This window comes from Neofelis nebulosa, chromosome 10 (assembly GCF_028018385.1).
Source record: "Neofelis nebulosa isolate mNeoNeb1 chromosome 10, mNeoNeb1.pri, whole genome shotgun sequence".
Taxonomy (NCBI): domain Eukaryota; kingdom Metazoa; phylum Chordata; class Mammalia; order Carnivora; family Felidae; genus Neofelis; species Neofelis nebulosa.
This window is the reverse complement of record NC_080791.1, coordinates 764,702-907,730: the sequence shown is the minus strand read 5'-3', so window position 1 is coordinate 907,730 and position 143,029 is coordinate 764,702. Positions and strand designations below refer to the sequence as shown.

General features: G+C 47.1%; 4 protein-coding genes and 3 long non-coding RNA genes across 7 annotated transcripts; 4 read left to right on the top strand and 3 right to left on the bottom strand.

The window, feature by feature from the left end:
• Nucleotides 1-7,887: 7,887 nt before the first annotated feature.
• On the top strand, nucleotides 7,888-16,715 carry MMP7 (matrix metallopeptidase 7). The gene is made up of 6 exons (XM_058686465.1): nucleotides 7,888-8,055; nucleotides 10,282-10,508; nucleotides 10,595-10,743; nucleotides 12,541-12,669; nucleotides 14,683-14,844; nucleotides 16,399-16,715. The coding sequence occupies exons 1-6, from the start codon at nucleotides 7,948-7,950 to the stop codon at nucleotides 16,425-16,427; spliced, it is 804 nt and encodes a 267-aa protein (XP_058542448.1). The 5' UTR covers nucleotides 7,888-7,947; the 3' UTR covers nucleotides 16,428-16,715.
• A 7,467-nt stretch (nucleotides 16,716-24,182) lies between these two features.
• LOC131486536 (uncharacterized) lies at nucleotides 24,183-27,088 on the bottom strand. The gene is made up of 3 exons (XR_009249390.1): nucleotides 26,662-27,088; nucleotides 26,062-26,142; nucleotides 24,183-25,777 (listed from the first exon to the last, which is right to left on the bottom strand). It is a non-coding gene; the product is annotated as an uncharacterized LOC131486536 (long non-coding RNA).
• LOC131486538 (uncharacterized) lies at nucleotides 27,080-34,045 on the top strand. The gene is made up of 3 exons (XR_009249392.1): nucleotides 27,080-27,260; nucleotides 33,624-33,716; nucleotides 33,911-34,045. It is a non-coding gene; the product is annotated as an uncharacterized LOC131486538 (long non-coding RNA).
• A 14,583-nt stretch (nucleotides 34,046-48,628) lies between these two features.
• TMEM123 (transmembrane protein 123) lies at nucleotides 48,629-107,554 on the top strand. Its single transcript, XM_058686466.1, has 5 exons — nucleotides 48,629-48,822; nucleotides 53,839-53,895; nucleotides 102,701-102,961; nucleotides 103,868-104,021; nucleotides 105,615-107,554. Exons 1-5 carry the CDS (start codon nucleotides 48,723-48,725, stop codon nucleotides 105,637-105,639), a joined length of 597 nt encoding a protein of 198 aa, XP_058542449.1. The 5' UTR covers nucleotides 48,629-48,722; the 3' UTR covers nucleotides 105,640-107,554.
• On the bottom strand, nucleotides 88,584-89,108 carry LOC131486540 (uncharacterized). The gene is made up of 2 exons (XR_009249394.1): nucleotides 88,991-89,108; nucleotides 88,584-88,732 (listed from the first exon to the last, which is right to left on the bottom strand). It is a non-coding gene; the product is annotated as an uncharacterized LOC131486540 (long non-coding RNA).
• A 5,614-nt stretch (nucleotides 107,555-113,168) lies between the features above and the next one.
• BIRC2 (baculoviral IAP repeat containing 2) lies at nucleotides 113,169-139,600 on the bottom strand. Its single transcript, XM_058686464.1, has 9 exons — nucleotides 139,489-139,600; nucleotides 135,824-137,989; nucleotides 135,633-135,732; nucleotides 132,213-132,291; nucleotides 131,566-131,614; nucleotides 116,489-116,731; nucleotides 114,431-114,685; nucleotides 114,115-114,156; nucleotides 113,169-114,005 (listed from the first exon to the last, which is right to left on the bottom strand). The coding sequence occupies exons 2-9, from the start codon at nucleotides 136,719-136,721 to the stop codon at nucleotides 113,812-113,814; spliced, it is 1,860 nt and encodes a 619-aa protein (XP_058542447.1). The 5' UTR covers nucleotides 136,722-137,989; nucleotides 139,489-139,600; the 3' UTR covers nucleotides 113,169-113,811.
• LOC131488475 (proline-rich protein 2-like) lies at nucleotides 138,423-139,603 on the top strand. The gene is made up of 2 exons (XM_058690367.1): nucleotides 138,423-138,429; nucleotides 138,723-139,603. The coding sequence occupies exons 1-2, from the start codon at nucleotides 138,423-138,425 to the stop codon at nucleotides 139,601-139,603; spliced, it is 888 nt and encodes a 295-aa protein (XP_058546350.1).
• Nucleotides 139,604-143,029: the final 3,426 nt, after the last annotated feature.

Here is a 143,029-nt window from a genome sequence, read left to right as displayed (position 1 = left end):
CCGACACAGGCAGGTCAGAGGGCACAGCCCCGGCCGGGACACTCAGCTTCTTCGGAAACTAGTGCTAGTGTTAGTTGTACAAACACGTCAAGGTCCAGACATGAAACGACCCAGGAGGAAGTCCCAGTTGCCATTCGGGCTCTAAGCCTCCATCTAATGGATTTTCCAGGTCGACCTGAACATGCAGAAGAGGGACGGAGGAGGGCATATACTCCCAGAGGAACTGACTGAAGCCCGAAGGAACCCCCCGCCCCCCGCCCACGACATCCAGGGCCATTCTAGGCACAACCTGGGGTAAGTCACTTGCTACTATTTCTGAAAGTCACAGAAGCAACGGAAGTGCAGGCAGGGTCTCCCCACGGACACACAGACACTCTCAGGTGGCTCCCATCACCTGCTGAGGCCGGGGGGCAGCTGGACACGAGTAACTGTCAGAGAAACACCGCGACGAGCGAGTCCATGAGGGGATAGAGGCCCCAAGCCCTTGATGGACAGAAGACAGCGTGGATGTTACTGGAAGGTGCCTAATTTGGAACACAGAATAAGGTAAAACCCCAGTGTCGGGTCAGAAGCCAGGAGACTCAGCAGCAGGACAGGAGGCAGAAGGCGTGGCTGGTGAGGGTTTCTGTAAGAACAAGAAGGTCTAGGGGCGCCTGGGTGGCGCAGTCGGTTAAGCGTCCGACTTCAGCCAGGTCACGATCTCGCGGTCCGTGAGTTCGAGCCCCGCGTCAGGCTCTGGGCTGATGGCCCGGAGCCTGGAGCCTGTTTCCGATTCTGTGGCTCCCTCTCTCTCTGCCCCTCCCCCGTTCATGCTCTGTCTCTCTCTGTCCCAAAAATAAATTTAAAAACGTTGAAAAAAAAAATTAAAAAAAAAAAAAAAAAGAACAAGAAGGTCTGTGCTGAGTTCTACATGACCTGCAGGGCCACACTAGGCGCTGACCGTCCTCCCATCGCTGTGCAGACCCGGGGCCCTCGAGGAGGTCAGGTACATGGCTCCATCCTCCCGCAGGGCTGGGCTGGATGACGACAAGTGTCACTTGTGAAGATGGGCCCTGATGGGGACCGCCTTGCACAAGCAGGGAGCCGGGCTTGGTTAGGCCGGGTCCCCATCTCTGCGGGCTCCGGTCTGAGATGAAAGGAAGGGGTAGAGAGGAAGGGCACAGGCTGCAGTCACTCAGCACCTCCTGCCTCTCCTGTTTCCCAGTTCTAGAACTTTCTGTCAGCCGATGCGTGGGCCTCCGGGCCCGGCGACCTCACAGAGAGGCGGTGCTCCCACAGCAGCACACATTGCACTCAGAACAGGCTTGCATGTCCCCTTGTGCGGTCACTTGTCACCCAGGCACAGCAGGAGCCGCACGTCCGCAGCTGCACCCACTAAGGTGCCACAGTGCCTTCCTGCTCTGCAGAACCCCACCACGCCCTGCACACGAGTGTTTCCTGAATCTGAAATTAAACTTGTGTCCCTTGTCCTGGCATCTGATTTACTCTCTATCTCTGTGACTGTTTCTTCTGGATGTTTCGTTGTTCAGACCGTGCACCTAGAGATTTCATTGACAAATAACACAAATGCTTTCCTTATTTAAAGTCAATACCATCTATGATAAGACGATGTCTTTTGTTTTTATTTTTGAGAGAGAGAGAGAGCAAAAGCAGGGTAAGGGCAGACAGAGAGGGAGACACAGAATCTGAAGCAGGCTCCAGGCTCTGAGCTGTCAGCACAAAGTCCAACGTGGGCCTAGAACTCATGAACTGTGAGATCATGACCTGAGCTGAAATTAGACGCTTAACCTACTGAGCCACCCAGGCGCCCCAAGACAATTTCATTAGTTGGTTATTATAACTCACCACACCGTGATATTTAAAATAGTTACTTTCTTGTGTCTCAGAAAACATTGGCGTTTCCAGCATCAAATTTTTTAACAAAACCACTTAAACCTATTTCTTTTTTAAACCTAATTATCTGATGATCCTGCTGAGTTCATAGAGGTGGAGGAAAAAGGGTGTAACAGGACATAAAAACCCCCCGTAGGTAAGGACGGTGACAATGATCCTACCTAGCAATTATAAAGGTCTTCCCAGGCTCATACACTTAATCCCCTCACTCTGTCCCCACTACAACCACATGAGGAAGCTACCATCCCTGCTTTTTAGGTAACAAGTCTGAGGCACAGACGGATTACTCCATTGTCACAGACACGAGGAAACTGAGGAAACTGACCAGGACTGAATGACCACCTGTAATCTGAGAAGTCAGTCTGGTCGGAGCATCAAAGCAGAAAATCACACCACAGCAGGAGGACAGCAGGGGTGTGAAAAGGAAAGCCCATGCACACTGGTCAGGGTCAGAACGGCTAAAATCAACCACTCAGGAAACAATGGATGTTGGCAAGGATGCAGAGAAAGGGGAACCCTCATGCACTGCTGGTGGGAATGCAAACTGGTGCAGCCACTCTGGAAAACAGGATGGAGGTTCCTCAAAAAATTAAAAATAGAACTACCCTACGACCCAGCAATTGCACTACTAGGTATTTACCCAAAGGATACAAAAATACTGATTCAAAGGGGTCCCTGCACCCCTCTGTTTGTCCAAGATAAATCTGGATCCACAATCCAAGATCTGGAAGCCGCCCAAATGTCCATCAATAGATAAACAGATAAAGAAGATGTGGGATATATACACAATGGAGTATTACTCAGCCACCCAAAGAATGAGATCTTGGCATTTGCAACAATTAGATGAAGCTAGATAAGCTAGAAAGTAAGTGAAATGAGTCAGTCAGAGAAAGACAAATACCATAGGCTTTCACTCATAGGTAGAATTTAAGGAACAAAACAGATGAACATAGCAGGGGGAAAAGAAAGAGACAAACCAAGAAACAGACTTTTCCTAAGTAGGCTCCACCCCCTTCCTGGAGCCTAATGCGGGGCTTGAACTCACAAACCTGAAATCAAGACCCGAGCTGAGATCAGGAGTCCAACGCCTAACCGACTGAGCCAACCAGGTGCCTCTTAAATAGGCTCTGAACTACAGAGAACACACTGATGGTCACCAGTCTGGTGGGTGGGGAGATGGGTGAAACAGATGATGGGGATTAAGGGAGTACTCCCTGTGAGGAACACGGGGTGATGTGTGGAAGGGTTGAATCCCTACATTGTACACCAGAAACAAATATGGTAATTATATGCATGTTAACTAACTAGAATTAAAATAAAAACTTAATAAAAAAAATTTTTTTAATTAATTTATTATTGACAGAGAAACAGACCATGAGCAGGGGAGGGGCAGAGAGAGGGAGAGACACAGAATCTGAAGCAGGCTCCAGGCTCCGAGCTGTCAGCACAGAGCCCAATGTGGGGCTCGAACTCACAAACCGCAAGATCGTGACCTGAGCCGAAGTCGGACACTTAACCAACTGAGCCACCCAGGCACCCCTAAAATAAAAACTTTAAGAAAAGAAAAAAATTGTAAAGCATGTGGATCAATGGCCTACATATTAGAGCTAAAACCATAAAACTCGTAAAACATAGGCAGGAATCTTCACAACTTTGGACGTGGTGGTGGATTTTTGGATACAAGGGCATCAAAGGACATTATCAAGAATGTAAAAAGACAACCTACAGAGAGGAGGAAAATACTTGCAAATCACACATCTAATAATGGCGTAACATCCACAATATACAAAGAACTCCTACAGCTCAACAACAAAAAGACAAACAACCCAAATTAAAAATATGGTCAAAAAGCTTGAATAGATAACCATCTAAGGAAGACTTACAAATGGACCACAAGCACATAAAAAGATGCTCCACATCATTCATCAGTCATTAGAAATACAAATCAAAACCCTAACGAGATACCAGTTTGTGGTTTTCAAAAAGACAAGTTTGTAAACCCAGAAAATAACAAATGCTGGTGAGGACGTGGAGAGCTTGGAATGCAAAATGTGCCGTCTCTGTAGAAAACGGTTTGGTGTTGTCTCCGCGGTCCCTCTCACAGGGACATGCCTGAACTGATTGAAAGCAGGGATTCAAACAGATACGTGTATGCTGAAGATCATTGTACAATTGTTTATAACAGCCAAGCAGGAAGCAACCCAAGATGTTGACAGATACATTGATAAATAAAATGTGATACATTCACAGGATGGGATATTATTCAGCCATAAAAAGGAAGCTCTGACACCAGCTACAACGTGGATGAAACTAGAAGACATTGTGCTGAAGGAAATAATGCAAATGCGAGTGGACAACCGCGACTTAGCGGGCAGAGCATCTGACTCTTGATTTCGGCTCAGGCCATGATCCCAAGGTCGTGGGATCGAGCCCCGTGCTGGGCTCCACGCTGAGCATGGAGCCTGCTTGGGATTCTCTCTCTCTTTCTCCCTCTCTCTCTGTCCCTCTCTCTCTTGTTCATGCTCTCTTTCTATATATATATATAAAATAAAAAATAAATTTAAAAAATAGGACCACCATGAGATGAACACACTTGTACGAGTTGCCTGGAATAGTCATATTCAGAGATCACCAGGGGCTAGGAAGATGGGGAAGCAGAGACTTATCATATGAATGGTATAGAATTTCTGCTTGGGATGACGAAGAGGTTCCGGAAGTAGATATTGGTGATGATTGTAAAATATAGTGAATGGACTTAGTGCAGTGAACTGCACCCTTAAAATGGTTAAGATGGCCAATCAGCAAAACTAAAAGGCAACCGACAGAACGGGAAAAGAGATTTGCAAGTGCCATATCAGATAAAGGGTAAGTATCCAAAATCTATAAAGAACTGATCAAACTCAACACCTAAAAAAACAAATAATCCAGTGAAGAAATGGGCCAAAGACATGAATAGACACTTCTCCAAAGAAGACATCCAGATGACCAACCGACACATGAAAAAATGCTCAACATCACTCATCATCAGGGAAATACAAATCAAAACCACAAGGAGATACCACCTCACACCTGTCAGAATGGCTCACATTAACAACTCAGGCAACAACAGACGTTGGCGAGGATGTGGAGAAAGAGGATCTCTTTTGCATTGTTGTTGGGAATGCAAGCTGCTGCAGCCACTCTGGAAAACAGTATGGAGGTTTCTCAAAAAACTAAAAATAGAATTACCCTACGACCCAGGAATTGCACTACTAGGCATTTATCCACGGGATACAGGTGTGCTGTTTCGAAGGGACACATGCACCCCCATGTTGACAGCAGCGCTATCGACAATAGCCAAAGTATAGAAAAAGCCCAAATGTCCATCGACGGATGAATGGATAAAGAAGATGTGGTATTTAAACAATGGAGTATTACCCAGCAATCAAAAAGAATGAAATCTTGCCATTTGCAACTACATGGATGGAACTGGAGGGTATTAATGCAAGCGAAATTAGTCAGAAAAAGACAAATATCATATGACTTCACTCATATGAGGACTTTAAGAGACAAAACAGATGGACATAAGGGAAGGGAAGCAAAAAGAATATAAAAACAGGGAGGGGGGCAAAACAGAAGAGACTCAGAAATATGGAGAACAAACTGAGGGTTACTGGAGGGGTTGTGGGAGGGGGGACGGGCTAAATGGGGAAGGGGCATTAAGGAATCTACTCCTGAAATCATTGCTGCACTATATGCTAATTTAGATGTAAATTTTAAAAAATAAAGAATAAAATTTTTAAAAATGTTTAAGATGGCAAATTTTATATTAAGCAAATTTTACTACACTAAAAAGTGCATGGTTTTCCTTCTTTTGAAATAAGTCACTCACAACCTATATCTGCAGACCAGATCACCCCCATGAGCTCCAGATCTGATGTTCCCAGTGAACACATCCAAACTCAATATCCAAAATTGATGTCATTGCTTAACCACAACCAAGTCCCTGCTTCCCTTGAAAAATTTACTTCTTGTTCTTTCTCCCGAAAGCCTTGTCCTGTAATGACAGCACTGCCCTCCACTAAATCCATCAGGCTTTAATTCTCTCTTCCTCACTCCTGCCACCAGTCAGCAACTCGGCTTTTGATTGGCTTTCTCTTCATCGGTCCCACCTTCCAGATGGATCTGGAACCGCCTTCCTCCTTCTCCTCCCAGCAGTCGGTCCTGGTTCAGGACTTCTTCTTTCCTCTCTCACCTGGATTATTGGATAACTTTTTCTTGACCTTTCTGCCTCTCTCATATCCCTCTACGGAGAATCATCTGTCGTCCCTGGCCCATCCTCAGAACAACCACCAACATTTGCTTGCAACATCACAAATCTGAGAATGCCACTTTCTTCCTCTGAAATGTTCCTTGACACCATTTAGGAAAAAGTCAGAAGCCCCTAGCACACAAGACTGGCCCTTCACAACTGGACCCCCCTCCCTTCCCAGCCACTCACCTTCCAGCAACACTGACGGCTTGCTCTTCGTGCTGTCTTCTTCCTTCGATGTGCTCTTCCTATAATGGCTACCCTCCCAAATCCAGCTCAAAGGCATGGATCAATCCTCAGTCCCCATGGGAAGGATTAGCCACTCCCTCTGGCTGGTAGCATTGCCTACTGCAAGCGTTTGTTCCACTGTTTTAAGAGTACTTCCCTCCCTGCACCCCTACCCTAGAGCATAAACTCTGGGCAGGGACTGGGACTCGATCCCACTTGTTCATTTTTTCACAAATTATAATTCAAAGGAACAAGAGAAGAAAAGACGTCTTTCTTGCAACCCAAAAGTGAGTATTCAAGGGAGTTACTAAAATTTGTTTAAAATATTTGTAACCTCAAATGCTCTTTGAATTACTAAAAATAAACAGAAATAGAAAATATAATATATAGGGAATGCTTTGAACTTTAATTCCAAGCAAAGATCACAGAAAACCTCATATTACCCATACTAGCTGATCCAAATCCACACGCAAATATTTATCTTTATAACCACATATTATGCACCCGTTACATGCCACACACTGACTAAAGACACCAGGTTCTCAAGTATAGTTGAACTGTGATGACACAGAATTAACGCATCTACATAAAGAGAGCATATTTAATTTATTTTTTTTTTTAAGTAGGCTTCATGCCCAGTGCAGAGCCCAGCATGGGGCTTGAACTCACGACCCTGAGATCAAGACCTGAGCTGAGAGCAAGAGTCAGACCCTTAGCCAACTGAGCCACCCAGGTGCCCTGAAAACTTAATTTATTCATCTGGAAAGTTTACTTTTGCTGACTAACCACACCCGACCTCCAGATGATTTGGGGGATGTTTGAAGAATTAAATTTTTCAGCTCCAGCATATCTGAGGAGTTTTCCATGATGTATTCTAGTCAAAAGCCATGGGGCTCTCCCAAGAAATGTTGACTATAATGACAAAACGAGCTGATGGGTGGTGTGATAGAAACAGCTCTGGGCTGGCTGTCAGGACCACTAGCAAGTAACCCTGTGACCTTGGGGAAGTGAGTCATTTTGGCTACTGTCATTTTGGCTTCCATTTCATCTTTGATAAAAATAAAGAAGTTGGACTCAAACCTTGACTTTGGTGTTTATTAAAGAACGTTTGCTTAATAATTAGTTGATTAGTTGTATGTTTTTTGGTAATTTTCCTTGCATTTCACACTCTTAAAAAATTCTTTTAAGATGCATCCTGCTACGGTAACTCCTAAATGATGCTCCCCAACATTTTAAGTTGAAAAGACGAGTCTAAGTAGCAATTTCATTTTGGCAAATAAAGTATGTTTTCTCATGGTTAAATTTATACACCAAAGGCGGGGGGGATCCTTTGAAAAAAGGCAAATACATTGTGGGCTTCCTGCCAATAAGGACATAAAACTTCCTTGTGGCCATTAATGAAAACTCACACATGCTTCCAAAGTTCTGTAGACACCGAAAAGAAAGAAAACACTCAAATGAGTCACCGGTTTCCACATGCAGGTCTGACAACTATATAAATCTCTGCAGCGGCCGGCAGAGAATGCGGAGCGACCATGCGGCTCGCGGTGCTGTGTGTCCTGTGTCTGCTGCCCCAAAGCCCAGCCCTGCCGCTCCCCCGGGAGGCGGGCGGCCACAGTGAGTCACAGTGGAAGCAGGCTCAGGTATGTCCCTGCTGCTCGGAAGCGCGTTTTTCAGTTGGGGTAGTTTTTCTGATTATGTAGAATATGGGTTTCGATCGGGGACCACTGCCCAAACTGGGCTCCCACTCCCGCCCCTCCTCCCTCACCACACAGACGACATGAGAAGGTTAGTGCCCTTCTGTGAGCTCTGGTATTCCCCGTGCAAACCGGGGACAACGGTGCAGTCGACCCACGGGGGTGCCCCCTCAACAAATTGAAGTTGTTGATATCACTTCTTGTGGCTGGAGATTCTTTCCATAGAGAGCTGAGTGTCACTCTTAAGGACTCCTGGTGGTGGCTTGAAATCAGAAAACAAGGGTAGAGTTGGCAGCTGTCCGCTTACAAGCCAACGGGGACGGCGGGCGGGCACGCACTGGTGACTTCGCCCAAGGGGGACACAGATACTCAGCTCATGGGATTGTTGTAGTGAAGAAGCGAGTGATAACAATGCCAACTATCGTGCAGGCCATTTCTGATCATACAGGCTGCACTGTGCTGTGTGTCAAGGAACCTGCAGCTCTATCCCAGGACACGGACGGAAAGTCACGCGGATTCCCGTACTTGGTCATGGTAGCGACAGGAGTCAAGGGCAAGTCTTGCTGGTTCAAAAACCATGGTCTTTCCAGTATACGACTTCACAAGCAAACTAATAAGTATAAGTAGTTAATTTTCGGTATTTTTCCTCCCGAGCACTGTTCATAAACTTAAGCCTTAAGCATAAGAAAAGTCTACTTGTGTCTCACGTTAACTCTGACTTTGAGAAACTCCCCGTACCGTGCGAAATTCCTAACATTTGACTGTTTTTTACCTGCAAAGCAGCGATTTCACAAGGTTAATATAACTGGTTCCCCCGAAGCAGTACATTTGCAAGAACACTGAGCCCCTGTACTTAGTGCGCCGGTTTCTAATAAACCAGAGAAAGCAGGAAAATTCATATCAAGGATGCAAAAAGATCTCTTCCAAAAGAGTGTCTTTGTAAGGCCTGTAGTTCAGGAAGGGATAAAAGGACTTCTTTGCAGAGCACCTGGGGGGCTTAGTCAGTTAAGTGTCCGACTTCGGCTCAGGTTATGATCTCAGGGTTCATGGGTTCGAGCCCCATGTCGGGCTGTCTGCTGTCAGCACGGAGCCCGCTTCAGACCCTCTGTCCCCCGCCCCTCCTCTGCTCTCTCTCTCTCTCTCTCTCTCTCTCTCTCTCTCTCCCCATCAAAGTAAATAAATACCCTTTAAAAAAAGAAAAAGAAAAAAGAAAACAAAATGTGTCTCCTTTGGTTCCTCATGGGGTGACCCTGTGCTGATTTCCTTCTCTGAGCCATGACTCATCATGACAAAGCCGTCCCTCCTTCCCGGGGTGGCTCGAGTTTAAATGTATGTGAGGATCCTGGTCTTGTCCCTGCCAGTGACAGGTGCTCAGTACAAGCTCTCATGAAGCCGCTGGCGCTGTTGCATTCACTGTTTACTTTTTGCTACTCAGGCTGCTGGACTGCCATGCTCCTATCCAGACACTCGGGTCCCTTAAGAAAGTGCCAAGGCCCCAGCTGTACATGGAATACACCTGGCAGACCTGCCCTGTCCTGCAGCCTCGAGGTGTGGGCTCTGCTGGAGCTTTAGCAATGAAAAGAACCCAGCACGGGCAGTGAGGGGACAGGGCCAGTTCCCGTACTAATGTAATGGGTGGCCCCGAGCACATCATTCAGCTGTTAGGAGCTTTGTTATCTTCCCCCAGAGAATATGCACGTTCAACAAAATACTTTCACAATATCCTTCCCAGGACTAAAACTTAAAGACCCTTTAACCTCCGCGGGGGCCAGACCTCTCGAGAATCTCAGGGGTGGCTGCTGACTTCGGACCTCCCCACAGCGTCTCTGCAGTGCCCTGCGGGGACACACGGCGTGCTCTTCCTGATGGGCCAGTACAAGCCAGCCTGTGGTTTATAAAGGGTACAGTGGGTCTCCTCAAAACATCTAATGGGGTAAAAGGAAAATGGACGGACTCTTTTGCTCACGAAATGGAATGACTCTGTGTCATTATCGATACTAAATTTTTATCTCATTAATGCACACTTATTTCACTTAATGACCGTGTAAGGACTCTGTCTTCAAACCACCGTTGGAGTCCACAGGAGCCAGAGGCAAAGATGATGCATAGACCTCGGAGACATAAGAAAAAGACAGTAAATACGATGAGAGAACAATTTCTTCTTTCCGACAGGAGTATCTCAAGAGATTTTACCCATCTGACGCCAAATCGAGGGATGCCGACAGCTTCGGAGCCCAGCTCAAGGAAATGCAGAAGTTCTTCCGCCTGCCCGTGACTGGAATGCTGGACTCCCGCGTGATAGTGGTAATGCAACAGCCCAGATGCGGGCTTCCGGACACCGGAGAAGACTTGCCATCCAGAAATAGGCCAAAGTGGACTTCCAGAGTGGTCACCTACAGGTTAGTTTTCCTTCGGTTCATTCAGGCAGAGACCAGTAAAACCCTCTTCCTAGGAGGTCAAACATTGTCTTCTTGTTTGCTACCAGGATCATATCATACACTCGAGACTTACCACGTGTCACAGTGGATCATTTAGTGGCAAAGGCCTTGAATATGTGGAGCAAAGAGATCCCACTATCCTTCAGGAGAGTTGTGCTGGGAATTCCCGATATCGTGATTGGCTTTGCAAGAGGAGGTAAGGAGGCTTCCCGCAGGGTAGTCCTGGGTGCTGTTTTGCTTGTTATTTATAGCAGCACCTTCCTCTTTTCAGGATTTAAGATCTTTTATATACATACGATCTTTCAATATGATATACGTATGACATATATAATAGATAATGATCTATATATAGACATATATAATGATGTATATATGTCACTATACTTTTTCTAGTTTGTTAATGTAGAGCCACTATTTTTTAATAAGTTTAATAAATTTAATAAGTTTATTTTGAGAGAGAGAATGAGTGGGGGAGGGGGGACAGAGAGAGAAGGAGAGAGAATCCCAAGCAGGCTCAGAACTGTCAGCACAGAGTCCCACACAGAGTTCAATCCCATGAACCCTGAGATCATGACCTGAGATGAAATCACGAGTTGGACGCTTAACAGATTAAACCACCCAGGTGCCTCTAGAGCCACCAGAGGGGTGCCAAATCATCGCCCATGAGCTGAACCTGGCCTGCCATCCATTTTTGTAAATACATTTTTATCCTTTTTTCTCTGTTGGGCAGTTCCAGGATTTTATAAATAAATATTTATTAGAACACAGTGACAGTCAGGGCACCTGGGTGGCTCAGCTGGTTAAGCGTCTGGCTTGCTCAGGTCATGATCTCACAGTTCACGGGTTCAAGCCCCACATAGGGCTCTGTGCTGACAGCTCAGAGCCTGGAGCCTGCTTCAGATTCTGTGTCTCCCTCTCTCTCTGCCCCTCCCCACTTGCAAGTGCTCTCTCTCTCTCAAAAATAAATAAACATTAAAATTAAAAAAAAATAGAACATAGTGATGGTCCTTCATTTTCCTGTTATCAGTGACTGCTTTGGGGCTACAGTGGGAGGGCTTAGCAATTGTGATAGGTGCTACCAAGCTCACTAATACTAAATTCCTTATTATCTGGTCCTTTACAGAAAATGTTTACCAACCCCTGTTTTGTAGCATAAATCCTGATAGATGTATAAATGCATATGTGTATATCTATGGGATAGGTTACAACATACCTAACATCAACACTAAACCAAGAGAAGGGGTTATAACTTCCAAAGGCCCAGTGGTCTTCCCGATGACCTGTTGCCAACAGTGGAGTAGAAAAGCAGAAAATGAGAGCATTCAGATTATAGGGCTTACAGAGATACAACCCATATACACAAACGGCTGTTAATGGCTAGTGTTTTATGATGCCAATTTAGAGAAAAATACTGTTCTTTCCAGTCTGTCCTAATGTTGAACTGCCCAGGAGCTGTGACTGTAGCTGAAATTTGAATTCCGGCACAGTACTGACAACGTCAAAGAGAACATTGCAGAAAGAAGTCATTGCTCATGGTGCTCCCGGGTTTCAGGAAATGGATAAACTGGATACAGCCTTATACCAATTCAAAAACAAACATCCCTACATCACAAATAAAAGCGCTTGGCAAAATGCATTTTGACACTTGGTGCACGGTTCTCCTAGAGACCATCTGTTCTGCCCACAGAGAACCAGCTAGGCTTTCAAGGAAAAGCTACTAAAAGGTACACACGTTAAGTTCCCAAACGTAATACCCCACCCATTCTCCATCCTGCCCAGGACCAAATGTGACACCCACATGCCAAGCTTTCAGTCTCGGATGATTATCGGGGCTGAGCAGTGGTTTTCTGAAACAGAATGTTCCTGAGACCCATAAACACGCACACCGCCCTGCTGGTAACCCCATGTGGACTTTGTGGACGGGGCCGAGCTTCATAGCTGCTGTCACTATATCAACCACAGTCACTAAAGGCAACTGCCCTCTTTGTTTCAGCTCACGGGGACTTCTACCCATTTGACGGACCAGGAGGCACACTGGCCCATGCCTACGAACCTGGGCCGGGCCTGGGAGGAGACGCCCACTTCGATGAGGACGAGCGCTGGGCCGACGGCAGGGGTCTAGGTCAGCACCTCATCACTCTTCCCCTGCACGTAGTTGCAAACGTCTGAACTTGATCACTGCTCTAAGCAGTAATAAGTATTGACCCATCGTTAGCTGCCGATGACTGTACCCTGTGCTCTAAATGCATTATTTCATTTCACATGCTTATAATGCTGTGTGGATGGGAGCTGGAAGGGAGTGCAAACCACACCTGGTTCACCCTGCTGGGCCTCTACCAGCCACTCCCTGTGTGTCTCTAGCCAAGTTATTTGACTTCTCTGAGTCTCAGTTTCCACCTATGAAATGGTACTATAAATAATTCCCACCTTGTGGGATTGTTGTTTAAATTAAATGAGATAGGGGCGCCTGGGTGGCTTAGTCGGTTAAGCGTCCGACTTCAGCTCAGGTCACCATCTCGCCGTCTGTGAGTTCGAGCCCCGCATCGGGCTCTGGGCTGATGGCTCAGAGCCTGGAGCCTGCTTCCGATTCTGTGTCTCCCTCTCTCTCTGCCCCTCCCCCGTTCATGCTCTGTCTCTCTCTGTCTCAAAAAAATTTTTTTAATAAATTAAATGAGATAATGTTTATGCAGCGCTTAGCATAGTGTTTGGGATACCTTAATAATTTGATAGAGTTCTTTATATTTCCCAAAAGTAAGGTGTTTTTCAGGGGTTTTTTTTAAGTTTATTTATTTACTTTGAGAGACAGAGAGAGAGACAGAGTGGGGAGGGGCAGAGAGAGAGACAGAGACAGAGAATCCCAAGCAGGTTCCATGCAGTCAGTGCAGAGCCTGATGTGGAGGCTCAAACTGAGGAACCATGAGATCATGACCTGAGCCGAAATCAAGAGTCTGACGCTTAACTGACTTGAGTCACCCAGGTGCCCCACAAAAAGAAAGCATTTAAAAGGATTCTGAGTCTCTCTCTCTCTCTCTCTCTTTTTCAGTTTTATTTATTTATTTTGAGAGAAAGAGAAGGAGAGAGAGAGAATCTGTAGCAGGCTCCATGCTGTCAGCACAGAGCCCTACGTGGGGCTTGATCCCACCAACCATGAGCCTATGACCTGAGCTAAAATCAAGAGACATACACTCAGCTGCCTGAGCCTCCCAGGCACTGCAGTAAGTTTGTTTTCCTGGAGGAGAAAGGGAAGCAGAGACTATGATACTTGGGAGTTGTAGACCATTCTGAGATCGTTCACTGTTCACTATGATACTTGGGAGTTGTAGACCATTCGAAGATCATTCACTGTCCAAGAGGAGCCCACGCCACGGCCCAGCCCGTCATGGGAGACCACAGACCCCCCAGAGCACTAATGAAGAAAATCTCTGGGGTAAATAATATGAAGTGGAGATGATTCTATAAGTAAATATGTTACACGAAATCACACGGCTGCCAAGCATCCTGGAGAGGGAGGTCGGGGCCTGTGCGAAGGGAGATCACAGCATGGAGGTGCCTGATGCGGGGACACTGGCCGCCGCGTCCCCTTTGCGAATGACCCGCAGCTGCCCCTCTGTGAGTCTGAGGAAGGAAGGACAGACAGGAGGACAAGGGAGTCAATGGAACACAGCTGATGCCGCCTGGATATGCTGCCCTTAGTGTGGGCGTCCTCATAGCGGCCTCCCTCTCCTGACATTCCGCACCCCCGTCTGTGAGCGACTAGCCCCTGTCCCCAGGTACCGGGGGGTTCACACCCGTGACAGCCCCACACAGCAGAAGCAATTGCCTCTGAGCAGCAGGGGAGGAACTGACATGTTTGTCCGTCTGTCCGCGTCTCCGGGGGGCTCAAGCCCGCGTCCACATGCCTCTGCGTTCCCTCCAGAAAACTGCCAAGTGACCTAGGGTGGGGCGCCACAGGGACAGAACTGTCATTTCTCCAATGGCAGCAAGGGGGTGACACTGAAGCTCCTGTGACTGTCCTCAGCCGTCCCCGCCCGCGAGTCCTCCCCAGATGGTGTTTTCTGTTTCCTGTTACAAATCTTTTATGTCTCTATTTACATGGCTGCTTCCGTCATTACCATGTGCCGCTCTTCTGTCATAGGAATTAACTTCCTGGCTGTTGCAACCCATGAACTTGGCCATTCTCTGGGCCTGAGACATTCGTCCGATCCCGACTCTGTCATGTACCCCACCTACGGAGCCAGGGACTCTGAGAATTTCAAGCTCTCGCCGGGCGATATCAGAGAAATCCAGGAATTGTATGGTAATATTTATGATCTCCCATAAGGGGGCTTTCACATTGTCTGCTCGGGGAGGACTTGAACAGGAAACCCTGGGAAACGGAAAAACACCCTGCACCTCACATCTCAAGCCCACTGAGGAAAGAAATTGGAGAACTTAGACACTCCGAGGGTAACCAGGCTATTTCATACGATGAGATCATTGATTTCAAGTTTTCAGTAACATGGTATCGTTTAGTAAAATCCTGAAAATGACACCAGGAAGGTGTTTTTCCCCCCCAAGCTGCCACTCGCTGTTCTTTCTAGCTCAGTTCAGATACTTTCATAGAGTGTCCCCCTGAGGGGACGCCCTGAGGGATAGAGCATCTTCCTCCCTAGCTGCCTAAGGGTCTGAAAGATCAGAGAAGCCATAAAAATGCTTCCAGCAGATGGGGTGATATCCTCAGGAGAAAATTACCCCTAGAATAAAGTGCATTTAAGCTCTCAGTGGCACCTACAACGTACTATCAATCGGCATTTCCTAAACTGTGTTCCCAGAACACTGAGTAGTCCTACAAGACAATTCCCTATGGAAAAACCAGTTCAGGAAACACAACCTACTGTATTTCAGGTGCACAGGATATTCAGGAGTCCCTCCCGTGCTTGTTAAACTCAGCACTTCCTAAGGGAGAATCCTTTCAACGCAATGCCCGAGTGAGCCCTCACAGAACAGTGCTGCAGAGAGCGCATTTTGGAAAATACCATGTAACTGTACCTTAAAGTTCTGGCTCACATTGCTGCTGCTGTCAGAAAAATTCATAAACCACTGACAACTGTCGATAAAGTTATCACCAACAAAACAGAAAATGGTGCCTCCCCTTATACGCCTGTGAGATTCATGGAGCGCTCAATGGCATGGGTTATTGTGTTAGAACCTTAAGAAAAGTAGAAAGGGAACAAAAAAGGGACAGATTAGATTTCAGAAGAAGACAGACCAAGGCATTAAATTCTTACATGTTAGACACTGAGGTGCCCCCGAGTCAAAATTGGAAAGAGGTCACTTTTGGACAAATGAAAGCAAGACTTAATTATACAGGTTTTAAATGGAGTGAGTTCATTAATCCAAGAAGTCATACGCACAGAAAATATAAATTCAAAAGAATATGATTAACCTCATGGATGTGAGATTCTCGGTGTTCTTTTCAGAATAATAAAAATAAATCTAGCATTTAGCATACCCAGCATTTCACGAGCATTAGTTCATTTGAGGCAACAATCCGATGAGCGGCTGGGGTCCTCCTCATGCACTTGATCTAGCATTGAGAGAGATTAAGTGGAATCTTATCCAAGACCACACGGTGGTGACACCAGCAGAGACGGGGAGGGGACACATCGGCCCCCAGGGCCTGCCCCTCAGCCCAGCACCACCTTCTTAGCCTTCTGAGATTGTTCTTCAGAACCTTTGTTGCAGACACAGAAAACCACCCACATGAATGATACGCTGTACTTTCTGCAACACGTCTTCTGTTCTTAGGGTCCTAGGATGGGTTTTATGTGTTTTACACCAGGTGAGACGTTCCTATTTTCTCTCTGAACAGGAAAGAGAAGTAAATCAAGAAAGAAGTAGGAACTTCGGGGAGAGCACACGTTCATTCATGGGATTCCTTGTAGCTCTTCTCCAACCAGAACGAATGCACACAGTCCTTGAATGTCTCTGAGCACTGACTTGGCTCTTGCCTGTACCGTGGTTGGTTTTCACGTGTCTCTCTCTCTCCCTCTCTCTCCTTCTGGGGATAAGCCCCCTTGTGGCCTGAGTGTCTCATTCATTGATGACTTTCCTCGAGCAACTTGCACTTGGTAGATATTAATAAATGTTAAATACACAGATAAATAAAGTTTGTATTCCATGGTAAAAGATTTCTCCCAGGAAGCAAGCTGTACAGTGAGATCAAACACTGAAGCAAGCAAACAGACCAACAGGAATCCCACCACATCATTCTGGGTCTTCAGCTGCACTCACCCCATCACTGTGTGGGCAAGGAAGGAGGTCCAGCCCCTCTCATTCACTCGTGTGGCCCTGAAGGCGCACTGAGTTTCCCTTATTGTCTTGGCCTACTCTCACTCTGAGTCTTCTGGTGAGCCCAGGTCTTCCCGCAAAACGTGTGAATTCCCAAGGATTTCCACTCCCATAGTCACTTGTGGCTGAGTTCCTACCCCCAACCCAATTTCCCTGCATCTCTCCTGATACAACTGCTCCTCAGGGCCCACCCGATATCAGTCCCATCCTCTTCTCTTAACCTGACTCCCAGCAGCACCTCCGTGAGTCTCCAGAGATGCTGAAGATGCATCAACAGTGGGGTTCACTCCCCACCAGGACAGCGACATCAAACACACCCAAAATTGGACATGATCCCCCTCCCTCAATCCTTCACCTGCCCCAGCATCAGTAGCTTCTCACCGGCCGCCCACCTCCCCAGACCCCAACTTCTTATCCTCAGGTCTATACCCCATTCCTTCTGACTTCTCCCAGAAACTCATTTTCCCAATGTCCACACAGCTCACTCTGCAGCACAGAGACCGCGAAACAGTCTCACGCAGAAATGTGTTTCTGTGGGAGAAGCACTCTCCGAGAAGAAAGGATCAGTAAACTTGGTAATAGGGCAATGGAAATGATCAAATCTGAGGAAGAAAAGGAAAAAGGTTCAAAGAAAAGTGAGAGTAGCTTAACATACCCATGGGGCACCATCGAGTCCCCACGATGGGGTTGCTGATAACGGGGTTGCTCTCTGCATGTGAGAAAAGGGGGTGGTCTGTGGAAAATGGCCATACCTTCCACTTGATTTTGGTGTGAACTTAAAACTGTCCTAAAAAATAAAGTCTTCAGTTTAGAAAAACAACCTTATAGATTAAAAATTAAATTACAATCTGGATTTTTTTTTAAATCAACAAAATTCACAAACTTTTACCTGGATAGACTGAGGAAAAAAAGAGAGAAGGCTCAAATTACTAAACATCGGCTATGAACGTGGGGACATTGCTACTGATTTTACAGAAATAAAATTTAAAAAATAAGAGAACACTGTAAGCAATTAGATGCCAAGAAATTGGATAACGTAGACTAAATGGACAAATTCTTAGAAACACAATACCTACCAAGATTAAATCATGAAGAAATAGAAAATCTAAATAGACCTATAATTAGTAAGGAGATTAAATCAGTAATCAAAAGTCTCCTGACAAAGGAAAGCCCAGGACTGAAAGCTTCACCAGTGAATCCAACAAACATTTAAAGGAGAACTGAAGTCACCTCTTCTCAAACTTTTCCAAAAGTTTAAAGAGAAAGGAACACTCCTTTACTCATTCTGTAAAGCCAACATTACCCTTGTATCAAAGCTAGACAAAAACAGGACAAGAAAACTACAGACCAATAGTCCTTATGAAATGGATGCAGAAATTCTCAACCAAATTAGCAAACCAAATTCGGCAGCATAGGAAAAAGATTATACGCCAAGCAGGTAGGACTTATTCCTGGGATGCAAACATGATACAGTGATATGCAAATCGATCAGTGTCATACACCACATTAACAGAACAAGGGGGAAAAGCCCATAATCGTCTCAATTGATGTGGACAGGCATTTGACAAAACTCAAACCTTTTTATCTTAAAAACACTCAACACACTAGGAATCGAAGGAAGCGCCTACAACATGATAAAAATATGAAAAACCCACAATAAACATCATACTCGGTGGTGAAAGACTTAAGTCTTTCCCCCTAAGATCAGGAACATGACAGGGATGCCTTCTTTTGCTGCTGCTACCCAACATTGCCCCGGAAGTCCTAAGCCAGCAGGTAGACAACAGAAAGAAATAGAAGACAACCAGAATGAAAAGAAAGAAGTAAAACTATCTCTGTTCACAGATGATAAGATCTTACACGTAAAAAACCCTAAAGATTACACGTGTGCACGTGCACACACACACACACACACACTCGGTAATTAATAATAATAATAAACTAATAAATCCAGCAAGGTAGCAGGATACAAAGTCAACAAGCAAAAGTCGGTTGCATTTCAGCACATGAACAATAAGCAACCTGAAAAGGAAATTAAGACAGCAATTCCATTAACAATTCGATCAAAAAGAAAAACATACTTGGGAATTAACAAAGGAGGCGAAAGACTTGTACGATAAAAACCATAAAACATTTCTGAAAGACGTCCAAGAAGACAAATTAGTGGGGAGATCCCATGTTCATGGACTGGAGGACTTAAGATTGTCCACCCAAAGTGATCTACAGATTTAATGCAGAAAGAGGAAAGCTTATGCTAAAATTCATATGGAATTTCAAGGGACCCTGAATAGCCAAAACAATCCTGAGAAAGAAGAACAGAGCTGGAAAATTCACACTTCCTGATTTCAAAATCACTACAAAGCTACAGTAATCAAAACCGGATGCTACTGGCATAAGGAGAGACATAGAGACTAGTGGAATAGAAGAGAGAGTCCAGAATGAGCCCTCACATACATAGTCAAAGGATTATGACTACATAATCCTTTCTGTGACTACACCGAAAACATACTTTGATCAGTAGTCTCAGTTAGCCATTCAACAAACATTCACTGAGTCAGGAACTTAGGGATGAAGAAGCCTACAAAGGTGAAAGACACACACACATACCGTCCAGAATCTCCACGTCTGGTGAACACAGCAGACATTCAGGAAATTATTATAACATACCATGTTAAGTGCCATCATAAAGGGCTGTGTGATGTGTAATGTGTTTCTGAGCTACATCTACAAACTCTAGCGTACCACAACTCACATGCAAGTCCAAAACTCCAGTGTGACTGTAAAATGGTCTGGACAAGTAGGACGTCTCTAACAGGCTTGGGAGTCCCCACCAGACCGGTCAAGACTGTCTCACAACGATGATGTAACCAAGACTTCACAGACTCCAGACCCGCATCCTGGTCTGAAGGCTCCCCACCTCCTCCACCCCCACCACTCTGCTGTGTCCCCTTTATCCCTCCTAGATGCAGGAAGGATACCCAGCGATAAATCTTGCATGTCTAATGTCGTCCTGGCATCTGCTCTTTGGAGGACCTCAACTAACACAAGGGGTGTCTCAGTAACCTATCACTGCACTAAAACACTACCCTAAACAGTCACTTTATTACATTTCATGACCTTGTGGATCAGGAATTTGGGTGAGTCTCCACAGGGTAATTCTTTGGTTTCATGGGGCAGATGGGCTGTTTGTGAGGGTCCGAGATGGCTTCACTCACACGTCTGGCACCTTGTTGCAGGCGGCTGGAGATCAGGGCTCAGCAGAGATGGTCAGCCCTATTGCATACACGTGATCTCTCCACCATGAGATGGGAAAGTGACAGGACTTCACACACTGTGTTTCAGGGCTCGAAGGGCAGGTGTTCCCACAAGCAAGGAGCTGGATAGCCTCGGAAGTCACGGGTGCTGGAGTCCGCTGGTCAAAGCAACCACAAGCCCGCCCAGAGTAAAGACAGGGGACACGCATGCCACCTTGATACACCAAGCGCCAAAAAAAATTGAGGTTATGCTTTAAAACTGCCACATGGGGTCATCCTTCCTCTTATGAAACCATCTACCGCTCACACTGGAGATTTCTTCATTCTAACACAAGTGCGCTTACTGCAATTAAATGTCGTAAGGATTGGCAAAGGTAAGTCCTAGTTTGTACCCTTTTTGCCACCACAGCCCAGTCATCAATGCCCCAACCAACAAACACCTCTCTTTCAGTGTTAGTGCTTTAGTGTTCTGGAGACAGATGAATCTATAACTGTGGTGACCATGGCTGTGTCTTTGGGGACAGATGTTATATTTTCTTCAGGTATGGAAGGCTGTCATGCAACATGACCCTGGACACTTATTCACTGATCTTTCTACGTGTGTGAAAGAGTAACTCTGAATACCAGCAAGCCGGAAGAGGATGGTGAACCGCACTTTGGCCCGAGCTCCAGCTAAGGGACAGCTGTGATCTGTGGCAACGTCAGTGGGTGAGGAGAAACACGGTGTCATGATTACCAAAGGGTGATAGGTCCAAGTTGAGGGAACAGCACAGGGTTTTATCCCTGCTCTCTTTCGCTGAGGCATTTTCCTGAGGATTCTAGACTTTGGAACCCAGGACCAGAGACTGTCTCTGATTACAAAGTAATGGTGGACTTGCTGTCTCTGACTTGGATGATGATGACTGTGGAGTTCGTTCTGTATGCAGGTGTATGGGTTACACATTTGCCTGGAAGAGACCTTGAGAACAACCTCAGCTTATTCAGATGCATTTGACAGGCTTCTTTCTCTTGCCTCTCAGGTTAGCAAACTCGCCTAGCCCCGAATAAAAACAAGCAACTCTATAGAAAAGTTGACAACCTTACACAATGGGTTGAAGTTCTGTTTGAACTTAACACCTACTCTACTTCCTCAGTTTACCTGTAACTAGATCACACACAGGGAAGAATCCACCTCAAAGTACCTAGACCACAACTTCTTAACCTATGGAATCATTCTAGTACAGACACCATGCTCAATCTAATACTTCTTTAAGCTTCCATGACATTGGTAGGAACGGTGGAGTTCTGAGCAGAAAAGACAGTGTCTATGTCTGAATTGTTCAGAATTAGAAACTTAGTGATTAGCATGATCACTGGCACATAGAAGTCATCTAAAGATATTTGTCGAATGGTTGAATGCACTAATGAATATTAATTTGAGTTAACTTGCTCAATTAAAATTTTCATTTTAAATATCTTTCAGGAGATGATGATATAAATTGAAAATGATAGGCAGAATACAGAGTACTTTAAATTTGAAATAGCTAAATGGTTTCCATTCAGTTTAAGTATTAATACTTAGAAAGATATTCATTATAATTTACTAGGATAAATTTCCTTTGAACGTCATTTCTTACACATCCAGGTCAGACAAATATAGCCTTTTTAGCTAAACTCTATTATTCTGATTATCTAAATAACTGTCACATCGCCAACAAAGACTAAAAGGTATCGTGTTAATTACTTTCAGACAGGGAACTTATCTGTTTTGTTCAGTATCTAAAAGAGCATATGACATAGAGTAGGCACCCATTTAACATTTGTTGAAAGAAGAAATTAACTGATACATAAATGAGTGGTCCAGAAAAGCATTGACTATAAATAGACTTTTTCCTGAATGATACCCCTTTTCCTGGGCTCACTGGCAAAATTGCCACCATGTGAAAGCTTGGAATAATGATTTGGGATATTCCATATTCCAAGCACTCTGTTGCTTAATAGCTGCTTAATTTTCCTCTTGGTTGTCCATGGCTATCTAGCAAATAAACCCCAAACCTAATGTCTTGAAACTACTACAACCATTTATTCTCACTCATAAATCTGTGGATGGACTCGATGGTCCTGGGGGCCTGGATCAGGGTCTCCTCAGGAAGGGGCTGGGCTCGAATGTCCAAGATTGCTTCATTCACAGGTCTGGTGCCTTGGCACAGGTGGCTGGAGGGATGGTACCTCTTTCTCTCTCCAAATCGCCTCTTTACACCGTGGCCGATGCCCAAACCTATGGATTCCAAGAAGCAGGATGCAGAAGCATCACTTCTACCCTGTCGCATCATGCCAGGCAGCCCGGATTCAACGTGAGGCAAAACAAAGCCCACTTCTCAACAGGAGGGCATGACAAAGACTGTGTAACCATCTCTGTCCACTTTACCTGCTTACGTTCCAGGAATCATGGCAACCCTGAAATGAGGGTAGTATTTCACCCATTTCATAGAAGAGGGAACCCTCATAGCTTCTCTGTGATGACACTTGGGGTTGAAGCCATGGCTGTGTGTTTCCAGTCTTTGTTATTGCCTCTCCAGTAAGATAACGGTAAGGATCTACTTTCTGTCTTGCTTGTCCCTTTCTTGGGCCTGAAAGCCATATTATTTATAGAATTATCGGAGCCTTGGATTGCTTTTGGTTCCAAATACTGTCCCTTCAGGGTTGGCCATCATTGTTGTCCACACAAAAAGCACCCATTCCTTGGGGCGCCTGGGTGGCGCAGTCGGTTAAGCGTCCGACTTCAGCCAGGTCACGATCTCACGGTCCGTGAGTTCGAGCCCCGCGTCGGGCTCTGGGCTGATGGCTCAGAGCCTGGAGCCTGTTTCCGATTCTGTGTCTCCCTCTCTCTCTGTCCCTCCCCCGTTCATGCTCTGTCTCTCTGTCCCAAAAATAAATAAACGTTGAAAAAAAAAAATTTAAAAAAAAAAAAAAAAAAAAGCACCCATTCCTTATGCAGCCTGGCCTTCCTTTCTTTCCACAGCCCAGTGAATGGTTTACTTCCTGTGTTCTGGTCTTTGAATAAGGCTGTGCTCACCTGAGTTAACCCCACGGATTTCAGCTCAAGGTTAACTTGCCCTAATAAAACAACCACTTTCTCTGCTGATGTGTCCGCTGAGAACGCAAAATAGTTTAATAGTGGCCTAGCAATCATAATCCTCCTGTACCCCGAAGTCCTGAAGATATTTCATATTTTCTTCTAGCAATTTTATTCTACTGTATTTAGCTTATTTTTATTTATGTACATGTGTATGTATGTATGTATGTATGTACTTATTTATTTTATTTTATTTTATTTTGAGAGAGAGGGAGCATGAACCGGAGAGGGGCAAAGAGGGAGAAAGAACCCCAAGCAGGCTCTGTGCTGTCAGTGCTGAGGCTGACACAGGGTTCAGTCCCACAAACTGTGAGATCATGACCTGAGCTAAAATCAAGAGTCAGACACAACCGACTGAGCCACCCAGGCGCCCTGCTTTGTACCTACATTTTGAGCTTATTTTTATATTTTTCCTGAAGTAGGGACCTAATTTATCTTTTTCCATATAGTGAACCAATTTTTCCTACAAAATGTTTAAGTAACCCAAACTCTCATAGGCCTATTTCTGGGTTCTGTTCTGTTCCGTGAGCTGTTTGTATGTTTCCATACCGTTACTGCATTATTTTTCCTATGGCTGGGTGATGTGTCTGACTGGTTAGTAGGGTGAGTCTGTCTCCTCTTTTCTTTTTCAGGACTTTTTAATTTTTTTAATTTATTTTTATTTAAAAAATGTTTTTAACAATTTATTCATTTTTGAGAGACAGAGCACGAATGGGAGAGGGCAGAGAGAGAGGGAGACACAGAATCCAAAGCAGGCTCCAGGCTCTGACCTGTCAGCACAGAGCCCAACGTGGGGTTCGAACCCATGAACCGCAAGATCATGACCTAAGTTGAAGTTGGATGCTCAACCAACTGAGCCACCCAGGTACCTCTTCATGACTGTCTTAATCAGATATTAGGGAACTACACCCCCTGGGCCAAACTCTGCCCACCAACTATTTGTAATTAAACTTTTATTGGAACACAACCATGCCCATTTGCTTACATACTGCAATGGCTCCTTTTGAGCCCCATGACAGTAGGGTTGAGTAGCTGCATCCAGCCACCAAAGCTTGAAATGGTTAGTATTTGTTACAGAAAAAGTTTGCCGACTCCTGGTCTTAGTTATTCACAGACTTGAATTCTTCCACATGAAGATCAGAAATATTTTGGCAAGGTTCCCAGCTCCAGGTTCTTGATTACAAGCAACAGAATCTGGTTCTATCTGATGTAATGTAGAAATGAATTTACTGCAGAAGACATCGGAGTTCACTGGAGCTCTTGGGAAAAAGCCCAGAGAAACAGGCTCAAAATCTGCGCGTGAACCAAGGAAGAGCAGGCGGCAGCAGGACAGACAGACAGACAGAAGGGAGCACTGCTGGGACACCAACATGGAAGCTGCCACAGTGAAAAGTGCTCTGAACCCTCCCCGCATCACTGTATCACTCAGGATTCACAACCCTGAGAAAGAGAATTTCATGTCTGAGCTCAGATCACGTACTCATATGCTAGTTTCCAAAGAGCAAGAAGGGGTGTCTGGCCCTTCTTCCACTTCCACAGAGGGGTTCCTGCCTTCTACCAAGACTCACTCAGTGGAGGACTCATTCCAAATATGAGCAGGGCAGGATCTCCCCAAAGGTGACCGTGACTTTGCTTGAAACTGCATTAAATTAGGGAAAAATTGTTATCTTTAAATATTGAAGACGATTCATCTCACTATTAATTCAACTCTTTCTTTATGCCCTTTGCTGGAGTTTTAAATTTTCTTCTGTAATGATCCTGTGAATTTTTGTCTCTTAAGTCCTTGATATTTTGCGGTTTGGTTGTTGTTGTTTTGGTATTTTATTGTCTACTATCTTCTTGACTTTATTATGGCTGATATTGAGGGATGCTACTGATTTTTGGGCATTGGCCTTATAATATTGAACTTTCTTATTATTTCTAAAAGTCTGTTGGTTTTTAGTCTTCGTGTAAATGATCACAATACTTACGATTGTGATGATCTCATCTCTTTCCATCCAATCCTTGTATTTCTTAGTATTCTTTCCTGTCTTATTACATTGGCCTGAACCTCCAGTGTTATGTAGAACATTACGACAGCATGTGTCTTGCATTGTTCCAGATCTTAAAGGGAATGCTTTTCAAGTGTTTCCAGGTAAAAAGATAAATACTTTTCTATCCCATTGAGGAAGTTTCTTTTTGTTTCTAGTTTCCTACTAACTTACATAGTAAATAAGATGCTTTTTGTGCATCTGTTGAAATGTTCCTAAGTATTTCCTTCTTTAGCTTGTTAGTATATGAAATTACATTAATAGTTTTTTTCTAATGTAGTATTTTTCTCCTTACATTTCCTAAACGTTAACCATAATTTATCACAATATAGTATATTCTTTTAGTCATTGAATTCAGTGAGCTAGTACACATTAGGATCTTTGCATCGGTATTCACCAGTGAGACTGGACTGTAATCTACTTCTAGTGTACTGTTTTTCATCAAGTTTTCATATGAGAGTTAAATTGGCTTCATGAAAGGAAATGGCAATCTTATCCTTCCTAAAGAAAAGAAATAATAAAACTAAGGTTACAAATCAGTAAGATGGAGAATTTTTAAAAGTAAAAACGATTACCCAAATTACAATTTGTTCTTTTAAAAAGAGACAGATAACCAGTTGCCCACACTCCCCAGTCTGCCCCGGAGGGCTCCACGTGACACCCGCTCTCCTGGTAGTTATTAACAGCAGCCCCTGTCACCCACAATACCTTACCCACGGGGTGAACCTGCCACGACGGACGTGGGTTTGATGCTGTGCATGAGCCGAATCACAGGGTAAACTTACCTGGTCTGTCTGGGTTGTAGGCTTCTCACTGGCAGTGTAGAAATCGTAACATTCACCTCACTGGGAAGCTGGAAGTGCACCCTAAATAAAGCAAGTAAACTCTTAACATCTACACAAAAGTAAGTTGACTCCAGCACCAGTGACTGCCGTCCCTGCGATCCACAAAGTGGAGCCAGGATCCCAGCCCCCAGACTCAACAGAAGAATCCCAAAGCCATCTTGACCAGAGGCAGGGGACCCCGTGTGAGGCCACACCACCACGAAGTGACAGAAAAGATACGTGTTGGTCTCCTCCCCCCAATTCCTGGCACAGGCCTCCTGATACCCTGGTAGTGTCCTGGCTGATCGGAGTGTCTTTTACTTGTATGAGGTGACCCCAGGGGGGTCTCCTTTCACCACAAAGGCCAAGCCAGGATTAGGAGCTTGAAATTTCAGCACCCTCACCCTCCATTCTCTCGGGAAGGGAGAGGGGCTGAAAATGGACTGATCATGCCTAAAGCAAGGGGGTCAGAGGGCTCCCATGTCGGTGAACACATCCACATTCAGGGAGGGTGACACCCCAACTCCAGAAGCTCCTGTTCTGGGGCCTCCCAGAACTCACCCCACACGACTCTTCGTCTGGCTGTTCATCTGCACCTTTGTCGTGTCCTTTAATAAGCCGGTAAACGTGTTTCCCTGAGTTCTGAGAGCTGCCGTAGCAAATGCTTTACTCTGACGAGGGCGAGTGTGCGATCACGAGATGTCCAGCCAAGGTGGACAGAAGTCGCGAGGACCCTGGTGACCCATCCCTCATGACCCACAACTGAAATGGGGGTTGAGGAACAGAGTCCCGGGACTGAGCCCTGACCGGGTGGGACCTGAGGCCTCCTCAGGGACACAGCGTGGGCTGAGTGAAAACGTGGGACACGCAGCTGGACGTTGGGGCGAACCGGTGTCAGAAACGCGTGTGGGCATGCGCACACGTGGGCGGGCGGGAGCTGACGGCGGCAGGCGGGCGGGGAGAGGTGCGCATGCGCACGGGCCAGCGGGACCCAGGACGCTGCAGGCCTCCAGACGCAACGCGAGGGGTTCCCCTGGGACCAGCTCCTTCAGCGCCGGGGTTTCGGAGCTTGGGCCAATATTCCAGCGTCCTAAATGTGTCAGGGAAACTGCCAGAAGCGGCGGAGCCGACAGCACGGTGCCGACGAGGACCACAGGCAGGTGAGGCCACGTGGGCCCGAGCGGCCCCAGGGCGTGACTGGAGGGGGTGCGAGCTGCTGGGGCTGCGGACGCTGGCCCTCTTCGGCCCGAGGTGCCGGCAGCTTGGAGGCTACGTGACGCTGCCCCACGGGTGAGGGCCACGAAGAGAGGTCATGATTCTCGCGTCCCCAGGTTTCCGGTCTTAGCTGCAAACCTGCAGCGGATCCCGGCTCGGGGCTCAGGCTTGTATCTGCAGGTCTCTCGGGGGTGGCCCTTCCGCACCGGTTTTCCCCGCCCTTCCACCTGCCGCGGGCCCCGACCCCGCACCGCTCACCGGTGACCGGGCCGGCCGGGAGGTGCCTTCTCTCCCATCTCGTCTTGATGCGCTTTATCTCGGGAAGGAGACCCTTGCGGGACGGAAGGGAGTCCCCTCTTCCGTCTTACTCTCCAGGGGTGCCGGTGGGACACGGACGGCATTGCTCACGCGTGTGCGAGGACCTCGGGGTCACAGCAGGGCCACCAGCCAGGCCGCGGTACCTGTGCCCCTGCCCCTGCCCCGGCCCCGGCCCCGAGAGGGTTAGCGCCGGCTCGCTGGGGACAGGTCTGGTATTCCCCGCCCCCTTCCTCTGGACAGGCTGACCCCGCCGCCTCCCTCCGGGATTCGCCCTCCTTCAGTCCTTCCTCCACTTCAAGGCTCAACCCCAAGGTCAGCTCTGCTGTGAACTTTGCCTCCGCTCTCCCCTGTCCTCTCCCATCTTCCCTCCTCACTTAGTATCTGTGGTTGCCAGTCTCAACGTCCTTATCCAAATGTCTGTCACAACACCCGTGACACTTTATTCTCTCTAGCTGATTGTGGCTGTGTCCCTCCAATGGACTGGAGCCTCCTTGAGGGCAAGGACTTGGTCAAAGTTCTTCTGTAACCCAGTCAACATAATAAAGTAGCCAGCACATAATAGATCACACTTGGTTTCTTTTATCCTCTCTGCAGCCAAATGTAGAGGAAAGTCAAAACCTTTTTTCAGAACAATTAGAGATCCCGCCGTTTCCACCCTATTTACCACTTCCTCTCTTCACCAGATGTCTCAGGAAAGAATAAACAAAGTCAGGCAGAAACTCAATTTTTTGGGTACAGACATGTATATGTTTCAAAAGGGTAAGCAATAACATCTTCCTTACAAAAGGAATTCTGTCTTAAGGCGACAGAATAAAATAGGTAAAAAGGGGATTGTGAGAGTTACTTTGCATTTAGTTCAACATCTACTTGTGAATAAGTCAGTTTGCAGATAATCCAGTTGAATTGCTGGTTTTCAAACCCATTTTCCTAAAATGGATCTGTTTCTTTGTAACTGGGAACTTCCTGGAATGTGGACCATAAACACATAACTTATTTTCACGTTAATGACAAACTTATTTGTCAGCCATCTGCACCCATTACTTTGGACAGAATCTTCCTTTGTGAACATGCCCCTCAGAGAGTGGTCATTTAAACCAGGAACAGGCACAGTGCAGCCCAGGGTCAGAACCACACCAGAGTATTTCCAGAAAGCTCTAGACTTTATCCTGGGAACACGGCTAACTACAATAGGTCTTTCCTTCCTGTAAACATCCCCACCTTTGATAACCTTCACCAACCTCACCGGTTTTCCGAGTATGGCCTGGCCCTGGCATCATCAGCAACGCCTGGGCCTGGTGACTGGTTAGAAATGCAGACTCTTGAGTTCCAGCCCAGGCCTGCGGGGGCACAAACCCTGCATGTGAGCGACTCCCCACATCCGGTTCCTTTACCTTCAAATGTTTTTAACCTTTTACAGCCCACGTGTCCCCTCACAGCCGTGGGAAAGAGAAAGTCACCCTGCCTCTGGGAGCTGGCCTGGCCCTCACCGCTAGTGAGTGCACAAACAGTTTCACAGAACATCCTGAGACCGGGCGGCTCCGTGAGCTTGTCTGAACACAGACAAAAACAGGAACATGTCCAAGCCACAAAAATAACCAAAATGTTTTCCATCCTAGCGGAAATGACTGGCCGTTGTCTCTGGGCCAGTGAAAGCTTTAGATTCTTTTTATCCCTGTCCTCGTCCTGTACCCACTCATAGAATTGCCCCTGCTTGAGGACAGCATCCAACCATGTCTCAGTATGACCTAACAGAAGCCGAAATCCTCCCCAAAAAGTCCTTTTCAGTCACTTCTTGCTAACGTGTTGCAGGGTGCGCTGTCTCCCTGGATACACTGAGCAATAACCCTGCTTGCTCAGGAGCAGGCGCGTGCCTGGTGGTCTTTGACGGTGCCGACACGGGCATTATTGCACAACCTTGCTGCTAGTTCCCCTCCCTGAAAAGGTGATTCCCAGTCCAACCCAAGGCAAGGAGGAAACGGAGATACTCTTTAGAAACATTTACAGTAGTGTGAGAGAGTGATTTTATTGAATCTAAAAGTAGGGCATCGGGCTGCGTTTTGTATACCAGTTACTCAAATTTTATTTTCCTGCTCCTCATAATAGTGTCTTACAAGTGATCAGCATTCAGTTTTTAAAAGAGAAAAGCAGTTGGTTCTTCATCACCAGTTGTTTGAGAAGCACGGTCCCAAAACGTTCTCTGATACTTTTCTTTTTCAGCACTGCTCTCATATTAATCTTCTTAAAATTCTTTTTTTTTTTTTTTTTAATTTTTTTTTTCAACGTTTTTTATTTATTTTTGGGACAGAGAGAGACATAGCATGAACGGGGGAGGGGCAGAGAGAGAGGGAGACACAGAGTCGGAAGCAGGCTCCAGGCTCCGAGCCATCAGCCCAGAGCCTGTAATCTTCTTAAAATTCTTAAGTCACCTTAAAGTTATACCCTTTCTCAGTCATCTTTAGCATTACAATCTCCTCTGTTTTCCAGTTGGAGAGGAAACTAACGTAGTTTGAATATCTATCATATGTTACTAATTATACAAATTTAAATACACTCAATACCCAGGAAAGAATTTTTATTTTATTCTATTGTTTTTAATTTTTATTTATTTTTAAGTAATCTCTACACCCAACGTGGGGCTTCAAGTCACAACCCCAAGATTAAGAGTCGCATGCTTCACCGATTGAGCCAGCTAGGCGCCCCCCCCCCCCCCCCCCCCCGGCCAGGAAAGAATTTTAAATAAGTATCAGCATCCTTTTCCAAAACCTAGTTCCCAATGTTTCTATGGGTGAATTTTTTTTTTTAAACATCAAGGAACATATATATCGAATGTTATTTAGACAAGAATAAAGCAGGACAGGCTTCCTAATTAATTTTTTAGAGGCTATCTAGTAGAACAAAGCTCATCAATACAGCATTTGAATATTAGAAGATGGTACCATTAGTATTGACATAAAGGTGCTGTGCCAGACCCTTACTGGGATTGCTTCTTCTTTTTTGGCTGATGTCATCAGGTACCTACTGAGTGTTGGCACTGTTCTCAGCATGCTGCGGCCGCATTGGGGCCACCAGCCCTTCTTTCCATTATAAGCATTGTCATCCTTGGCTACAGAAGTAGGGGGACACAGGTAGAGCCGATCAGAACTCCTCACCCTTCTGGTGTCAAGGGCAGCTCCAGAGGTGTGCTTATGGTACACATAGAATAAATCCACTTTCCCCAGAATTGTTCTAACTGTAGGTAGCAGGGAAGTAGCCTTTTTTCCTTTGTCGTGCGTCATTAGGATGCAGGACAGACTGCCGGTAAGCCGACCCCCCCCCCCCCCGCCCCCATGCCTGGAGAGAATCTGTCTGACATAGTAGGTAACAGGTCAGTCCAAACTATGGGGATGCAAAAGATACAAGAGCAAGGGAGAGACTCTCAACACTGTCCGTAGGATTCCCTGGGGCCAGGTCTCCCCTGGAGCCCGCACCCTCCCTTCCCCTTCCTAGGGCTCGGTTTCATTCCTAATTCCCAAATTCCTGTTTTAGTTTAAGGTAGTTCGATTTCTTTTTCTTTCATTTTCCACCCAAAAGCCTTCGCTAGCACAGATCCTCAGTGAGCGGCGGGTGTGGTAGAAGGAGCAAGGGCCAGAGAAGGGACAGGTGCAGCCTTAATCCTGTGACCACTCTTCCCTTGGCCTCTCCGAGCTTCACGCGCTTTGTTTGCAAGCTGGAGTTTGAAACAGCCCACTCCTGAGAGTTCCACTCAAGCTCTGGAAGGGCAGGGAATACGTCTCACCTCCCTTCGTATGTCCCCAGCACTTAACCAATTGTCACAGACTGGGCCCTTCATAAATATTTATTGAATGAAACAACAAATGAAAGTTTAAATTGGGAGGTAAATGCCAGAGCGCTAACGCTCCTACAACGGATGGCGAGCGCATGGGAGGCTCACCTTTCTCTTCCGTGGGAAGACAGAAAAGAATCTGTCTCTACTCGCATCTGCTTGTCACTCGTCCCTAGTAGAAACTTCTGACTCACCATTTCCCCCCAGGCACAGTGCCTGGGAAAGGGCAGCTGGGAGAGTCGAGGCTGCAGAGCCAGCTAGAGGGAGGGAGGCCCCAGGCCGCCAGGAGACTCCTGCGACTACACTTCCTACCCACTGAGGAAGAGGCATGGCTGAAGGAGGAGGGCCAGGAATGATGACTGGTATGTGACCGGCTTCCAGAAGGAAAGAGAGAGGAAGAAAACTAAGAGGACACTGGAATCTCCAGGCCTTCGCTCTTTGCTCTCCCAGGCCCTGGCCCCTGTGTCCTTCAAGGGCTCCTGCAGGGGAGGAAAAAAGTTTTCCACCCCTCTCAGGGTCCCTGGTTGGATCCGGAAAGTAAACCGACAAGGACAGATTAATAGGAGCAAATAGTACAAATTCATTTAATAGAAGTTTTACGTGACCTGAGAACTTTCATAGGGAAATGACCAGCGTTTTTACACCAGGTTTGATGGCGAGGGGACAGGGTGGACAAGTGGGTTAGGACAAAGGGGATGAGGGGGTGAGCTGGAGGAGGCCTAGCCAGGCCTGCCTGTTGGGATTCTTCTCCCTCACCCTGGAGGTGAGGCTGCTCCTTCTCTCCTCGTATAGGGAGGACCCCTCTCACTGGAGGGTCTCATGACCTGCATCGGGGAGAAGGGTCAGGGGAGGCCAGAGAGACCGCCCGCTTCTGCCCTCTTCTAACGCTGTCCCTCATCTTTCAGGGTAGTGTGTCCTGAACCCCGTCACTTGAAAACCAGAGGTTGGTTTAGCAAAGGTCCTCATGGAGAAAGCCTGCTCTTTGGCCTGTTTGTATTTTTGCTTTTCTCACTTCCCGTTTAGCCTTTGAAGATTCCTAACTTCATCAATTTGTTGAAGTCTAGTTTTCTAAATGTCCCTTTATCCTTTATCCAACATTTGTATGCGTTTTCGCTGTGAAAGTCAACTGAGGTGTCTAGGATGTTGTATTGCCAGTGACACTGGTAATTCTACTTGACCATTCGCACAGAGTTTCACTGATTTCATTTCAAAAAGGTTCCCTTTATTTAGTGTTCTCTCTCTTTATTATCATGGAAAATCTTAATGTTTTAGTCTACCTGGTCTTTCCTCTCATATTTCATCATTAATTCTAGGGTTTCCCAGACTTCTTAAAACTTTCTGATGTTTAAAGCAAATACGTGCTCAGGAGTGTATACAGTTTTTATAAAACAGTCAGCCAAGTAGGGGCGCCTGCGTGGCTCAGTCAGTCGAGCACCCAACTTCAGCTCAGGTCACCAAGTCACAGTTAGTGAATTTGAGCCTCATGTCAGGCTCACTGCTGTCAGCACAGAGCCCGCTTCAGATCTTCTGTCCTCCCTCTCTCTCTGCCCCTCCCCGATTCACGTGTGCACTCTTTCTCTTTCTCTCAAAAATAAATAAACATTAAAAAAAATAATAATAATTTTAAAAATAAAATAATCAGTCAAACAAAGTAGTTAAGAGCATGAGTTCTGGACGCAAACGTCCTGGCTTTAAATACCCTTTGCCACTTAGCTGTGTGGCCTGTCCCTTGGACTTCCTCGTGTATAAAAAGGGGATGATAATAATAGTACCCCTCCTTGTTGGGGACTGAGTTAGTTAATATATGTAACGTTCTTAGAACCGCCTGCTGCTCATAAGAGCTATATTGTGTTGATTTCATTCAAATTATAATTCTGACCAAATTATTAAAATTATTACTGCTATCCAGCACCTGTCAGTGACAATATTTATAAATCAGTAACATTTTTGCATAATCCTAGAGGCTTGAGCCTTACTGGAGAAACCGTATGAAACGATGCTCCTAGGAAGCATAGGGAAGCTAGACCTAAGTATTTTAGACGAAGACAGAAGTAACACTGACCACTTGCTGAGCCAGATGCAACAGTAGGGGTTTTCTATGAATTGTCTCATGTCTTCTTTCTAACATCACTTTGACAGAGGTGCTCTTATTATTCTCATATCCCAGCTGAAGAAATGGAAGTTCTGAGAAACTAAGGGGCTTCCCTGATGCTTGCAGATGAGGCAAGGACGGATGGAGAATCGGGCTTTGGACGCCACAGTGAGTTTGTTTAGCCGGGCAGATGCCCAGCCTCACATCTCTGGAGTCAGCACACGCTCGTGTCCCCTGAATTCATGGGTACGGTTCCACGTTGCTGTTGGATGGGACATAAGACATTCCTTTGTCAAATAAGTCCTCCTGGGGTGCCTGCACGGCTCAGTCGATTAAGTGTCTGACTCTTGATTTTGGCTCAGGTGATGATCTCACAGTTCGTGAGTTTGAGCCCCACGTCAGACCTCGCGCTGACAGTGCAGAGCCTGCTTGGTATTCTCTCTCTCCCTCCCTGTCTGCCCTTCCCCTCCCCTCTCAAAATAAATAACTAAACTTAAAAAAAATAAGCTGTTTCCAAAACGTGTGTGTGTATGTATGTGTACACACACACATATTTATCAGTACTCCTCATTCTCATTTCACCGAAGAGGAAACTAGAGCTATACGTCTGTGGCTTGGGCTCCACAATTAGAAGTGGCAGAAATGAGGCCAGAAGTCCGGTCTTCTAACACTTAACGGCAGTGTCATTCACTGTGCCTGTCTTAACCCTGAAGTCAGGCTTTTTTCATTGGTGTTTTATAAATGCAGTATCTGATTTATTTGATATGGGGAAAATACAAATTGTTTTGTTAATACAGAAACCCAGGGAGTTGAAAATTAGATACTTTATTATTGTTAAACTTATGGTTTACGACAAGCAACAAGACAATTCAAAACCAGACAATCTGAACATAAGTACCTTCAAAGAAATAACCTGTATCTAACTATGTTAGATTATAATGCCACTGTCCTTACAGCCATAGCACCTTTCTGATATGCTAGAGGGTCACCTAAGCCATCTGGTTAATAAGAAATAATATTTTAAGCCTCAGTACAACTTCCTTCTTCCACTGAAGCCTACTCACCTGTGAACAGATAGAATACAAAATACAGTATAAATTAAGACCAAGGCCACCCCGAATGAGACCGTGGGTCACCACCTCCTCAGGAGCTCACGTCACCAGTCCCTGCGCTCCAGGCACCCAGCGAGGCCAGCGCTCGGTAACAAGAGTGCACAAGACCCAAAGGCCCTCAAGCAACTCGGATTCCGACGTGTTATCTCTGACACCTGGAGACTGGAGTGTCGCAGCTAGCTGAGCAGCTAAGCCTTCCCTTCCCCCAGCCTGTGGGGGTCTTCGTGTTCCACAAGGAAGGGAACTTGACGTTCTCATCTTCGTGTCCCCAGGACCGGGCACAGAGTCCTAATGCAGAGTGGGCGGGGATACCTGTCTTTGGAATGTTGTAACAGGTGAACGGAGGAATCAGTGAGTTCACGGATGTTGCTGTGACCGTGTGACTGTGTCAGGGACAGGATGGTTCAGACATGGCATCTTCCTCCTGTGGTCACAGACAAGGTCCATGTGCAAACACCAGAAGATTTCTGTTCACCTCAAACTCAATATAAACCAGTCATATGAGATGTGGCTGATAAAAAATTATGAAATAACTTGCAATTGAGTTAACTGGAGTATGGTGCTCAAAAGGGAGAAAGTTAATAGGGCATTCTTCCCTCCACAGTCACTTCCAAATGTTCCAAATGCCATGCTCAATTCAAAGGGGAGTGATCTTTCTTTCCCAGATAGACACTCTCCCCGTTGTTCTGTCTTCTTTTCTTCCACTGGCTTGGAGCTTTGTTTGGTCCTCTCTTTCTAGTTCCTTTAGGTGTAAGGTTATGGTGTTTGTTTGAGACTTTTCTTATTTCTTTTTTCTTTTTTTTTTTTTTTAATTTTTTTTTTTCAACGTTTTTTATTTATTTTTGGGACAGAGAGAGACAGAGCATGAACGGGGGAGGGGCAGAGAGAGAGGGAGACACAGAATCGGAAACAGGCTCCAGGCTCCAAGCTGTCAGCACAGAGCCCGACGCGGGGCTCGAACTCACGGACAGCGAGATCGTGACCTGGCTGAAGTCGGCCACTTAACCGACTGCGCCACCCAGGCGCCCCAAGACTTTTCTTATTTCTTGAGCAGGCCTGCATTATTATAAACTTCCCTCCTGGAACCACTCTTGCTGCATTTCAGAGATTTTGGACTGTTGTATTTTCATTTTCATTTGTTTACATGTATTTTTTAATTTCTTCTTTGATTTCTTGGTTGACCCATTCATTCTTAGTAGCATGCTGTTTGCTCTGCCTGTATTTGTGTATTTCCAGAGTTTTTCTTGTGGTTGACTTCAAATTTCATAGCGTTGTGGTCAGAAAAGGTGCATGGTATGACTTCAGTCTTTTTGAATTATTGAGACTTCTTTTGTAGCCTAAAATGCAATCTCTTCTGGAGAATGTCCCATGTGCACTTGAAAAAAATGTGTATTCTGTTGTTTGGGGATGGGCATGTTCTGGATATATCTGTTAGGTCCATCTGGCCCAGTGTGTCATTCAAAGCCACTATTTCCACACTGATTTTCTGTCTGGATGATGTATCTATTGATGTAAGCGGGGCATGAAAGGATCCTACTATTACTGTATTACTGTCAATTTCTTCCTTTATGTCTGTTAATATTTGCTTTATGTATTTAGATGCTTTCATGTTGGGTGCATACGTATTTACTATTGCTACGTCCTCTTGTTGGATTGTCCCCTTTATCATCATGTAGTGACTTTCTTTGTTTCTTGTTACAGTCTTTGTTTTAAGGTCTATTTTGACCAACATAAGTATTGCTAACCCAATTTTTTTAAAAAAGTATAATATAACCTCAAGATTGAGTTAACGGTAGCATGGTGCTCAAAGGAAGAAAAGTTGGTAGAGGATTCTTCACTGCTGTGGCCACTTCCCAGACATTCCAAATGCGATGCTCAATTCAGAGGGCAATGATCTTTCTTTCCCAGATAGACCCTCACCCTCTTGTTCTGTCTCTTCTACCCACAAAAATCCTTCTCATCCTATCTTCCATCTCTCCATTGTCCTCAGAATTCTCTCCTGTTCCACAATACCACTCCCCACAGCACCAATTTATTTCTCTTTCCCCTAAAGCCCTGTTATGTTACGGTGCTTATCTTTTTTACCTAATTTTTTCATTATTTATTTACACCTTATTTATCAAAAGAACACAAACTGCAAAGCACTGATCAAAGGCAATTGATTTTTATTATTTTTGTTGTACTTGCTCCCATGTGCATTTCATAGCATTCGATTGCGATCTTCTAAAGGCCAGTGAGAGACCTTTGTCATTTCTTTCTTTTTAAATTACACACCACACCAAGCTAGTTGTTCTGGGAGAAGAACAGAAGTTACTTATCTTACCGTTGATTCAGACATCTACAAGCCACGACAAGAGGAAGCTGATACACTGGCCAGGAACAAGAGCAAACATTCTCACCAAGCCAGGAGCTGGGTTTTGCAACATCTCTTAGTTTATAGATCTATAGATATATTTTCATGTACATAAATAAGAGTTAAGCAACTAAGGATGTAAACACGTCGTTCCCAGAAGAGGAAATACAAATGCCTAATAAAATAACCAAAGGTGTGCTGTCTCAGTTAATAAAAAGAGAAATGCAAATTGAAAAAAATGAGACTCCATCACTTGCCTATCACGTTGGCAAAAGACAAAGAGGTAATGTTCAGTGTCAGCAAGAGTGGGAATATAAATTTGAAAGTACATTTCACAATGCTGATCAGAATTTTTAAAACACACATGCTCTGACTGAATAATCTCCTTGCTAAGAATACACTCCTCAAAATCACTTTTTCCATGTCGCCAGGATATTGGCTGAGGGATGCGCGCAGTGCCGTAAATTTAAATTAGGAGAAATCAGAGATAACCTAAATATCTGTCAAAATAATTAATTTTAAATAAACTATACCCATGCACTGATGCCACGCTGTCCTCGCAAAGGAGGAAGCATATCTCTTTGTGTAGCTATGGAAACATGATCACAATATATTGTCCAATTAAAAAAGCAAGTTGTGAAACAATAACTACAGTGTAATTCTTTTTTGTGGAAAAAAACCTGTTGTATGTTTCCATGTTCATATAATTGCACGTACAAATCTCTGCATAACTATATGTGCAAAAACACACATACAAACAAAAACAGAGGTCTGGAGAGAAAAAACCTAACACCTGTGGTTACCCCTAGGGAGGTCAAACAGGAAGGACTTTTTTTCTTACAGACTTCTGTGTATTGTTTAAATTGTCTTTCAACTTTCATGTGATACTTATGACTCCTTTTGAAATAGAAAATAAACCTAGTAAAAGTAGAGGCTTTTAAACGTTGTTATAAAATGTTTGAATATTCAAGGAAGCAGTGATCAAACTTCAGAGACTTCATGCATGAAAAATCTCTTTATTTTAAGCATTCTTTAGAACTCTGTGCTCACAAAATTATTCACATATATTTGTGTCAGTTACAGAAAACTGAAACCCTGTGTGGTAGCCCAGAACAGTCCCTTCCGTGTGGTAGATGAGGTGAAAGGAACTAAATTAAGAAAAACTTCTCTGGCACTTTGCTTTTAAAGCATTGACAACCCAAGTGTAGGGCTCTCAGAAACAATTCACCCGATCATTGGTTGATGCGAGGGGCCCCAAATTCAAATGCCACAGGACAGGCAAGTCAGGTAGCAACATCAGTGAGGCCAGCTGGGAGTAAGTAAAGAGGGAGGGATGTTTGGGGCGAGCACTGTCTCTAGCTAGTTGGGACTACATCTTTCAATATTTCAAGAGGAATTAGACATGAGAATTTTTTATCGCGATACCCCTGGGTTTTACATTTTAGCAACAAATTATTTAAAATCTTAAGTGCTATGTTGGTAAACTGCAAAAGCCAAACAAAACACCTCTCCCCGCTGGACTTGACCCGCAGTCTCCCACTTGCCATATTTGGGCTCCACTGTCCTCGCGGAGTCTAGGGGACTAGTTACAACACATCCTTCATGGCCCACATAGGCTTGCTCTTCTTTCATGAGCCCTTCGGCCATGGTGTTCTAGAACATGAGTTCAAAGATAGTTTAGATATTTCTAAATCACTAACTGGAATCACATAATATTTGTCTTCTACATCTGGCATATTTCACTTAGCATGTTTCCAGAGCCCATCCATGTTTCAGAACTTTGTTCCCTTTTGCGGCTGAAGAATATTCCATGGTATGGTGTATAGTGGGATTGTTTTTTGAAGTAGGCTCCACGCCCAACCCAAAATCAAGAGCGCACGCTCTACGGACTGAGCCAGCCAGGCACCCCGTGCATACTGGTCCTCATTTCCCTTTCCAGCAGGACAGCATCTAAATAAAACTCGTGGAATTTCCGAAGTCTGAGAAAGTTCAAGGTGTCTTTTGTTATGTTAACGAGGTGGTTTTTGGAAAGTCCCTCAGTCACTAGAGCAAGATAACTCCTTGCTAGGGGCACCAGCCAGGTGACTCACAGAACGGAGGGGGGGGGCGGGGGGGGGGGGGGCTGCAGTCCCAGCCCCCTGACCTCCAGGGAGGGGAGAGGGGCTGTAGGTAAAAAAGGCCCACAGGTGATGATTGCATCACCGTACCTATCTAATGAAGCCTCCATTAATACCCAGAAAGGACAGGGTTCAGAGAGCATCCCGGTTGGTAAACACTGTGGAGATCTGGGGGCCAGTGGCTCCCTGGAGCAGGCGAAGCCCCGTGCTCTATCCCCATTCCTTGCTCTGTCCTTTTATAGTAAGCCTGTCTGGTGGTTCCTGAGTTCTGTCCTTTTATAGTAAGCCAGTATTCCAGTGACTAAAGGGGTTTCCTGAGTTCAGTGAGCCGCTCCAGTAAATCGAACCCAAGGACAGGCCCTTGGAACCTCTGATTTATAGCCAGTCGGTCAGAAGCACGACTAACAACCGGAGTGACGGGCAGCTGGCCACCGAAGTGTGTGTATTGGGGGTGGGGGAATTGAACCCTTCACCTGTGCCATCTGAAGCTCTCTCCACGTCGGTAGTGTCAGAGGTGAATTAAACTGTAGCGCATACAGCTGGTGCCTGAGCATTGCTTGTTGGTGTAGGGAACTGAGTGTCGAACATCTTCCATGCATTTACCACATTCGGTTTATCTGTTCCTTTGCTGATGGACGCTCGTTTCCCTTTGTCAATATTGTGAAAAATGCTGTAAATATTGGATTTACAATATCTGAGTCCATTTTTCATTCCTTTGAGTATATACCTGGGAGTAAAATTGTTGGGTAATAGGATAATTCTGTATTGGACTCTGGGGAACTGCCAATCTGTTTTCCACGCCATCTGCAGCATTTTACATTACCACCAGCAGCGCATGTAAATCCCTTGTTTTTACGATGAAGAAGTCAAGAGTAAAACTGGTTAGATAGCTTGACCTCATACACGGTAAGTCAGCTGCAGGGCTGAGATCAGAAACAAATACTGAAGTCCTAGGACAATCTTCTTTCCGAGGTTAACCTCACCAAGATACGAGTCATATGATCAGGCAAATGGCAGCGATGTCTGCACAAAGACTGGACCTTTGGAAAGAGTCTCCTTAATATATCTGGGGGAAAGAATTTGAATAAGTTTTGGATTTTGCTCTCCATCATAGAATTTTGTTTTATTGTTTTCTTCCTCAGGTCTAAACTCAAGAGAAGATTAAATCATGCTTATCTTTCATCTAGTGCCCAACCAGGTGCCCAACACATTTTTTATCATTATTACACTTACAGTTCTAAAATTAAGGCTTAAAAGTATTACGTTATATGTAAAAATTTTAACTTTAGAAAAATGGGAAAATTAACAAAAGTGGAAAGGAAAAAAAAAAAGATTACCTAGAGAACTATCACCCCTGAGTGCTTTTTCCCCTTGCTTTTTTTTTTTTTTTTTTTTTTTTCCTAAGAATGGTGTTTTTTGTTTGGTATATATGGTGGAATTGTAGAATCTTCAAGTTTAAGAAAATTATTACAGTTTGGGAGAGGCAAACTTAAAAAATAGAACAGGAAAAAGAGCTATTCATACCCAGCAAACCACAGACAAACCCTCCTACCAACTCAGCAGCCCTCATAGTCTTATGACATCCCTTTTGGTGGTATATTATTACTTATGTGTCCTATGGAAAACTTTCATTTATCCAAATATAAGAGCCTCAAGAGTTTGGCCACAGCTTATACCATTCTGTTCCTTCCTCCATGATGTCATTACAGTAGGTGCCCCTCAAAGAACTTGTGGATGATTTCTACTGACTTCACATCACCTTTGAGGTTAATACTCCCCTGAGTCTCGGATAAGGGGTGACCCAACCCAGTCCCTGAAGGGCTTCCCGTTCTGTGTAAGAAATTAGTTCAGTGATCACAGGCCGTTTGAACGTCATCCGAATCTTTGCCTAACTTGAAGAATACTGAGTGTGATTCCACATGTATCGTAATAGCGCTTCATCCACTTGGCCCCATCCATCTCTCTGGGAGTCTTCAGCCCACAGGTGACTCAAAGCCCCGGTCTCAAAAGCATCACCGAAAACTCCCTCTAAATGTCATCCCTGTGTTTCTTCGTTTTGCTTTTCTTCTGCTTCTTCCGACCAATAAATTATAGCCCTTTGCATCATCTTGGTATCCGTTCTTGCTTCTTTGGCTCAGCCCCTCTCTCCTGGGCCACTGCTTCTGCTTAACGAAGGTTCAGGAGGGGGCTGGCACACTCCCCCCTCTCCTGGAAGGAGACTTAGGAGTTAGTTAGGACTGGGGGGAAGGCCTGGGAGAAATCACAAATGCCTGTAATGTATTACCTTGCTTTTATTACATGATGAAATTCTCATATATCATGTATTATTTATTTGGGGTGGGCTACATGAAAGGTCTTGGGAAAAATTACGTGGCCACTTGAAAAGGTACAGTGATGAGTTTTCTGTGACGATGGAGGCCACTGCCTCCCTACCGTCCCTTCTTCAGGATGTCACCTTGAGGACACAGCAGACCTGGTAAAAGTGGCCTGAGCTTGTGATCTCACAAAGCAAAGTCTTGGGCCTCCTGACCCCTGAAAGTGTAAACACTTACTGAGTCAGCTCACAGTCTCCCTCGGGTATGATGAGACCATCACAGGGTCTATCCTCTCGTCTCTCCTGCCTCTCCCCTACTTTCTGTATAAATTTACGTGAAAATCTCTCCAGACTCTGTAGTCACTTGTAGCTTACACCCATGCTATCGCTGATCATGCCTACCCAGCATTGAAATCATGTTCTCTTTCTCTTCTATGTTGTTACAGAGGGGGCTTTTGTTGGAATCTTTCTGTTCTATTTCCCCAGCATTGCAATGATCCTCCAACAACCAGTTTCGTCTCTTCAGCTATAGTTCTTACTTCCCGTCTGCTGTCACTGCAAGTGATACCCCACGTGCACCTCTCCTGGGTGACAGTGGACTTTGGTAACGCCCAGCGCTGCCCAGACAGAGCACCGCTGACCACGGAGACACCAACACACGATCATCGAAAGTTGGTTCTACCGTGGCTCGCTCTGCCCGCGTTCTGGAGAGAGGCTGTCTTGCGGGACTTAGAGATGACAGAGGGACATTGAGGCCAAGTTCTGAGAATGCGTGTGGCCATTCCAGGGAAGGGGATGTGGAGCTATCGCCCACCCAGGTGCTCAAGCCACAAACTGAGGGGTCAGCCTTAATCTCTCTTTCTGTCACCTGCCACGTGCAACCGACTCCACACCCAGTCCACATCCCAAACCCATCTGCGGCTTCCGTTGTCGCCACTTCTATGGTGGTTGGAGACGCCACACAGTAGGCCTCGGACAAGATTCCCCGTTTCTACTCTTGTTCCTTTAGAAAGCTGGTGTAGTCTTTTTTATTTTTGTATTTTTTAAATTTTTAAAAATGTTTATTTATTTTTGCAAGAAAGAGAGCCAGGGAGGGGCAGAGAGAGAGGGAGACACAGAATCTGAAGCAGGCTCCAGGCCCTCAGCTGTCAGCCCAGAGCCTGACACGGGACTCGAACTCCTGGCCGGTGAGATCATGACCTGTGCTGAAGTGGGCAATTAACCGACTGAGCCACCCGGGAGCCCCTGGCGTAGTCTGTTTTAAAAATATAAATCATAACATATCACTTTGCCAATTCTCGAATGGCTCTGCATCATATGTAAGTTAAAATCCACACTTCTCGCCTGAATAACCCCAACCCTCATCTTGTGCTTCTCTGCCCTTACTCACCGAGCTCCGGCCACAGTGGCTTCCTCTCTGCTCTCCCAACACCCCAGCCTTGGTTGAAATGTACTTCCCCTCGTTTTTACACAGGCCCCCTTTTAAGGACTCAGCTTGACAGTTACCTTCTTAGAGAAAACTCCCCTGAGTACCTGTCCTGAAGTAACCACCCAGTTCCACATCACACTGCTGTTTCCTCAGCACAGCGCTTACTTCTGGCGGGGCCTTGTGTGTATGTGTGTGCCTTCAGTCTCAAACTTCTGTGGAGTGGATGAAAGCTAAGGCCTATTCCTCCATCTCCCCGGTGGGAGACAGGAACTACTGAGCAGGGGTCAAGACTGTCAGAACTTTGTGGGGTGCACGGTGGCTCAGTCGGTGAGGCATCTGACTCCGGGTTTTGGCTCAGGTCATGATCTCATGGTTGTGGGCTCTGGCCCCACATTGTGCCCTGTGCTGACAGCTCGGAGTCTGCTTGGGATTCTCTCTCTCCCCGTCTCCCTCTCTCTCGCTCCCTCCCTCTCTCCCTCCCTCTCTCTCTCAAAATAAATAAACATTCAATAAAAAACTGCAATAACTTTATTTCAGATTTTTTTTAACTTCCTCATCATAGCTATTTTATCTTTTGTCAATTTCTTCATCATGATTAGCCCTGAAACTCTGGCCATAGAAAGGGCTTATGATCCGTGCAGCTGGCAGCGGTGGCCTGGGGACTCGCGACCATGTCCATATGCAGGCTCGAGGAAGGAAGGGCACCGAAGAGCCAGGGTGGTCAGCTGTGGCTTGAACGAGGAAAGGAAAGTGAGCCGAATCCCCGTGGTCGCCTCCAGAGAAGGTCTGACAAACAAGCCGTTTAGTTAGTTTAGCCCGGTTAGTTTAGCCGGGACTAACCGTGAAAGAGCTCAGGGGGCTTCCCCGTGTCCACCGCCAGAAACCTCTGATCTCGGATCTCCTCTTCCTCCCATCCTCACGACATGATCCTGCCCGGATCACACACCGAAAACTCCCCACCCCCTCCTCTCCCCCAGACAAGTGCTGTGGTTTCAGACACAGCTCCCCCCTCCCTTTTGGAGAATTCATTCCTTCTAAACTGTCGTCTGCCCGGAACTTTCTTCTCTGATCTCCTGGTTTGGAGAGCAAAACCCAGTTGTGTAGGAGTTTATGGTCTCTGCCATTGGATCTTCACCTTTACTTGGTTTTTGCTTCTTGTGTTCTTTCTTTTGCTCTTGTCTTAATGCACGAATCCTGCAGAGCATTGAATACAAAACAGACACCCAGTAGATCCTTTTGAATTAATTGTACTCTGGGGGAAGAAGCACGAAGGAAGAACGAAAAGCAGAGGGAGGAAGAAGGTGTGAGTAGAGCAGGGGCTCCAGCACACAAGGGAAGGCAGCAGAGTACAGGAGAGGGAGGAGGCCCAGAGAATCAGCGCGCCCTGTGAAGACTTAATCACAGTGGATGCTCACGTGCTGTCGATCTGCTAACATGGAAGTTGACAGGAAATTGGCAGCGGCAGGGAGATGGCCATAGACCAACCCACACTCTTTTGTTCAGTCCTCCCACTGCCTTGTCTTATTAGCTGCTCCCTCACGGTCTCAAAGTCTGGAAAACTCGGGCTCATTCCTCATGCAAATACTGATTTATCAACAGATTGGTTTATGTGCAGTTAGAAGGTAATTCCTTTATTACCTCTTTTTCTTTGAATGAATAAAAATTGACCATGGGATGTAAGGAATTGCAGTGATAGAACATGAAATCTCCATGTCTTTTGTGCAGACTTAACAAGCAGCTTCTGTCATTCCTATCTGGAGACCATTGCCCTTTCCAACCACTCACTGGGGTCTGTCATTTTAGGAGGCAGGTAGATCTGTGCTATTTGCTGCTGTTTCCCAGCACCCAGCACCGCGCTTGGTAGATGACATGAGTTCAGTAAATTTTTGCGTATTGACTGATTGAATGAATGAATGAACGAACAATGGTCCCAGGCTCTACTTCATCCTCAGGTGACCTTACGTCTAAGACACAGATGTATGGGAAATACAGAATGGGTGGGGGAAAACATGACTGAGGGAGAAAAGTACCGTAGTTTGCTCTCTTTATGTCCAGCCCACGTTCGTTGCACAAATACACACACACTGAATGCCTTCTCTATGACGGAAAGTGTGTTACACTCCCAGGTACAAATGCCAAGACACCCTCATTCCAGTGCGTACTGGTCCAGTATCACATCGTGGCATCCACCACCCTCTGTGTCAGTGACTAGACTCTGCCCATGGCGTCTGTCCTCCCACGAGACTGCCAAGTCCATCAGGACACTGTCCATCATACTGTAAGCACGCAGCATTGACAAAGCATCTAGTGGAGATTATAGCCATCTGGGGGTGGGGGGAAAGGCGTGTACAACTGGATAGAGCCAGCGTCCTTAGACAGGAGAAGGAAAGCTGCCCCTTGCTGACCTGGCAGGAAAGGAGGATATTGAAGATGCTGGGTGGCTCTCAGGATTGGTGGATGGTGTAGAGAATCATGGAAGCCTCCAGGAATAATGCCCCAAACCCTGCAGAACTGGTCCCGTGAGAAACTGTTTCCCCTGCAGCTCCCCACCAGTACCACATCTGCATCAGACACTGGGTCTTATGTCCCCGTCCCCCGGGGAAGGGATGTTGCTGTGAGTGCTGGCCTCACAGCCCCCTGCGTCTGCTGCTGTTGGAATCCGCAGAGCTGGGTGCTCCAGGCCGGCCTGGTGCCTCTGCCTGCTCACACCGGGACTGAAGCTTCACGTGCACGAGTCGGATTGGCACAGCCTCTGACACATGCTGGAGCCCAGCCGCAAAGAAGGCTGAGGATTTGAGATAGAAAAGCAGACAAGCTATTCAAAAGATGATGAGTAGCCATAAGTACGACCAGTGTCCACTGTGTTACAGCAATACAGGATAGGAGCCGAACCAGAAACCTGCATCCAGAGACAGTCTTCGGTTCTCATGGGACCTGCATCCCTGGAGGAGAGACAAACACTGAGCATATACGTGAGCGTAATGATGGAAAGTGGTAGGTGCCACCAAGACACATAAAACTGTGAGGTGCAGTCTCCAAGAAAAGCTTTTCTGAGATGAGCAGAGAGCTAAATGACATGAGGGGGTGGTAAGCAGAAAGGCTCTGGGGTGGGAACTGATGTGGCATTTCTAAAAAACTAAAAGGAGGCTGGGGCTGAGTAAGTGAAGGGGGAGAGGGCAAGAAATGGGGCTCGAAGAGCAGCCAAGGACCATGTTGCGCGGGGCCATGATTTTGAACTCTGGAAAGTGGCAGGCAGGGGAATAGCATCATCTGACTTATATTCTAGAAGGATCACTCTGGCTGCTGTGGGAAGAGGGTAGAAGTAGGGTGACCAAGCTGGTCAAAGTATGAGCGGGGAGATCTGAGCACCAAAACCTGCCTGGGTGACTGGGGAGAAGAAGAGGTAGGAAGGGAATCTCGAAAGGTGACTGAAAACTGACCAGGAGAGGACGTCCGAAGGAAGGCATCCTGGCAAAAGGAAGACCAAGAGCAAACACGCAGGGCACAGAAGGCCCCGGAACATTTGGAGAACTTCGAGGAGTCCAATGAGGTTGCAGAGAGGGATCCAGACATGAGGCTGGGAAGGTGGGGGACAGCTCGATCGCCAAGGGCTCCTGTGCTGTTGTTTGAACTTTTCACATCAGCAGGGTCTAATGGTGCAGGGGTGGGAGCAGAAGCAGATCTCCCCGGGGAGGGCAGACCTCCCCTAGGACTTTGCAGGAGGACAGGAAGGACATGGTCCCTTCCTTCCCCAGCCCCCTCACACTGGAGGAAACTGTGGGCCCACCCACAGTTCTGTGCCGTTACTACCAAAGCAAAGCTGGTGGTGCGGAAATCAGACAACAGGATGGAGGTCATTCAGGTCAAGGTCAGTTCCAGAAGAAACTGTCATGTTCACATTTTGTCTTCCAGACTTTCTCATTTCTCTTCTGGGGGCATCTTCCATTCTACCCCAGATTCCCAGGTACATGTACACCGAGCCTGAAAGGAAGACTCACATGTAGGATGGTCGAGAGAACAGAGGGGGGCATTTCAGAAGGAGAAAACAATGTGTCCCAATGCCAAGGAACTGGAAACGTCCCGTGTGCGTGGGTGGCCAAACCAAGGCTGGAGAGGCACGTTGAACCTGGGCTGTGAAATGCTTGGTCAGTGGGCTAAGCAGTTGCCAGAACAATTTTTTCCTAACCCAGACTCCCCAGTGGAGCTTGCTGCAGGGTGGAGGCCAGGCAGGGAGTGCTTGCTGGGATAGATTGCCCTCTTCAGTCTCTATGATCAGTCAAGTCCATATTGATGGACTTTGTGAGATCAGTAAGTATATCCCTCCTAACATAGTTTTGGGAACTTAACATTTCAAGGCAACGATGTGGCCTTTATGACATGAAATCTGGGTCAGATATCAAAGATCTGCAGCGTGTAGAGAGCGGTAGCTTGGGGATTCATAGGGATTTTAAGTGTCCTGGATCCTGCTGTTTTCCATCTCAGCTGAGGGGTCCCACTCACTCTTTGTCGTTGTCCTGCATCAGCTACCAGTGCCTACAGGTCCCTTCAGGGCTCTTAGCAGGAACAAAAAGCTGACTTTAGAGTCACTGCAAGTCAAGACAAGTGAGTGGAATCGGCTTAACAGGGACTTGGCCCCAAACTATTCTGAACAGGTTATTCCATGAGAACTGGGCAGCAGGCCTGAGGGAAAGAAGGGAGGAGCAGGGCCTAGGTGGCTCCACTCCCCGGCTTTTGCTTGGCTCCCCTCTCCACTGGGCTCTGCAGGCACAGAGCTGGAGGGCACGGGCGGCCAAGGATGAGGTACAGCGTGGGGTACAGGACCCCCATGGAAAGTGCATCGTTCCTACAAGACCGAAATGCCGAAATGGTGTCGGGGAAGAGCGGCCCAGAACATAATGGCTTCTGTCCTAAAAGCAAGCTCCTCCTGGGATTTGTTACAACGGGTACTGATGCAGATCCTTCCCGAAAGCCCAGTGGCGTAAACGGGGGTGCACCTGTCCAGAGATCGTGGCTGTTTTATGTGTGGATTTAAACTAGGAATTTGTAGAGCCCCCACCACAGCTGAGACTGGGTCCCCCGAAGAGAAAGTCCAGCGGGTCACGACCCCCAACAAGAGGCCTCCCCCGGGGCGCGCAGCTCAGCCAGTCTGCAGCTTCCCCGGTGCCGCTGGGCCACGCGGCCCGGGCCCCACCGACCACCACCCAACAACTCCTTCCGGGCCCCGGAGGCCCAGCGCCCGCTCCGGTCCCCGACAACAACACCGCCACTTCCGAGAAGAAAGGAAACCGCTGAAGCTTCTGGGGCTCGCCCGCGAGGCAGGGGGGCCTGGCGCCTCAGCGTCCGGGTGTCCGGGCCGCGCCCCCGGCAAGCCCCTCCCCAGCAGAGCTCCACCTCCTACTCGGCCCGGGCCCGCTCCTCCGCCTCTGCCAGGTCCCGCCCCCGCGCTCTGCTTTGCCTCGCAGGCCCCGCCCCCGCCCCCGCCCCGCCCCGTCCCTGCGCGCCCGGCTGGGCCCGCTGCCCGAACCAAGCCCCGCCCCCGCGCCCCTGCCCCTTCCCGCCTCCCCTCCCGGCCCCGCCCCACCTCGAGCCCCAGCCCCTCTCCCGCGCGCCGGCCCTGCCCCGCCCCTCCTCCAAACCCCGCCCCCGCCGACCCCCGCCCCGCCTCCCCGCCAGGCCCTGCCCCTCCCTCCGCCAAGCCCCGCCCCTGCGCGCCCGCCCCGCCCCCAGCCGGCTCCCGCGCCCTATTTGGGCATCTGGGGGGCCGGCGCCCGTGCGCAGCGGGGTGGCTGTGCGGCGCGGCGGACGCTCGGTCGGGAGCCGCGGGGCCGACGCGTCCCGCCCTCGGAACAATGGGAGCGGGCGCGCGCGGCGGCTGGGCCGCGCTGGTCCTATGCGCGCTGCTGGTGCTGGCGCTGCTGAAGGCCGCCGTGGACAGCGCGGGCCTGGACGGTAGGTGGCGGCGCGGGCTCCCCGGGAAGGTTGTGCGCGCGGGGGGCCCCCCGGACGTGGCCGGGGAAACTGAGGCTCGGGCCGGCCGCCGTAGCAGGCCCGGAGGGGCGCGTAACCTGTTGAGTGACCCAGGCGCGGGCTCGCGGTTTCCTGTCCCCTTCCCGCGCCACAAAGTTGGTGTGTCCCGGGGGGGGGGGGTAAGTGCCCCCGGGCCCCCCCCTTCTGGAAGCTGGGTCGGGTTCCTGCGCACACGTGCCCGCCGGGTGTGGGGAGCCCTTTAGCGCCGGGCTGCGCGGCCGCGGACTGAGGCCCCCAGACGCGAGGTGGGACGTCGCGGGGGGGCGCGCTGCTCCCCGGGCGCCCCCGCGGATGCGCCCCGCCCCGCGCGGTGGGCACCTGCCCCGGCGCGCACCTGCCGCGCAGCCCTCGTGCCACCGCCAGCTGTGCGCGCCCCCGGCGCAGGGCCCTCGTCGTTCTCGGGGTGGGGGTGGTGAGGGGGTCCTTTTGGGGAAGGGCCGGGAAGCTGGGGTTCGCCGCGTGCTTTCCGTGTTCCCTTTGTCAGCCACTGTCGCGGTCGGGTCACCGGGCAGTGGTCGGGAAGCTAGGGTAAGTTCTTTTCAGTGACCCAAGTCCTCCGTAGTTTTAAATTCCGTCCACCTGCTGTGTGTTTAGCGAGGGATGGAGGCTGCAGTTCAGGCGCAACACCTGCTTTGGCTAGAATTATCTGGGTGAAGTTAAGACAATAATACTTTTTGTTTGTTTGGTTGGTTGTTTTGTTGGTTTGCTGTGCTGAATTGTGCGTGTCCCGAGCCGGCTTTGCAGCCCTGAGTTTGATGATCAGTAAATCACGTCCATCCTATTTTCCATACTAATGAGATGTTTCACTGTAAGGTGAACAATCTGGAATGAAACAGTCTGTTTTGGTGCTAATTTTATACCAATATTTATAAGGGCAGGTCTCCATTTTTTTTATTTGTTATTTTGTGAAAGTAAACTTTATTGTTTCTGCGGTGAATTTCTGGTCAGAGAAACTGGTTACAGTGTCCTTGCTTTCTTTTTTTTTTTTTTTTTCCCCCCCCTTATAACAGATTGCCTTGTTTTAATACTCACTGTTGGACCTTTCTGTTTATTACTTAACGTCTCACTAGAGGTGAGCGCTGTTTGGAAATCTGGGAATGAATCTCTGCTGCAGGAGAGCCTTCATTTCATGAACCTGTACAGCAAACAGGAGCTGGAATCCCCATCTACAGAGGCTAATGTCACTGTGAAATTAGACTAAAAGACAGTTCTGTAGAGAACTTCTCAAAACAAGGAAATGTTTGCTGGCCTTCCTGTGGAGTGTGTAATGTGTATAAAGTATCCTTGTGAAGTACAGTAATTTTTAACAATCATACTAGGGCACGGGGCGCCTGGGTGGCTTAGTCAGTTAGGTGTCCGACTTTGGCCTGGGTCATGATCTCACAGTTCGTGAGTTCGAGCCCCACGTCGGGCTCTGTGCTGGCAGCTCGGAGCCTGGAGCCTGCTTCGGATTCTGTGTCTCCCTCTCTCTTTGCCCTCCCCCAGCTCATGCTTGCACTCTGTCTCTGTCAAAAATAAATAAACTTAAAAAAACAAAAAACAATCATACTAGGGCTTTTACAGTGTTTTCAGTAGGCAGTTTCCTGTGTACGTCCTGTCATGCTAATAGGATAATCCTCATCCTGATGAATCCTCACAGTATTCTTCCCATTTTATAGATGAAAAAAACGGAGGCTTAGACCTTACTTAATGTATTCAAAGTATGAATATATTCATACATGTTTGATTTCAGAGATTAAAATCCAAACCCTTAATTAACCATTTTGCCATTAGGTCACTTTAGGTGGTGTTGGCTGTGCGGGTAAATAATGCTTCAGTCTCAGGAGAAGATCAAAACATTGAAATTCTTGTTTAAAATCTCCTTCAGTCTGCCCTGTAGTTTCGTAAATATCTTCAGTTGGAGGTGTGGGGAAGGCTGTGGACATGTTAGCGAAGCGGCAAGCAGGATAGATGGGGGCGGCATCCATCAGGACCCTTGGTGGTAAGTCACAGAAACCCACTTTGAATAGCCTTAGTGCAAAGAAGGGACTCTGTTGAGTCTTGGACAGAAAAGTCCAAGAACAAAGGTGGCTCCAGAAACGCAGGAGTCAAGAGTTCAAACAGGTTGCCCGGAGATGGCCACTTGCGGCTCTCTTGATGACCTGTGTCCACTCTCAGGAAAGCCATAGTTCACATTTCTCAGCCCCGGCGAGTCTCAGGGAGGGACTCCTAGTAACTGGGACTTTCTAAAGTGAGTCCCAGGCACCAAACACCACCCTCCTGGGCAGCCAGTTAGGGGATTAAATTAATCCCCAGTGAGTCTGAACCACTTGATGAATGTAACTTTCTATCATTCAGCACATTATTGTATGTTAATGTTTGGTTTCTGTCACAGAAAGCATCAGCCTCTTTGTAGTTAGGTAGTTAGGTGCTCGGTATCTTTGTCTCCTAGGATACAAAACCTGCCTACCCACGGTACCTGCTTCATAAGTAATTGACTGCAAAAAGGGGGAAGGTCCTCGAGCTGCAAAGATCATCTGCTTTTGTGTCTTTTTCAAGCAAAAAAGGTTGCCAGGAAATGATGCCTCGTAAGAGTGACAATGGCAGGGACACAGAAACAGTAACCTAGGAGAAAGATAATGGCGTGTTGGGAGTGTAGACAGTGCATGTATTGCTTATCTGTTTAGGGGTAGAACTGAAACCCCTTGCTAACAGAGGACTGGGTGAGGGAGTCGGGAAGAGGAGTCGTCCAGGCATGACCTCTTGGTCTGGGTTTGAACAACTGGAAACACAACAGGCAAGAAGCCTGGGAAGGAAGCAGGTTTATAGCAGAAAATCAACCGTTGGTTTTCGACACAGGGGCTTTGTGGTCCAGCAGCCTGGTCCCCATCCACGCTCTGCCCCTTTCTAGCGGGGTGGCCTTCTCTGGACCTCCCTTCCTGGCCCTGACGATGGTATTCCTATCTAGGACCTGTCAGCAGGGCTGGGTGAGCCAGTGCCAGTCACGTGCTCCCCCGCGGTCCTGGCGTGCAGAAGGTTCTTCCCAATATCGGCCAGCATTCGATACCAGCTGCCGGATACGTGAGGACAGTACAGTGAGGCGAACACGCGCCGCTGGGACACTGCCTCGTTTTCACCAGGAGTCACTCGTCCGTGAATGCTAGTGCCCCCCTCAAGGCTGCTCTTAGCAGACACGGGAGAAGGACGGTCTGCAGGCCTTGATCATCCGATTTACCTTCACACCAAATGGGATAGTTCATTAAGAGAAAGAAATGTGCACACACAGTGACAGTAGATCCTTCAGACTCATTACTGCGTACCTTGTGCTGTGAGGGCTGTTTGGGTCGGGGAGGGCTATCTTCGTGGGTAATATACTTGCTCTCTTCCTATGTGATGTGTATATTTTATACTCCATGATACCAAGAGCTGGGTTGAATAAACCCCTCTGAAAAGTTGCTTAACTGGGGCATAGAATTCTTCTAAACTTTTTCCAAATCTTAGAGTACTAGTTAGAAATTAAAAGAATCGTACTGCTGTGAGAAGGCTTGCAATTAAAAATGAAAATCCTAAGGGGCTAATATCCAAAATAGGTGAAGACCTTAAGTTAACTCAACACCAAAACAATACAATTAAAAAATGGGCAGAGGACCAGAATATATATTTCCCCAAAGAAGACATCCAGATGGCTAGCAGACACACGAAAAGATGCTCAACGTCACTCATCAGATGCAAATCAAAACCCCAAGAAAAAACCACATCACACCTGTCAGCATGGCTAGAAACAGGCAAAAAAGACAGGTGCTGGTGAGGATGTGGAGAGAAAGGAACCCTCATGCACTGTGGATGGTAATGCAAACTGGTACAGCCACTGTGGAAAACAGTATGGAGGGTCCTCAAAAAGTTAAAAATAGGGGCGCCTGGGTGGCTCAGTCGGTTGAGCGTCTGACTTCGGCTCAGGTCACGATCTCCCGGTTCGTGAGTTCGAGCCCCGTGTCAGGCTCTGGGCTGATGGCTCAGAGCCTGGAGCCTGCTTTCGATTCTGTGTCTCCCTCTCTCTCTGCCCCTCCCCCATTCATGCTCTGTCTCTCTCTGTCTCAAAAATAAATATTAAAAAAAAAAATTTTTTTTTTAAAGTTAAAAATAGAACTACCCTATGGCCAGCAATTCCACTTCTGAATGTCTATCAGAAGAGAACGACACTTACTTGAAAAGGTGCATGCAGCCCTATGTTCACTGCAGCATTATTTGCAGTAGCCCGAATACGGAAGCAGCCCAAGTGTCCCTCGGCAGGTGACGGAGAAGATGTGCGCACGCGCGTGATGGAATACTCCTCCGCCGTAAAAAAGAGTGAACTCTTGCCCTTGGCAACCACGCAGATGGGGCTAGAGAGTATGACGTTAAGTGAAGTAAGTCAGAAAAGTATATGATTTCACTCACATGTGGACTTTAAGAAACAAATGAACAAAGCAAAAAATGACAAAGTCTAAAATACAGAGAACAGACCGCTGTTTGCCAGAGGTGAGATGGGGGGAAAAAAGAAAATCCTACCCAGGTCGTCTGCTCTCTGCTGTCCAAAGTCGGGGGTCTTGGTGGCGCAGGACCTCCCGGGTGGTCCACGGCGCTCGGCCGAGCAGAGGGGTCAGTAGCAAAGATTGGTTTCTGTCTCGCTCCTCGCCATGTCCGCGGGCAGGTGGACAGACTTTTCGGTAGCTGGCGCATAGCAAGTACTGCGTGAGTGTTGGTTACATGAGCTGCGTGTTTTCTGTCTTGAAGGACTCCAGTCACATGGCCCCGCTTTTACTGACACTTACTTGAAAGGTATGTTTCAGAGCAACAGTGGCAAAAGTGGACCCTGCTGTGGACATCCGCCTTCCCCCCACAGCACCACCACCCGATGCCAGGGGCCTCAGATAAACATCAGATGTTTTTTCATCACAGGACGTGTTTTTATTTTTACAGGAGCTCCAGACGCAAGGAAGTTGGTGTCTCCAGGAAACAACAGTGCTGACTCAACAGGTGAGTTTAGACAGGTTGGAAAGCATTGGTTTTCATCTGTCTCGGGGACGGGGACGGAAAGTGAGATCGGCAGGGGAGCACGAGGAGCTGGGACGGTGACCTGTTAGGGCCACGAGTCCCTGATTCATAGGTCGCCGCACCCTCCTTCCGGGGCTGCGCTTAGTGGGCGGCAATAACGGATAGCCCGCCAGGTCATATTCTTTCTTGGGCCGGCAAGGACCTGAATGAATGCTAACACTTTTGTCTTACTGGAATTTCGTACTGAGCTTCGAAGCCCGTTTTTAGACGTGAAGGTCTGGCACCGTGCTGTGGACGGGAAACCTGAGTACTTGAGTCTGCCCGTGTCGCCGGTGCGACGAGCCGCTCCAGGCCCGTCCGCCGTGGGTGACTCCAGGGAGACCCTGCTTACGTTTCCAGCGCCGGTCAGGTCGCAGCCCCCCAACTTGCGTTTCGTTGACACATGGGTATCTTGGTGGGAACTGAGAGCCCACCGGCGTGGAGGGATCTGGGAACCACGCTGATGTCCTGGGTGTCAGCAGTAAACCGTCACGGCACATTGCTTGCACTGAGGTCGAAACCAGAACAGGTATGAAGGTCCCCTCACCAGACCCGTGGTCTCCACTTTTCATCCACCAAGTATTTACAGAGGGTCTGGAATGTGCGGAGGCGTTCTGGGTGCCCAGGACACAAGGTTGTCCAAGCCCTGACTTCTTGGAGTTCTTGTGGTTGTTTTATTTTATCTCGTTGTGGAAAAATACACATCGTGTGAAACCCGGAATGTCAACCATTTCTAAGTGAACAGTTGAGCAGCTTTACGTACCTTCGCATTGTTGCGTGGCTTTGTGGAGCGCCAAGTGCCGTCAGCGTCTCCGTGCTCTGCGTATGTCGTGTTCTCAGTTACCTCTGTGCTTCTCATCGTGTCTGCCTCCCCGACTGGCTTCTGGCTGCATAGAGAGCACTCTTCTATGTTAGCTTTAGTAATTCTGGAGGCAATTCTTCATCTGGGGAAAAAGACTAGATAGATTACCCCCAGATGTCATAACAATTATTGCCAGACAGTTGTATGAGGGTTTTTTAAAAAATATCTTAACTAGGTTATTAGGTGACTTTTCCTGTTGGCCTTTACTGAATCTAATTGAGTACCGCTGAGCATCAACTTTGCACAAACCCAGGAGGTAGAGGAGAGGTAGCAGTAACAACCGTGTTAATTGCCAGCATTTACAGAATGCCTGCAATGCCTAAGAAACTTGTCACACGTTTGCTGATCTAAGTGCAGATGGGAGGTGTGGTTCTCTGTCACACAGGAGGAAACTGAGGCCCAGGGTGGTTTAGAAGCTTGCCCGAGGTCCCATGGCACAGCCCAGATTTGAAACTCGCTTCCTGGGATTCAAAACCTGGGCGCCCTCGCGGCATTTCCTGAAACCGTGGTGTGGTCTTACCTTTAAAAACCCTGTTCAGTGAAGAAATACCACTGCTGACACTTGTGGACAAGTTGTTAAAGATCAATGCCTCTAGTCAGTGGGATGATTTCACACGCCCTCTCCTCTGGCACCAGGAAATTTGTGGAGTGAAAAAGAGGCATGGCCTCAAAAGGTTTTTCTTAAGACATCGGATAATACAGCTGCTATAAAAATTTTTTGGTTGTTCAGTGTGTAACCCTTTCCGTAACTGTTAACTTGTTCTTATTACAGCCTCTTTGAATCTGGAAACACATAACGTGTTGCGGTTGTGTGGTTTTTTTTTTTAATTTTTTTTTTTCAACGTTTTTTATTTATTTTTGGGACAGAGAGAGACAGAGCATGAACGGGGGAGGGGCAGAGAGAGAGGGAGACACAGAATCGGAAACAGGCTCCAGGCTCCGAGCCATCAGCCCAGAGCCTGACGAGGGGCTCGAACTCACGGACCGCGAGATCGTGACCTGGCTGAAGTCGGACGCTCAACCGACTGCGCCACCCAGGCGCCCCAGTTGTGTGTTTTTATAGGACGTGATGCTTACTATTTTGTCTTTTGTAGTAATGCAAACCCTTCTATATTGGAAACATTGTTTTTAAACATCACCAATTTACTTGATGCTGTTTGTCCAGCATGGTTTATTTGGCATCGATTCCAAAAGGAAAAGAACACTTTTCTTTAGCACACTGCTGTCTTTTGTGAACTGCAGGATGGTGTTCTTGGAAAAAGTGCAAAGTGCCAGCAACACTGCTGGACACGTTGGTGCCTGTCCGTTTTTGAGGACTCCACACATTAGATTCAGCAAATCTTTTTTCTCTGTTTGGTTTGTTTTTAGTCTCCATCTAAGTTCCTTGAGAGTGGTGTCTATGACTTTATCATCCCAGCTCTGTGCCCGGTGCATAGGAGGTAACACATGGGTTGAACTGAATTGTGGAACCAAGTATGTGTTTTGTCACTGCTGACTGACCTCATCAAAGAACCACTGTATGTGTTTTGCAGACGTGACTGGTCTGTGCTCCAGTGTTCTCCATTATTATAGCTGCTTTGTTGTTGTTCGTAGAATAACGTCAATGCCTGAGGTCAGAGAATCAGAAGTTGAGGTCCCTTTGGGGTTGTGCCACTCAATTATATGTAAGGGTTGTATTTTCATACGCCCCCATCGTCGTCTGATGAGTATTAGCTATATTTTTGACACTCTTTTCTAGAGGGTCTTACTTCGTTTTAGTGATTCTACAGAAATTTTTAATTGGAGGGGGAAAGATACGTTACCTAAAATGTAATAATGATTGTTGTTGGGCAATTATGAGAGCGCTTTTTAAAAAAATGTATTTTATCAGATCTTGGGACACGTTTTCAGCCTGTAGAGAAAACAGTTCTTCTCATTTTACATACGGTCAGAGGGCTTCTATTTTAGAGTCTGGATGAATTTATTGTTGACGGTGCAAGGATGCCACGTGCCCAGGTTACCTGTTAGCAACAGGTTTGGGCAGAGATACGAGGGAGCTGGACATGGTTCAGAAGAGACAGCATTTCTCACCGGTGACCCCTTATCACTGATGCTTCCCCAGGACAGGGGATTACCATCCAGGCTGAAGCTCTTTCCTTGGGCCTCATTTGCTCCGAGTTCTTCTCCCTTCATGTGCGGTGCACACAGACTTGCCTGGGGCCTGGTGACACATCCCGGGTCCGGCCCTTCCCACGTCTGTAGTTGGCGTGGTTTTGTCCACAGATGTGGCAGGACCAGAGCGATTCCGAGCACACGGACCTGGCTTGAGCTCTGATTTCTGGACACAAGGGTGGCAGAGTTTCCCAGACTGCCCCGAGGAGCTCGCTTGCTCTTACAGAACCGCATCCGTTTCTGAGACTTTTTGTCGTGTTCAACTCCTGTTTTCAAGATTGCATTTCAAAACTGATGGTGATATTTTTTTTTTTTTAACGTTTATTTATTTTTGAGACAGAGAAAGACACAGCATGAACAGGGGAGGGGCAGAGAGAGAGAGAGACACAGAATCGGAAGCAGGCTCCAGGCTCCGAGCCATCAGCCCAGAGCCCGACTCAGGGCTCGAACTCACAGACCGCGAGATCGTGACCTGAGCTGAAGTCGGACGCCCACCGACTGAGCCACCCAGGCGCCCCACTGATATTCATTCTTAATATTATGGTGGACCTTTGTATTTTATTTTTATTTCTTTTTCTTTTAATTTCTTAAATGTTTATTCTTGAGAGAGTGAGAGCATGAGCAGGGGAGGGGCAGAGAGAGAGGGAGAGACAGAATCTGAAGCAGGCTCCAGGCTCCAAGCTGTCAGCACAGAGCCTGAGGTTGGGCTCTAACTCATGAACCATGAGTTTATGACCTGAGCCGAAGTCAGACACTTAACTGACTGAACTACCTAGGTATCCTTTAATCTCCTAAAGTATTTTGTGGTTTTGAAACAGAAGTATTGTTTTTTTTTAAAAAAAAAAAATGTTTTTTAACGTTTATTTATTTTTGAGACAGAGACAGAGCATGAACGGGGGAGGGGCAGAGAGAAAGGGAGACACAGAATTGGAAGCAGGTTCCAGGCTCTGAGCCATCAGCCCAGAGCCCGATGCGGGGCTTGAACTCACGGACTGCGAGATTGTGACCTGAGCTGAAGTCGGACGCCCAACTGACTGAGCCACCCAGGCGCCCCTTGATGGTGATTTTTAACCTCATCAGATGCTGTCTTCAGGAATGTAGGGCGGGAACGTCACGCGTACTGTGTCCACTCGTGTTCATTGAACAGGTGTTCGTCTCGTGTGCCACCCGCCCGTGGCCGGCTCCGGCATGGGCTTGTCAACAGGACAGCCCCGCCCGCACGAAGGATCTCACAGCCGGTGTAGACGCCATGGAGATAAAAGGCTGAGGAAGGTGTTTTCGGGTGGTGATTTAAAGAGTAAACAGGATGGAATGAACATACACAGAAGTGAACCAGGAAATGAGGTGGGGGAGCCCCGGAAGGGCTGCTTCAGATTAGGCGGTCAGGGAGGACTTCCCAGAGGTGGTGTGGTCTGGGAGACCTGCCTGTCGGAGGGGGACAGCCCCGTAAGTCCGGGGGAAGGGCGCTCTGGCCAGAGGGACTTGTTGGCACAGGGGCCTGGAACGGGACTGAGCCTCTTATGTGGCCGGGGCACAGGCAGGTCTTGGCTGGCACGGTGAGGCGATGACACTGCGGTCACATCGCCACATGTAGGAGATCAGGGCATGGAAATAGTATTTAAGAAGTGAGGTTTTAGGGGCGCCTGGGCGGCTCGGTCGGTTAAGCGTCCGACTTCGGCTCAGGTCATGATCTCACAGTCCGTGAGTTCGAGCCCCGCGTCAGGCTCTGTGCTGACAGCTCAGAGCCCGGAGCCTGTTTCAGATTCTGTGTCTCCCTCTCTCTCTGCCCCTCCCCTGTTCATGCTCTGTCTCTCTCTGTCTCAAAAATAAATAAACGTTAAAAAAATTTTAAAAAAAAGAAGGGAGATTTTATTTGGAGACCTCAAAAATACAGTAGAGCAGGCTTGTAAGAAGAAGAGACCAGAAGTGTGGATTGATGCAACTGTGCTAAGTTCTCTGGGCCTTTCCTGGGCGGGGGAAGTCAGCCGTTCAGGGGTTTCGAGCTGCGGCGTTTCTGAGCTGCTGTGGGCCCCGTGATGGCAGGCGTCACGGTGGAACTGGTTGGTGTTCTGTTTCCCGAAGCGCCTGCCAGAGGCGTGTTTCGGGCTGGAGTCGGGGCCCCGGATCACGGAGCGAGCTGCTGCCACAGACGTTGTCCTGTGAGCCACGGGGAGGTGGCCGCAGCCTCAGGCCTCTGCCACCGTTTCCAGGCTCGCGGCCGCAGGGCTCGGGGACCCACCAGTCTGCAAGGTGGGGGAGAACCCGGGAGCAGTGCCTGTCGGCTGCGGTCCCGGGGGCCGGGCGGGGGGCTGGGCGGGAGAAACTGCGTGAAGGACATGGACGAAGAAGGCGTGCAGGGATCCAGCAGTGCTGACAAGAACTCCACAGAAAAGGAAATGAGAAAAGTCCAAGCGGGGGAGTTGTTACACGCTCTTTGCCTTTCAGAGGCAGGCAGAAGCAAACACGTTGGAGGTGAAACTCGGCACCAAGGGAAGACCCGGGGCAGAAGAGCCAGAGGGGCAGACCTCTGGGTGGGGTTGGGCTGGGGTCCGGCACACACGGGGTGCAGGAGCGCCCCGCCCCCCGAGTCTGGAGGCCAGTGTGAGGAGTCGGAGCTGGGACTCAGCTGGGACCAAATCCACAGCAGTTCTTGCTTTATCTCTGTTTTTTGGGAAATACTCCTTTTCCGTGGAAAGCTGGCGGGCTTGCTCTGGACTCATGACCCACCCCAGTGTGCAGCAGCGCATGGTACAGTGGCCAGAGTTGCGCACTGATGGGCTTCAGGTGCTCAGGGTTGGGGTCCTCTGTATCTCTTTTTTCTTACTGTGTAACTTATTTACAACTAATTTTAACACACAAGGCACGTGCACGATAAGAAATTTCAGCAGTGCTTGGAAATATGCCGAACGTGGCTCCAGTCTTCCTTCCTGCACCGAGCCCCGCCACGTCCTTTCCCAAATGGACTGTACCAGCTCAAAGCTAGACTCCTTGCCCACCCAGACATCTTCTCCTGGTCTATCCCAGTTAGGGGAATAGCCATTCATGTAGGGTCTGGAGCCGGAAAGGTCTACATTTCCGCAGGTATCCTTGCAAAAAATCGCGTACGCGTGATCTGTCTGTGGTGTACACGTTTGCCATTAACATGAGTGGGTGATGCCAGGCACACTGTTGGCTGCCCAGCTGGTCTCACTTAAACCTCGTCCTTCCTCACGGGCACGTGCTGGCCCCCAGGACAGACGCAGCCTAACTCACTCACGCACCCCCTGGTGATGCACACGTAGGTCATCTGCACTTCGGTTTTAAGCAGGGCTGTGGCGAGCACCTCTCCTGGCCTATCTTGGTGCACACCTGTGCGAGGGCGCCCATGGGCTCTTTCCTGCCAGCGGAGCCGCTGAGGCAAATGGTGTATTACTTTAATTGGTGACTTTTGCTAAATTTTCTTCCAAGAAGGTCACATTTGTTTCCTCCCACTGGCCGTAAAAGGGGCCTGTTTCCTACAGACTCCAGGTAATAGACCTTCTGTTTGCTAATCTGAGATGTGATTCATAAAGTCTGTTAGGAGCTAAATTCCTTCAACTGAGTGGGGAGTATTTTCATACTGGTTTTGGGGGCTTTTTATGGTTCTTTTTTATCTTTATTTTTTTTAATTAATTTATTTTTTTCAACTTTTTTTTTTTTTTTTTTTAATTTATTTTTGGGACAGAGAGAGACAAAGCATGAACGGGGGAGGGGCAGAGAGAGAGGGAGACACAGAATCGGAAACAGGCTCCAGGCTCCGAGCCATCAGCCCAGAGCCTGACGCGGGGCTCGAACTCACGGACCGCGAGATCGTGACCTGGCTGAAGTCGGACGCTTAACCGACTGTGCCACCCAGGCGCCCCAATTAATTTATTTTTTTAACATTTATTTATTTTTGAGACCGAGAGAGACAGAGCATGAACGGGGGAGGGTCAGAGAGAGAGGGAGAGGGAGACACAGAATCTGAAACAGGCTCCGGGCTCTGAGCTGTCAGCACAGAGCCTGATGCGGGGCTCGAACTCAGGGATGGAGAGATCGTGACCTGAGCCGAAGTCGGACGCTTAACCGACTGAGCCACCCAGGCGCCCCGATTTATGGTTCTTTTTTTAAAAACCGCTCTCTTGATGTAAATTTCGCATGCCATACAGTGGAGTGGTTCTCCGTGTACTCACGGATACGTACAACCGTCCCCGCAGTCCGTTTTAGACCATTTTCATCATCTCAGGAAAAAAAAAAAAACACTTTGCCTTTGAGCTGTTACCCACTGTATCCATCCTGCCCACCTGCCCCCAGCCCCAGGCAGGCCCCGATGCACTTTGTCTCTGTGGATGTCCTTCCAGACTTTGATAGGAGTGGAGTCGTGAAGTATGTGCTCTTTGGAGACGGGCGTCTTGGCGTTAGCAGTGTTTTCTAGGTTCATGCAAGTGGTGGTGTGGCCAGCGGTTCGTTCCCGTTTATGGCTGAGTACTGTCCCACTGGATGCATAGACGACAGTCTGCTCCTCTGTCCATTTGTTGATGGACGCTTAGGCCGTTTCTACCTTTTGGCTGTTGGGAATCATGCGGCTGTGAACATTTGCGTACACATTTTTGTGTGGATGTGTGTGCTTGGCTGTACTACCGAGGAGAATCGCTGGGTCCTGTGGAAACGCCGTGCTCAGTGACCTGCCAGCCTGCTTCCCACATCATCTGCACCCTTTACATTCCGACGGGCGGTACATGAGGATGCTGTCATGTTCGGATTCTACCTGTCCCCAGGGGTACGTGCGGTCCTGAGATTTGTAAGAAATACATACGGGTCATTCGGATTACCCAAGTATATTCCTCATGTGCTTTCCGTCTTCCTCCATGGTTCCGGCTCACAGCTAAACTCTAGGAATTTCCCAAGTGTTACGAGTGCTGAAGGTGTCTTTTGTTACCGTAATGAGGTGACTCTGAGACCCCACCCAGAGGTGGGGCCGGCCCTACCCTGTGGTTGGTTGGTTGGTTGGTTAGAGCTTTCAGTCTCCAACTCTGGGAGGGGAGGTTGGGGGCAGGAGGCTCAGTTGGCCTAGGCTAATGACTTAGTCAGGCGTGACCAAGTATGAAGCCTCTTGGGAAACCCAGAAGAGTGCGTTTGTAGAGCTTCCTGGTGGTGAACAGGGAGAGATACCGGGAGAGTGTCACCTGGCAAGGGCATCAGAGCTCCATGCCTCTTGGCAGACCTCATCCCCTGTCTCTGTGCGTCTGGATGCTGCCTTGTGTCCTTTATTCCCCAGGTTCTGTGAGCCGCTCTGGCAAATTAAAAGAGCCTAAGGGGTCATTGGAACCTCCAGACCTTAGCGGGTGGTTAGAAGCACAGCCAGTGGCCTGGGGGTGGTCTTGTGGGACCCAGCCCTCGCCTGCAGGATCCCATGCTGTGTCTGGGTGGGTAAGTCAGAACTCAGTTTCCAGATACCCTGCTAGGGTCCCAAGAACTGCGTGGTGTTCCAGGGGGCTGGGGGGAATCCCTCTCACATTGAAATGGGGTTGGGGAGCCCCAGTCTAGCATGAGACAGTGTCTCATTTCTTTGTTGACTCACGAAGGCATGAATCTGTTCTGTGTTTATTGGCCATTGGTTCATCTTGGAGAAATGTCTCAAGTCCTTTGCCCATTTGTTGATTAGGTTGTCATTGTATTAGCTTGTCTCTGCCTTATTTTTTTTCTACCTATAAAAATAGTGTATGATTCCTGTGGGAATTTGGGAAAAGTTTTTTTTTTTTAACCATTATTCAAATGACTTCCACTAAGTGTTTTTAGTTCTTTTCAACTTGAACTTAACTACATGGGCACCGATTCTTAAAAAGGGAATTAATCGTCTCCTGCAAAACATTTCACTGTGGTTACATCTTACAACATGAAAACACCTAGTTGGAAAGTGATGGTTTTAGTCTCTCAACTGACTGTAGTGAGGACTGGCTTGACTACTTTCACTCCACAGTGAATTTGATTCACGAGTTTTTCATGCATCCCCCCTCCCCCAGCCAGTATGCATGCCCTTGTTTCAGGGAAGATAAAAAAGAAGAAATAATTTCTTTGCTTTGAAGTGAGCTTGGGTTAGTTAGGTACTGTCCTGGTGCCTCAGTGCTTTCTGTCAAGTTCAGGTGCAGTCATGGGTTAGGTGAGGTAACATGTGAATCAGCTGCCTTTAAAATGGCACCTGGCACAAATGAAAAACTAAATGTGTTCCTGCTTGCTATTTGGCCACAGTGACCCTTTTTTGGTCCCTCCTGTGTTCGCCTTCTCTGCCACAGTGCCTTTGCATGTACTGTTCTCACTCCCTGAAGAACTCTTCCCTCCTGCCTTTGCCTGGTGAACACCCATTCAGCTTTCCAATCTCAGCTGAAACTTCCCTAACTCAGGGAACAGTCTCTGACCAACTGCGTCTGGTTGAGGGTTTAAGTCGGCCTCCCCAGCCCGCAAGTCTGTTCTGTCACTCACCACCTCCTCCTCAGTGCTCAGCACAACACCTCGTGTACGTTTCCGTTGAAACAGGAGAAGCCGGTTTTAACGCTTGCTACCCCAGTCTTACTTGTGAGATGAGTTGGGAGCTCCTTTGTCAACGCGAACCCTTCCCTGCCCAGCGTTCCTTGAACTGGGTACAGGGCCTTTCACCTTACGGTTGTGAAGAGCGGCCTTAAATGTTAGCGGGAGGGTTGGTGGTCGTGTTACCCGGTCCCGGGGCAGCGGGCAGTGTGTTCTTAGTTCAGGTGAAGTCTCCAAGGAGGGCGGGGATGCGAGGATCCAGGAGGTCAGTGGGGATGTGGCCCGGCTTACCAGGGTTGTGCCCCAGGCTGTCTTCCTGCTGAGTCAGGTGCCCCCCCTCCCCCCCCCCTGCCCAGTTGGCCTGACCCCCCCAGCGGTCAGGCCAGTGACCTTGTGGCCAGGCAGGAACATCTGAGCTCTGCCCTGATCTGAAGGAGCTCCCTGCGGGTGAAGGCGGGGCTGGGAGGAGAGGGGCGGGGTCGCCGAAGCCCCTCAGGGAGTTCGGATTTGCCGGCCATGAGGTGGGAGGCACTGCAGGATTTTAAACAAATCAGCCCAAACGGATACCCTGCCTGGATGGCCGTGGTGGAGCTGGAGACAGGTGGTGCTGGATTGTGGCGAGGGGACGGCCAGCCGCGGGCTCAGGGTGTGAGCTCAGGGGGCTTATTGGCCCGGTCTGGTCCCCACAGCCGGGCCCGCGGATCTCGGGGGTGGTCACGGGTCACGGTGAAGAAGGTACGGCTGAGAACAGCTGCGGGCTGGCGGGCGGAGGGGCGGGTCCCAGGAGGGGCGGCCTCGGCCCCTGCCGGCTGGGAAGGGGTCAGGACCAGGCGCTGCCGGGAGATGCTGTGGGGGGTGAAGCAGCCCCTGGTCTTGGAGAAAGATGGGGGGACGGCGTGGGAAGTACACAGTGTGAACTGGGTGGGTGACCTCAGATTGAAGCGGTTTCTTGCAGGGTAAACCTCAGAGACCTCCTCTGTGGTTATGTTGTCCCATCGGCATGTCGAAAACCTGCAAGCCTTAGAGCAAGGCTCCTCGCGTGTGTCAGCACATTAGAATTGCCTGGAACGTTACAAATACTGGTCTGGGGGCACCCGCGAGCCGTGAGACCTGAGTGGGGAGCGGAGCACGTGGCCAGGGCTGCGGCGCGGAGTCAGGGTGACGGTCACGACGGGACGTGGGCAGGTGGGCGCCAGCCTTTCCAGGGAGCCCCTGCCGAGTCGGCGTTGTTTGCCACGGGGGTGCCCTTTTAAAACTAACTGCCTTGGGAAAGAACGATAAGATCTTACGTGGGGAGAAAGGCAGGCAATCCAGGGGTCCTCCTCTTGGGCTCACCCCCATGAGGTCGGGGAGGGGGACACGGGGTGCTCTTAGTACTACCATGATTTTGTTATTTTTTTTTTTCCAGTTTACTTACTTTGAGAGGGCAACAGAGCGCAGGGGAGGTGCAGAGAGAATCCCAAGCAGGCTCCTCACCGTCTGCACAGAGCCCGATGCAGGGCTTGAACTCACGACTGTGAGGTCGTGACCTGAGCTGAAACCAAGAGTCGAACGTTCAACTGACTGAGCCACCCAGGCGCCCCTCATTTTGTTATTTTTATTCCCATTGTTTTGGTTGGATAGGAGCCCAGTAGTTATCAAGGAAGGGTAGGGACAAATGCCTTGAGAGAAGTCTCATAACCGAAAGACTTATTTACCTGAAAAGCTGCACGGAATAGTTGCAGCCCGTTCATAAGAGTTTTTTGTTTGTCACCCTTAACACACCTGTTCTTCACAATCGTGCCTGGTGAAAATTCCCGAAGGTGTTAAAGCAAACTGCCTGAGTTACTTAATCCCGTTAAGTCTGTTTAGTGTGATGAGAAAATGGAAGGAGCAAACAGCAGTTAACTTTACAGATAATGAAAACATGAATCATTTGTGATTTTCTCCACAGGAAACTGGCTGAAAACCCCCTAAGGAGTAGTTTGGCTTTTATCATGAAGGTGTGTGTATTGAGATTGCTTGTTTTCACCTATAAACAAGAGGACACTCTTTTTTTAAACCATCATAATGCCACCGTTAGACTTAACATTTTTTACGGTTTCGATGAGAATAGTTGACATACAGCATTGTATAAGTTTAAGGTATAACTGTAATGATTTGATTTAGATTGTGAAGACTATAGTAAGTTAACATCCATCATCTCATAGGTAGAAAAACCCAGAAAACAAAACAAACAAAAAAACGGTTTTTTGGTTCTTGTGATGTATGTGGCCTTTGAGGATTTACTCCTAGTTTTGCTGTATATCCTACTGCAGTGTTAATCATGGTACTGTTACACATCACAGCCCTAGTACTTATCCTACAGCTGGAAGCTTGTTCCTTTTGACCACCTTCATTTGCTTCCCCTCCCCAACCCCTGCCTCCGGTGACCACACCTCTGATTTCTTTTCCTGTGAGCTTGGTTTGTTTCTTTATTTTAAATCCCGTAGGTAAGTGAGATCATGGAGTATTTGCCTGTGTCTGATTTACTTTGCTTAACGCGATGCCCTCGGGGGTCACTCATGGTGTTGAAAGTGATGGGATTCCGTCCTTTTTTGTAGTTGAATAATATCCGTTGTGTATGTATCACGTATCAGAACTTCCTAACCCACCCGTCCCCTCATGGACCCGTAGGTTTCCATGCTTGTCTGGCTGTTGTAGATAAGCTGCTGTTAACCTGGGGGCGCAGGGATCTCTTCGACACAGTGTTCTTGTTTCCTTTGGGCAAATGCCCAAAAGTAGAATTGTCGGACCGTAGGGTATTGCTGTTGATTTTTGGAGGGACCTCCATGCTGGTGTCTCCAGTGGCTGTGCCACTTGACAGTTCTACCCACGGCCCTCGAGGTTTCCCTTTCATCCACATCCTCGCCAGCATTTGTCAGTGGTCTTGATCTTATCCGTGCTAACAAGCACGAGATGATGCGTCAGCACAGCTTTGGTTTGCATTTTACTGGTACCGAGCGATAGTGAGCATCTTTTAATGTACTCATTGACCACTTGTGTATCTTCTCTGGAAAAATGTCTGTTGAGGTCCTTTGCCCATATTAATTGGATTAGTGATGTGTTGCCGTGGAGTTGGAGGAGTCCTTTTCGTTGTCTTTTTGGAATTGTAGTGGACATACAGGTTTAGTTTCGGCTGTACGACGTTGTGATTCAACGTGTGCGTATATTACAAATTGCTCAGCACAGTAAGTCCAGTTACCGTCTGTCATCAGAAGTGTTACAGAACGGACTATACTCCCCATGTTGTACTTTAAATCCCTGTGACTCGTTTCTAACTGGAAATTGGTGTCTTTAATCCCCTTTTCCTGTTTTACCCATCTTCCCATCCTCCGCCCTGCTCACAGCCATGAGTTTGTTCTTGTATTTGAGTCTCTTTGTGTTTGTTCATTTGTTTTCTTTAGATTTCACGTGTGAGTGAGATCATGTGGTACTTCATTTCTCTTTCCTTGCATTTCATTTAGCATAATACCACTAAGTCCATCTGTGATGTTGCAAATGGCAAGATCTCATTCTTTACGGTGAAGTCATATTCCGTTGTACGATGCACACACATTATGTGTTCTTTATCCATTGATCTATTCATGGGCACTAGGGTTCCTTCCATATCTTGGTTGTTGTAAAACTGTGGTAAACATAGAGATGTGTGTGTTTGTTTGTTTTTTAATTAGTGTTTGCATTTTCTTCAGTTAAGTACCTGTGAGTGGAATTGCCGGGTCATATGGTAGTTTAATTTTAATTTTATTTATTTATTTTTTTTATTTTTTAAATGTTTATTTTTGAGAAAGAGAGAGAGTGCAAGCAGGGGAAGGACAGAGAGAGAGAGAGGGAGGCACAGAGCCTGACGTGGGGCTGGAACTCCGGAATGGTAAGATTGTGACTGGAGTGAAGTTGGGCACTTAACTGAGTGAGCCACCCAGGTGCCCCATATGGTAGTTTTATTTTTAGTGTTTTGAGAAACCTCTGTACTGTTTTCCATAGTGGCCGCATCCATTTACATTCCCACACACTTTTTATTTCTTTTTGATGATAGCCATCCTGACAAGTGTGAGGCGATAGCTCATCGTGGTTTGATTTGCATTTCCGTGGTGATTAGTGATGTTGAGCATCTTTTCATGTGTGTGTTGGCCATTTGTATGTCCTCCTTGGGGAAAAAAGTGTATTCAGGTCTTCTGCCCATTTTTTAATCAGATTGTTTTTTGTGTTGAGTTGTATATGTTCTTTGTATATGTTGGACATTAACCCCTTATGAGATATATCATTTGCAAATGTCTTCTCCCATTCTGTAGGTTTCTTTTTGTTTTGTTGATGATTTTCTTTGCTGTGCAAAAGCTTTTTAGTTTGAGGTAGTCGCATTTGTTTATTTTTGCTTGTTTTGTCTTTGAGGATAAAACTACTATGACTGCTATCCACAAGTTTATGCCTCTGTTTGCTCTTGGGAGTTTTATGATCTCAGGTCTTATGTTTAGGTCTTTAATCCAGTTTGAGTTTATTTTTGTGTGTTTAAGAACGTGGTCCAGTTTGATTTTTCTGCATGGAGCTGTCCAGTTTCCCCAGGACCGTTTACTGAAGAGATGTCTTTTCTCCACTGAAGAGATGTCTTTTCTCCATTGTATACTTTTACCTGCTTTATCTTAGATTAATTGACCATTTGAACATGGGGTTTTTTTCTGGGCTCTCTGTTGGGTTCCACTGATCTATATGTCTAGTGCCATACTATTTTGATTACTATAGCTTTGTAGTATAGATTGACACCTGAATGTGATACCTCTAGATTTGCTCTTCTTAGGATTGCTTTCACTTTTTTGTGTCTTTTGTGGTTCCCTATGAGTTGTAGGATTGTTCCAGTTCTGTGGAAAATGTTACTGGTATTTGATAGGGATTGCATTGAATCTGCTCCAGGTAGTACGGATGCCCTAACAATGCAGGCACACATCAAAAAAATAACAGGCTTGGTTCCAGACCACTGCAATAAAGTGAGTCAAATGACTCTCATGGGTTCCCAGTGCATGTGAAGTTATGTTTACACTATAGTCTGCTAAGTGTGCAATAGGATTATGTCACTAAAAATGTATATACCTGAACTTAAAAATACTTTATTATAAAAAAGTGCTAACCATTATCTGAGCTTTCAGGAGTTTTAATCACTGATCACAGCTCACTGTAACAAATAAAATGAGAGTATTTTAACTACCTTGAGAATAACCAAAATGTGACAGACACGAGGTGAGCAAATGCTGTTGGAAAGATGGCACCAGTGAAATTGCTTGATGTAGTACTGCTACAACCTTGACTCTGTAAAAAAAAAAAAAAACCCAAAAAAAGACCTCATTATCTGTGAAGCACAGTAAAGCAAAGTGCAACAAAACGAGGTCAGCCTGTATAAATTCCATGAACATGGCGTCTGTTTCCATTTATTTGTGTCATCTTCAGTTTCTTTCATCATTGCCTTACTGTTTTCAGAGTATAGTGACTTGGTTAAAGTGATGTTTTGTCCTTTTTTATAAATAGGATTGTTTTATTTGCTTTTGTGTTTGTTACTCGTGGATGGAAATGCAACCAGTTGATGAATATAAATTTTGTGTCCTGAAACTTTGTTGAATTCATTTATTCTACTAGTTCTTGGGTAGATTGTCAAGGATTTTGTATATACAGTTGGCTATAGGACCAACTTGTGTTGACTGTACTATGTTGAATAAATGTGGTGAGAGTGGATGTCTTTATCTTTTTTCCAGATCTTCAGCTTTTTACCATTGAGTATGATGTTAACTGTGGATTTGTCACATATAGCCAATATTATGTTGAGGTATGTTCCCACATGGCACTTCGTTGAGAGTTTTTATCGTGAATGGATGTTGATTTTTGTCCATTGCTTTTCCTGCGTCTATTGAGATGATATTTTTATTCATCATTTTGTTAACATTGTGTAGCACGTTGATTTGTAGATAGGAAAACATTCTTGTATGCCTGGAATATGTCCCATTTTGTTGTGGTGAATGATCCTTTTAATGTAGTGTTGAATGCAGTTTGCTAATATTTTGTTGAGGATTGTTGAATCCTTTTTCATCAGAGATACCGGTCTATAATTTTCTTTTTAGTGTATCTGTCTGGTTTTGGTTTCAGGGTAATGCTGGCCTCATTGAATGAATTTACAAACATTCCTTCCTCTTCAGTTTTTGGAATAGTTTGACTAGGATAGGTATTAACTCTTTTTCAAATGTTTGGGGGAATTTGTGAATCCATCTGGTCCTGGAGTTTTGTTAGGAGTTTTTTCATTACCAATTCAACTTCTTTTCTAGTAATTGGTCTGTTCAAATTTTTCATTTTTTCCCGATTCACTTTTGGAAGGTCGTATGTTTCTAGGAATTTATTTCTTCCAGGTTGTCCAGATTGTTGGTGTAATTATGCATAGCAGTTACTCTTACCCCTTGTGTTTTTGGTTGTAATTTGTCCTGAGTTTCTGATTCCGACTTCTCCCTTTTCCTTGATGAATCTGGCTAAGGGTTTATCAATTTTATGTCTTTAAAGAATCAGCTCTTGGTTTTATTGATTTTTTTTTTTTTATTAGTCTGTTTCATTTTTCAGTTTCTTTAGGTATCAGTGTTGATGGGCAATTTTCTTGTTTCTTGAGGTAGGCCTGTATCACTATAAGCTTCCCTCTTAGAATGGTTTTTGCTGTGCCACAGATGGGGGGAACTCAGGAACCGTGAGATCATGACCTCAGCCGAAGTGGAACGTTTAACAGACTGATCCACCCAGGCGCCCCAAGGCATTCTTTCATTGCCTCTTGGTTGTCTTCCTTGACCCACTGGTTGTAGTAACATACTGCTGAACATCCACCTGTGTCTGTTCCAGTTTGTTTCTTGTAATTGACTTTTGGTTTAATACTTGTGGTTGGAAAAGATGCTTGATATGATTCGAGTCTTAAATTTTTTAGACTCGTTTTATGGCCCATCATGTCCTCTTTTCTGCACAGTGTTCTGTGTAACACCCAAAAGAGAATGTGTATTCTGGTTTTGGATGGAATGTTGTATATCTCTCTCTTAGGTCCATCTGGTCTAATGTGTCATTTAAAGCCACTATTTCCTGGGGCGCCTGGGTGGCGCAGTCGGTTAGGCGTCCGACTTCAGCCGGGTCACGATCTCGCGGTCCGTGAGTTCGAGCCCCGCGTCGGGCTCTGGGCTGACGGCTCGGAGCCTGGAGCCTGTTTCCGATTCTGCGTCTCCCTCTCTCTCTGCCCCTCCCCCGTTCATGCTCTGTCTCTCTCTGTCCCAAAAATAAATAAAAAACGTTGAAAAAAAAAAATTTAAAAAAAAATAAAGCCACTATTTCCTTACGGTGATCTGTCTGGATGATTAATATAAATGAGGTTTGAACATCCCCTGTTGAAGCATAGATGCTTTCAACTTTCTTACACCATACACAAAAATAAATTCAAAATGGATGAAAGCCCTAAGTGGGAGACACGAAACCATCAAAATCCTAGAGGAGAACACAGGCAGTAACCTCTTGGATCTTGGCCAGAGCAACTTCTTACCAGAGAGATTGCCGGAGGCAAGGGAAACAAAAGCAAAAATGAACTATTGGGACCTCATCAAGATAAGAAGCTTCTGTACAGAGAAGGAAACAGTCAACAAACCTAAAAGGCAGCCTAGGATGGGAGAAGATATTTGCAAATGACATAACTGATAAAGAGTTGGTATCCACAATCTATAAACAACGTATCAAACTCAACACCCAAAAAACGAACGACCCAGTTAAGAAATTGGCAGAAGACATGAATAGACACTTTTTCAAAGAGGACATCCAGGTAGCCAACAGACACGTGAAAAGATGTTCAACATCACCCATCATCAGGGAAATATCAGTCCAAACCACAATGGGCTATAACATCACAGCTGTCAGAATGGCTAAAATTAACAACACAAGAAACACCAGGGGTCAGCAACGATGTAGAGAGTGGGGAACCCTCTTGCACTGTTGGTAGGAATACAAACTGACGCAGCCCCTCTGGATAACAGCATGGAGGTTCCTCAAGAAACTAAAAATAGAACTACCCTACAGTCCAGCAATTGCACTATTAGGTATTTACCCAAAGGATACAAAAATATAGATTCAAAGGGGTACGTGCACCCTGATGTTTATAGCAGCATTATCAACAATAGCCAAACTATGGAGAGAACCCTAGTGTCTATTGACTGATAACATGGATAAAGAAGATACGGTGTATATATACAATGGGATGTTACTGAGCCGTCAAAAAGAATGAAATCTTGCCATTTGCAGCAACATGGATAGAACTTGAATGTGTTATGCTAACTGATAGAAGTCAGAGAAAGACAAATACCAGATGATCTCTCTCATATGTAGAATTTAAGAAACACAACACATGAACATATGGGAAGGTGGGGGCAAGGGGAGAAGAGAGGGAAACAAACCACCGGAGACTGTTAAATACGGAGAACAAACTGAGGGTTGATGGAGGGAGGAGGGTGGGGGGGATGAGCTAGATGGGGGGTGGGCATTAAGGAAGGCCCTTTGTTGGGATGAGTGCTGGGTGTTGTATGTACGTGATGAATCACTGGGTTCTACTCCTGAAACCAAGAGTGTACTGTGTGTTAACTAGAATTTAAATTTAAAAAAAAAGTCCCTGTTACTGCCATTTTCTCCTATATTTGGGTGCTCCTGTCTCAAGTACATAGCCATTAGAATTGTGGTGTCCTCTTGTTGAATAGCTGCCTTTATCATTATATAACACCTTTCTCTTGTTACATTTACCTTGCACAGTCCATTTTGTCTCGTGTGAGTATTGCTTCCCCAGGTTTCTTTTGACTTGATTTCCAGTGCAGGGAATGTCTGTTTCTGTCTCCTTGCTTTCATTCTATGTGTGTCTTTAAACCTGAATGAGGCTCTTAAATGCAGCCTGTGGATGGGTCTCTTTTAAATTTTTTTTTTAATGTTTATTCATTTTTGAGAGACAGAGGCAGAGCATGAGCGAGGAAGGGGCAGAGAGAGAGGGAGACGCAGAATCCAAAGCAGGTTCCAAGCTGTCAGCACAGAGCCCGATGCGGGGCTCGAACTCACGAACTGTGAGATCATGACCTGCGCCGAAGTCGGGCGCTCAACCGACTGAGCCACCCAGGTGCCTCTGGGTCTCTTTTAATCCCTTTAATCCCTGTCTTGGAATTAGAGCATTTACATTTAACATAATTATTAATACATTTGCACTTATTGCCATTGTGTTGATTCCTGGTTTTGTAGTTCTTTGTTTCTTGTTCTTCACTTGTGATGTGATAAAAATTTCTTCAGTGTTTGGATTTCTTTTTCTTTAGTTTTTGTGCACAGGCACACCTTGAAGATACAGTGGTTTCAGTTCCAGACCACCACAGTAAAGAGAGTTAAATGAATTTTTTGGTTTCCCAGTGCATTTAAAACTTAGGTTCACACTATAGCCTATTAAATGTGCAATAGCATTTTATCTAAAAAAGTACATATCTTAATTTTAAAAAGCTTATTGCTTACAAAATGCTCATCATCACCTCAGCTTGAAGTGAATCCTAATATTTCTCCTGGTGGAAGGTCTTACCTCTGTTGTTGGCTGCTGACTGATCAGGGTGTGGTTGCTGAAGGCTGTGGATTTATTAAAATAAGAAGACAAATCTTGCCACATTGTGTGACCTTTTTTTCCCATGAACGATTCCTTCTGTGTCACGCGATGCCATTAGATAATATTTTACCCAGAGTAGAACTTCTTTCAAAACTGGAGTCCATCGTCTGAAACCATAACTGAAAGTCCATCTGCTTTATGAACTAAGTTCGTGTCCTATTCTGAATCCTGTGTTGTCATCTCAACAGTCTTCACAGCATCTCCACCAGGAGTAGATTCCATCTCAAGAAACCACTTCCTTTGCTCGTCCGTAAGAACCAGCTCTTCATCTGTGTACGTTTGATCATGAGATTGTGGATGGATCCGGTCTGTCTTCAGGCTCCACTTCTGACTTGAGCCCTCTGGCTGTTTCCTCCACATGTGCAGCAACTTCCTCCACTTTGCTCTTGAACCCCCCCCAGTCCTCCCTGAGGGCTGGAATCAACTGTTGTGAAGCCCTGCCCCCCCCTTTTTTTTTAAACATTTATTTATATTTGAGAGAAAGAGACAGAGCGTGAGCAGGACAGGGGCAGAGAGAGTGGGAGACAAAGGATCGGAAGCAGGCTCCAGGCTTCTAGCTGTCAGCACAGAGTTGGACGCGAGGCTCGAACTCGGAACCACGAGATCATGACCTGAGCCGAGGTCAGATGCTTAACTGACTGAGTCACTCTGGTGCCCCCAGTCCCACCGTGAAACCCTTTTTAATGCTGATGTTTTGACCACTTCCCATGAATCGCTCATGTTCTTAATGGCATCTCAAATGGGGAATCCTTTCCACAAGGTTTTTCATTGACTGTGCTCCCATCCATCAGAGGAATCACTGTCTGTGGCAGCTACAGCCTTAGGAAATATATTTCTTTCCTTTTTTAATTCCACTGTGGTTACTGTACAGTGTTATATTAGTTTCAGGTGTACAACATAGTGATTCAGCACGTCCACATATGACTCAGTGCGCAACATACGCGTACTCTTGATCCCCTTCACATAATGAAAGGTATTGCTTGAATAACAACACTTGAATGTAGAAATTACTCCTTGGTGCATGGGTTGCAGGGTGGGTATAGTGTTGGCAGACATGAGAACATTGACCTCCTTGGACATGTGCATCACAGCTTTCGGATGACCAGGTATCTTGTCAGTGAGCCCTGATGTTTTTATTTATTTTTTTTAAGATTCCATTTTTAAGTAGTCTTTATACCCAGCGTGGGGCTTGAACTCACAACCCCAAGTTCAAGAGTCACACGCCCTACCCACTGAGCCAGTCAGGTGCCCTAGCACTGATATTTTTAAAGGAAACTATTCTGAGCACAAGCTCTCAACCTCTGGCTTAAAATAATACAGCGTGGCCTTTGGGCCAATAATTCACCAAAATGACCGACACAGAGGGAAAGAGGAGAGGCGCCCACTGCGTGTTCTCTGGCCTCCTAGAAAACGTGGCCGTGTTCCTGTAGCCACATACCTGTGAACCCAGGGGACGCTGTGGACGCGGAGGGAACGGGCTCCGGTGAAAGGAGCGCCCCCTGCAGGTGCCGCCGTGGCCACACCGGAAGTGTCTGCAGAGACTCCCAGCATGCTCCTGGTACCGTGGCGAGCAGGCCAGTGAAGGGCAGGATTCCGCCGAGAACTAGGGCACGTGGCGAGCCGTCGGCTTCCCGAAGCGCGGGAAGGAACGTGACTGGGGAGGAAGGAAGCCACGCAGCGAGGTGCTGGGGCTCAGCGGGGGCGCCGGCCTGGCCGGGGACCCCGTGGGAGGGCCTGAGCTGCTGGGGCCCGGGCCCTGGGAGTACCCGCGCGGGCGGTGTGAAAAAACCAAAAACCTCTGGACTGTTAAAATACTAAAAATGAAAAGCTCGAGCGCTGCCGTAAATAACAGTGCCGTCATCGGGCTTTGCTGTTCCAACCGGGGCCCGGGTGGGGTAGCCGGGGCGGCACCTGCAGAGTGGCCCCTGGGCCCCGGGCCCCCGCACGGTCATCGCCGCCCTGGCCCTAGCGGGAGGGTCAGCCTGTCCTGGGAAGCCGGGTGCTGACCCGTCTCCGGCTAGGACATCCTGGGCGGGCCCTTCAGCGGGGGCCGTCTTGTCCACACTGAAAATCTGTCGTTTAGTGTAGCTCCCTCAGGTGGGCCATCCCAGTGAGTCGGCGGCCTCTCCACCGGGTGGCTGCACTGGGGCGTCGTGGAGACGGCCTCTTTCCCGAGGCCTCACGCACCCACCTGGCCAGTCTTGAGCTCTGTGCCTTCCTCACAAGTGCCCTGGGTGACACTTTGGCGTAAGAGAGCGTCGTGGCTGGTCTGATCCTGTATTGGGACCTTTAGATCGTTGTCCATACTGTCAGTAAGGCCGCCTCACTCGCTCTCTTGCTCGTGTGCTCACCAGAGCCGCGCCTTCCACGTCTGTGTGGAACTTCTCTGCTCACAGCTCGCCGTTAGGCCGCAAGTGAGGCTTTCCTCACTAGGCCCAGTCACTTGTAGCGTTCGAGGCGAGTGGAGGCCTGAGATCCTTCTTTGCACTTGAGCGCTTAGCGGCTGGCACGAGCAAGAATATCCTGTCCCCTTGAGGTCGTTCCAGCCGGACTGAGAGTCAGTTGGACATGAGACCTGAGCAGAAGAGCGCATTTAATAACGTATGTATGAGGAACCCACACAAACATACAGACTCCAGCAACACACACAGTGAGGTGTGTCCGTCATCCTGAACCAAGGGGGTGGGGGTCTGAGTCTTGAAGGAATGAGTCCTCGGGAAGAAGGAGGCGTTTGCCGCACCACTCACACGATGGGCCTTGCTAGGCTCCTCCCTGTCCTCCATCCCTCATTCATACTGGTGGCTCTCTGTGGTGACCGCTGGCTTCCTGGGGCAGGCCCGGTCCCTCATGTAGGTTGTTTGAGGTAGTTGAGGGCTGGTGGGGGTGGAAGAGCCTCTGCTAAATCTGCTGGTTCCTGATGGCTTTTAGCTCAAAATGGTCTTCATGCCGACGTGCCCCCCCCCCCCCCCCCCCCGCCCCGTGGTGCAGCCTGCCCTGGGCCCCTGCAAGGCTGTCGGTCTGCTTCCCATACCGTTGTGTCTCAGGGAAGAGGGAGAGACCAGAAAGGCGGGTCAGGGCGGCAGTCAGAACACACACACAGGTACGGTTTGTGGCACCCCGAAAGAATTAAAATAGGAACACCAAAGATGACTGGTCACCATAACAAATGTAATAACGTAAAAGCAGGACACGTTGCCACAATCGCCAAAATGTGGCACGGACACGAAGTGAGCAGATGTGTGGGGGAAACGGTGCTCATTCGATGCAGGATTGCCATAAACCTTGAATTTGTTTTAAAAAAAATAATAAAGCAGTTGTAAGGTACAATAAAGGGAAGCATGAGAAGAAGTCAGCCTGCATCCCTTACGGGTTTTGGGAGTTCGTATAGAACACCGTGTATCTTAGCAGTCTCTTCAGTTGGTGGTCCCTGAGGTCAGAACACATCCTAAAAGCACTACGTTTTTACTCTCCCCTCCACGTTTTATATATTTGACATCATATTGTATGTCTTTTTATTTCGTATGCCTTGTAACCATTACAGATATGGTTTATTTTTACCCCTTTTGTTTTTTAACTTTCATGCCAGCTTTATTTTTTTTTTTAATATTTATTTATTTTTGAGAGACAGACAGAGTGTGAGTGGGGGAGGGGCAGAGAGAGGGGGACACAGAATCTGAAGCAGGCTCCAGGCTCCGAGCTGTCAGCACGGAGCCTGACGCGGGGCTCGAACCCACGGACCGTGAGACCATGACCTGAGCCGAAGTGGGACACTTAACTGACTGAGCCACCCAGGCGCCCCTCATGCCAGCTTTAGAAGTGGGTCATTTGCTGCCTTTATTATATGTGTGCTTTTGCCAGTGAGGTGTTTTTTCTTAATTTTCCTCTAGTTATGGCCTTTTCATTTCTCCTTTAAAAGGTCCCTTTAACAGAGGAACTCCTTTAAGTTTTCCTTGTATGGGAAACTCCTGATCTTTCCCTCAGTGCTAAGCGATAATATTGCTGGGTAGAGTGTTCTTGGTTGTAGGTTTTGTTCTTTTTACTTTTTTTTTTTTTATATTAGCCTTTTTTTAAAGCTACTTATTTTTGACAGAGAAAGAGAGAAAGAGCGCACAAGCAGGGGAGGGGCAGAGAGAGAGGGAGACAGAGATCCAGAGCAGGCTCTGCACTGAGAGTGGAGAGCCCTATGCGGGGCTCGAACTCACGAACTACAAGATCATGGCCTGAGCCGAAGTCAGACACTAAACTACTGAGCCACCCAGATGCTCCTGTAGGTTTTTTTTTCTTAAGGCACTTTGAGTAGATGCCTCTCCCTTGTGACCTGAAAAGGTTGTGCTGAAAAATCAGCTGGTGGTCTTTGAAGGCTTCCCTTTTATGTGACTGGTTGCTTTACTGTTGCTACTTTGCAGCTCTTTCTGTCTTTGTGGACCTCTTTGGGTTTTTCTTGTTTGGGACTCTCTGTGCTTCCTGGGCCTGGACATCTCTGTCCTTCCCCAGGATAGAAAACATTATCCCTTCACATACCTTTTCAGCCCTTCCTCTCTTCTCCTCCTGGTTCCCCTGTAATGTGAATGTTAGTATGCTTCGTGTCATTCCAGATACCACATCAACTTTCTGTATTTTAAAAATTCCTTTTTGTCGGGGCACCTGGGGGCTCAGTCGGTTAAGCGTCCTAAGCGTCCGCCTTCAGCTGAGGTCATGATCTCACGGCTCATGGGTTTGAGCCCCGCGTCAGGCTCTGTGCTGACAGCTCAGTGCCTGGAGCCTGCTTTCAATTGTGTTTCCTTCTCTCTCTGCCTCTCCCCCGCTTATTCTCTCTTTCTCTTTCTCCCTCTCAAAAATAAATAATAAACATTGAAAAAAAATTTTAATTCGTTTTTGCTACAAATTAGATAAAATTCCTTTCTGCTGCTGAGCTTGGGTGATTCCCACCACCCAGTTTTCCAGATCTCGGGTCATTTTTCTGCCTCCTCTGCTTTGCTGTTGATTCCTCTAGTGTATTTCTCGTTTCAATTGTTGCAGTTTTTCTGATTGGTTCTTATACTTTCTAATTCTTTGAAGTTCTCCATATGTTCATCCATTCTCCTAATTTGGGGGATTACCTTTTGACTCTCACTTTGAGCCCTTTCTCAAATTGTTCATCTGTTTCATTTAGTTATTTTTCTTGAGGCTTTGTCTCATTCTTTTGCTTAGAACGTATTCCTGTGTGTCCTAATTTTGCCTTTGCATTCATCTCTTCTCTTAGGTAGATCAGGTATGTCTCCTGATCTCGAGGGAGTGGCCTTCTACAGAAGGCATCCTGCAGGGGTCTGAGGCACAGTCTCCCCGGGCCCCCACAACTGGGCACTCCAGGGATGTCCCCTGTGGGCCTCATGCACTGCCCCTCTTGTGGCTGAGTCATGACTGCTGCTGGTGAACTGGTGGGGCGGGACTCCCCCATCCCCCAGCTGGAGCTGCTTTGGAGGGGGGCGGGGGCTCGTCCTGTCTGAGGCGGCCCACTGAGTATGGCAGGGAGGTGCTTCGGAGGGGCCCCGGTCCCAGCTGAAGCTGCACTCCGGGTGTGGTGTGGGTGCCTGCCAGGGTGGGCAGTTTGAGCAAGGGGGCTCTGCGGGAACACTGGGGTTACAGGAGTGACGCTCACACGGTGGGTGGGGAGTGTCGGAAGTGTTAGCAACTGGTGTTGGGTCAGCTAGGCAGAAGGAGAGCGAGAAAAGGTCCTCTGCTGGCCCTTCTGTTCCCGGAGAAACTCCCACGAAGATGCCCCTGCTTGGACTTGGTACGACTTGTCTTGCGGCCTGTGGAACATACAGTCAATGCTAGAACACGTTCCCCGTGCTCTTGAGAAGAATGTGTATTTTGTTGTCGGACTGATTTGCGTATGTCTCTTGGGTCCATCTGCTGTGGGACATTCAAACCTCCTGCTACCTTAGTAATTACTGTTTCTCCTTTTGCCCCTTAGTTTTTGCTTTACATATTCTGCAGCGTTTGGGTACATAAATAATTATAATCGTTGCTGCTTTTGAGACAGCAAGAGCAGAGGAGAGGCGCAGAAGGAGAGAGAGAGAATCCCACGCAGGCTCCATGCTCTCAGCAAGTAGCTCGACTTGGGGCTCGATCCCATGGCCTGAGCCGAAATCAAGAGTCAGGCGCTGAACCGACTGAGCCACCCAGGCACCCCAACAGTTGTGACATCTTTTTGAGGGATTGGCTCCTTTATGATTACATCATGGCCTTGTCTGTGTATTCTTGGCACTTTCAGTTCAAAGTGTATTTTTGTGTCACCTAAGTGTAGCTACTACGAATTCTTCTGTGTACCATTGGCTTGAAATCTCTCCCATTCGTTCACTTTCAGTCGGTGTGTGTCTTCAGGGCTATAGTGAGTCTCTTGTAGGCGGCATGTCCTAGATCTTGTTTTTTTGTGTGTTTGTTTTTAATCTATTCGGCTATTCTATGTCTTCTGACTGGAGACTTTAATGCATTTATATCACAAGTACTTGTTCGTAGGTAAGGATTTACTTTCGCGTTTTTGTTGATTTCTGGCTGTTTTGTAGATCCGTTGTTACTTTTTTCATATGCTGCTCTTCTGTGTTTGATGTTTTTTTGGTGTTTGAATGCTTTGACTTCCTTATCATGTTTGTGTAATTAACTGTAGATTTTATCTCGTGGTTATTATGAAGCTTACATAAAATATTTTAAAATTTAACACCCTGTTTTAAGCTGATAACAACTTCAATAGAATTGCTAAGGTTGACACTTCTACCTCTGGTCCCCCTTACACTTTAGATAATTAATGGTAGTTTATGGTTTTTTTATGTTGTGTAACTTGTAACACATCTTTGAACATATGGGTATTTTCTTATCGAACTTGTAGAGTTCTAAATGAATTCTGTACCACCGTTACCACAACAGTATCAGTGAGTTTTACACTACCTTTGTAAGTTTTTGTGATAACTTTTGTTTTTATTTTTTTAAAACGTTTATTTTTGATAGAGAAAGAGAGGATGAGCAGGGGAGGGGCAGAGAGAAGGGAGATGGGGATCCAAAGCAGGCTCTGCATGACAGTAGCAAGCCCAGTGTGGGGCTTGAACTCAACAAACCATGAGATCATGACCTGAGCCCGTCAGACGCTCAACCGACTGAGCCACCCAGGTGCCCCAACAGCTTTTTTCCCATCAGTATTTGAGTGTATCCTCCCCTTCCTTCCCTGCCTGGAATACTCTTGTTGAGAAGCCTGCCTGTAACACCATGATCATTCCCTCATACCTGATTTTCTTTTCTCTTACTGCTTTAATGAAATCTTTTTTTTTTTTAAGGAAAAAAAAATCATTCTTTGTCTTAGACTTTGACAACTTAGTCATAGGGTGTCTTGGCACAGCCCTATTCATGTTTGACCTTTCAGGGCTCCTTGTGGCCTCATGAACCTGAACGTCTATCTGTCTCCTGGGGTTTGGGAAGTTGGAAGCTAGTAATTTGTTCCTTTAGTGTGACGCTCACTCAGTTGTTCGTGATTCTGCGTGTGTAAGCAAGCCGTTGTCTTCTTCTAGAGAGTCACGTCTTCACCCGATGTGTCTGTTTGGGTTTGTGGACGCGGGCAGGTGGGCTTGCTCTTGGGGTCTGTGCGGTTGGCCGCAGAGAGATGGGCGGGACTGGTGGCTGGGTACCCTGCCTGGCCGAGGCGGCATGGTGGGTACTGTGGCTGCCTGGACTTGGGTGGGGCTGGCCGTCCGGGCTGTCCACAGCGTCTGGGCCATCCACGCTGTCTGCACCGTCTACATTGTCGGGGCCATCCGTACCGTCTGGGCCAGCCGCACCAGCTCCTGAGCAGCCGGGGGCTGGGCTCTGAGCCAGTGTCTCTGCCGTGAGGGGCCGGGCGCTGCCCTGACCGTGTGGGGCCGCCAGCTTTTCTGCAGGTCCATTGACCCACCTGCCATGCGCCGTGAGCAGCCCTGAGGACGGCCCGTGATGCGTGCGTGTGCGGTTTTGTCTCCACGGCTGAGCGGGCTGCAGGGGGAACAGCGCTGGCAGGGGTTGCGAGGGCGCGTGAGCAGAACGAGCTCCGGGGCCCACAGGGCTCGTGTCTGGATTCGGGGTGACTCTCTGGCTGAAGCGGGCCACCGGCTCTGTCCTGCAGGCTGACCCCCGTGTGCGCTGCTCTTCAGACTCCAAGCGTTTTGCGGGCCTCCCTGGTGGGGCGGGGCGGGGCTGTGGCTCTGCTTTCCCACCGGGACAGGGCCGGGGCGAGCTTCCCGGCAGGCTGTCTGGGCAGGAAGGGGCCCGAGGCCGCACCCCACGGTTGACCGGCCTGGGCGGGGGCAGGCCGGGCTGCAGGGCCAGCAAGTGTCTTCATTTGAGGACCCGCAGAAGGCAGGGCTGCGGGGCACACGCTCCCTCAGCTCACCCCTGCCTGGGCGCTGCAGATGAGCGGGGTTGCTGCTGGGCCGGCCGGCTGGGCCCTGCGAGGGGGACGTCTGTTTGCTAAGATCCCCATTGGGCACAACCTGAGTGGGGGCTCCCGAAGAGGCACTGGCGGGATGGGGGAGCTGGATATGCGTCCCGGGTCCTCTCCCACCTGGAGGGACCACAGGTACGGGGGCATCTGCCCGGTGCAGCGCTGGCCTGGGGGAGGGGCACTGCGATCACCTGTGGCCGCCTCCTACCTCCTGATGTGCTCTGTCTTCGGCCTCTGCCTCACGGTCTGGGACTCTGTCGCCGGTGTCTCGGGTGTGAGTAGTTGTTGAGCGTGTGAGTAGTGGTGGTTCTGGGGGTGGGGGCACGTTCTGTGTCGCCGTCTGGCGCCCTCACTCTCGAGGATTTCTTACCAAATGCCGACGTGCAGTCCCTGCCGTTGGAATTTTTCCTCATCAACATGTACTGCTACGTAGTTTAGGAAAAGGAGTCGTACAAGTATTTTTTAAGTAAAAGTGTGGATTTCTAATGTGTTTAAAATGTGGACCTTGTTGACCTACCTCCTTTTATTGATGAGAATCTCCTTTTTCACTGAGTAAAAGAACACGCGACTCCTGTGTACAAGGAATACGGATGGGCTCGTGATACAGCTGCCAGACGGGATCCTTGACCTTTCCACAGTCATACCCTGTGGTCATGAGAAACTCAGGAAGGACTGGCCAGTACCATGTGATGTGTGGTCTCCAGGGTCAGTGAGACCCCAGAATAAGGCACTACCTTTGCCAGACTGGAACAGCCCCTCCAGCGGATGACGCAGGGTGGGGTGGAAACTGAAGAACACTGTGGAATCCGCACCCCCAACCCCCCGGGAAAGTAAACACTTACACCCTGCTACTTAGAGACAGATGGTATAGACTTAATCTGGACAGTGCCCATCAAGTGTCCTAACAGGCAAAATCCAAGGGACTCCTCGGGGTATCGTTCTGGGGAGACCACAAGATTTAGGAAAGATGTCGGCAGGAAACGTCACTTTGCCTTACTCGTAGGATTTATCTTTCCGTGTGTTAAGCCCTATCCTGATGCTCAGCTGTGTGATAGTCACTGTGTAAGCTCACGAGCACCCTACAGCTCTTGCCTGAACCCTCAGACTGAACGAGGAGAAAGTGTTGAGTGGTGCTTGTTGGCAGTTAAATGGACGATTCTAGGCATTCGCTTTCCTTGGAAGTGTCGCTGTGTGATCCAGATTTGGCGTGACTTCGTCCTTTCCATCCACAGAGCTCCTGTTTCAGGGTCGAACAGTCTGGAGTGATTCTGTACCCAGGACGCTGTGTAAGCGTCATCATGTTGGTGAGACTTGGCACCACACATACGGTCCGTGTGTCACTGTCTCTGCAAAGAGCGTAGCCTCCCTTCCTGCTGGGTCTCCCGGGGTTGCTGCTCCTAATCGAGGCTCCAGGTTAAACTTCTTAGACTAAGTGCTTCAGGCGCTAAATCCCTGTGAATTCAGGGAGTCTGGCCGCATCCGAAACCTATGCCGGCTTACCACCAAGACGTGCTGTGTGTAAAATGTAAAACTTGTGCTTAGTGCAGTGCTCTGATGGCAGCATTCGGCTTGGCTTAAATATGGTGACATGTGGCAAACAAGACAGGAGTTTCTGTTTCTGTGTTCATTTTAGGAAATGTTTTTCTCAAGGCTGGAGTGGAAGATTCAGAGAGGGGTGCTGAAGACCGTCTCCAAGAGAAAAGTCTAATTGTAGAAGCTTCCACTTGATTCTCCAGAACTTACCGTGTAACAGAACACTTTCTATAACTGTCCCGCAGGCACAAGCTGAAAAGTGCATTCTCGGGGTGCCCGGGTCGGTTAAGGGTCCAGCTTCGGCTCAGGTCATGATCTTATGGTTCATGGGTTTGAGCCCCACATGGGGCTCTGTGCTGACAGCTCAGAACCTGTTTGGGATTCTCTCTCTTTTCTCTCTCTCTCTCCCTTTCTCTCTCTCTCTCCCCTTCCCCACTCAGACCCTCTGTCAAAAATCAACATTTAAAAAAAGTGCATTCTTGTAGAAAGACAATTTTTGAAAAGGATAAACCATGAACACTATTATGAAGAACCAGAATAAAACCAAGAAGGAAGTGGCCTCACCTGAGTTATTACTACTTTAGGGCTGGAATGAACAGAAGATCTCTTACAGTGTTGCCACCAGGGTGTCTGTGTGGATTGTGTTCCATCTGGGGAGAGGGACAGGCTGGTCTGGTCACTTGCCCGTCCGCCATCCCTCAGCCCCACAGGGGGAGCTGGTGGCCCCTGTCGCGGATGGTCGTGGATGGTGCTGGCCTCCGGTCCCTCCAGGACCCTCCATCGGCTCTGTGCTGACCCGTGAGCTGCGGCAAATGCGCTGTGTCCCCTGGAGTCGGTGAGTGGTCACGCCCGTGACCTGCGGGGTGTCGGTCCTGCTCAGCAGGAGCGTCTCCAGGGGGTCAGTTACCCTGGAGAGGCTTCCCCGTGAGCTCTTCCTGCGGCTTCTCACAGGTGCAACTGTGTGCCTTCTCCAGTCTTCACAGATAGGACGTCCCATCCTGTTCCTGTCCTCTCAGCGGGATGTCTCCTGAAAACTGATGCCCTCCCTGCCTCTCCCCTGCGGCAGCCACCCTGTCCCCTCGCTCCCAGGCCATGGGGGCCTGGGCCCACCTGACGCTCGCCCTAATCGGCAGAGGCCAGGGAACAACAGCTGAAGTGTGTGCAGTGAGCACGGCCACACTGGACACCAGACGTTGTCCTGCCCCGTGCTGCCCACGGGCACGGTGACCAAGAAAGTGGGGAGCGGACATGCCTACTCTGTCACCGGTGTCCCCAAGCGCAGGACGGTCCCAGAGGTGCACGCCATGCGCGCCCCGGAGAGCCACCAAGGTCTCCAGGGACAAGTGTGCACCCAAGTTCACCGGGAAGAAGTAGGAACACACATCCTGCCCCAAGGAAGAGGGGGAGCAGGCAGCAAGCTGCACAGGGAGGGCAGGGAGCTATGTCATCAGTGGAAAGGATGGAAGGATGCCCCTGTGTTCCCAACGCAGCCCGGAGGCCTCAAGGGGACCAGGACACAACCTTTTCTGGGGCTCCCTCCCCTGCTGGTGTGGCATCAGACCGCAGATGCACGGCCCCTGACACACACCTGCTGGTCCACATTTGGCTACTCCCGTGGTAACAACCCGATGTCCTGGCCCATGCTGGAGCCACCTGATGCCGCGTGATGGACGGGGTGTCCCCAGACCGATAGAAGTTTTCTCCCCGTGTCCATCTTCACGGGTGAAGGACGCCCATCAAGACATGGGGATCAAACGGCCTTTGACACACGATGCCGCAAGCTCATTGGGTCTCATTTCTCACGCTGCAGGAAATTGGCCCTTGCTGTTACACAGCAGTTTCGGAAGGGATCCCAGATCGTGGCGTGCATTATTGGTTGTGAACCTTCTGCTTTTTTCCATTTCTATGAAGTTAAAGACCATTTCGGTAACTTCCTGGAGATAGCTAAGACTCCTGAAGTCACCCCTTCAGGGAAAAAGTGGAAAGAACTTGATCCTAGGGAAACTTGCACCCAAGACGATGGCTTCACTTAGATAGGATTTCCTGTTTGTAAAAAATCTGACTATTTGCCCTTTGTTAATGTGGTTCCCTGCAGAGCAGCTGGCGGCAGGCCAGGCGGGCAACCAACCAACTCAGCAGATCGGTGGGAATAGATTATAGCTGGTAGAAACTTCTGCCTTGGTTGGGGGGAGGGCATAAGTGTTAGTAGCCCTTAATTTAAGAATGGGGGAATGGGAAATAAAACAGGCATCTGATTTTAACCTGCAGGGGTTCTGTGAAAATTGACGGAGGCAAACTGTCAAGAGTGTAGCGATGCTTGGGAAACTCTTAGTTCACGAGTGCATTTTTACTTAATTTTTTAAATGTTTAACCATTTTTTGAGAGAGAGAGCATAAGTGGGGGAGGGGCAGAGAGCTAGGGGGACAGAGGGTCCCAGGCAGGCTCTGTGCTGTCATTACAGCCCGATGCAGAGCCCAAACTCGCCAACTGTGAGATCGTGACCTGAGCCAAAATCAGAGCTTCACCCCCAGGCGCCCCCACAATAGCATTTTTGAACTGTTGGCTCCTGTTGACTGGTCCATTGGCCTTGCTTTTTCTTACCTTAGTTCAAAGCAGAAGAGTTACGATGTGACCTGACGCATCTGTGTGCCTCAGTTTCCCTCTACTTAATGGGGTTGTAGTGCGGATTACGTGGGTGACTGTTCATGTAAATGCTGGCTCTTGTTCTGGCACACACACAGCTGTCGGGGGCCGGGGCAGCGGTTGGGGGGGTGGGTCCGAGCTCTCAGAGGTCACGGCGGATCCTCAGACTCTGCCTCGGGAACCCGGCTGGTCTTGGATCCGAGCCACCTAACGGTTCTGCGGCCCCTGATAGGCCCATGACGTTCCCTTGCCGCGTCCTCCGTGCGCCAGGCAGGGTGCGAGATACGGCGGGAGCCTGGGACCTGATGTAGGCAGTGCCCTTACCCTGCTTGAAATGTAAGTGAAAAGGCAGGAAAGAAATTGCCCTACCGAAAGGTGAGTGGGCAAAGTGCGGCCCCACAGGGAGCACTCGGAACAGGAGAGGTGGCTTCCAGGTAGAGGGTCTGGAAGGAGGTCGCCCCTGAACTGGCGAGCGGACGTGCCCATCACAGACGCCTCCCGGGGGAAGAGGTGAGCACGGCAGTTGGGAGGAAGTGGGTCTGTGCTGCGGCCGTGTCTGTGTGCGCGTCCCCTGTGGGGATGGAGGCCGTAACCATGGCAACCGCTGGGCTCTCAGGCCGGGCTTGGTACAGGTATCTCCCCTGTCCCCGAATTCCGCACAGTAACCGGGTGAGGGGAGGAGCGTGGCCCTGCTTTAGAGGCGGGGTACGCGGGTTGGAAAGCGTGTGGCCGTTTGAGCGCCGCAGGCGTTAAGTGCACGAGCCTGTGACGCCCGGCTGCCTCCGCAACGTCTCGAGTGCTCGATGGACAGAGGGTCAGATGTGTCACAGTTGTCCTTGTTCCCACTGCTGCGTTTCCAACACACAGGTTCTCTGCCACCTCCGGCGTTTGCCCGAAGCCTGTTCTGAGACGTGCCTGCCCGTGAAGGTGAACGCGGGTCGGAGCAGAGCTGCCCGGTCAGGAGGAGCCCCGCGAGCGGCCCCCTCGCCCTTTTCTGTATCACATCGGGGACCCGGGTGACCCAGTCAGCGTCGTTAGCGTGGGATTCAGGGTGCTGTGGGTCCCGGCTCCAGTCCCTGGTGTCTCCCCGTCTGTGAGATGGCGGGAACAAATACTTAGGGAATACTTAATAAACCGCTCACTGTTTTTGTAGTCACGTCCTCAGGGCTTCTGGATACACGGGGTCTTTGTTCGTGCCCTCGAGTGGTTCACATGCCTGTTTCAGCCTTGCCTTGGTGTCGGCCGCCTTCCCGGGGCCCACGCCTCTCTCGGTCTGTGGCTTTGAATCAGCAGTCGGCCAGAAAAGCACATAACAGAAACTTGTTAGCAGGGTCTAAAATTAAAACAGTTTTCTTTTATAGGGACTGAGAGTCTTTTTAATTTCAGTTGATGCAAGTTTTTTTATTTTTCTTTTGTCACTATGGGCTTCGATAAAACCGTTCAAGTTAATGTGGGTGCGCTTACTCTTTCCAGCAGCGTAAAACACAGACCATCTAAAAGAGGATCTGCCCCCCCATCTTCCCCTCCCAGTAACTCCCTAGAAATATTACTGGTGTGAATGCACCAAATGGGTATATACGTGCTGTTCTGCAGCTTGCTGGGAAACACTGATGTTTCTGCATCGGCACAGTGTTGCATCTGCTGTGTGACCGAGCCCCGGAACGCGGTGACGGGAGGCTCGTCTCCGGGCTCCGTAGGTCAGGAGCTGGGCACTAGCACAGCCGGTGCTGACGCGTTAGCTTCGGGAGGCTGGGGGCCGGGCTCAAGGGCCCACTTCCCAGGTGACTCCTCCGCTGGCCTCCAGGCCTCCGTTTCTCCTGGTGTAGCGCCAGCGCCCTCACAAGAGGGTGCCTGCTTCCCCTGAAGCGAGCAGTCCCAGCGGTCACTAAATCCTGGAGCACCAGGCGGGAGCTGTCCTTCCTAAGACCTAGCCTGAGAAGTCACAGAGCGCCGCTCACTCTGCCCTCTGCTTGCTTAGAAGGAGGTCAGTGTCAGGCCTCCATCGGGGGAGGATGGGTTAGGGTTCACCTTGCAAAGGGATCAGAGAACCCACGGATGTGCATTAATCACATCACTGTGTGTGGGTCCGTCCCCTCCTTGGTTACGTTTCACGGAACGGACGCGCTGTGATTTTCTTAGCCCTTCCCTCATCGGTGCGTATCGTCTTGTAACAGGTGCTGCGCACACACACCCCTTTCCCCCGTGCGCCTTTCCTGGACGTGGGATGTTGGTCGGTGCCGGCTTCCGCGCGAAGGCCCAGGAGGATGGATCTCCTAACACTCAAGGGCCGGAACGCGTACGAGCACATCTCACCTGTGAGCCTTGGAGTGAGCCGTTACATGGCATCACAGCATGGAAGCAGCATCGTGAAACGGCTCTCACGATGCCATAGTTAAATGTTGTGAGAAGGGAGGTGGGGGGGCAGATGGCAGTGTGACGAAATTGATGAACAAAACGTTAAATACAGAAAACAGGAACGGAAAACACCTCCCGTGCCGAGTTACTCGCATAGAATTTGAGCGTGTGAGACTACTGTACCACTTAGAAGTAAGATTACAAAGAAATCTGGGGTAAATTCAGGATTGTGCTTACTCTGGGGACCACAGCTTCCAGGAGTTTCTTAATCAGCAAATTTTTATTAATCAGGATAGTGAGAACACAGTGGTCATATAATTCTTTGTACCTTTTTGTACATCTTTCAGTTTTAGTTACTTAGCTTTTTTTTTTTTTTTGGCTTAAAAAAATTAAGAGTGTTTCAATATTTAAATTTTTAAAAATCTATGATCTTTTTTTTTTCAGATGTATTTATTTTGAGATAGAACAACTAGGGGGGGAGGGACAAAGAGAAAGGGGAGAGAGTGAATTCCAATCAGGCTCCGAGCTGTTAGCACAGAACCCGACACAGGGCTCGAACCCATGAACCTGAGATCATGACCTGAGCCAAAGTGAAGAGTTGGCCACTTAACCAGCTGAGCCCCCCAGGCACTCCAGCGATCCTCTTATTTTAGCTACAACTTTGGGTGTTAACTACCAATATTTGTTTGTTTTGTTTTGTTTTGAGAGACAGAGACAGTGCAAGCAGGAAAGAGGCAGAGAGAGAGGGAGACACAGAATCCAAAACAGGCCCCAGGCTCCCAGCAGCCAGCACCGAGCCTAACACAGGGCCCAAACCCACAAACTCTGAGATCACGACCTGAGCCAAAGTTGGACGCTAAACCCACTGAGCCACCCAGGCACCCCCAAGTATTTGTTCATTGATAGTGGTTTAGTGCAGTGAAGGTGGTGAGTGATAAAACAACCTTCATCGGGAGACAGCAAGCAAACACGGGAAAAGGTCACCAGGCTTGGAGTCTGGTGACGGGGTGAGATTTGCTCACCGCCTCCTGCAGTGACGTGGGGCATTTCTCTGGCGTTGGGGTCCGCGTTCTTGCCTGTGGGTTGCAGGGGACAGCCCTGACTTTGAGAGGCACCTATGCACAGCGACTGGCGTGGGCTCCCACGGGCACCTGCCCCCCTGGTTCCGATATTGCTCCCAGCACTTAAACGGATACGGATCTTTCGTAACTGCAAAGTGGACGTTTTTCTTTAGTCTTGCAAGAAAAAAACGCTCAGTATCAAATACCTTCTAACGCCTTCATACAATGAAATACCGTTTGCTAATGGATACTGGGCTATATGGTTGTCATCTCTGAAGATATCTTTTTGCTGACATTTGAGCAGATAGTTTTTTTGCTGAGCGACCATCTCTCTGTGGTGACGCTCCGAGCGAGCGTCTTTGGTGGCGCTCTGAGCTCTTTAATGACCGAATTCTCCTGTGGTAGCCGCTCCTCACACTTGCTTCTTGTCCGTGTTTAGACCAACAATCTTCGTAACTGAACGACAGCACCACCTGCACAGGCTTTTGACATTGCAAATAACAGCCCTAATCAGACACCTAATCATGGTGTTGCAGAACAGTCGGGACATGTTTCCTCACACGTTTTAGCCCTGCTGGGACAACGAGACAATACAAGGGCGTGAGCGTTTGGGACTGTCGTGTGTGTATTTCTCAACAGAGACGCGCTGGTGTGTGTCCTGAATGTAGGCTTGTAGGACGTGTGGGAGAGCAGGACTGTTTGGTACACACCCAGCTCGGGTTTATTAGACACGCAGAGCAGTTCCGAGAGAGCTGTTGTCTCTGTCTAGAATCTGGTGACTGGCACCTTCTCAGCCAGCTGCTTGTTGAAGGCAGCAGTGAGGCGACGACGCAGTCACTGTCCCTGAACGAAGCTTCGCCACTTGCTTGTACTACTTTTCGTGACTAGCGGCCAAACACAGTGCCTGAGAACGGGGTCTTGAGTCGCCTGCCCAAGTTCAAACCCTGGCTTCTCTTACTAGTTAGAGCTCACGTTGAACCCCTGCCTGCCTCAGTTGTACCTGCAAAGTGGGGATGACCATAGGATCTGCCTCCAGGGGTGGTTATGAAAATTGCTAGTGTTTATGGAATATTTTGAACGGGGTCTAGCTTGCAGTGAATACCGTTTACTTATCCAGTATGTGTGTGAGGGGTGGACAGATCTCTGTAGAGCCTGTCCACTGAGCTCATTCCCGGTCGGGTCCATCCCGACCATCCCCCATGGTAGTAAAGGCCATGTGCTTCCAGTCGTGTGAGTCGCACAGGGTAATAAAGGTAAGGAGGACTAACACTTATTGGCAAATGGTACTTGCTTCCCTCGGACCAGACCAGAGCCACGGAGCAAGGGGCCTCAGTGCAGCTCCCAAGAGTCCCTGTCAGGGCAGAGAGCAGGCAGGACAGGGTGGGGAGGGGTTTGCAGGGACACACAGGTGCTAAGCCAGTGTCTTTGTGCACATTTATGTACGGTGCACGTGTAATACGTATTCGTGCGCCTATTTCTACATCCAAATTATCCTTTTCCATTCTCTTCCAATACGTTTTCTAAGTTACTACAGAGAACAGTGTAGTTTCGGCATTTAATTGGGAGGAAAGATAGAAATGATCAAAGCCACTTAAAATGTACTTCCAGCATCACTCTTTCTGGACTTAAAACAAGGGAGAAACCATTGATGTTCTAGCTAATCCAGAAAAGCTACTCCAGGCCCAGGAGGAGCAGACAGAGCCAATGGCAGAGGTGAGAACACTACTTCTAGAGTGGGAGTACCAGCAAAGCGGCCCCGTCTTTATACCAAATGCTTCCACTCTGTGCCGCTAACTTCTGTTCATAAATAAGTGGAATTCTGTTTTTGGATGAACAGCTCTACCCCTGAATCTGTCCCCTCCTCTACTAATGGAGCCCCGTCGAGCCCCTCTGCTGACGTGCGGGGATGGAATGGACAGAAAGGGGAGGTGAGCGGCCACTCTCTGGGGACTGGACACAACGGTCGTCGGGGGAGGGGGAGGTGGGTCGAGGCTGCGATGGTGGATGGCAGTGTCCAGTCGTGTGGGTGGGTGACTGGACTGTGTCCAGCCCCAGCCCCACCCCAGCCTCCGGCTGGGGGCTGTCTAGCTTACACCCTTGGATTAATCCCACGCCCATGCGCACGAGGGGCGGGGTCTCCTGGTTTCACGCTAAGCTGCTGGCAGCAAGTGGTTGCTCGCGACATGAGGAAGCACGCTCTTCCTCCGTTGCAGGCCTTCCGGAAGACGTCTAGTGCCCAGCGTGGGCGGTGGCTCCGTCGGCCTGACCGCTGTGCGCTGCGTTCAGGGAGAGTCTGTGGATGCCATGTCGCCTCCGACAGCCAGGAGGATGTCGTTCCGCCAGACTGACGAAGCGAGATCGCCTTTCTCGGAACCCTGTGGTGGGCACAGTTGTAGATGATCCCCGGGGCCGCTCACACCGTGTAATTCCTTCTCTTCGGGGACGGTGAGCCCTCATTCCCGTGGAAAAAAGGATCTTGCGGATGCGATTAGAGTTACCAATCCATTGACCTTTCGGCCTCTGGTCAGGTGGGCCTGACCTAAAGCCAGCAGGTGTCTGTGGCCAGCAGCAGGGGGGTGGAGAGATGGCAGGCATGTGGCGGACATGCTGATGCTGGCTTTGAAGGCAGAGGGGCTGCAGGAACGTGGGCGGCCCCTGGAGCGGAGAGGGGGCTCGGAGCCACAGGCTCGGGGACCTGGCTTCCTCCAGCAGCCTGCAGAGAAGAGCTCGGCTCGGAAACCTGGCTGAGCCCTTCCGCTGGAACTTGCTGGAACATCCACAGCCAGGGGCTAATCCAGGGTGGTGTGGACGCTTCTGAACACATGGACGTGTTCACCCGGCAGCGCAGGACGGTCGTGTCTGGGTCCCAGGCTCTTTCATGAGGCGCTGGATGTCAAACCTCGTCTTCGTAGGGAACTCCTGTGTGTCCCTCTCACAACTGCGGAGGGGGGTGCGGCTGCCTTGTCGTCTTGGTGGGTGTGGCGGGTCTTGGATCACTGTGCACCCCGGCTTTTAAAAGAGCAACACTTCTCTAAATGATAGACCTTTACTTTCACGAAGTAGAGTCCATCTAAAGTGTGTGCCCGTGTGGGGCGCCTGCGTGGCTCAGTCAAGAATCCGCCTTCGGCTCAGGTCATGATCTCACGGTTTGTGAGTTCGAGCCCCACATTGGACTCTGTGCTGACAGCTCAGCCTGGAGCCTGATTCAAAGCCCGTGTCTCTCTGTCTGCCCCTCAGCCCCAAAATAAACAAACATTTAAAAAGATGGCGATAAAATGTGGGCCCATTTCTTAGAGGCCTTTCCCACGAAGGTTTTCCCCCACGAGGAGACAGACCTCAAGCACTGTTCCTCCTCAACCGTGGTCATCACCCGTGGCGGGAACCGTGCGGACCGCTGACAGATCGTATGACGTTGGCGAGGAGGGACGCTCCGGGCTGAACCACCCAAGGTGCTGGCTTAGTCTCCGCACTAACGCGGGAGGCAGACTCGGAGGCCGTCTCCTGGCTCCGACCAGAGCGTGCCGTTGAGGGAAACAGACCTGCCTCTTGCCCCGTCCCCACCTCTGGTCTCCGTTTAACTTGTTTCTTCCTCATCTGGGCTCGTGGGAGGAACTGGAGGCGCCCTTCCTGTTAACGGTAAGCAGGTGAGGGCGGCTTGTGGGCGGCCGGCGTCCTTTTGTCCTTCCACGACGGTTCTGCCCCGGTGAGCACCTGCCTGTGAGCCGTCGTGAGAACAGAGCCGTCGCTTCTGCGTGCGCTCCGTGTACGAGCTGATGTGCCCGCGTCTCCCGGGCTCCTCCCCGGGCAGGTGGGCCCGGGGACCCCCGGCCGGACGTACAGCCCCTGCCGCACACGAAGTCTCCACATCGAGGGGCCCAGACGTACACCGTGCGAGCAGCTCGTCCTGGGGGGGTTCTGGGGTTCCGCTCCCGTAAGCCGTGTGCGCCTGGTGCCTGAGGGACAGCGTGGTGACCCTGAACTCCTCTGTTAGTGTTTACAGACTAACACTCAACAGACCGCCAGAGTTTCTGTCACGAAGAGCCACGTGGCCTCTCTCCCAGCCCCGCTCCGCCCCCACATGGCAGCAGCGTGGACCGCATGTAAACAAGTGGCCACGTTCCAAAAAAACTTGACTCACGAAGGCCCGCGAGTCGGGCCTTGCCGATCCTCGCGCCTGGGGTCTTTGACGGGGAATTCAAGTTGTCTAAATCACGGCGAGCGTCTAAATCGCGGCGAGCGGCAGGGCGCCACGTCGGGGAGCGCTGGGGGGGGGGGGGGGCTGCAGCCACTCCTCCCGAGCCCTCGTCGCCCAGCCCCTCGTTCCAGGCGTCGTCACTGCCTCGCGTAGTTCAGGTCCCTGTGGTGGGTCCTGGCCTCCGCTCCTCCTGGCCTGTGTGTCACCCTTCCCCCCCCCCCCCCCCCCGGTCCCCCTGCAAGCTGGAAGGGGGGGCGCGGGAAGAGCTCGTCGCGGAGGCACGTGTGCTACCGCCGGGGAGTCCTCGTGAGTTCACGTGCACCCGCTGTCTTCTCAGGCCGCCCCGCACGCGGGTGACCCTGTGCCGCGTCGCCCCCGGCGGCACCCCTCCTCGCCACGCTCCTCCTGCCTTCGCGCTTGAGCTTCCTTCCGTCCTCACCGCGTCCGTCCTCTGTGGCATGAGTGCCCGTGCCACACTTGAATGCTAGGCCGTGCACGCCCCCTGTGCCACAGCAGCTCGGATGCCCTTGGAGTGCTTTCTCCTCACATCATTGGTAACAGCGCGTCGTCTGCAAACAGGCAGCAAGTGTGTGTATTTACTCCAGGATAAGTTATGCCAGATTTGTAGACTCAAATAATTGGTGGGTTTAAGTGAATTCAGCCTCACCCAGCACTTTGCTCATCCGTGTTTAGGGCTCGCCGTGCGGGGCTGATCTGTCGCCGCTTTCCTCCCCCTAGACGGGTACTTGAGGGCTGGGAGGTGTACTCAGTACCGTATCTCAGAGCCTGGCACACAGGGTGCTCGATGCTGAGTGAATCCGGGGGTGGTTCGAATCATGTAGCGATGAATGGATGATCAGTGGGTTTCTTAGCGAGATGTATACTTTAAATTTTAAGAACGGTGAGTGTGAACGCTGAAGAAGTCCCAGAACGCACGAACTTAGAATGGAACCCGTACGTGGAAGAGCCACCTCGAGATGCCGGTTTCAGCAGAGCTGGGGCCAAGCTGGGTGCTCCTGGGTTCGTTCTCCGTGTGCACGAGCTGTCCCTTGAAGGGAGCCTCTGAAAGTAGAGTTTGGGGCCACTGGGTGGCTCAGTCGGTTAAGCGTCCGACTTCGGCTCAGGTCATGATCTCATGGTTTGTGAGCTCGAGCCCCACATCGGGCTCTGTGCTGACAGCTCAGAGCCTGGAGCCTGCTTCGGATTCTGTGTCTCCCTCTCTCTCTACCTCTCCCCTGCTTACGCTCTGACTCTCTCTGTCTTTCAATAATAAATAAACGTTAAAAAAAATTTAAAAAAAAAAGAAAGTAGACTTTGGACTCTGGCCTTCAGGAGTTCTTACCTTTCCTCCTGGGGAAACCTCTGTCTGCGTCCCAGGGAGGGGTGGTGTGTGTTTGCCGGGCTGACCATGTCAGAAGTCTGTGCGAACCTAGATTCCTTTCTGGTAGATGGATTTAAGCTGCACATTCCTTTCTCTCTCTCTCTCTCTCTCTTTTTTTTTTTTTAGTTTTTTTTTAATGTTTTTATTTTTTGAGACGGAGACAGAGCATGACCAGGGGAGGGGCAGAGAGAGAGGGAGACACAGAATCGGAAGGATGCTCCAGGCTGTGAGCTGTCACCACAGAGCCCGATGCAGGGCTCAAACTACCAGACTGTGAGATCATGACCTGAACCGAGGTCAGATGCTCAACTGACTGAGCCACCCAAGGCGCACCTCTCTCTCTCTTTTTAAATGTTTATTTGTTTTGAGAGAGAGACAGCGTGAGCAGGGGAGGGGCAGAGAGAGAGAAAATCCCAGGCAGGCTCCACACTCAGTAAAGAGCCCAGCATGGAGCTCGAACCCACAAACCACGAGATCATGACCTGAACTGAAGTCGAGAGCCAAACGCTTAACCAGCTGAGCCCCCCGGGCACCCTGTGAAATGTCCTTTCTTAAAACATTTCTGGTTATGACTTTTGTCTTAAACACTATTGCATATGATTATTTATAGTTTCAGCACTGTTTTTTGAGTATAATCGGTGAACATTTAATTACAGATGTACAACATCTAATGACTCGATATTTGCATGGCGAAATGATCACAGTGAGTCTGGTTAACCTTTGCCACCGTACATAGTTAGAAGTTGGCATCATAAGAAGAAACTTTCTTAAGACGTACTCTTAGCATGTTTCAAGTATGCAATTTGGTATTATTAAGTATGGTCACCCTGCTGTGCTTCACATTCCCTTGACTGCCTGACTTTATAACTGGAAGTTTGTACCTTTGACCCTCTAGATTCATTTTGCTCCCCTTCCCTCCCCAACCCCAGCCCACCTCTTAGAACCACCAATGTATCCCAAATGGCAAGATTTTTTTTTTATCACTGAATAGTATTCCATCGTATGCATACACCACGTCATATTTATCTTTTTACTTGTCAACCAGCACTTAGGTTGTCTCCATATCCTGACTATTGTAGGTAATGCTGCAATAAATATGGGAGTGTATATACGTTTTTACATTAGCGTTTTTGTTATCTTAGGGTAATCAGAAATGGAATTTCTGGATCATAGAGTATTTCTATTTTTATTTTTTTATGTTTGTTGATTTTTGAGAGAGAGGGAGAGGGAGAGAGGACCCGAAGCGGGCTCTGCGCGCTCAGCAGAGAACCTGATGTGGGGCTCAAACTCATGAACCGTGAGATCGTGACCTGAGCCAAAGTCGGATGCTCAACTGACTGAGCCACCCAGGCGCCCCTGGTATTTCTATTTTTAATATTTTGAGGAACCTCCATATTGTTTTCCAGAACTACACCAGTTTGCATTCCCACGAACGGTTTAAGACGTTTCCCCTTCAGCCACATCCTCGCTAACACCTGTTGTTTCTTATGTTGTTAATGTGAGCCATTCTGACAGGGGTGAGGGGGTATCTCATTTTGGTTTTGATTTGTATTTCCCTGACGATGAGTGACGTTGAGCATTTTTTTTCATGTCTGGTGGCCATCTTCATGTCTGTGGAAAAATTACTCTTCAGATCCTCTGTTTTTTTTTAATTGGATTGTTTTTCTTTTGCTGTTGAGTTGAATGACTTCTTGATGTATTTTGAATATTAACCCCTTATGCAATGATTTGCAAATATCTTCTCACATTCCATAGGTTGCCTTTTCATTTTATTGACGGTTTGCTTTGCTGTGCAGAACCTTTTTAGTTCAGTGTCCCATTTGTTTATTTTTGCTTTTTTGTTGCCTTTGCTTTTGGTATCTGATCAAAAAAAAAAAAAAAAACAATAGCTATGGCTGACATCAAGGAGTGTACTCCCTATGTTTTCTGCTAGGAGTTTGTGGCTTAAGTCTTAACATTTAAGTCCTTAATCCATTTCACGTTAATTTGTATGTGTGGTGTAAGCTAGTGTTTCCGCTCACCCAGCATCATTTGGGGAAGACGCTGTTTTCCCCATGGTATATTTTTTTTATCTTTTGTTAGAAATTGACCACAGGTGTATGGGTTTATTGGGGCTCTTCTGTTCTCTCGATCTAGATGTCTGTTTTTATGCCAATACACGCTGCCTGGATCAGTACAGATTTGTAATACAGTTTGAAATTGATGTCTCCAGCTTTGTTCTTTTTTGTCAAGATTACTTGGGCTACTTGAGGTCTTTTGTTGATTCCATACAAACTTAGGGATTTCCTCTTTGTGTGAAACATGGCATTGGAATTTTGATTGGGACTGCGTTGGGTTATAGACAGCTTCGGGCAGAATGGATTTTTTAGCGATAGTGATTCTTCCAGTACATGAGCATGGAATAGTTTCCCATTTATTGGCGTCACCTTCAGTTTCTTTTATCAGCGTTTTACAGTTTACTGTCATTCACCTTCCCGGTTACATTTATTCCCGGGTATTTTATTTTCTTGATGCAGTTGTAACTACAATTGTTTTTTTAACTTGCCTTTTTGCAGGTTCTTGGTCAGTGTTTAGAAATGCTGCCGATTTTGCATAGCGATGTCTGTATCCTGCAACTTAACTGAATTTGTTTATTAGTTCCAACACTTGTTTTGGTAGTGTCTTTAGGGTTTTCTGTATGTAATATGCCATCTGTAGATGGCGACAGTTTTACTTTTTCTTTGCCAATTTGCCTTTTATTTTTCTGCTGGCTAGTACTTCTAATACTCCGTTGAATAAAAGTGGCAAGAGGGGCATCCTTGTCTTGTTCCTGAGCTTATAGAAGTTTTCATTGAGTATGAAGTTTGCTCTGGGTTTGTTACATATGGCCTTTATTGTGTGAGTTATGTTCCCTCTATACCCACTTTTTTGAGAGTTTTTATCATTAACAGATGTTGTATTTTATCAAGTACATTTTCTGCATTTGTTGAGATGATCATAAGATTTCTAACCTTTATTTTGTTCATGTGGTGTATAATTGATTCAGAGATGCTGAAGCATCCCTTGCATCCTTGGAAAAAATCCCACTTGATCATGGTGTAGGATCCTTTTAATATATTGATGAATATGGATCGCTAATACTTTGTTGGAGATTTTTGCATTTATTTTCATCAGAGATAATGGTATTACATTTCTTTGCTTGTGGCATCCTGATCTGGTTTGGGGATCTGGGTAATGCCGGCCTGGTAAAATGTGTTGAGAAGTATTCCCTTCTCTTATATTTCCAAAAGTGTTTGAGAAGGAGTGTTGTTATTTCTTTGAATGTTGAGCAGAACTCAGCCTGTGAAGCCGTCTGGCCCTGGACTGTGGTTTGTTGGGAGGTTTTCTTTACTGATTCGATCTCCTTAGTAGTGATAGGTCTGGTCTGGTCTGTTTGGGTTCTCTTATCTTCTCATGCTTTCGTCTTAGAAAGTTGTGTGTTTTTAGGAATTTATTCATTTATTGTAGGTTGACTGATTTTTTGGCAGATAATTGCTCCTGGCAGTCTCTTACGGTTCTTGCTGATTTTGTGGTATCCATGTATCTCTTTGATTTCTGATTTTATTTCAGTCCTTTCTGTCTTGGTGATTGTAGCTAAAAGTTTGTTAATTGTGTTCATCCTTTCAAAGAATCAGTTCTTTGTTTCACTGGGCTTTTCAGTCTCTTCCATTTTTATTTCTGCTGTGATCTTCGTTGCTTCCTTTCTTCACCTAACCTTGGCCTTTGTTCTTTCTCTGGTTCCTTGAGCTATAATGGTAGGTTGTTGCTTTTGGAACTTTGTCTCTCGAGTAGACGTTCATCTCTGTAAATTTTCCTCGTAGAGCCGTTGTTGCTGTATCCCATTCGTTTTGGTGTGTCGTACTTGCATTTTCATTTGTCTTCAGGTATACTTTGATTTCCCTTTTGATTTCTTCTTTGAAGCATTGTTAAGTAGCGTGTTGCTTAAACTTCACGTATTCATGAATTTTCAAGTTTTCTCCTAATTGATTTCTAGTTGCATACTGTTGTGGCTGGAATATATGCTTGGTATGTGTTTTTGTTTTTGTTTTTAATAAGACTTGTTTTGTGGCCTAACATAGTATTTACTCTGGGGAATGTCCCACGTGCACTTGAGAAGAATGTGTCTATCTGTGAAGTCCACTGGTCTAACATTGTTTAAGGTCAATATTTTTCTTATTTCCCTGCCTAGTTGATCTGTCTTAATGAAAATAGGGTTGCTCTTATTGGTTTTCTTTCTCCCTTTTGGTCTATTAATGGCCGCTTTATACATTTCACTTCTCTATGTTGGGTACATTAAATACACACAAATATCTTATTCTCTTGTTGAATTGGCATCTTCATTCAGTGCCCTTTTTTGTCTTATTACATTGTTTGTTTTAAAGTCCATTTTGGGGGCACCCGAGTGGCTTAGTGTGTAGGGCACGTGACTCTTAATCTCAGCGTTGTAAGTTCAAGCCCCACATTGGATATGGAGGCTACTTAAAATTTAAAAAAATAATAATAAAGTCTGTTTTATCTGATTTAAGTGTGGTTACCCCAGCTTTCTTCTAGTTTCCATTTGCACGGAATACCTTTTCCCGTCCCTTCACTTTCAGTCCTTGTCTTTGGGTGAGCTCCACTCAGAGACACGAAGTGAAAAGGCACCAGTGTCCCATTTAAAACTAAATGTGATTGTAGAGTCTCCATGTGTATTTTCCACTGCACTTTAAGTGTGTATTTGATGCCCTGATGAAAACACATGGTCACCCTCAACCTTGAAATTGTTAGGTTAAAGGGAAAACATGGCACCTAGCTACACCCTTGGACCCAAGGCTGCAGGAGTGAGGGAAGTGGCTTGAGCAGAGCCGTAAGGAGACAGCCAAGTAAATCCAGACGGTGGACGCGGTGTCCCTGTTGTCAGTGGTCCTGGACACTGGCCTGGTTTCACATTATTGTCCTGGGTAATTGTCTCGATGAACTGAAGAACCCCGGCACCCTCTTTGATATGATGATGTTCAGATGGCGTTGGTGGTGACCCTGGGGACAGGGGATGTGACGGTGCAGCTTGGTGCAGGAAATACATACAGCTCCTGAAGCTCATGCTCAAAAAAGGGTAAAAATTGGTGCAACTGGGGGAGGGGGGGCTCAGTCAAGCATCTGATTCTTGATTTCGGCTCAGGTCATGATCTCGTTGTGAGTTCAAGCCCCACGTGGAACTTTGTGTTGTCAGCAAGGAGCCTGCTTGGGATTCTCTGTCTTCCTCTCCCTCTGCCCCTCCCTCCCCTGCTCTCTCTCTCTCAAAATGAAAATAAAAGGAATAATGACTCACTGATGTCCCCTCTGTCACAGGCACTGTGATACTTGCTCAACCTAAGTTATCTCTGTTGCCTCTCGTAGACCCTTGTGTGGCACCGTGTTTGCTAGAGGCAAGAGGGTGAATCTCCTTTTATGAGATCCCTCCCAGTGACCTCATTGTGACTCGATCCCACGTAAGGATCCTGTGTGCCAGTGTGTGGGACATCCTGCGGTCCTGGGGCGAGGGTGTCCCTTTGAGTTGGGCCCGCCCCACGGAGCAGCAGCTGGCATGGGTCGAACATGCCCTTCCCCCACAGCTGTGTCCACTGAGCGCTGACCTGGACCTCGGGTGCCTCTGCCTTCCAGAATAATCCTAAGATGATGAAGCCGTGGTCATCCGAACCTAGGGCTTAACCCCCTCTGCCAGGCTGGGCCACGGCAGCATCGGGGCTGGCGGTGGGGAGGGGACATCGACGGCCGCTGTGCTCTCGTCGTCCTCACATCGCAGGACTGGACGCTGGTGGGCTAGGAGGCCGGGACGCCTGCTTCGGGCCCAGGTGGGCTCCTGGGCCTCCCCCGGCTGGGGCCCGACTCCTCCTGACTCGGACTCCACACACCCGTGGCCCAGGTCCTGTGTCCTCCCTGCCGGTCACCCTCCTCCCTCTGCGGAGTGTTGCCACAAGGCAGTCACGTGGGGCAGGTGCAGCCGGGTGCGGGGTGGGGGGTGGGGGGGAGCGAGCTGTGTACACTGTGCAGGGCCTGGGGGCTGCATGGGGCAGGGGTCGTGGGAAATACCGCCTTTGCTGTCAGTGTGAACAGTCTACACCCAGCTCTGCTTTCTAAGCTTCATCGCTGGGACCGGGCCCTCGTCAGGCCAGAGTCACTCAGTCTCTGTGTCCCCACAAGTCCAGGGGCTGCTCCCCCGAAGGCCCTCCTGCTTGGTCTGAAGCTGGGGTAGCGTTCTTGTCTGCTCCTTCCTGAGCAGAGGGGCGAGCGGACGGACACACGCACCCTCCAGTGACGACCGTTTGTGCCTCGACAGCATCTCGTTTCGGCACTTTTATTGAGACCCGGTCCCGGCTGTGCGCCAGCAGCTGTGCGTTTTTGCAGAGCCATCCCCACAGGAAGTCCGAGCTTTAGGCCCCGAGCGCAGTCACGGGGTTTTGCCTTGTGATGACGACCTCAAAGATTTATTTTCGGCAGCTTGGAAACGCAGTAAGAGTGCGTGCTCCGTGCAGTGTGCTGCCTCCCGGGACTTGCTCCATGCCCGGAGCCCTGGACCTTGCGAGCCCCTGTCCTGCCCCGGGTGCCACCCACACCCGCACAGCTTCTGTCCCTCGGGGGCCGGAAGACCCGCAAGTGCACATGGGCGCACGAGGGCGTAGTGTCACTGGACGGGAGCTCCTCGCCGGCCTCCTGGGATCACGGTGACGCTCGTGGGCATCAGGACAGTTAAAAAGCCTAGGGGCCTGTCGTGTCCATTTGCAGGAATGTTCAGCTGCTCGTTTCTTGAACACGGTTGGATTTTCTCACTTGGAAAGACTGAGCCGTCGCGGCTCCGTCTTTGCTCGGGTGACCTGGCGCAGCGAGGGGCCAGGTCTCTGGGCAGGGGCGGGGCAGGCGCGCGTGTCGCACCGTGCCTCCTGGTGGACTGCGCACAGATCGTGCTGGGCTGAAAATGCGATAGAAACGCGAGCTCTTCCCCGTGTCGAATCCACCGCGATAGCACGCACGCACCGGTTTAGAACAAAAGCGAGCGTGTCCGCCCTGAAGCGTGTCGTCTGAGCACAGAGCACCCACAGTAGCTCAGGTTCTTGCCACTTGTGTCCTCCGCTCGGAATCATGAGAATTTACTGGTTCACCGGTGTACATAGCACAGCAGTGTTCCTTGGGCCTTGTTAAAAAAATGGGGTCACACGGCGCGGACGAGAGCGCACAGTAGGGACCCGCGCCCGGGGGAGGTATCGGGAAGCCGGTAGACACGCGAGCCTGGTGTGTCCGCAAGTCTTCGAAGAAAAAGTCCAGCAGACTGGAGGCAAGGGTGTTCCTGTCGGCGGCAGTCCCCTCCGGCAGTGACGGAGCGCGACACCCCCCACCTGAGTCGCTCTCCCCGGGCCGGCTGAGAGGTGGAGACAGGCCCCGTGGGACGGCAGCGCCACGGGTGAGCCCGAGGACAGGGAACAGGCGCAGATCAGCACGGCCGTGCGAAGGGGCGGAGAGAGGACGGAATGTCTCGGTCCCCGGCAGCGTGCGCGTGGGGTGAGCTGGCGCTGCCGTCGCCGGGGCGGGGACCCGGGGTACGTGCTCGGTGCGCACGGGTCCGAATCGTCCTCGTGAAGGCCTCCGCCCCAGGCGCGAACGGGGGTCTCCAGGATTCAGGGGTGTCTGGAGCTTCCAGCTGTGGGAGGTCGTCCCGACGGCCACGCCCCGGGGGGCAGGGGGCGGGGGGGGGGGGGGGGCGTCACCCCTGACAGGCTCGCGGCCAGCCACGTCGCATGGGGTGCGCGCTCCCGGCCACCCACCACCCGCGCCGTCTCTGTCCTCCCGTCAACTCCCTTCCCAGAGATGAGGGTCCTGTGTCACGGGCACGTGACATGTTCATGTGTCTCATTCTCGCAGGCAACGCCACCACGGTGACCTCCAGCCACACGGGTGCGCCCCCCAACACGACGAAAGCCCCCACGCCCGCCCTGTCCCACGTCCTCAGGACACACGCTGTCAGCACCTCGACGCCCACAGCAGCACCCGGATTCACAACACGGGGGGCCTCCCCGAATACGACCTCTGCCACCCACGTCTCCCACAGCGCGTCCCAGACGCCGTCCACCGCGAGCACGGCCCACAACCGTTCGGCCACCTCTATGCCTTCACCCGTGACAAGTACGTATGGGAGCTGAGCCCCTTCCGTGCTCAAAGCCTGTGTCAGATGCCACACTTGCGTGGCTCCGTTCTGGCGGGAGTGCGGACGACCGTGTCGTGTACAGAAATCACCGTGTGGGTGCCGCCAACCTTGTCCCCGTAGGAAGCAGGTTTCCCCTGAACCAGGCCATGTGACTGGAGGAGGAAGTCCTACCCGGATGGTCCTTCGCGTGGTTGTCCGGGCCCCTCGTGTGCGCCTGGGCGGGGCCTCCACCCCCACAGCGTGCTCACGGTGGTGGTGGCTCCTGGGTGTCACGGGCATGGCCACACATATGGTGTCGGCCAGCACGCTTTGTGCTTAGACTTAAGATACAACGTGAAACCACGAGCTCAGAACCTTGGCATCGTCCCTTCAAGGTTTTCCAAGTTCAGGTCCGCTTGAAGGCCAGCACAAACGGCAGGCTTCGTCGTGTCTGCCGCAGATTTCTGTATTTTCTACCCTAAAGCCTTATTCCTGCAGTTTGTGTTCTGAAATCCGCTGTAACGTCACCAGGGCCCTCGGTGTGATACAACAGTCTATTTATCGAACGGAGAACTTCCGTTAGATGCCCTCATTCAGACGGGCGGTCCAGACACCCTGGTTAAGGCACCGATTCTTCCCGGGACAAGGGAATAAGGAAACAGTCCCAGAGGTTGCTGCCCGAGGCTGTGGTCACCCGGCACAAACACCCTCAGGTGGGGGAGGGGCGGGGGCAAGCTCTGCAACTGCGACTGCTCGACTGCTCCAGGGGCCCTGGGGCCACCAGGCAGGAGGCCGGCCGGCCGGGGAGCTCCTCCCCGGCTCTGCTTCCTTGGATAGAAATTCGAGTAGCAGCTTTTTGTAATGTTTTTTAAAAACCACTAAAACCTACTTTTCTTTCCTCCTAGTCACAGCAACTATCAATTCTAAAGAAAGCCCAGGATCGAAATTTGACATTGGCAGCTTTCTCGGTGGCATCGTATTAACCCTGGGAGTTCTGTCGATTCTGTACTTCGGATGCAAAACGTACTATTCACGAAGAGGCATTCGGTACAGAACCATGTGAGTTTTGATCGGATTTCTGTATTTCTTTCACGATCGTGACACAATACCGAAAGGGGGCCACACGTTTATGAATTGTACTTGCAAACAAAAAATGGATGCACGTGCGGGTACAAATGTCCTGCTTCCTGACGTTCTCCCTCTTCACTCACCCCTGTAACCGTACCAGGAGGGTGTGGCTGGTGCTCGTCAGTAGCGCTAAGGGAACATCCTTGGTAGAAACCTGGTTTTAAAGAAATTCTTCACGGTCTCATTTTCTAAGTCATTGCAGCAAGTGAGTTAAGAGCTCTTACCACGTTCACCCTTTCCATAACTGTGTGGGTCTTCCATTGTTTGTTTGGAGAGTTTAAGTCCCTTTTGGGGTTTTTTCACTCTTACTAGAATACAAGAGCCAATTCGTTCTTTTGATTCTTAATGTACTGTAAATACCACCGAAGGGCTACTTTTCCCAATTTTTTAACTCATCATACACGTGTGTCCCACACCAACTTTCACATCGGGAGCTGATTTAACAAAGTAAAACATAGGACGGGTTACTTTGAAGGGAATAAAGTAGGAAAATACTTCTCATGTATTAGTTCAAACTGGTTTAGCACACTTGGCTTTCAGAGCATCGACGTGTTTTGCCAGATTCTGTGTTTCTAGAAATATTTATCATGTGTGCTTGATGAATTTCACCAGCTAAACAGAAGGTATGTCTTGATCATAGGACATGAAATGCCACTCACTTTGTTATAGCATCAGTGTTTATTGACGTAAATGAGGCTACAAGTAGCGAAGCAAACCGTGTCTTCGTTTTAAGTTGCCTTAAGCACACAGCATGTGGCTGTGGCTAGTAGGAGCCAGTCTTTACATACACAGCCGTGCACCGCTGCCTGGGAGGGGCTGTGCCTGGAGTCTGTTGACAGAGCCCCAGAGAAAGTACCTCACGGACTCGAGTGAAAGTCCGCACTGCTTTCGTTTTGTTCCCACTCTACGGCACGTCTCCAAAGTTAGGGTGCACCTTACCATCCACGGACCACAGCGCCTTTTTCTTAGTGCTACGTGACAGCACATTTAGAAGCCAAGAGCTGCTCTGAAGTTCGAGTTCTTACAGAACGCTGGATTGGTCTGTCCCGCTCAAAACTGGAGACGTTCCCCATGTAGCAGTTGTAGCAGTGAGCATGAAAAGGTTACCCGCGGTGACAGAGAAGCGTGCAGGGGTGGGGTTTGGTGCAGGAGCGGCAGTTCTGGGCACCCTCCCACATGCTTGCTTGGCTTCAGGTCCTCTGCAAAAACGAATAAAGGAAGTCAGTACGTAAATAGGGTTTCCGGGAGGATGAAAATGAGGTATGTGACACCCGACACACAGGGGATGGTCAAGGAAGGAGGGTGCCTGTTTTAGATTTCTGTGGCTATCGGCCGAGAAGCCACAAGGGGCAGAGCAGACATTCGAGGGTCACTATGGGAACCCTTACGCCCCATGGTACACTGGACACTTGAACAAATTTCACGTAAATGACAATTTTCATTCTGCAGCTTTGAAGTTATTTAAAAATATGAACCGAAACAGCTTTGGCACGAATACAAAACAATTTTACCTTTTGATTACAGCGATGAACACGATGCCATCATTTAAGGGACTCCAGGCACCAATGGGAAGATCAGTACAGCCCTATCGATGAATTTGGATGATTCTCTTTGGAAACAGTATACGCAGATCATGTTTATATAGTACATTGTACGTTATACGCATGTAAAGATTCCTCAGGATTACTGAAGATAGAGTTTGGTTTCGGTTTTTAAATGAGCATTTGCAGTGGTTACAGTCACTTCTAAAAACACACAGACCAGTGCCGTTCTCCTTCTTGTGGTCTTGGTCACGCCGGGGGAGTAACTCACTGTGACGGCATGTACCGACGACGACACAGACCTTCACTGCTCCCCAGAGCCGGCTCTGCTCTAAAGCCACACCGCAGAAATTCCGAGTAAATCAGGTCTCCGACATAACTTTAGTTTTACAGCTTCATGCTTGGGTGAGAAACAAAATGCACCACCCCGCCCCCAGCACGAGAACTTGTGGCTGAGCCCTGTTAGAGCTTGTGTCATCATTACAGCTTCTGTGGCACTTAGTCTGTCTTTTCCCTCTCTCATTTCTGCGCGTCGTAGCAGCGTGTTCACGATCTCGTCCGCTTACCTTCCTACTGTGAGTGTTGCCACTGCTGGAAACGGCGCTGTTTCACACACACCAGTTAACTGTAGGTTGAGTTGTAGGATGGTTTAATGTAGTGTAAGCATACTAACATAAGCCCCTGTGGGATTTCTCTAGAGCTCTAGAAGGCTGTGTGCATCGATCCAGGGACAGGAGGGCACCCCTCAGGCTACTGACCTACAGGAAGAAGATGCTGTATTTTTGTGCACTGTTGATTTTATCTGATTGGGGGATATACTAAAAAACCTTTATTCCAAATACAAATCCTTAAGCAATTTTTAAGACCAGAAACTTTTCTTATTCTTCAGGCCCCTCCTCTCCTGTAGAGGGGCACTTTAGGCTGTATTAGGTTAACAGAAAAAGCACAGTATTGTCGGGACACCAGTATTCGTCAACTTATGTTTGGGTTCAGTTTTGTTTTCGAGTTTACGTTACAGCAGTCAGAACTCACAGTCAAGTTTTGACAAGAAAAAAAGCTGTTTCAGTCATACTAAATGACTACGCAAAGTAAAGTACCACCACTTTCTGCCCACAAGCTAAGCTGTCCTGATGACAGTGTGTCTACACTGAAGAGGTTGGCCCTTCTGGGACCAGCTTTTGGCCTTCAGAGAATGTCAAGAATTTTGATACAGGACAATCCTTCCTAGTCACTGTGCAGCCAACTGAGGTGGTGACCATGGGTAGTGTGGTGAGGACAGAGAGGTGGGCTGATTGTGTAACTTGCCTACCTGGTCTTTAAACTACTTGATGGATACAGTGATGGGGGCCTTTTACCTTTTCCTCCTTTTGTCTTCTGCATTCTTCAGAGTTCAGTACTTGAGGTCGAACCTTGTCTTCCCTGATACTTGCTTCTCTAGCACTTTGAAGATGTGAAACCACTTTTTTAAGTACTACAGGTCATTATATGCCTTTAAAGATAGAAATAATGTAGTTAATGTTTTCTCTCTGTTACCTTCAAATACCAGTACTTGGGTGCAGTCACTTTTTTGGGTTATCTGCAAAAATAGAGGGAAGTGGTAACATGAACCACTGTTTCCCTAAGCATAAATTCATATCCCAATTATGTTTACTTAAATATTTAATTGCATTCTCAGAGAATGTATTTACTTGAAGATACATTAGAATCCAATCTGTGACTTTAAATGTCTTTGGATAATCAAAGTTAATTTGCATACAGATAAATGAGAGTTCGCAATATAGTACAGTGAGAATTTTGTATTTTTGAGGAGGAAAATTTAAAGCAAATTTTTTACCTCTTTTTTCTTTTTCTTGTAATGACCAGCTTTTGGTATTTCATTGTTACTGAGATCTATTTTTAGAATAAAACTTTGTCTTCACCTAAGAGGTTTGTGTGTGGTTTTCTTTCATTTCCACAAACTCAAGAGAAATGAAAAGCCCCAAATAAAGACACTATTTAAGTGGGTAAATTCTTACCCACACCCAGACATCCTGATTCAATGTGTTAACGATCCCACCTGGGGAATTCGTAGGACCACCAACCTCTGAGAAGGACTGCTCCGGATTCTCCTTTCATGTCCCTGCTTTATGCAGTTGGGTAGAATTATAAAAACAGGTATATTTGTGTTAGAAATAAAAAAATGACTGTCCCCAGAATACAGTCCAGCAATACACTGAGGGGTCTGCCCTGCACCTACGAGACCCCCATTGTGGTCTCGACCACTTGGAACCTGTCACAGGAGAGCTTGGGGGGGCCTGCGTGGTTCAGTCACTTGAGCATCCGACTCCTGATTTTCAGTTTGGGTCATGATCTCACGGTTTGTGAGATTGAGCCCCATGTTGGGCTCTTGGTGCAGAGCCTGCTTGGGATTCTCTCTCAAAAATAAACACTAAAGAAAAAAAGGGAGGTCTTGTGGCAGGTAGCACTTCGGTCTGTAGAGGTCGGACGGCATCCTACCTGCAATGCCCGAGTTCACAGGCATCCCTGCTCACGTGCAGAAGCAGCAGACTGGTGCAGTTCTGCCCGACTCGGATCCTCAACAGAAGACCGTCAGCAGTCCAGGAAGCCTGGTCTGTCCCTGCCCAGACAGGAGCTGAGCTCTAAAAGCAAGGAAAACATAAACATACATCCTACCAAGACTGAATCACTAGGCAAAAATCTCCCCATGAACAACAGCTGGGACCAGGTGGCTTCACTGATAAATTTTACCAAAGAAGAAATAATGCCAATCCTTCCCAAACTCTTCCAAAAAAATAAAGGAGGGAACACTCACAAACTCGTTTTTGTTTTTTTACCTTTATTTTTGAGAGAGCATGCAAGGGGGAGGGGCAGAGAGAGAGGGAAACACAGAATCCCAAGCAGGCTCCAGGCTCTGATCTGTCAGCACAGAGCCCGACGCAGGGCTCAAACCCACAAACCGTGAGATCATGACCTGAGCCGAAGTCGAATGCTTAACCGACTGAGCCACCCAGGCCCCCACAAACTCATTTTTTAAAGTAATCTGCATGCCCAACATGGGGCATGAACTCACAACCCCAAGATCAAGAGTCACGTGTTCCGCTGCCTGAGCAAGCCGGGCGCCCCCCACAAACACATTTTTAAAAGCCAGCATTACCCTGATCCCAAAGGCAGAGTCCCTGATGAATATAGATGTGAAAATCTTTAAAACTAGCAAAGAGAATCCGGCCCATTTAAAGGATCATTTGCCGGGACACCTGTGATTTATCCCTGGGATGCAAGGCTGTTCTGACACATGCACGTAACCAACGTGATACACCACAATAATGGACTGCGATCATACAGGTTTGGTTTTCTTAGACAAAAGCATCTGACAAAATTCAACATCTGTTCATGATGAAACCTTAAATTAGATCTGGAAGGAATGTCCTTCCGCTATCATACGTGGACAGCGTACAGGCTATCATCAGGGTCACAAGGAAGACGGGGGTGGGGCACCTGGGCAGCTTAGCCAGTTAAGCGTCAGACTTCAGCTCAGGTCATGATCTCGAAGTTCATGAGGTCGTGCCCCCGTGTCAGACTCTGTGCTGACAGCTCAGAGCCTGGAGCCTGCTTCGGAACCTGTGTCTCCCTCTCTCTCTGCCCTTTCCCTGCTCACGCTCTCAAAAATAAGTAAACAAAAAAGAAAAAGAAGGATGACGGGGTAATCACTATTTGCACACAAGATGAGAAGTTCGAGCCAGAGCAGTTAAAAAGAAAGAAAAGGCATCAGAATTGGAAAAGAGTAAGTACAATAGTCTTTATTTGCACACATGTTCTCATAAACAGAAAACCCTAAAGATCCACCAAAACCGGTTAGAGCTAATGGACACAGTAAAGTTGCGAGATAAGAAACCAATGCTCAAAAAGCAGTACTTCTATATACTGACCACAAAGCATCTGAAAAATAAAGATGATCCCATATTTATAACACCAGAAACAAAGTACCTGTGATTAAATTTAATAAAAAAAAAAAAACACAAAGATTTCTACACTGAAGACTACAAGACACTGGGGAAAGACACTGAAAACATAAACAGAAAGGTATCCTGTGTTCATGGATTGGCAGAATTAATGCTGGCAAAACCCCTAATCTGTAGTCCTCTTAAACCTGGTACCCATCCTGCCTGTCCAGCCTTGTTTCTCATCTCAGTATTCACTTTCTTTTTCCAAAAATGCCTCATCCATTTTTGTCTTTCTTCATATTTCTCCCTCTGCCTGGAAAATACCTCTGTTCTCCAATTCAGCATACTCTAATCCTACTTAATCCTTGATAGCCAACAGTAGACAAAAATCAATGACATTGACAGACTACAAAACCCAGAAATGGACCCACACCTATATGGTCAGCTCATCTTCGGCAAAGCAGGAAAGAATACACAATGGAAAAAAGTCTCTTCAACAAATAGTGACGGGAAAACTGGATGGTTGACATGCAGGAGAATGAAACCGTACCACCTCTTTTTTTTTTAATGTTTGTTTCTGAGAGAGACAGAACGTGAGTGGGGGAGGGGCAGAGAGAGAGGAAGACACAGTATCCAAAGCAGGCTCCAGGCTGGAACCAACGAGCTGTGAGAACATGACACTAACCGAAGGCGGACACTTAACTGAGCCACCCAGGCACCGCCTGTACCACTTCCTTACACCATACGCAAAAATAAATTCAAAATGGTTGAAAGGCCTAAATATGAGACAAGAAACCACCAAAATCCTAGAGAACACAGGCAGCAACCTCTTTTGACATCAGCTGTAGCAACTTCTCACTAGACTTGTCTCCAAAGACAGGGAAACAAAAGCAAACATGAACTATTGGGACCTCATCAAGACAAAGACCTTCTGCCCAGTGAAGGAAACAATCAACAAAACTAAAAGACGACCTACTAAATGTTAGAGGATGTTTGCAAAAGACAGACCCAATAAAGGGATAGTATCCAATCTCTATAAAGAACTAATCAAACGGGCAGAAGACATGAATAGACCTTTTTCCAAAGAAGATATCCAGATGGCTAACAGATGTCACACATCTCAAAAAGTGTCCTATACTTACATATTTTATATATATACTAATATATATTTATATATACTTATACACACATACACACACACACATATATATATATATATATATATATTTTTTTTTTTTTTTTTTTAAGTGTATTTATCTTGAAGGAGAGAATCCCAAGCAGGAGCCATGCTGTCAGCACAGATCCTGACATGTGGGGCTCGAGTCCATGAACTGTGAGATCATGACCTGAGCTGAAATCAAGAGTCCGACGCTCAACCAACAACCTCCCAGGCACCCCTCAAGTGACTTACTTTAAAAATCTGCATAGGGGCCCCTGGGTGGCTCACGTGCTTAAGCATCAGACTTCGGCTCAGGTCATGATTTCACAGTTAGTTCATGAGTTAGAGCCACGCATCAGGCTCTGTGCTGACAGCCTGGAGCCTGCTTCAGATTCTGTGTCTCCCTCTCTCTCTGCCCCTCCCCAACTCGCATGCACTCAAACATCAACATTAAAAAAAAAAAAAAAAAATCCACATATACTGGTCTCACACAGTATATGTGTGCTGTTCAAGGCTCATCCGTACCATGTGTAGACCGCCACCCAGGCCTCCAACAATCTACACTTCACTGAGCCTAAATTTGCACCGTTTACAAGTCTCCTAGGGTTTTAAGCATTAAATAAAGCAATTAACAAAGCATCTGACATTTGCCTCTTGGTTCAAGTACACCTGTTATGATTATCATCGTTAGGAGAGCAAAAAGGAAGCGACTAAAACCGACTCACCCTGATCTAGGCAGACAGGACTCAACAGGTAGATAAAATGTGAATCACGTTACCACTTCCTTACACTTCATGCAATATTTTTACCGAATGCAAGAAAGACGTTCTTACACATTAAAATGGACTAGCTGAACAAAGCCAAGATAGATAAACTTTCAAATACACAGAATTCAAATTTAAACACTTGGTTCTTATGCTGGATCACAGTCCATGCAATTTTTAAAAATGTTAACGCAACTTACTAGAATAATTTGTCCAAAAAGCACAGGCTAAGGAGCCAGGCAGACCCATGTTCAAATTTTCCTTTATGGCTGTTGACAGGATTCGGGCTAATGTGCTTCTCGCACATTGCTGTCTTCGAGGGCCACCGTAACAAAGAACCAGACTGAGTGACTTAAACAGAAACTTACTTTCTCACCGTTTCTGGAGTCAACAGGCTACAAGATCTGGTTTCTTCGGAGGCTTCTCACCGCGACTGCTGTTGGCCACGTTCCTCTGCTATCTCTGGGTGTGTCTGCATTCAGATCTCTTGTGAAGACACCAATCCTCCTACACTTGGGCTCACCGGACCTCACTTTGCCATCATTACCTCTTTAAAGGCCCCACCTAGAAATACACTTCCATTCCCAGGTACTAGGGAGAGAAGGATGGGGAGCATAACTCAGCGCGGGACCGCATCCTAATTGTTTAAAGAATACAGCACTGGGCCTGGCACACAGTGGATCCTCAATATATACAGCAGCGATCAAGCAAAAGAAACAGAACAGTTCCTAAAATGATTTAACGTGCTCTCAACTCCTTCTGGAAGGGCAGGGACCGACTTACCTGCAGACACACGCACGCGGACCTACCAACTCCATCAGCACCTCCTGCTGGAAACAAAGGTGGGAAGAGACTGGAGGATGGAGAAATCTGGACTCTTCCCAGTCTCTAAGGGATCTAAGGAGTTACAGGGTAAGAAGAAACACGGAGCATCTAAAGTATCGGAGCTTTCCATGGGACCTCAGCCATCGACCAGATCTGGGACAGTAAGCCGGGCCCAAGGAGTCCCCCACCACTGCCTGCATTCCACCTCCTCAGCTCACCAATGCCCACGCAGCAAAGCCATCACACTCGTCTTTAAATCCCAATGCAGATTTACCAAATTTGTTTTAATATGGATTTTAATAATTTCTATAATATAAGGGCACCTGGGTGGCTCAGGTGGTTAAGCGTCCAACTTTGGCTCAGGTCATGATCTCACGGTTTGTGGGTTCGAGCCCCACGTCAGGATCTGTTCTGACAGCTCGGAGCCTGGAGCCTGCTTTGAATTCGGTGCCTCCCTCTCCCTCTGCCCCTCCCCTGCTTGCACGCTCTGTCTCTCTCCCTCTCAAAAATAAACATTAAAAGAAAAAAATAGTATCTATAATATAAAAGCAACTAGAGGGGCGCCTGGGTGGCGCAGTCGGTTAAGCGTCCAACTTCAGCCAGGTCACGATCTCGCGGTCCGTGAGTTCGAGCCCCGCGTCGGGCTCTGGGCTGATGGCTCGGAGCCTGGAGCCTGCTTCCGGTTCTGTGTCTCCCTCTCTCTCTGCCCCTCCCCCGTTCATGCTCTGTCTCTCTCTGTCCCAAAAATAAATAAAAAACGTTGAAAAAAAAAATTTAATAAAAAAAAAAGCAACTAGATACTGTCATCTAAAAGAATTTCATAGATCACATTAAACACTTCTTAGTAATCTGTTTTATGAATTCAATTTTTTATTTAACAGCTAACATCTGAGTGCTTACAGGGTGACAGACACTACATTTATGTACATTATTAACTCATTTAAATCTCACAAGGCATATAGAAAATAATTTTTAAGAGAAAAAAAATGATGGTGCAATCTTTTTAAAGAACTTTATTAAGATGTTTCTCACAAATTAAGAAAAAGCTTATGTACCAGTAAGAAAAACACACTTATTTCAAAACACAAATGAAAAAACACCACGGAGAATTTGGCATCAGGATTTGGGGAAAGTCCAGAGCTCCTGGTGTCCGTTTCTTTTACACTACATGCTAATGAAGCACTCAAAGCTTCCAGAAGGAATACCAACACCAGGCACTGCTGCAGTGACTCCCCAGCGCTGAGGCTGCGCCTGTGCTCACACACGTACGGCACTAGGGCCCGCCAAACGGAAACCTCTCCTTTTGTAGCAATAAAGACTAGCATTAAATAGGATAAATGATACTATTTTTTGAAACAAGATCACTAGTACCAAAGCAGATTACAAGTGTCATAATTAAAGAACAATCATTCTTTCTATACTCCGGATGGCTTCAAATGTTCAACCATGTTTTCGACACTTTTCTACATAAGCAAACATACGGTTTTTCTTTTATGAGAGAAAGGTCCGGACGGTGCCCTTGATTATACCCCTGCAAATGGGGCATTTTCTGAGGGAAGGGGCGCAGTCTTTGCACACCACCAGGTGGCCGCAGGGAATGAACACTATGGACACTTCTCGGTCCATGCACACTTTGCAGGTTCTTTCCTCCTGCAGCCTCCTCAGCTGCTCTTCCAGCGACAGACCTGAGACGAACAGAACACTTGAGTGAAATTCAGTTCCTACTTAATTCCCGTTAGAAATTTTAACCACGGTAATATTTCAGGTTGGTCTTGAGTCTGAATTTTGTTTTACCTGAAACATCTTCTGTTGGAATATACTTCATGTTCTTGTCCACTAAGGAAAGAAAACCAACAAAAAGCATTATTCTACCAAACAGAAGGTGGCTTCACCTGCTCGTTCCTCCCCACCCGCTGTTGAGTGAACACAGGTTCTACCTACAGACTGTCAGGAAGCACGTAGCCCTACTACGTCCGTGATGAAATCTTCCTTTTCTTAGAGCAAGTTACATTTATCGACTACAGTTTGTGAATTACATTTATCTTGTTTGTCAAACTTAAAAGTGAACATCATCTCAAAGGTTTCTAAAATAATTTTACCAAAAACTCACCAAATAAGTTCTTATATAATGTAGGGTCAATTTCTTTTAAGCAGCTTTTGAAGATGTTGGCAGCAGCATTTCCTTTGACCAAAACGGTATCAATCAGTTCTCTTGCTTGCAAAGGTATCTGTGTTTTTTGCTTAATAATATCATGTTCCTGTTTATTAATGACATTGGCCTTTAAAAGATTATCCAGGATAGGAAGCACACACATCAACTGTTGAAAAAGAGCCATTCTGTTCCTCCGAATTAATGACAGATCATCTTCATTTAAAAAAGAAAAAAGGAAAAAAATCCGTTAGATTTTAAAATGTTCCAACCGTGTGCACACACACAGTCACTAACAACCAAGCCTACAAACAGTGCAGGCAGTAAATACATAGGAGCTTGAAAAAGCAGCACAAAATTACCTGTTTGCGATTTAATGCCTATCATCTAGAAAACTTCTGGAAGATACGGCTAGGGCATATTGTGTAGTGCACACAACACACAGTGTCTGTTCCTGTCACTTGTAAAAGTCTACATACTTACCTGTCTCATGACCCTGCTACCTAAGAGAATTTTAAAGGACAGTAGAAACTTCCCACCTCTACTTCTCCACCCCCCAGCGAAATTGATAATACTGACTTAAGTTTTTTTAACGTTTACTTATTTTTGAGAGATCGCACACGTGCAAGTGGAGGAAGGGCACAGAGTGAGGGAGACACAGAATCCGAAGCAGGTTCCAAGCTCCGAGCTGTCAGCACAGAGCCTGAAGTGGGGCTCGAACCCAAGAACTGTGGGATCATGACCTGAGCTGAAGCCGGACACTTTACCGACCGAGCCACGCAGGCGCCCCTAATAATACTGACTTCTATTTGCATTATATCACTTTAATTTCATTAGCACTTTCATATCAACTGCCTTATTTGATAAAAAGATCCCGTCAGGTAAACAAGGCAGGTATGACGGTTCTCACTTTCAAATACGGACACCACCGCCTCAGCAACGACTGCCGTCCCTGCGGTCAGAGAAAGCACCGGCGGCAGAGCCAGCATCCCAGCAGAGTGCTCCCTCCGAGTCCATGGCTACCGCGGAGCCTCCCCCCCAGCCCAGCCCCCCTGGCTGCCTGCCCTGAGCGCGACCCCTTCCAGGTCAATCGAGTGAACACGAGGCGTCTTCAGGTGCTTGCAGCTTCTCCCTTCACCCTAGAGCGACCCACACAGCGTGTGCCACTGTCATCTCCACTCCACAGGGCACACGGCCAACGTCTGGTTATGGAAACTGCAGCGTGCTGACTGACAGAGCCCGGATTTAAACACAAATCTGTACCAACTGAGAAACCAGACCTGAAATACTTTCCTACATGCCAGAGTAAGGTCCTCAACTCCTCCTGTGGTTCCTCACAAGCTCCAGCCCAAACCCCAGTGGACACTACAGACACCACCTCCCTCCCCTCTGCCGGCTCAACTCGGGGCCTCCCCTAGACCCCACACCCAGTCTGGGAGCCCCCGAGCAAGCACCACAGTCGGCACAGTACTTGACACAGGTGCTCGCGCTCAGTGAACACTGCAGAAGGAGCGATCACTCGGGGGGCTTAGCCTGACCCGGATGGACACCAAGATAGTGCCCTTGGGCCGGGGCTGCTCACCAAGTCCTAGGACTTCATCACTAGCTCTACTTTATGTATGAGGACCACTCGGCAAGGATCAGGGAGTTAAAATACTGCTTTAAGAGTATGATTTGAAGAAGGTAATCTTAAAAAAAAACAAAAAACCTGCACTCAACTTTAAATCTTCCTTTCTCAAAACAATTTAAAATTGTTCTATATCAAGAAGAAAAGCAATACGGCTCAAGAAAAGTGATGCTAAGATCCTCTGATCAGCCTAAGTCTCAGGTGTTACTGAAAGATAAACGTATTTTAGAAAGCCTAGAAAGCCACGGTCAATGATCGTCAGCACAGCCCACAGGGCAGAAGGAGACGACGCGCGGCCACCAGCACTGAGCAGAGGCGGGTAGGCCTGCGTCGGGTCACGCAGTCCCAGGATCCTCGTGGCAATAAGGCAGGTGACTAACACTCCCCAATACCTGATGCCAGCTCTTCAGTTTGTCTTTCCTTCTCTTCTTCTCTGGTCTCATCTTCAGCATCAAGAAGTGCCAACACAATATCACTGACTGTTTTGTAATTCTCCCCGCTCGTCAGGATCTTGCTCTGAACGGTCTGCTTCACCAGGTTTCTACTGAAGCCCATCTCCAAGGCCGCTTTCACCACGGGTGTGTTCATCATGACGGCATCTTCGGAGGAATTTTCTCCAGGCCCAAAATGAACAACTATTTGAAAAGACAGGTTACCGATGGCAAGTTCCACAAACATAAAAATACGGAGAAAAACAGTATGTCCCTTACCAGGCATATATCCTGGTAAGGGATATGAGCTATATGCACCAATTACCTATAATTCCAACAAAAGTATCAACTCAAGAAGGTTCAAGTGAGACTGTAGTAACAAGTGAGACTGTAACAAGTGTAATACACTTTTCCAAAATATCACTTCCTGGGCTGTGTCCTGGAACCTACTTGATGAGAGACTCGCTAAGGACAGCACTTAGGAATTCATGTCTTTTTTAAATCCCCAAAATGATTCCGAAGCACGGCCATTTTGGGGAACCAATACACTATACAAACGTAGGTACAGTCCAGGAGAGTGGGGGGAATCAACAAAGACTTCATTAAAGATGGCATCAGAGTTTGGACTTGAAGGATAAACAGCATCTACAGAGGTGAACAGACGAATCAGAACAATATGGGAAGGAGAGTGACATGGGAGACCAGTTCGTGCAAAATAGGTCTCAAGATGTAAAATGTGGGTGAAGAAGTAATGTGATATCAGACAGTGACAGGTGTGGAAAACAAGAAAACGAGTAAAATAAACTAGGAGGCAGGTAGACAATGGAAATGATGGGGGTGGGGGGTGGCCAGGAAAGCATTACCAGGGAACAGGGACACTTGTGTGAAAATTACAAAGAAACCTGACTGCCACCTACTGGAGAACTGGCATAATAACAACTCCCTTGTTCCTACGTCTGGGGAAAAGCTGTCTGAAGGTAACACCAGAACACATATGGGAACCAGAAGGAGCTCCGGGAGTATTGGAAAAAAATCTCTAGGCAAACAGAAAAGCAACCGTAAAAGCCCTAAACAAGACAAAAATCTCAGTGTATACAAGAAGTGTATAAGTGACAAGTAGTCAAGAGATACAATGATCCCCAGATCAGGTAGAGCCTTGCACATTTGTATTTTACTATGTACTAGAATGTTCTGCAAACACTTTAAGCAGAAGAAAGATGAAATTTGTTTTTCCCAAAGGTGACTCTGGCAGCTCTGTGATCAACTCTCATGAGGTAGGATGGGATGAGGAGACCAATCAGGACACTATGACAGACAATGATGACAGGTCTCCATCAGGTGGACGGGGGCACAGGCAATGAAGGCACGTGGACGGTCGTGCTGGGCAGGGGCGCTGAGATCTGGGGCACAGTATTAAGGCAGGAGATGGAAAGACCTCCACGGATTAAATATACAAAGTAAAGAGAAACACTGGGATGATGCCTACCCAGAGTCAACTTTTTGACCTTAACAGGTGGGGGCCGTTAACAGAGCTAGGGAAGACCAGATAAGGAACAAATCCAAGGGATGACGGACAAGAGAAAAGATTTACTTTGGTCATATTAACCCTGAAATACTCACTATAGTCAAGTAGAGATTCAAACATGTAGTTGGACATGCCAGCCTGAAGCTCATAAAATGAAGAAATAAATTTGGGCCAAGTGTTGAGGGATACTCTATCATTTGTGGTTTGAAAAAGGAGCCACAAAGGAGACTGTTCGTGATTAAGCAGAGAAATAGCGGAAAACCAAGAATGTGGTGTCCAGGAAGCCAAGCAGAGAAGATGTCTTCAGAAGGATGCAGAACAATCATGTCAGCAAGACTTCTGAGTAAGATGTCCCCGCACATGTATCTTGACTCAACAGCAACTTGATTTCCACCTGTCAACAACAGTGCTTCTGAGCAAGCTTTGAGATGCAGGCAGATTTTGAAACCCCAGTGGAGAACAAAACCAAGAACTGTTTTAACAAGATGGGCGGGCACCCACAGGGCTGACAGTCCTGGCTACAGACCCACGCACAACTCCATACCCTTCAGGATTTGGATACAGGCCATCTGGCTTGGTCCTGCACCAGCACCCCACACGGCCTGACCCTGCACCAGCACCCGCCCCCCTACATCTTGGTCCTAAACCAGCACCCCACACAACCTGACCCTGCACCAGCACCCCACACGGCCTGACCCTGTACCAGCATCCCACACGACCTGACCCTGCACCAGCAACCCCCACGTCTTGGTCCTACACCAGCACCCCACACGGCCTGACCCTGCACCAGCACCCCCCCTACATCTTGGTCCTAAACCAGCACCCCACACGGCCTGACCCTGCACCAGCACCCCCCACGTCTTGGTCCTACACCAGCACCCCTCACTTCTTGGTCCTACACCAGCACCCCACACGGCCTGACCCTGCACCAGCACTCCCCACGGCCTGACCCTACAGCAGCACCCCCACACAGCCTGACCCTGCACTAGCAATCCCCACAGCCTGACCCTACAGCAGCACCCCCACACAGCCTGACCCTGCACCAGCACCCCCCAACGTCTTGGTCCTACACCAGCACCCCACACGGCCTGACCCTGCACCAGCACTCCCCACGGCCTGACCCTACAGCAGCACCCCCACACGGCCTGACCCTGCACCAGCATCCCACACGGCCTGACCATGCACCAGCACCCCCCACGGCCTGACCCTACACCAGCACCCCACACGGCCTGACCCTGCACCAGCATCCCACACGGCCTGACCCTGCACCAGCATCCCACCACACACAGAATGAGGAGGAGCTAGGCCTACCCATGCTTTGGCAAAGAGACATACAGACCTCAGTTCCAGGTCTGTAGACACTGAAACTGCCTGTGAACTGGATCTGGCATAGTCTGGGAGCCACGAGAGATAAACACACCAAATTCAGTCAAAAGGCAGACTATGAAAGGACCTCGTAAGGAGGCTCCAACCTATCCCAGCTGCAATCTGCAGACAGGCCTGCTAGCCCCGGGACCCAGCAAGAGACATCCCCAGTACACACCTAGAGTGCCTGAGGGACCCCTGTACTTGGCTCCAGCTCCCCTAGTCTCGTTCCACAGCAATACAACTGGCACAGGACACTCCTGTCTCTGCCTCAGAAGATCTTGAAACGGCTCCAGCCTCCAAATGCAATCAGGAAACAGTCCTGCCCGCCAAACCATCTAGCAGGAGACAAGGCCACCTGTGTCTCCACAGCCAGGTCTACAGACCTCAATCCTGGCTGTAGGACCTGAAACAGCCCTGGGACTCAGTTCCAACCCCTCTCAGCCATTGTCCAGGGCCAGTCCTGCCAACCCAGGAACCCATCAGTGACCAAACAGGAGCCCTCCCAAGGACCCAGAGGGAGCCACACCCATCTGTGTATATGGTTAACGGTCGTGCTGTCTGAGGACCCAACTGTGGACACTGAAGCAGACCCTTATCCCAACATCCTACAGAAGAATGTACTGGCACTGGAGGCAGTACCGCCCGACAAGGGATGGACCAGACAGGATCCATGCCAACCCCAGCCGCTGGAAACAAGACCAACCACGGATTCCACCACAGACCTAGCAACAGCTTTGAAACTGGCTCCAACCAAGCATCGGCCAAGGGAAAAGACAGGAAAAGGTCTTTATCTGCCAAAAACCAGTGTAAAGACTAGAAAAGAAGGTTCTTCCTTCAAATGCAGACACCACGGAAATGCTACTCAGATCATGCAAAACAGGCAAAAGGACAACACCACAGAAAACCAATAAAGGTCCAGTAATTTACCCCAAAGAAATGAATACAGATCTACAATTTGTTACCATCTTACACTTAATGAAATTTAAGAGAACAAAGGAAGGCAACTAAATGAAATAATACGTGAACAAAATTAGAAATTTAATAAACAGAAACCACACACAAAAAAATCCTAGGGCTGAAAAATATACTGAAAAATTCAGCACAGGTCTTTAGTAACTGCCTTGACCACGGAGAAGAAAGAATCTGAGAGTGAAGGGAGATTATCTGAAATTAGCCGGTCATAGGAACAAAAAAGTGAAGAAAGCCTATGTGAATTACAGGACACCACCGAACAAGTGAATATCCCATCACAGGGGTTCCAAAAGAGAAAAAGCAGGAGAAAACTTATTTAAAGAAATAATAACTAAAAAGTCCCAAATCAGGAGACAGATATGGATACCCAGCAACAGTAAAATCCAAGAACCCTAAACATGATCAACCCAAACATTCCTCTAAGATAGGCAATAATCAAAATGTTAAAAGTCAAAGATAAAGAGGGAACTTTGAAAACTGAGGGAAAAAAAGACTCCTTGTATACAAGGGGCACCCTCAGGCTACCTGCAGACTCTGGAGAAACCCTGCAGGCCAGGTGAGACTGACAGGATACATTAAAGAGTGAAAAGACAAGAACCACACTAAGAATAACTGCAAAACTGTCCTTCAGAAAATAAGAAAAGGTAAAAACATTCCAGACAAAAGTTGAAGGAGTTATTCACCCTAGACCTGCCCCACAAGTAATGCTAAAGGGAGTTGGGCAAGCTGAAGGGACACTCAGTAACATGAAAACATATACAAGCACACAACTTACTGGTGAAGGTAGACAATCAGTCAAATTCAGGATTCCCTACCATGTAACCATTCCTCTGGTATAAAAGCTAAAGGACAGTAATAATAGTAAGTATAGCTAGGAGCACCTGAGTGGCTCAGTCAGTTAAGCATCCGACTCTTGACCTCAGCTCTGGTCTTAATCTCAGGGTTGTGAGTTCAAGTTCCATGATGAGTGTGGAGCCTACTTAAAAAATAACTAAATGATACCTATAGCTAAAATAACTTGAATAGATACAAAATAGGAAAAGATAGAAAGTATGGCATCAACAGTGTAAAATGTACGGTAAAGATAATAAAAGTGTAAGTTGTTACCAGCTTAAAACAGACTGACATCTATACTTTGTTTTAGGTTAAACCTCATGTGAACACAAAGAAAAAACCTAGAATAGATACATAAAATGTAAAGAAAAATTAATTAAAAGCATACCACTACAAAAAATAAATTAAAAAGAACTGCAGCCAGAGAGGAAGAAATGAACAAAGGAATTCAAATGTCTTCACATTACCAGTAATGACTTTAAAATGTAAATGAACTAAGTTCTCTAATTAAAAGACACAGAACAGTTGAATATTTTTTAAAAAACAAAAAACAAAAAAAATGCAAAAAAAGAATGAACTAAGCCCATGGTGGGCAGAAAGAAGACAATATTAAAGATTAGAGCAGAAGTAAGTGACACAGAAACTGTAAAGACCATAGGAAAAAACAGTGACACTAAGTTGTTTTTGAAAAGATATACAAAAACATGACAAACCTCTAGCAAGACTAACCTAGAAAAAAAGACTCATACAAAATTACAAATGAAAGAGGACACATTAAAACACATCCAAAAATGCAGAAGATCCTAAGAGACTACTGTGAACATTACAAACTAAACAATCTATACGAAATGGACAAATCGCTAAAAACCTACAAATTAACCACGAATGAAATCAGGAAAACATAAAATATCTGAACCGACCAATAACAACTAAGATGATTGAAGCAGTAATAAAAACCTCACAACAAAGAAAAGTCAAATATTAGATGACTGAATTCATGAATTCTACCAAATATTTTAAAAAGGATAACACCAATCCTTCTCAAACTCTTTCAAAAAGATGAAGAGAGGGAACAATCCTAAACTCATTTCATGAGGCAGCATGACACTAAAGATAGATAAGGACACTACACGAATAGGAACCACAGGCCAATATCCTTAATGAACACAGACACTAAAATTCTTGGGGACGGTGAGGGCTAAAATGGCAGTGGAGTAGGAGGACCCCAGGCTCATCTCATCCCTCCAACACAACTAGGTAACTATCAAATTATCCTCCATATCCAGAAATCAACCTAAAGACTAACAGAACAAACTCCACAACTCAAGGGAGAGAAGAAATCACAACTGAGGAAGGTAACAAGTGTACAGACGTGGTTTGGGGGGGCGGGGGGGAATGGATCACAGGTGCTGTGGATAAGGGCGGTGGGGGGGGGGGGTGGTTGGGCATGGTCGCAGAGAAGGGAGAGAGAGAGAGAGGGGAACACACAGGTGAATGCACAAGGAGAATGTTTCCCCAAAGCCACTGGCTTGGAAAATAAGAGGGGCTGATTTTCATGAATTCTTACCACCAGGAGGGCTTAAAGCCTGGAGTTTCAAAGGTCAAAGGGCTTGACTGAGATGGAGCCCCTAAGAGTTACCTGGGGAGAAGGCAGGCAAACAACCTGGAGGCAGACAGCATGGAAACAGGATCTGAAAAATGCCTGGGGCACGTGGCTTACCTGTGAGGCAGCATTCTGGGAGACAGGGGAAAAAGCAGCCAGCTCCCTCCCAGGGGAAAAAGAAGCCAGCTGCTGCCATTTCCCTCCCCTGCCTCTCAGCATCAACAGAGAGCCACCTGCAGTAAACAGCACAGCGCCCACACTGGCTGCCTAACCTGCTTACACCAGATCCCACGCCCCTGCGCTCTACCAGTACTACCCTTCTCAGTCAGGTTTGCCTCAATCCCAGTGTGGGCGACTCCTTCCTCAGAAGACAGACAGAAACACCTGCCCACACCACATAGAAAACACCCACCCACACCACATCTCCGAACCAGAGAGCTCTGCAGAGCTTTAGTTCCAATGGAGGTGGTGACAGGTCTCACTTCACAAGCAGACCAGAGTAAACATCGTTAGAACTCGCTACACTCAGGCCAGGGACCAAACGCTGCCCACAGCCCTGCAAGAAATATTAAAGGGGACTCTGAGTGGAGAGACCAAAAGTGACAAAGATAACAAAGGAACAGAGAAAACCTCCAGAAACAAAGTAATAAAAAGGCACTGAATTCCTATTGACAATTATTCTGAATGTAAATGTACTAAAGTCTCCAGTAAAAAAAAAAAACAAAACAAATAAGGTATCAGAATGGATTAAACAACAACAACAACACACAAGACTTGTCTATATGCTGACTATAAGACTTTTGGACCTAAAGACACCTGCAGATTCAAAGCAGGATAGAGGGGCGACTGGACGGCTCAGTCGGTTACTTGGCTGACATCATGATCTCACGGTTCATGAGTTCAAGTCCCACGTCAGGCTCTGTGCTGACAGCTCAGAGCCTGGTGCCTGCTTTGGACTGTGTGTCTCCCCCTCTCTCTGCCCCTCTCCTGCTTGTGCTCGCTCTCACTCTCGCTCACTCTCAAAAATAAATAAAAAAACATTTAAAAAATTTTTTTAAAAAGTGGGGATAGAGAAACATTTATCATGCAAACGGCGTCTAAAGAAAACGGTCTAAATGTCTAAAGAAATGGTAGCACTACTTACATAAAACTAGATTTTAAACAAAAGACTGTAACAACAGATGAAGAAAGGCATTATATCATAACAAAGGAGACAATCAACAAGATGACAACTGTATATATTTATGTCCCCAACACGGGAGCACCCAAATATATAAAACTATTAATAACAGAAAAGGACTCATTGATTATAGTTCTGTAATAGTAGAGGGCTTTAACACCCCACTTACATCAATGGACACATCATCTAAACAGAACTATATGTTAAATATTATTTAATGTCAAATTGGTTTCCATACAACACCCAGACCTCATCCCAACAGGTGCCCTCCTCAATGCCCATCACCACTTTCCCCTCTTCCCCACCCCCCATCAACCCTCGGTTTGTTCTCAGTATTTAAGAGTCTCTTAAAATACACATACTTTTCAAGTGCACATGGGACATTCTCCAGAAGAGATCAGATATTAGGTCACAAATCAACAAGCACAAAAAAATGAGATCATCATGCATGTGTTCTGACAACACTGCTATGAAATTAGAAGTCAACCGCAAGAAAAAACTGAAAGACCACAAATACATGGAAGTTAAAGAACATGCTACCAGGGGTACCTGGGTGGGCTCAGTCGGTTAAGCACCCAACTTTGATTTCAGCTCAGGTCATGAGCTCACAATTCTTGAGATGGAGGCCTGTGCCTGCTTGGGATTCTCAGTCTCCCCTGTCTCTGCCCCTCCCCCCGCTCATGCTCGTGTATTCTTCCTCTAAAATTAAATAAACGTTAAAAAAAAAAAAAAAGAACATGCTCAAGAAGCAAGAAAAATCTCCAATATACAACCAAACATTACACCTAAAGGAGCTAGAAAAAGAACGACAAAGTCTAAAGGCAGCACAAGCAGGGAAACAATAAAGATCAGAGCAGAAATAAATGATATAGAAACTAAAAAAATTGAACAGATCAATGAAACCAGGAGCTGGTTCTTTGAAAAACTTAATTAAAAGTGATAACCCCCCAGCCAGACTTATCAAAAAGAAAAGAAAGAGAAAGGACCTAAAAAAAAATAAAATCACAAATGAGGGAGGAAAAAGAACCAACACCACAGAAATACAAACAAGTGTAACAGAATATGATGAACAACTATATACCAACAAATTGGACAACCCTGAAAGAAATGGATACATTCCTAGGAACATATAAACTACCTAAACTGAAACAGGAAGAATAGAATACTTGAAGAGACCAATAACCAGCAAAGGAATTCAATCAGTAATCAGAAAACTCCCCACAAACACAAGTCCAGAACCGGATTGCTTCCCAGGTGAGTTCTTACCAACATTTGAAGATGAGTGAATACTATTCTTCTCAAACTATTCCAAAAAATAAAAGGGGAAGGAAAATTTCCAAATTCCTTTTATTAGTCCAGCTTTACCCTGATACCAAAATCAGACAAAAACTCCACTAAAGATAATTACAAGCCAATACGCCTGATGAACATGGTTGCAAAATTCTCCACAAAATATGAGCAAATCAAATCCAACAATACATTAAAACAATCATTCACCATGATCAAGTGAGATTTATTCCTGGGTTGCAAGGATAGTTCAATAATGACAAATCACTCAATTTGATACACCACATTAATAAAAGGTAAGAACAATATGATCTTTTAAACAGATACAGAAAAACCATCTGACAAAATATAACATCCATTCATGAAAAAAGTCTCAATAAAGTATGTCTGGAAGCAATACAACTCAACATCATCAAGGCCATATATGAAAATCCCACAGCTACTATCATAATCAAGGAAGAAAAACTGAGAGCTTTCCCTCTATTGTCAGGAAGACAGGCATGTCCACTCCCACCACTGTTATTTAATACAGTACTAGAAGTCCTAGCCACAGCAATTAATCAACAAAAAGAAATAAGTCATCCAGATCAGCAATGAAGAGGTCAAACTTTCACTATGTGCAAATACCATGACACTCTAGATAGAAAACCCAAAAGACTCCAGCAAACAACTGCTAGAACTCATACACAAGTTCAGTGAAGTCACAGGATACAAAATCAATGTACAGAAATCTGTTGCATTTCTATACATCAATAATTAAAAAGAAATAAAAATTCAGGAATCAATCCCATTTAAAATTGCATCAAGAATAAGATACCTAGGAATAAACCTAACCAAAGAGATTAAATATCTATACTCTGAAAACTATTTAATACTGATGAAACAAACCGAAGATGAGACAAAAGAAATGGGAAAACATTCCATGCTCAAGGATCATTAAAAACAAATATTGTGAAAATGTCAATACTACCCAAAGCAATCTAAACATTTGCAATCTCTAACCACAAGAGACCCCCAATAGCAAAAGCAACCTTGGAAAACAAAAAAAAAACCCAAAAAACACAAAAAAACAATACTGGAAACACCACAATTCCGGACTTCAAGTTCTATAACACAGCTGTAGTAATGGAAACACTATGGAACTGGCACAAAAGTAGACACATCGCACAATGAAACAAATAGAAAACCCAGAAATGGACCCACCACGATATGGTCAATTAATCTGTGTCAAAGCAGGAAAGAATATCCAATGGGAAAAAGAATGTCCCTTCAACAAATGGTGTTGGGAAAACTGGATGGCAACATGCAAAAGAATGAAACTGGACCACTTTTTCAGCCAAACTAAATTCAAAATGGATCAAAGACTAAAGTGAGACAGGAAACCATGAAAATTCTAGAGAACACATGCAACAACCTCTGACATCTGCCATACCAACTTGTTAGATATGTCTCCTGAGGCAAGGAAAATAAAAGCAAAAATAATCTATGGGGACATCATCAAAAGGCTTCTGCAAAGGAAGCAATCAAAAAAACTAACAGGCAACCTAAAGGAGAAAATATTTGCAAATGACGTTATCTAATAAAGCTTTAGTGTCCAAAACATATAAAAAAAAACTTGTAAAAAAAAGAAAAAGAAAAAAGGCAGAAGACATGTGGGTGGCTCAGTTGGTGAAGCGTCCGACTTTGGCTCGGGTCATGATCTGGTGGCTTGTGGGTTCGAGCCCCAAATCAGGCTCTGTGCTGACAGCTCAGAGCCTGGAGCCTGCTTCAGATTCTGTGTCTCCCTCTCTCTGTCCCTCCCCTGCTCACACTCTCTCAAAAATAAACATTAAAAATTTTTTTTTAATGGGCAGAAGACATGAATAGACCTTTCTCCAAAGAAGACATCCAGATGGCTAACAGACACATGAAAAGATGCTCAACAGCACTCATCATCACAGAAATACAAATCAAAACCACAATGAGGTATCACCTCACACTGGTCAGAATGGCTAAAATTAACACAGAAAACAACAGATGTTGCACTGATGATGGTGCAAAAGCAAACTGGTGCAGCCACTCTGGAAAAAAGTATGGAGGTCCCTCAAAAAGTTATAAACAGAACTATTCTACCATCCAGCAATTGTGCTACTAGGTATTTACCCAAAGGATACAGACACACTAATTCCAAGGGATAGATGCACCCCAATGTTTACAGCAGCACTATCAACAACAGCTGAATTATGGAAACAGCCCAAGTGTCCACCAACTGATCAATGAAGAAATAAGATGTGGTATGTATACGTAATAGAGTATTACTCAGCCATCAAAAAGAATGAGATCTTGCCATGTGCAACAACATGGATAGACCTAGAGTGTATTATGCTAAGCAAAGTAAGTCAGAAGGACAAATATCGTATGGTTTTACTCACGTGAAATTTAAGAAACAAACAAGAAAATGGAAGAAAATAAACAGACAGCCAACCAAGAAATAGACTCTTAACTACAGAGAACAGACTGATGGTCACCAGAGTAAGGGTGGGTGGGGGGATGGGGAAAACAGGTAATGGGGATAAGCAGAGGGACACTTGCTATGATGAGCACCGGGTGATGTGTGCAAGTGTCGAATCACTATACTGTACACCTGAAACTAGTGTATGTTAATACACTATACGTATGTTAAAGGGAATTTAAATAAAAACTTAAAAAAAATTATCAACAAAATACTACCAAACTGAATTCAACAGCCTATTAAAAAGATCACATATATGATGAAGTGGGATTCATCCCAGGGATGCAAGGATAGTTCAACATATGCAAATCAGTAAGCATGATAAACAACATTAATAGAATAAAGGATAAAAAGCACATGATCCTTTCAATACTCAATAGATGCAAAATTTGAGAAATCTGAATGTGAAAGTCAACACCCTTTCAGAACAAAAGTTCTCAACAAATTGCATATAGAAAGGACAAACATGGACATGGAAGGACACAACATGAAAGCCGTATATAACAAACCTGCAGCTAACATGCTAAATGGTGAAAAGCTAGCTTTTCCTCTAAAATCAGGAATAAAACAAGGGTATCCACTCTCACCACTTTTATTAGTACTGGAAGTCCTAACCATAGCAATTAGACAAGAAGAGAAATAAAAACGAAGTTTTAATTGTGTATGTTCGAAGATGACATGATCTTACATATTCAAAATCCTAAAGACTCCAACAAAAAAGTTACAATAAACAAATTCACAAAGCTGTAGAACTAAAAAGTCACATTTCTATACACTAACAACATAGTATCTGAAAGAAAAAAATCCCATTTATAGTAGCATTAAAGCAACTGTATCTCAATAAAACAATAAAATACTTAAGAAAAATATTTAGCCCGGGGGGTTAAAGATCTGTACACTGACACGGATTTAAAAAAACAAATAAACAAAAAACAGGAAGACAAAAATAAGTGGAAAGATATGCCATGTTCACGAACTGGAAAAATATTGTTAAAATATCCATACTACCCAAAGCCATCTATAGAGTCAATGCAATCTCTATCAAAATCCCAATGTTACTTTTTCACAGAAATAGAAAAGAAAAATTCTCAAATTCACCCCAAACAGCCAAAGCAATCATCAGGGAGGAAAAAAACAAAAACAAAAACAAAAAAACAAAAAAAAAACCAACCAAGCCTGGAGGCATCACACTTCCCGATTTCAAACTTAATCACAAAGCTAGAGGAATCAGAACAGTATGGTATTGGCATGAAAGAGACATCTAAGGCCCATAGAACAGAACAGAGAGCTCAGAAAAAAAATAAATTCGTGCATATAGTTAACTAATATTTCACAAGGGAGCCAAAAACAAACAGGGAAAAGCGAGTCTTTTCGACAAAGTGCTGGGAAAACGAGAGACTCATATGCAAAAGAATGAAACTGGACCCAAACCTTATACCACCACAAAAATTAACTCGAAATGGATTGAAGAGTTCAATATAAGCCCTGACACCATACAATTCCTAGGAGGAAATACAGATTAAAAAGTTCCCAGACACTGGCCGTGACCAGAATTTTTTGGATAGGACGCTAAAAGCACAAAAAACAAAAGCAAAAACCAATCAAGGGCACTGTATCAAACTAAAAAGTATCTGCAAGAAAGTATCCGGAAGTATGTGAAAGAAAGTATCTGCAAACATATATGAGAGAAGCGGTTAATATCGAAAAGTATATGAACTCCCAGAACTCCAAGGCAAAAAAAAAAAAAAAAATTTAAACATGGGCAGAGGAGCTGAAGGTATTTTTCCAAAGACATACAGATGGCCAAGAGACATATGAAAAGATGCTCAACATCACCAATCAATGGGAAATGCAAATCAAAACCACAATGAGGTATCACCTCACACCTGTTGAAATGTCTAGAATCAAAAAGACAAGAAATAACAAGTGCTAGCAAGAATGTAGAAAAGGGAACCCTGGTGCACTGTTGGTGGACATGTAAATTGATGCAGCCACTGTGGATAACATCATGGAAGATTCCTGGAAACATTACAAACACAACTTCCCAATGATCCAGCAATCCCACTTCGGCATATGTATCAGAAGGAAATGGAATCACTCTCTCAAACATTTATCTGCACTCCCGTGTGTACTGCAACAGGATTCACAATAGCCAATTCATGACGACCTCTAAGTGTCCATCAACAGATATGAATACAGAAAATGGAGGCACACGCACACAGCGGAGTATTATTAACCCATAAAAAAGGAAACGCTACCATTTGCAACACGGATGGACTTTATCAGAGGAGTATGCTGTGAGGATCTGATGTACGGTGTATTGGCGACAGCTGACAACACTGTATTACACACTCTGAAGTCACTAAAAAAGTAACCCTTAAATGCTCCTATCTCACAAAAAAACTAAAATTATGTGAGGAGACCAATGTGTTCATCTTAATGTGGCTCAACTGTGCACTTCACACCCTAGACTTACATGGTGCTGCATGTCAATTACATCCCAATAAAGCTGAGACGAAAGGGATGAAGCAGTGAACATTTCTAAGGCCGAGGACAGATCAGTGCATTTACTGAGCTGGTGGTTCTTGGTGACCATGACAAGAAGAGCCTACAGTCGAGTAAGCTGAAGAAAAAATGACAAAGAAGAGCGTAAGCTCAGATTAAATTCTTCCTTTGTTGTAAAAGGAAGCCAAGAAGTGAGACAACAGCTAGAAGACAACACAGGTGCAAGAAAAGGTCCTCTTAGGGCAGTGATGGCAGAGGAAGTTTGCACGATGAAGTAAGTAACTTGGAGACAGAAAGGGAAGATCACTGCCCAAGCCAAGATCTTAACACTGGCAGCAGGTCTGAGATATGAGAACAAAGGCCAAGTGCAAGAGCTGGCCTCAGTTCTTTCAAGAGGGAATGGACAGGAGACGTTAGGATGGACTGCGGATGCTGACTCTGCTAGGGGAGACGGAGCAGTTCTCTCTGCACCCGTGAAGCAAGGCTATGAGCTGCGAGGAAGTCAGGGAAGAGGGTGTCGAAACTTAGGGAGAGAGGCAATGCCATTTTCTGAGGGAATCATGGCAGGGCGGCCCAAGACCACTCGGCCCCGGTAGCTTTTCCAGTTATAACATACAGGAAGGAGTTATCATGTCAAACACCAATTCCAAATCCTCAACAACCCTCCCATGTCATGGTTCCCAAGACCCATATGCATCATGGTCACCTCGTTCTGGTCCTGCTGCAATTCTGACAATATTCCTTTCAGTGGCGTGCCACCAACAGAACACCCCTTTCTCAGTGCAGGGCAGAAACCATGGACTGTCACCTTCACTATTTTGGACACACTAACGTATGTAACTTACATATGTTAACTAAATGCCTATCCTTGCACTCGAATACTACATACCTCATAAATAACTAACACGTAGCGTAAGTCTTCCATCATGTCAACTGACCCTTTTCAAAAACACCAGCTCGTGGCAAGCTTCCCCTCTACGGAGGGCGTATTGCTCACACCTCTAATCTGGTACCTGTGAGCTACCTGTGATGCTCAGGTCTCTTCTGCAGGTGTCTGGTCTCCCCAGTTGCAACGTCAGCACTTTAAGAACAAAGATTAGTATACCTGCCAGAATCTTCTAAAAGGGTCATGAATCTTAGTAAATACGTCATATTTGTTAACTTCCCTACACTTTTTCCTATGTCCTTATAAATCAAATTCTCTTTACATCCTTTCATGTTTAACATTCTTATAAAAATGTCCATTCTATATTTGGAATATTTTCATACATACTCGGTGGATCAGTATTTTCATCTCCAGGAGTATCTGAAGTTGACAAAAGCTACGAAACAAAAGAAAAATTAATAGGTAAAATCGGAACTCTCAAACAACCTTGAACAGTGCACCATTAAGATCAGTGTACCTTAAGTAATATACATAATCATCTGACAACTAGATAATTTATAAACTTACTTTGCTTTGTTTCACCTTAACCATCATAAAAATCCCCATAAACTTCACCTACTTCCAAATTAAAGTTCAAGTATTTCTGTAGTTTCAGGAAAGGAGGAACAAATATGAATGGCTTCTCATTCCACTGAAAAGGTGTATTTCAGCTAGGTCACGGTCAGTGATTCCAAACTCCTAACAAGTTGGTTGGTTTGTTTTTTCTTGAAAAGACAGAGGAAACACTACAGATCCTCCTCCAATTGCACCACAAATCTGTACAGGGGCAGAATGATTTTTCAAAAGACTAAAAGCAAAAAACCTTTTCTAAAAAGCCTTGAACAATGTAGTTACAAAAAGTAAAATTACAGATCTCACTAATTGGATATAAATTAACCATAATTTACAGGAAAACAGATGTAAATATTATTCATAATAATTTTTGGTCATTATTATTTAAGAGAATTCAGTGTTGCCAAATATAACTTACTCACCTGCTCAAGAAGGTGAGGGTATCGAGCTTGAATCTCATCAACAAAATCCTGCCCCTTCATGCGAATCAAGAACTCACACCTAAAAAAAAGGAGAAAAATTACTTTTAACAAGTATTATATACCAAAAATATAACCTGATCATTCTAGACAAGTGGCTTTCAAACTCTGTGTCCCCGAGTATAAATATTTTACATCACAACACAAATATGTATGCATTTGTACATATCAAACAGAAAAAAAAAAATCCTTGTATAACACTACTAACTCTTACTACGTACTGATGCATTCTGGTATTTTCTATTTAACCACATTAACACACAACAACAATGAAAGGGTCTGAAACTCAAAGGGAGCACAAGGTAAACCTTGAAAAATGCTGTTCTGGTCAGTTCACTTTTGGGGTTTCACATAGTTTCAGAAACTGTAATTTGGTATTTCTAAGATATAGTCTTTCACAACAAAGTAACTAATGATCTTTCTCCAGGGTCCGTTCTTCCATTATATGTGATTACATGTGAAGCACAAACCCTCCCTCCAAAAAATACGCAAGTATTTCTATCTACATACAGTGTCTCACAAATTCTTGCTTACAAACCACAACTTGTTAAAGAAGTTCCCAGTAACCTGCATTCCATTCCTTTTGTTTTTCAATAAATTGGTTCTAAACAACTCAATACCCATTTGCAAAAAAAACAAAAAACAAAAACAAAAACCCTCCATCTTTGTTTGCCATACTACAGGCAAAAGTCAACTAACAAAGAAACACAGAACTAAGCTTTAACCCTAAGGCAATGTAACTTCTAGAAGAAAAACAGTAGAAAATTCTCTTGTCCCTAGGTCAATTAAGACTTCTTAGCAAAGAGATCAAAAGCATAATCCAGATAAAACTGAAGAACTACCATCCTTAAAACCCACTGTTAAAACAATGAAAAGACCAGCCACAAGCTGAAAGCTGGCAAAACACTCTTGATAAAGAACTTGTACCCAGAATTTAAGAACTTTTCAAAGCTTAATAATTAAAAAAAAAAATTAAAATGGGCAAAAGATTTGGACATTTCACCAAAAGACATATGTAGATGACAAATAAGAAGCTCATCATTAACCATTAAGGAAATGCTCGCTGAAATCGCAGCGAAATACCACGACATACCTCCGAGAACGGCTAAAATAAAACCACCTGCTGATACCAATCGCAGGGAAGAACATGAGCACCTGGGGATCTCCCACACCGCGGGCGGGCTTCCGAAAACAATAGAACGGTTCTCAGGAATTTAAAACTTGCCATACAACTCACCAATCTCACGCCCAACTATCCACCCAAGCAAAAGGAAAACGTATGTTCCCAAGTGTTTACAGTGGCTTTATTCAGTATCGCTCCACGGTGAGAAAAACCCAAATGCCCTTCACCTGGTGACTGGGTAAAATCAACAGATATCATCCAGGCTTGCTCAAAACTTAAGTTTATTGTCAATGAGATAAAACAGCTGGTTGTCACTATGTTCTTGGTCTTCACACGGTTTTATTTTTATTCTGGGACCAATCAATTTATATTCCTGATGATTACAGCAGGAAGTAAAATGAACCCTGGTTAATATATCTCCCCTCCTCTAATCAATTTGATAAAGACAGATTTGTCTTAGTCACTGCTATGTCTCCCGTATCTACAATAGCATCCAGCAGGCACTCAAATATTTGACGAATGAACCGTTACAATACAGTGATTAGCAATTAATCCATTTTGGTTTCTCATTTACTGAGATTAAAGGTTATCCCCAATTGAAATTGCTGTTTTCAGACGGTTTACTAAAAGCACCCTGTCTTTTCCCTTATTTAGCCATCTAAAAACACAAATGACAGAAATAAACCAAGGTTTGGTTTGGTTTTACTTTATAAAGGACAAAATGCAGTAATTCAAACACTGGAACAGGAAAGCTGTTTTTGTTTTTTTCATACAGTATTAAATTTCAAATTACGTGTACACAACCCCCTGGAGCTAGGCATAATCAAATCATTTAAAATTCTGACAATATGCTTTTTCCTACATACGTAACTTAACCAAGATATAGGTCACTTTGAGAGTTAAAAAGTCAAATGTTCTATTATGAATTTAAAGATAAAATTTTAAAACACAACTTTTAACAATGTACTGATCCATAATAAAATATTTCTTACTTCAGGTTTTTTTACTGTATCACACAAAAATGACAAAAGGATGTTTCAATTTCTTCAAGGGGTTCAAGAGACGACTCATTACTGTGAAAGGCACTCACAGGTCACAACACTGTGCTGTGCAATACCACCTACATGAGGTAACTAGCTCAGTCAGATTCAGAGACAGGAAGGAGAGTCCTGGTGGGAGCAATGGGTACAGATGACAGCTTGGGAAGGTGAGAAAATCTGGAAATGGAGGGTGGTAATGACGAGGAACGATGTGAATGCACTTAATGCCACAGAACTACAGACTTAAAAATGGTAAAAATGGTAAAAGTGATAAATTTTGTTATGTGTTCTTAACCACAATGTAAAAAAATTGTCTAATCCAACGCCCCCATTATAGAGATGAGGCCAGAGTTTCAAATGGGTCACACGACATCCAAGTTCACACAGCTCCTCAAAAACGAAAAATTTCTAGTTCTATTTCCACTAACAACAGGGCCTCTCAATTCTTTGTAGGCGACAGTATAAAACAAGAGACACCACTAGAGACACCGTGACTAACAGGAGATGAGCAACAGATCACAGATAACCCGTAAAGGGGGCACCCGGGGGGCTCAGTCAGTAAAGCATCCAATGTCAGTTCAGGTCATGCTCCCACGGTTCCGGAGTTCGAGGTCCCGCACTGGGCTCTCTGCTGTCAGCACAAAGCCTGCTTCAGATCCTCTATCCCCATCCCTCTCTGCCCCTGACCAGCATATTCTCTCTCTCAAAATAAATAAATACAGTTTAAAAAAAATAAGATAAACCGTAGAGAAAAAAATAATTTACAATCATAACCAAACTCAATCAGCTTTTATTCTATGTATTTTTAGGTCTTCTCTAAATCATTTTACGTCCCTTCTTATTCTTTTTCCTTTTTTCCTATGTATGTTCTTTCGTGCTATTTTACATATCCTTGTAATCCTTAAGATTTCTTTAAAGCAAAATGGGAACCTCATAAATAAAACGCAGGGCCAAAATGGTAAACCAATCATCAAGAGTAAGTTAAACTACATCCTGAATACATGGCTTACAAAAGAAGAGAACATTCTGAACCACTTTTCATCAAAATAATTAATGCTAACTAACATTCGGGGTTTTAAAATGTTCCCCAATGGCATAAAAGCAGCTTTGATATACTGAAACGTAAACATAAACCACTCAAGGACGTCTACCCCTTGTAAGCACAGGGTTTTGTGCAGAAATACCTTTCAGAAGAATTACCTTGGAAACCACTTGGCGTGCTCCACCCACGGGTCGTCTCCAGACTCCCAACACCTTAAGCCACCATCACAACAAAAGCATTTGACATCATCATTGCGACCTAAAGAAAACAGACCAAAGTTCAACATGCAGGTTCTAATACGTAAACAGAAGTGAACTGGAGAAAACACACAGCTGTGCTAGGCTCTCACCCACGTAATAGAAGCCGGCACTGGCGAGCTGCTCGGGTTGGACCGGGACGCTCGACGGCCAGCACACGAACGTTCTCAGCCGAGCTGCGTGCGTCTGCATGCTCAGGTTTGAAATGCTAAACCTCAGCGTCTCCAGAGAATTTTCCAGAAACGGGCAGTTGGGAAAATGTCTCCGATGCTCTGACAGAGCGTCATCCTTCGGCTCCCAGTTACTGAGAGTGCCACCGCAAGCAAAGCAGGCCACCTTGTCCCCAGGCCCTATGTAATAGAAGCCGGCTCTCGCCAACTCTGAGGGTGACAAGAAGGTTAACGGCCACATGTGGTAAGTCAGAAATCGAGCTTCCTCAGTACTCATCGCGTAACTGTAGGGGTTAGTCCTCAATGGGGAGAAGTCTTCGAGTGCTCTAGAATTCACAGGGTTTGGTGAAAGGTTGGAATGAGAACCACTGAATGTGCCACCGTGTTCCAAAGTGGGAGACAACAAATGTGGAAAACTGTTTCTCATTGGAGAAGCGCTCTTAGACGTGGATTCCAGACTAGTAAGAGAAACCAGACTGTGAATAAAACTACAGCTGGGATACAGCTGTTTATGCTTTTCAATAGGACTGTCTCCATGCTTCCAGTTGTCCAGCATCAGGCCACAGCAGAAGCATCTAACCTTGTCCTTCACACCAGTGTAGTAAAACCCAGCACGCGCAAGACTCCTTTCTGAGACAGGAACACCGGAGGGAAACGTCGAATACGTGGACATCCTATACAGTTCACATGAAAGGTCATACTGTATTCTTTGTTTGCTGCCGACTGTCCGATTTGCGAAGATCGTGCTATCTTCCATCGTGCTCTTAATTCTCTGACAAGAAGAACCTGGCACGAGTCTCTGGGAAGTAGTTTTGTGCATGAGTGATTTCACTTTTTGATGGCTAAAAACCTTCACATGAAATTTGTCAACTCTTCGCCCTATATTAGTTGGTTTTTTTTTTTGGTTTTTTTTTTTTTTTTTTTTTTTTTACCGTAAAAAAGAATCAAATAAGGTCCTACTTATGTGAAGTTCAACACACCCTCTTTTCAGGATTTATACCTGAGTTTACACTCAGGTGGGATGAATATCTTTCCTTAATTATCAAGATACTATTTAGTACTGTTTAAGATTATAACATCATTTGGTGTATTGCTAACATAAAGGCCTCAAAGAAGCTGATACACGAATGAAAATATGTTAAAACTGCTGGATTCTGCAAGGAGGCTGATATTCCCAAAATTCTAAATTAACAATGTACCTTAATTAGGCCTTTAATTTACTCTTAGTTATAAGGTACAAAGCCTGTTTATCAAGACAATTAATGATTATGCCTCAAGAGGGAAAACCTATACTCAGATTTCTTTCAAGCACTTTAACATTTTTTTAAAAAACTTGTTTTATTCTAATAAACAAGAATTAAAGTCTTCATAGAGTCATATTATCTAAAAGCTAATTTCACATAGGTTATCACAATAGTCACTTAAGTGGGTTACATTAACTTCAGTACCTACTTCTGGGGATATCAACACCCACAAGCTTTATTGAACCTATAGCCTGTTTAGTGTGTATGATGTCAAACGAAACGAAACCTCCCTAAAGCGAACTCTTCCACCTTTGTTAAATATTGTCTATATCTGTTTCTATTTCCTGCAGCATCGTTATGTTGTCTTTCTTCCTAACTCTGCCTACCAATTTATTATACTTGACCAGTTGAAGGTATTTTATTCATCAACCAATGAACCATAGAATTCCCACGAGAGAAACTTCTACACTGCATTTAAAAAGCCAATAAACTATCCTTCATTTAGAAATCATGTATATAAAATATTTATTTTGTAGAGATAAATCAACTTACGAAGATAACAGCTTATTGTTTCTAGTGTTACCACAAATGCTTAACAAAACATCATAAACAGAATTACTATTTGTGCACATGTACCAGCAACTGACCCTACTAGGCTTCTTTCTGAAAACGCTTAATGTTTTAAAACTGTAATTCACACACAAAATTAACTCTATAGAATTCAAACTATATCCCTTTATAAAGTTCCTCCGTAATGGGACTCTCCATAACGGGATTACTGCAGGGGAAAGAAATGGGGGGCGGGGGGGGGGGGGGGGGGAGTCGACTCTTCAAGGCTGAAAATCTGGAAAGAAGAAAAAAGCTCTTTTAGAAAACTGTACTTTCATGGTAAACAACTAATAGACTGTTCAGGGTATTCACTAAGGTCTAAAAACGATTTACACTTCAGATAACTCCAGAAACAGTCACCAAAATTTTCCAACTAGAAAAACTCTTAATTAAAATAAATGCAACACACCCCATGAGCACTGATTATACCTTTTTAAAAAATGATTTTCGTATTTATTTCTCTGTTCCTTTTTAAAAAATGTTTATTTTGAGAGGGAGACACAGACGAGCAGGGGAGGGGCGGAGAGAAGGCCAGACTCTCCAGCAGGCTCCACCTCAGCAGAGCCCCAGGCAGGGCTGGATCCCACGACCCCGGGAGCACCACCTGAGCGGAAATCAAGAGTCCCGCGCCCAACCGACTGAGCCACCCAGGCGGCCCCAGCACTAGGATGATTTGTAAAACACAAACAGTGCTGAGGACAGACATCAGCACCTAGAAAGCTACGCTGCTGTTGGTCCCCCCACTTCTGGTGACCACTTCTAACAGCTTAAGGACACGTCTGGCAGTTTGCTGGACGCAAAAGACGGCAGCGGAGGAGGGAGCCTGCGGTCCCTAAGAGGCACACGAACAGCAATAACCTGACAGTCACGCTGTGCTAACGCCGAGTCTCTGCAGGGCCCGGCGACTGGCAGTTAAGAAGAGAGGCAGCGAGAGCTCGCCCCTCTCAACACCTCACCCGCGCGCACAGACCAGCTAGAAAACACGCACACACCGCGGCCCGCGCGAGGCTTCCCTCACCTCGGACCCCGCCCTCCCGAGGCCGCGGGCGAAGGACACCCCCCCCCCCCACAACAGCGCCGCCCTCCGGAGGCCGCGGCCGAGGGACCCCGCGCGTCCCAGACCCCGCCCTCCCGAGGCCGCAGCCGAGAGACGCCCTGCGGCCCGCCCCCGCCCTCCCGAGGCCGCGACCGAGGGACCCCGCACGCCCCAGACCCCGCTCTCCTGAGGCCGCAGCCGAGGGACCCCGCCCTCCGCAGGCCGCAGCCGAGGGACCCGGCGGCCCGCCCCCAGCGCCCCGGACCCCGCCCTCCCGAGGCCGCAGCCGAGGGACCCAGCGGCCCGGCCCCCCGCACCCTAGATCCCGCGACCCGGACCCCGCCCTCCGGAGACCGCAACCGAAGGACCCCGCACCTCAGGTCTCGCGCCCGGAACCCCGCCCTCCAGAGGCTGCAGCCGACCTGCCCCCGCGGGGACGCTGAGCGCGCGGCTCTGCCGGAGTCCGATCGACGAGGTGGGGGCGGCGGCCGGAACGCAACTCCCGGCAGCTCGGCTCTGACTCCCCTCGCCCGCGAGCCTCGGGGCCGGGCTCTCGAGCCGCACGGGAGCGTCGGCGACCGAGAGCACAGAGCCCAGGCGCCTGGCCGAGGGACCCGCGGCCTTCCCCTCCCCCCACCCAGCCTGCGCGCCCCAACCGCCCCGAACCCGCCCCGGCCCCAGACTGGGGCCGCCCTCACCGCGGACACGGCGCGCCGGCCTCCAGAGGGCCCGAGCGGCGGCGTCCACCGGAGATGCGGCCGGCCGGCACCTCTCCGGCGTCCCGAACCCCCGCCCAGGCGGGGCACGCGCTGACGCACGCTGACGTCAGCGCGACGCCGGGGTTCGCGTAAGAGGGCGGGGCCTCACGCCAGCTGGCGCCCCGGACTCACTTCCTCCCGAGGGGCGGGGCACGCCCCGCGGAATTCCTCCGGAGCTTCGTCGGCGCCTGCGCCTGCGCCTGCGCCTGTGCTGTGGGCGCCCGCGCCTTAGGAAGGTCGCGGGCAGCGGGGACTTTGGCTCGGCCGGGCTGGGCGGACGGGGCAGTCCCAGCGGTACGCTGACGAGCGTCCGGACACTAATCTTGCAGTCGGGACTTTGTACTCTCTCGGGAATCCCGTCTATTCATAATCGCTCAGTGTGTCCTTTGTTCTTAAACTGTTGGTGTTGCGGTCTGGGAGCACGTATGTCAGGACCGCGTCCCCGTCCGGACAGCGTCCTCGTCCCGACAGCGCTCAACCCTGCCGTGAGCGCAGTACGGGGCCGGGCTTGGCGGCCGGTCCGCTGTGGACGGGGGACTGGGGCCTGCGTGCACGGCGGGCAGATAGGACGCCCAGGGCGTCCACGCACGGTGATGAGCCGCGAGTGACTGCTTTCATACGCGGTCTGTCTTCTCGCGGGGACCCTGGGGGCGACCTTTCCAGACTCCCAGCTTGCGAGCCACGTGGTCAGGCGGCCGGGGAATTCCAGGACCTGAGCGGTCTCCGTTTCCTGCCCCTGTCCCTTCTGCCGGGTCACCGAACAGGACACAGGGCTCCCGGTGACTAAACACTTCCAAATACGCGCACATGCCTCCCTACTGTGTCGGAGTGCAGCTCAGTCCCTGTTTCTCGGAAAGTTGCAGAACCTTCCAAATATAGGTGGGAAAATACATGTAGCAACACTGTGCGTTCTCGAGTCAAGATTATTTCTCTTTTTCAGTTCTTGTCCTGACCAAAAAAAGTAAGATAATGAATATACTTCCGTCTAGGGAACATTTCACGTTTGAAGCACTCAAAAGCCTTAAATACTCTTCCCAAAAAGTATGTAATAACATTCAGGTATAATAAATACTGCTTTTTAACCTTAATCTTGTAGAACCTGGTGGTTTACTGTTAAATTTACTCAGTTACCCACTTCTTCATATTTCCAGTGTGGAGTTGGTGGTAATTTTTAAAAATAGGATATATATTTCTGCTGAGGTTGCCATTCTAACACTTTTCACATTCATGTAGGAAAAACACAGAATCTGAGACAATTTTGCGAAAAAATAGGACTGAAGGGACTTGTTCTCCAGACACCAAGTTATATGATGAAGCTGTAGTAATTGAAAGGGTATGGTATTAGCACATGGGTGGACAAATACAAGAACAAGGTGAGCCCAGAAAAAAAGACATACTCATATTATGTATATATGAATTCGATGTGATGTTGGTATTACACATTAGGGAGAAAAGGATTAACTGGTCAATAAGTAAGGCTAAACAAATGGTTATTCCAGAGGAAAATGAAATTAGAACGTGACCTAAGCTATTCAATTCCTGGTGGATAAAAACCCTGAAAGTGAACAGCTATCATTATGAATCCGGGGATTAAACCTTTTTCATGACTCTTACTCCATTCAGTTCTTGTCATTATTGGTGGGCGGGGGAGATAACTTTTTCCTCCATCCTTCTAGGTTCTTGGCTGAGATGCCCCTGTGGCACAAAGATGAACGAGAGAAAAACAAACACAAGTTTAATAACATGTATACCTCCTGTATACCATGGGAGAGACGGGAAAACAAAAACTCCGTGAAATGGGGGAAGTCATCACCTTAAACAACACCTTCAGCTGAAGACCAGACGTTGGGGTGGGGAGTCAGTTAAGGGAAGTTACAAGAAAAGCACAGTTGACAAGGCTAAAAGCTTCTATGCAGATATAAGTCCTTGCCTTCTCCATTGATAAGAATTTCTAGAGATGTGATCATCCCCCTCTTCCTGGTAATGCCAAGAAGACACCCTTACAAATGGGGATTTCCCTTGTACACAGAAACATCTCTTACAAAGGGCAACTTCTACTTGGTTTTCAGAGTTTATCTTGTGTCTGCTGTTTCTTAAAAATAACCAGCTCAAAAAAATTCTTATGTCCAACACATTTTGGGATGGCAAAATTCGACTCCACCTCAGGGCTCAGGTTTTATCTTACTCACCTTGGTTCCTGAGTCCTTTTTAACCTGGCCCTAGTAGTCTTTGCTCCCTGGGCTGGTTTTCTCCATTTCTTACCCATACCTGTAATAAGCATTTATTCAAAGTGTCCCGGTTCATTGAGTGGTAGTTTTCAAGTATCATAAATCTGAATGTTTGTGGTGCTGATTCTTCTCGAGTTGTATTGTTTTTATAACCTGTTTCATGAAGAGAGCCAGGTAATATGGTCTTGTGTTTTGGGGGGGTTCATTTTTTTTCAAGTTCATTTTTTTCATGGTTCATTTCATGGTTCATTTTTTTTTCAAGTTGTAGTTAATCATATACTTATCCATATCTCCCCTTTTCTTAGATAGATGGCAGCATACATTGTTCTCCCTTTTTTCACTTAATAATATCCTGTCTCCATTCTACTCCCTCCCTAACCCATAGGTAATGATTTAAACATTTTTATGGTTCATTTTTTTTCAAGTTGTAGTTAATCATGTATTTATCCATATCTCCCCTTTTCTTAGATAGATGGCAGCATACATTCTTCTCCCTTTTTTCACTTAATAATACATTCTGGAGATCACTCAATACTGGTGTATATGTAGAGAGAGATTCCCCACTTCTGCACAGTAGTCTGTTGTATAGATGTACCATAATATATTCAACTAGTATCATAATTATTCAAATACTTCCCTCTTGATGAACATCTTGGTGGTTTCCAATGTTTTGCTTTTACAAATAGTACTATAATGAATAATCACAAACATACACCTTATTTTAAGATATATTCCCAGAAGTTGGACTTAAGGTCAAATGGTAAATTCATATGTAATTTTGCTAGACATGGCCAAACACCCCTCCCCTTCCATAGAAGTGCTAGTGTTTTACAATTCAGCCAGCAATATATGTGAGTTCCTTTCTCTGCACAGCTTCAGCAGGGGAGTACATTGTCAAACCTGCAGATTTTTGCCAGTCTGTTAGATTAATAGTATTTCAGTATAGTTTTAATTTAATTGCTCTATTTTGAATGAGATTGAACATCTTTTCATGTGTACCAATTGCATATGTAACATTTTATGTATTTTTAAAAATTAAGTATAAAAGAATGTTAGGATTGATTATGTGGTACTGCTAAAGAAAACCTTATTCCGACACTTGTTGAACTGTCAACAGGTGAGAACAGGTAAGGGAGACTTTATTCAGGACGGTTGCAATAAGAGCATTGCAACAGGGAGACACAGCAGGCTCGAGTCTGAATCCCACCAAGGCAGCTAAGGATTTACAGCCAACCAGCAGAATGAGGGGGTTC

Coding starts and splice junctions, on each gene's coding strand:
- MMP7 (XM_058686465.1), top strand. CDS start 7,948: ATGCGGCTCGCGGTGCTGTGTGTCCTGTGTCTGCTGCCCCAAAGCCCA. Junction 10,509..10,594: donor TCCAGAGTGGTCACCTACAG/GTTAGTTTTCCT, acceptor GTTTGCTACCAG/GATCATATCATACACTCGAG. Junction 12,670..14,682: donor GGCCGACGGCAGGGGTCTAG/GTCAGCACCTCA, acceptor CTTCTGTCATAG/GAATTAACTTCCTGGCTGTT.
- TMEM123 (XM_058686466.1), top strand. CDS start 48,723: ATGGGAGCGGGCGCGCGCGGCGGCTGGGCCGCGCTGGTCCTATGCGCG. Junction 53,896..102,700: donor CAACAGTGCTGACTCAACAG/GTGAGTTTAGAC, acceptor TCATTCTCGCAG/GCAACGCCACCACGGTGACC. Junction 102,962..103,867: donor TATGCCTTCACCCGTGACAA/GTACGTATGGGA, acceptor CTTTCCTCCTAG/TCACAGCAACTATCAATTCT.
- BIRC2 (XM_058686464.1), bottom strand. CDS start 136,721: ATGCACAAAACTACTTCCCAGAGACTCGTGCCAGGTTCTTCTTGTCAG. Junction 135,733..135,823: donor TGCCGGCTTCTATTACGTGG/GTGAGAGCCTAG, acceptor TGTTTTCTTTAG/GTCGCAATGATGATGTCAAA. Junction 131,615..132,212: donor ACCCTCACCTTCTTGAGCAG/GTGAGTAAGTTA, acceptor TTTGTTTCGTAG/CTTTTGTCAACTTCAGATAC.